Source organism: Micrasema longulum, unplaced genomic scaffold (assembly GCF_059751315.1).
Source record: "Micrasema longulum isolate JH-2025_06_02 unplaced genomic scaffold, ASM5975131v1 h1tg001561l, whole genome shotgun sequence".
Lineage (NCBI taxonomy): Eukaryota > Metazoa > Arthropoda > Insecta > Trichoptera > Brachycentridae > Micrasema > Micrasema longulum.
Window position 1 is genome coordinate 784 of NW_028278744.1, and position 132,645 is coordinate 133,428.

At 33.2% G+C, this 132,645-nt stretch overlaps 2 protein-coding genes and 1 long non-coding RNA gene across 4 annotated transcripts; all 3 read right to left on the reverse strand.

Moving 5' to 3' along the window:
• Positions 1-5,717: 5,717 nt before the first annotated feature.
• On the reverse strand, positions 5,718-28,257 carry LOC148274886 (uncharacterized; the record flags this gene model as incomplete). Its single annotated transcript, XM_088236478.1, has 14 exons — positions 28,148-28,257; positions 26,629-27,730; positions 26,078-26,394; positions 25,413-25,651; positions 23,133-23,168; positions 21,630-21,914; positions 20,887-21,046; positions 19,880-20,073; positions 19,139-19,288; positions 16,430-16,741; positions 15,002-15,488; positions 12,889-12,999; positions 6,384-6,593; positions 5,718-5,779 (listed from the first exon to the last, which is right to left on the reverse strand). Coding segments are annotated over exons 1-14 (3,668 nt in total), but the record flags the coding sequence as incomplete, so codon positions are not given.
• An 8,807-nt stretch (positions 28,258-37,064) lies between these two features.
• Positions 37,065-120,406, reverse strand: ssh (Protein phosphatase Slingshot). 2 transcript variants are annotated; one of them, XM_088236479.1, is made up of 7 exons: positions 119,780-120,406; positions 105,013-105,196; positions 76,649-76,857; positions 71,754-71,819; positions 43,814-44,008; positions 41,948-42,217; positions 37,065-40,932 (listed from the first exon to the last, which is right to left on the reverse strand). In XM_088236479.1, exons 1-7 carry the CDS (start codon positions 119,938-119,940, stop codon positions 38,514-38,516), a joined length of 3,504 nt encoding a protein of 1,167 aa, XP_088092605.1. In that variant the 5' UTR covers positions 119,941-120,406; the 3' UTR covers positions 37,065-38,513. The 2 variants fall into 2 exon arrangements, with proteins under 2 accessions (XP_088092605.1, XP_088092606.1); XM_088236480.1 differs by lacking the exons at positions 71,754-71,819; positions 76,649-76,857; positions 105,013-105,196; positions 119,780-120,406 and adding an exon at positions 56,320-56,879.
• LOC148274888 (uncharacterized) lies at positions 73,476-74,810 on the reverse strand. Its single transcript, XR_015824174.1, has 2 exons — positions 73,667-74,810; positions 73,476-73,616 (listed from the first exon to the last, which is right to left on the reverse strand). It is a non-coding gene; the product is annotated as an uncharacterized LOC148274888 (long non-coding RNA).
• Positions 120,407-132,645: the final 12,239 nt, after the last annotated feature.

The following is a 132,645-nucleotide window of genomic DNA, read 5'->3' on the forward strand; positions in this document are numbered from 1 at the left end:
TTTGGTAGAATAATTTGCTTTCACAAACATAATTATTCTAAGTAGATATATATAATTGCCTTATATCTAATATATCGAATTCCTCGAACAACGTGACGCTGGGGTACCTGAAGGGCTTTTTAAAAATTATTTTAATAATCGATTTTTGAGCAGATTCTAAAGGTTTTAATATTGATTTATTAGTGCCTTCCCATCCTATTATATCATAAGTTATAATTTAGTTACATAAAATAATTGTTTGAGTTTGATTAGGGATAAGATGTTACGTATCGACTTGACGATATTGTGTTATGTACTCTATGTGTTCTGTCCATTCAATATATATAACAACAATTATTCCCAAATATTTTATATGGTGTATTTTATTGGAAGCAATTTTACACAGATCTCAAATAAATTATGTATAATCGTTTTATTTGGGATTCGTTTTACTCATTAAAAACATTTAAATAAAATTTAAAGAAAACCAAATTCAAATGATCATTTTTTATAACACTGGGGTTTTCCAACATCGGTGTTTACGTAGCAAAATAATGTGAGCGAGTCTAAAATAGTTAGAGGATATAAATAATGACCTAGGATATCCAGAATTTCAGGATATATTTCCGATTTAGCTAACGTTGGTTATCTCTCGTTAGGCAGAACTGCAGGACATAAAAACACGTGCCACGGCGTAATATCTCGCCGTCGATATCATCCGAACATCGCACTACAGAAGCTGGTGGGCGGATCTGCGGACTTTATGAACCAACTATGGAGCAGATTCAAACTGCAGTCGAAGCGATCAAAGGATATAGAATCACTTTGAGAGTTAACTTGAGGATAATAATATTGAAGAAGACGATTTTTTTTATTTTTTTTTATTTATGCTTTATTAGGTAAGTTAGATCTTAATAACGAAAATAAATATTTGATTTATATGATCGAGTGAAATAAAAAATAAAAAAAATTATTAGCGAATTTTTTTTTCAGTTGATTGAAAATAATTTAAGGCTGTATATTATTTTTTTATTTCCTAGGATAACGCATTGTACTATTTTAAACCCTAGTGCAATGAGTTTTGTTACACCGGCAAAGTGCCGGCGCCGTCCCGCAAAACGCTCGCCACTATGTCCAAGCACTTTGGATTATTAAAACATTATATATCAAGTCATGTTGTCTCGTCTGGTTAGTGTGGTCATAAATATAGTGTAGTTGAAATAGGTACTTGTCATTTATGGGTGACAAGTTTATCGTTTTACTCAAAGAACTGCAAAAAATATATTTTTTTTTACCTCAAACTGCATACGATTCTACAACAAGGTACCTCTTGAAATTCAGGCTTTGCCAACAATTTTTTTAAAAGATTTTGTCAAGCACAGGCTGTTTGGAAAGAGCTACTATAGATACGAAGAATATTTGCATGAAAAGACAGTTTGGCATTAGATTCGTGTTAATTGATTTTAGTTTGTTGATTTTAATTGTGTTGTTGATTTCAATTTGTTCGTTTGTTTAATTTTCTAGTTATTTAATTATATTATATATTTATAATTTTATTGACGTTTATAAGTGATTAAATGAATCCTATGTAAAGAATTATATACTACTTAGGTAAATAAAAATACATAGAACGCAGTAAATTAGGAATGGCAAAAAAAAACGTTTGACAGCTGAAGGTAAGATGTCGCAGCCTATTGTCAATGTCGAGTCTATGGGGCACTCGAGATCATGTCGACTGGTTTTTTATCGATTTCAGTCGCATGGGTGCTTCCAGAATACTGTCACTCAATTCAAATTCAGTCAATTTATGGAAGTCGCATACGATTCTAAAGACGAATGAGTCCAGCATAAGGCCCCGGGGCGCTAGCGAGTCTATGCAGTACCTAAAGAATTCAATTTGACTTAAAATTAAAGTAGAGCTTTTCAATAAAACAATTTTTTTTTTCATTACTTTTATTATTTAATCGAGCTGTGGTCCCGTAGCTAGTCCTGTAGACTCACGGATCAGAGGTCCAAGGTTCGAACCCACTCTACCCCAACATGATTTCTATTTTCTAATAGTGGGTTATTTACAACTCATTGAAAATGGCCACCAAAATTGAAATATTTGGGAAAATTATAAAAACGCTAATATTTATTTTTCTTTTGAAAAAAAATATATATTTAAAGAAATGTTGGGAGGATCATTTTTTGTACAAAAATTCCGTAGAGGTATTTTTCATTTTCATGATATATCATTGAGAAAGGAAAACAGATGTCTAGGCACTTAGAATTTGAAATGTTTATTTTGTTTAACATTTTAACGTACTAATTTGTACTATAAGAAGGGTTTTAATCTCTGTATATGTAAAAGACCTTTAAGCGTTAATAAATAATAAGTAAATATAGCTATTCCCCAAGCCAAAACGAATTGTTGGTTAGAACTTAAATATTTAGGATTTGGTATTAGATTTTTATGAAAAACATAATTATAACCATCAAAATCAGTACCTTTTTGGAAATTATTTTAAAGTGGATCTATGCATATAATGATTACATATACAATTCTAAGTGGTGTAGATACTGGTGTATCTATGCATATAATGATTATATATATACAATTCTAAGTGGTGTACATACACATTGAGTTACAACCCATTAATATTTCAAAATAAACTACTAAAATACATTATTTATACAGTTATATACAGAAATAATCATCCAGCACGGGCAAAACATGAAATGTTACACGGGTTGATAAGCACTGACTTCACAGATTGAAAGGCGGTAAAGTTATTGTTTCATGACACAGAGTGATTTATGGCTATGGATGGCCAAAGCAAAGAAACATGTGGTATTTCATATGGTGGAGCTTTCCTTTCTGTAAGTATCTATTATATTATATTATTATTATGAACCGCTTATATGGGTGGTTTTATTTACGCATTACATGAATTCTAGAGTTCCATAACTCAGTTTGGAGGATTTTTCTACTTTTGAGAAAATTACAACAAACTTGTTTCTTTTAATTTGTCCAGGGGTGCTATTGTGAACCGCTCTCGCGGCCGTAGAAAACACTTTATCTCATGTATTTTGTATGTAAATAACATCGAGGTATATAAATGAAGTAAACAAAGGAGTTTGAAATATGTTCCCTCAAGCTGCGGCCAATTGGTCTATGTTTGATAGAACGGACTTCAGTCTTTTGCGAGCGTTCACCAGCTACTGTTCTCCTCGAAATGACTTAAATGCCTATATGTAAGCTAAGATACTGCACAAATCGATCTGGAAAAGCGATGGTATAACCTTTCACCTGCAATTAATGTTCTTATCTTAATCAATACTTGTTTAAAATAGCTATTTTAATGTCAAAAAACGTATTTTTAATAAGTTACAATTTTTGAGTTACCTCCTGTCTCCGTCCTGCACAGTTAGTCGGGTGTAAAGCGAGAGGAAAAAAAGGTAATGCGTATGCGGAAGGGAGCGACATACTAAATAGAACTTACAATAGACTGATGTAAACAGTCCGTGCTTTTTACTGGACTACTTGTTTTGCTTCTCAAAGTCGACGTGACGATACTTGCTATCCCCGCTGGTCAATCCCTGTCCTTTAGGGATGACTTTTTACTAGCTCATATTTGTATGGAGTGTTATCTCTATATATTATATCTCAATGGCCCAGAACTCTAGGACTCAATAAAGAAATATCACGATTTTTTTACATTTTTAATGTAATAAAGGTCTATGAAATACTTTAGAGTAAAAAAATATTTTTTCTTACTTATTAGTAGCATAAAAAATATTTTAAAATTAGAAATTTTGAATTCCCGCAAAAACGGCCATTCCATTGGCCACGCCCGAATACATTAATGTTTATTTGTTTCTGACCTTTCAAATTTGTTTAGAACATTGTCACGAATCTTGGCGTCACAACTATCAAGGCCAAAACATGCCGCGTGTTTCTAGTAACGTATTTAAAAAAAATATATTTCTTAAATTTTTGTATGAAAACATTGCTCCACAATATCCGCTCCAATTAATTATTTTAAATCCATTTCATATATTTTAATCGGTATTTGTAGCATGTGATATTTCCCCATTCTTATATGATGTACATATTATGTATAACACAATACTTGCATGAGTTGAAGTGGGTGTGTACACATTACCACTATTAAAAAAGGGTGTACATTGTACATGCAAAGCTCAAATTAATAACCAATTAAAAATAACAAGTGGGGTTTGCCAAAATATGTTGTTTTTTTTTCTATACAAAATACAAATCTAAAAGTAATCTACATAAACTGTCTACTTTTGTTAAATTTGAGTAAATGTGAGTTTTAGGTTCTGAAGTTTCTATATTGAAGCAGAACGGTGAGGGACTTGACCAAATTTGAAATTTAGAAATAAAAAAAAACATTATTTTTTTGTGCAAATAGAAGTGGTATTGATACATTTGAAGCGAAAGCAATGAAAGCAATTTTTGGAACATTTTTACCATTACCTCCTGAAATACATGTAGCTTATGAGGGTCGGGATGGGAGTAGATCAAATTGCGTAAAAACAGAATTAAAAAACATGAAATATGTGAGGTTATGTTTTGATCATACTTATTGCATTCACTTAAAAAAACTTTAGCTAGATGTTTTTTTGTATCAACTTGCTTACAAAAAAATATTTTTTCAAATGAATAGTAAATTTATTGGGATTTACATTTAGTAATGTGATTTTTAAATTGATTTAGCTTCTTGCTCATACACATTTTAACATTTAAATATTTTTAACACTTGTGTCACCATCATGTCACATGAGTCTACATAGAATACAAGACTTGATAGTTCTTTCTTTTTTTTTTTAAATAATGAAGTTCTATTTGCTATGACAGCCCTAAATTATATGATTATTTGTACAAATTTTGTAAAATAGGTTATTAAAGTGCATAAATATGTGGTTAAGTTTTCTTTTTTTATTTCTAAATAGAAAATAATTTGCTATGGTAATGTTGTTTATTTGGATTACCTTGCATCAGCTACATGACCGAGCAATGTCATCACGGATAATAATGGTTTGCCATTTTGAGCGTCATGTTTGAAATATTCACAAAATCATACAACGAACAATGTACTCACGTGTCTCAGAGTTTAAAACAGTATTCTTCGTATAATACATGAATTCATCCTAAATATCGATCGCCCAGTTTATTAGTAAGAACTTTTCCAAAATACAAGTTTGGAGGTAATAAGAAAAGAAATATTTGTGCCGTCACCTAAAACCTAATGTTGTCGATTTCTGCACGATTTATTTACTATTTTCACCACCTTATAAACACCTAGCTACAATTAACCTCACTGACCTTTTTAGATGTAGGTTCTAAAGGGCAGATGATGAAACACGCATACACATTATATGCTAATGAAATGCTTTATAGCTCAAAAAAGGCAGCATACTCAAGGAACCACTGATTAAATCTGAGAATGTGGAGCGGATGGATGCCCCCTATCAAATAACCCAATACTTTAAGGACCTGACTTGGGGTAGGAGATTTAGTAATACGAGAGCATTCACCCTTCAGTCGGTAGCCTGGCTCAATAAAGACCCGGGCTTGGAGCCGTCACAATAAATCTACACGGGTCGCAGTGATGTTGGGAGCTTACACAGCACTGACCCCCATCATTCGGAATAAGAATAAGAACTTGTTTTATTAATGAACTGGATGATTGATACATCCGTGATCCAATGAAATGAAAAAAGAGACTTACCCAATTTTTGTAATCAGCTTTCCGTGAACATGGAGGTAACTTGTGATGAATCTCTTATTAAGCTGCAAAAGAAAGAAAAAAAATTGTTGAAATGAAATTCAAAATCAACATAACTTACTAACTACATTTTATAAATTTAAGCTAACTCATTGTGCCTGAAGGATTTTATGCACTTGATCTAGGCTGAGTGTAAAAAATCAATAATTTTCCTTAGATATGATGCAAATTTTTTCTTCTTTTTCGATCTCCATGAAATTTTTTCAATACAGTACTCTCTCAGTAATCTGCCGCTCGAATATCTGACAGCTACTATAATCCGCCCTTTTTTCAAAGTTGACAGCATAAAATCAGGTTCTACAATTTGCCTGTATTCATATGTCGAATTCAGTAGTCCGCTGCGTGCATATTAAGTCGATTTTGTTTCTTTAGAAGAATTGATTCAGAGGGCAACTAAAAACTCTGAACGTTTGAGAAGAATAAATAAAATAAAGTTCTGAGGAATATGCGCATAAATATATCAAGAGGCTTGGATTCTGAGGGTGAAGGCAATAATTGTCAACAGACTGCAGCTAATATAGTCAACTTCTAAGACAGATTCCTCAATAAATACTATTCATTGAACTTCCTCATTATTTAGATGTAGGAGCATAGTATGGGATTCCTCACCTCCACGGGTGTTATGTTGGCCAGTTCCTCTTCATCACTGTGCATGTCGGGTTTCTCCGGCTGCAGCAGGGTGGTGGTCCTACCGGCCCTGCTCCACAGCTCCCTCCTTAGCCCCCCCTTCCAGCCGCCAACGGTGCTAGTGGTCGTGGCTGCGGCCGTGCTGGCCGCTTTCTGTCGCTCCAGCTGGCGCTTACGTTCACCGGACTCGTACTGGACAAAACAAATTGTTAAATACATTTTTTTTCCGATAATCAATTAATACAAGTTTTCCCAAACTGATGTTACAATAATCAATTCATCGGGAGATTTGTAACTCCCATTGATTGGAGTTCTCTACCTAAACTATAGTTGTGTTCTTTAAATAGAATAAAAATAAGTAACACTGACAACATACTTTTTTCATGAATATTATTTAAAAATAAAATAATAAAACTTGAATTTCAACTTAATTAGAAAATTCAACTTGAATTAACTTTCTGGAAGCTTGAAGCTTAATCAAATGAAAAATGTTTATTTAAAAGAAGTTAGGTATATATCGTATATATTTTTTTTAAATACAATTATTAACTATCCTTAATTTACTTTATAACTATATAAAGTTTTTGTTTTTTGATAATTTGGGAATTTTCAGATTATTTTAAGAAGAAATGAGTTTTTTTAACGCACTCGCAGTTATGTCTGAAATAGTCGACAAAATCATGTTTCTCAATTAGCCAGTCCAAAAGACATTGGTAGTACAAAGACCGCTATGGGTATTAAAAAGGGTTTTTTGAAGCTGAAGTAATTATATGGTACGAAGCGAGTAATAATTATCTAGAGAAGCCTTTAAGCTCTATTGCATAGCACAAAGGAATTTGAAATTTTTGGTTTAGTTTTTAGTGTAACAAACGTATAGTGGACAGTTTCGGTTTTCGCTCGCAATTCTCAACCCAAGTATCTACGTCCTGTTGTATTGCTGTAATCTGTAGCTAACTTCGTGGTCAATAATTATCGAATTGGTTTTCTCCGTACGGGCGACTCTATTAGGTTATTACTCTAAGGCACGAAGAGATTTTGTGTCCCTATAAATAACAGCCTGCTACGAAAGTGTTACGATACAATTTTCCGCATATTTACTTCAAACCATCAACCACGGTCCTGTCCAATCGGAAGTGAAATATTTTTTTAAAAATAACAAAGTTTTGGTATTTGTCCTATGAGAAAAAAAAATCCGCAAACGTGTTAAATCTGACTAACTTCTTGTCAGTGAGAGGAACTTTAAATTGAGTTTAATAAAGCACGTTTTACTATGTCATATTTACTTATTATATATTGTTTTATATACTTATTTAAGATTATTTTTATTTATTTATTTTAAAAAAAACACATTTATTTTTAGTTAATTACTACAGATACACAAATATTTATCTTTACAAATTATAATAAAGAATGATAAATAAAGCAAAACATCTACATGAGGGTGTCAATATACCTATACTATATAAAAGAAATAAAATCATTTTGTACATAAAGATTGTTATATTATCTTATACAAACTTATAAGTTTGTTGTGTAATCATAATTGAAAAAATTAAAAACATCAAGTTAATGAAAGATAGGTAATCAATGGACTATTTTCCATAACTAAAAAGTACTGAATTAATTACCAAAGGAAAGAATTGTATATTAAATAAGAAAGGACAACACTGTTGAATAACTTTAGACCATGTTTTAAAGTCATTTTTTGTTATTAAATTATGTATTAATAGCAAAAAAACTATTCGATAGAGAAGCTTGAAAAAACATATATGATGATTAATTTCATGTATTCAATATAAATAAAAACTAAATGATATATTACACATAAACAAAATTAAGTGTCAGCCTAGAAAGCTAACACACAAAAATATCATTACTGCATTTGGAGATACTTAGGGTAAAAGCATTTATTTGTTTCAAATCACTATCTATATTGATTTCAAATCATAAGCGAATTAAAATTATAGTGGATGTATCAACTTTTTAAATACTCGATATGTTTAATGATATAAGTATTACTTTTTCTACAATACAGTGGAAACTTCTATTGAGAAACCTATTGTGATAAGCGCAGGTATCTTTGGACAATGAAGATATTAGGTATTTATTTCAAACTAATGGTAGAAAAATCAGGTGTTAACATAAGTAATGTCCATTTCTTTTTCAATTTAAAAATAAGCACCGAAAGTAAAACAAAATGGTAAAGATTATATGTCATTCGAAAGAAAATTTTCCGCTATACAAGTTATTGTGTTTACTCGATTACAAGCCTCCAAAATGGAATGTCAAGCAGACAAAAGTGAGCATTTTCGACACCTTCTGTTCGCCTTCAACCGAGGGAATAAAGGAGAAAACACATAAGGAGAATTACATTATTAATTTTCCTCTTTATTTGGAAAAAAACGGGTACAACTTATGTTAAAACCCATACTTACGGTAAAAGTTTTATAATTAAACTATCATGGTGGTTTTTGAGAAAGGCATTCTTATTTTATACCGACCCTAATAATTCTCCTACATACATAATTTTACAACAAATTAGTAAATAATGTACTCTCCTTGTTTCTTTTCTCGGTCGAACGTGAACAGAATGATGTGTCGGAAATACTCACATTCGTCTACTTGACATTCCATTTTGCAGACTTGTATTGAAATAAAATAATATATTGTAGCGTCCCTTTGTGAGGAGTGTGAAAAAAGTCCAATTTTTCTTAAAATAAGAGAATGTCAGCACTTAATGTATCAACAGATTTCAAAAATTTACAAAAAAAACCTCAATTATATAGAAAAATTAAATGGTGCCTTTATTGGTTGACAGCTTCGCTCTGTGCATTGTAGTGAGACAATGCAAAAAGTGAGCTGAACAAATAAATGCAGATCAAATCCATCACAAAATATACGCTATTCACCAGTGTCGCTCAACCAGTAAAGATGAGAATCTCTCCAAAATGTGGACAATAATTATGTCCGACCTTCACACAAGATGTGTGAAGAATCAAGATAAAAAAATAGGATTCAAAATTTAAATAATCTCAGAGCCTCAATAATCACTGTGTTTTGCTAATTAAAATATGTAGACCAGGTAGTTGCAAAATAACAAAGGCATTTTTCGAAATTACAATTTTCTTCTTACAAGCAAAAATTATAAAGTTTTTTGCGTTTACCTAGCTAAATATAAAATCTAGAAGTCCAAATTGCAAATGATTTGGACATTAAATAAAAATAAATGTTAAATATTTGTCACCAATCATCCATGTTACATTCTTAAAATCTTCTTTGTAAACATTCAAAGTTTTTTTGTTTCAAATAGCCGAAGTATTTTGTAAAGGTTCCAGTTTTTAAAGGTACATCCGGGCAAATTCATAGCGCAAGCCATAGCTGACCGCGTCATTCCTCTTAATAAAACTCAGACCGACCTTATTGTCGCCTTATGCGGCATCGGGTTAAAATATTCAAATTTTATATATAAAACTTGACGTAAATTGACAAGATTTAGACAGATGTAATGATAATCCATTATAAAGATAGTAATATACCATAAATTTTAAATATAAAAAATATAATGGGATTTTTAGGAAGCCTATAATTATGGACAAAAATACATTATTAGATTCCGTGTTCTGGCAAATCGAAACGACAATATGATTACAAATTCAATTACATAGTACTTACATGCCGTAAGTCGATGCTCCCACGATATAACAAACTACATTTTAGCTCTTGTTAAGTTACATGTTTATTCACGAATTTCGCTTGTCACGGGCGGCCTTTGCTTTTCAAAATGCACAGTCTGTTGTGGTATTGCCATACTCGAATTTTGGCATACCAAAAACCTGTGCTTAATTACGCGCTGCTTAAATGGGGCAGGATGAAATATAATTGTTACAATATGTAACATAAAATAAAACACAAAACATCTTCAAAAATTTCTTTGAAATGATGTAGTATACACCTTTACCATTTTGTTTTATTTTTAGTGTTCATTTTTAAATTTGAAAAAAAAAACAGACGCAACTTATGTTAACACGCAATGTATAAAATAAATGATTTTTCATTTTGTATACCCATTAATATACAAAAGGCGGAGTAGCAAACTATTTTCACATACATAGTATAATTTATGACCAAGTCCTTAAAGTAGACATGATTTTTTTTTTTAATTAAATTTATATTTAAAGCACTAACTTTTTGACTATTCATTTTATGATTAAAATTAAAATAAGAACACTTTGGATTTAACCATTTATTACTTATTGAATTACTGACCAGATTCGGAAATTTTTAAAAAAAGGGATAAATAATAACCAAAAAAGTAAACAGTCAAATAAACAAGAATAATAAAAATGCTGGCTGAATGATAAATGCGATCACCCGCAAGAGATCAAAGTCAGAATAGAGATGGAGCGAGACTGCTTTTTCAGCATGCGTGACCTTCTTTGCAGTAGAGCCTTTAATTTAGACCTCCGAATTGTACAATGTTGCGTTTTCTCAGTCCTTTTTCACGGTGTCGAATAGTGGACACTCACTCAAAGCACTTAAAAAAAACAAAGCCTTTGAAATGTGGTGCTACAGGAGGATAATAAAAATCTCCTGGGTGGACAGAGTCCAAAACGATGACGTTCTCAGACAGATGGAAAAAGATAAAGAGGTACTGAAAACCATAAAGAAAAGAAAACTTGAATACTTTGGGCATGTGGTGAGAGGCGAAAAATATAACATTTTGCAAGTCATTCTACAAAGAAGGATTGAAGGAAGACGCAGCGCAGGTAAAAGGTGCATCTTTGGCTAAAGAACTTGCGTGACTGGTTCCATTGCAGCACTCAGTCTTTATTCAGGGCAGCTGCCAACAAAGTGAGAATTGCTGCGATGATATCCAACCTCTATCGGGGAGAGAAACGATAAGAAGAATAAAAAATTAAACATTAAAATTCCTGTAGTCCATTTTTTACACAGACTATTTGCTAAGAACAGGTGCAAATGATCTAATTCCAACCCCCCCCTCACTCCTTGCCTCCGCAATCACAAAATACTACTTGACTAAAGACTTGATTTATGACCTCAATATTTGGTACAGTAGAGTGGTTAAAAACTAAGTGTTTTCATTTTAGTTAGATGATCTTTTGAATAAATTATGCGAAGCTGCAGATTCCAATAATTCATTTGCAAATGTATGTATATTTCTAGCTAAAAAATATTACGTCGTGGACTTAGCAGTTCGCTGCTTGAGTAAACTATTTATATATATGGAAATAGAATGCTAATCTATCACAGGTCACAATACCATTTAAATCATGAAAAATCCTAAAAAGTGAGATTTGTAACAATTTTTTTCCTTTTAAAACGATTTTTTTATATAGTGATATCACAATTTAATTTATAATAACTGCCCAATTGCATAGAAAAAGATAGAATTAATAGGATACAAGTTTTGTTGATTCTGGAAATGAAATTCATGGAAAGTAAAGCGCCCACAATATATCTCGTAAAGTGTTCACGTTCTACTTAGCATTACTCCCACTAGTAATACTTACACTTCCATAATTCTGGAACTGCAGCATGGGCGCAAAAAAATATCCTTATCAGCTGAATGGCCAAATATTTCATCTACAGCAGGTGCTGCTTAATGTTTTCAAACATTACAACGTCTTTTTTCAATGTTAGGTTTTATAAAAATACTGATTTACTAAAGAGGTTATCTTTATGTACAATTGGACAAAAAACTAGAAAATGAAAAAAATATTTTTTGTTGAATTTCAAAATAAACCCCATGTTTGTCCATTATTAAAATAATACTTAAAGAGCACTGAATATAAGCTGTGAGTGTTATTAAAAAACAGTATTTATTTCAAATTGAAATAATTTGAGTAAAATGATTTATTCAAATAGTGGATCTTTTTTAATATTTACTTTATTCAAAATATATTTATGAACATTTATTGAGAAACAAATCCCAACTTCATGGAACCAAAGTCCTGTGCTGAGTTGGGATGCAGAACAATGGTAAGATTAAAACTTAAAATCCTTCATTAAGAATTCACATGACTTAAAATAACAGATAAAATGCATTTTTTATTATTTTGGTTTACATACACAACAAAGGTCTTCACCAAAACAATCACAAGAAGCAACACCTACTGGAGAACACTTCAGAAATAAATTTTGAATGATATGCGAAGAATCATAATTTTTTTGCCATAATAAAAAAAGAATCATAAACATAGAAAACATACAATTATTTATACACAAAATTACAATTAACCACTATGGAGAATAAAAAACACATAATCCCCAATATAAAGACTACGTAGTACAGGAACAACTTAACTAATAAAATACAAATTATAAAATAAAACCTTTTTGTTCTTTTCATTAATCGCAGTCTTTATTTCGGAAATTTGTATCCATTTCCTCTCCCACTGTAGTAATATTTTTATTGCATGTTGGTTTAAATATATTTGAGGTTTAAATTAAATGTAAAATAAAATACCTTTTTCCTATTTTCATCTAGTAATGCGATGAGACTCTCTCGTGCAGAATGTACCGGAGTAGAAGACATAAGACTGCGCATGTAGAAGTAAACTGCATCTAATTTGCGCCTCTGTAAAAACAGGAATTAAATCAACAAATTGAAATAAATATGGCATATAAATATCAAGTTTGTTCCACTAACATTGTAAGAAATGAAAAAATTATCACTGGAAAGTGTTACTTATATATTAGATGCACAACTTTGCTTCCGCCGTTTCCCTGTAGATGGCTTCAGCGGTAAGTAGTGGTCGAAATAAATAGATCATACACGTCATGCAATAAACTTGGGCATTTGTCAACATAACCTCATAAAAATATAAGTCGATTTGTGTCTGCATCATAAAGTTATTCTCGACTGAAAATGTCGAGTGAAAGAACGTATCGTGAGTGGTTCCAAAGCATCAAGAATGGTGATTTTTAAGTTGAAGACCGGGATAGCGGTGAAAGAGAGAAGATTTTCAAAGATGCAGAATTGGAAGCATTACTTGTTGAAGACTCGTGTCAGAGTCAAGAAGAATTGACACGATCATTGAGGGTGACTCAACAAGTATTTTAAAAATACCTCAAAACCATGAGAATGATTCAGAAACAAGGAAATTGCAGGAATACAACGAGAGACACGATTAAGTGATTTTGCAGCATGACAATGCTCGATTCTATGTTACGGAAGTAGTCAAGACATACTTGGAAACGTTGAAATGGGAAGTCCTATCCCACCCGCCATATTCTCCAGACGTTGCTCCTTCTGACTATCACTTGTTTCGATCAGTGGCGCATGGCCTGTCTGACCAGCACTTTCGGTCTTATTGATTGGTTGGTTGGAAGAAATATTGGTTGGTTGGAAGAAATTGCCATTTGGCAATAAGCCCGCCAATGTACAAATAACATTATGTACAAAAAGTTAAATAAATAAATAAGAAGTAAAAAATTATTAATTCGTGGATCACTTCAAAAGATGACTAGTTTTTTCAACGTGGGATTCGTACGGTCCTCGAAAGATAGTAGAAAGTCATGGCCAGCGATGGACAATACTTAGAATCATAAATGTACAACCAGTTGTTTGCAATGAGGCCTCAGATTTCGGAAAAAAAAACAGCAAAAGCAAAGTTGTAAATCTAATATTATAAACTTAAGAAAAAAAATAGTAATAAGTACGATCAAGTTGTTTTTTGCAATAACATTTTTTAAATATTTGAATTCATAAAATACTTCATTTTCATTTTGATTTCCTCTCCAGAAAGTGTATTAGTAGTTCTTTGTTGATCCATTTAAACTTTAAACAACATAATCATGTTATAAAATGGAATTTTATTACTGTGTAAAATTGAAACAATATGAGGCGCTGAGAGCCATAGGAGCTTAAGCGACATTCTACATTTATTTAATCTGAGTATGCAGCTAGATGAGAAAAAATCTTGATTTTTAAGCCACACTTACTCAAACGCCAATATTAAAGCTGTAAACTAAATAAACAAAAAATCCACATGGTTAAGTTTCACAAAAAAATTATGCCAGAGAAACGTAACCGCCAAACTTGTATGAGCTGTTAGTTTACATAATTTATTTTCTTTTCATTTATGTTAAGAAAAAATTGTAACATTAATTGTAGTCCTAGTCATTTTGTATAAACAACAAAAGTCATAAATGCTTGGAAGCTATTTTGCCAAAAACTGTTTAAATGTCACTTAAGTGCCTCTGGCTCACAGCCCCTCATATTGACAGCTGATAAAATTGTTGATAAGCTAATCATTTAACTCAGGTTTATCAGAAAACAAAAAAAAATACTGCGAAATATAGACATAGGTATTATAAAACATGTAAGAAGTTTCATTTCATATTCTATATTTATAAAATAAGAATCAAGTAATAAAACAAAAACATTCATTTTACTACAAAAAAAATCTTACCTACCAAGACTAGACAGTAAATCACAAATTATTTCTAAAATAATTTGCATTTTGGATCAATAAGTACACATATTATTGTTGACAAACGATTTTTTTTAAATGATTCAAATGAAATAATTTGTTTTAAATTTTCCAACAGGAGAAAAAATAAGACAATTAACTTACAGCATACACGGCTAAAATAGCCAGTTGATTATATGGTCTTCCGTTCTTTGGGTTGATCTGGTGTGCTTTGGTATACCAGTTCTTGCTCTTAGCGTAGTTTGTTGTATCATTCACTTGTTCCTTATACCTGGCCAAATCCCCCAAGAACAAATATATTTTTTGAGCGGAGATCAGAGCCATGCTCACAAAACTGGAGCTTTTAGGAGCGGTCTGATAATTAATATTCAGGTACTTTTCCAACCTAAATTTGTAGGTTTGTTGGAGTACATCTAATATGCTTTCGAAGTAGTTGTTTCCGTCTTTTATAGTCGCGTTGATAAGTTCCGTGAGATGGCTTTTGTTAGACTCGTCCTGAGCGATGCTCTTTCTTAATATTTCAATTATGCTGTAGTATAGCATTTTCCAGAAATTGTGCTCTACGTTTTCAGCCTGACAAAACTTTATGTCAGTTGCGAGAAGTGTTTTTAAGGAGTGCTGAAGGAAAGGCCTGAAATAAAATAATAAATATCAATATTTGTACATGCGTGCAACTTCAGCCCAATCTGCCACTCACATGTTAACATGCGAGCTCCAAAAAACGGCTCGGACTGCCATGCATACAAACACAGTTTTGTAAATCTTATTTGACAAATGTAATACAATAATAATATGAGATTTATAATAACAATATAAGATGTATTATGACAAATGTAATCCCTGAATTGTTACAATTGGTTTAAAAAAAGTAATACTGCTCAGCGTACAGATGTCACGAGTACTACAAATATTGAGGGAACCAAAAGTATTGTTTTGAGATATGTTAATTAAAAGTTTATTTATATATGGAACCATGCAAAATGACTAGCAACACTCACATAGACAAAACAAAATGTAACTGGGGATAATAATCCTTTACGACTGTTCACAGCATGTTATATGCAAAAATCAAAAGGGTTTTTCTTTAAATGTATCAAAAATCATACATAAATAAAATAATAACCATATTTCAAGGTCTATGTCTCCCTTGTTAGTATAATCATCATGTGCTTTTTAATATTGATTTTAAATTTGTGTCAGTATAGTTTTTAGGTCCATTGTATAGGTAGTATTTTTGACCGTCCTGTATTTGTCCTGGCTTACTTAATGCGATGGTGTTGTTGTCTAGTATTATATTTGTGTGTTGGCATTTTTAGTTAACGTTATGTCATCGTCCTGTACAACTTTTACTGTCTCTAGAGGCCAAATAGACTTTGTTTACTACCACACTATAAACAAATGTGGATGTTTAAACATAGGCAGAATAGTGAACATTTCGCAGTGTGTAAAGTGGCCACTTAAACCAGTTGTGACAGGTCACACGCTTTGTAAATGCCTAGACTTCCATATGCCCTTCTCAAAAATATTTTCCCCCTCTGTTACAATAAATTTTAAAGAATAATAGTTTTGCACCTTATACTGAGAATCCTCTCCCAATCTCTAACCACGGTCATGTTCTTGAATATGCACTGCAGCTGCAGGTCGACCCTCTCCACGTCCCTGATGAGGTCCTGATTATGGCAGGCCTTGAAGTTGTCGGAGTTGACATCGTAGTACAGCGGACGGCCGCCGGGGTGGTGCTCCGCCGGATGGTGGGGGCCGGCCGAGGGGGGCAAGGAAGGCTGCGATATCACAATAGGTTTGGACGGATTGCGCGGGTCGTAGAGGGTGCGTTGGACCATGTGAGACTGAGAACTCGCGCTATTATGCGCGTACTGTGAATTCCTAAAAATATTTATTAAATATTATTACTTTTCCTAATCATTTGTTTCAGTTTGACAAGAAATTAACTTAGTTAACAAGAGACGAGCAAAAAGACATCCGAGAGTTAAGTATATTTTATATAGGTCAGAAAAGCAAACAAAAAATAATAATCGGAATTCTGAAAAAGGTTATGTCAGAAATTGAGTGAACATATTTATTTATTTAATAAACGCCTAAAGGGTTTTTGCAATATACAGTTAAAAGTACATAAATCATTATAGAAAATAACATAAAATAAAACCATAACTATTACACAAAATATGTAATTAATTATAAAAAAAAGAAAGAAAGGAGAAAGAAAAAGGGATATAAAGTGAAGATGAGTAAAGAAACACATGGCCATTCAATGGATAGGATAGCTGATTTGACTGCAGCAAGAGTAGTGCGGAGCAAGGCCAACAGCTCAGCATAATGATTAGCAGTTCTGTGGATGCGCGCATATAATATTCATATGGAAATACATCATCAAAATGTTTCATGGCAGCATATTTTTCAATTATAAATAATATATATTATGTATTTTAATATGTGCGCAGAATCTAAATAAAAAATTGTAATAAAATTAGTTCAAAATCTTAGCAGTTGCAACGAGATTTTAATATATTTTTATTGCATGACACAATATTTTCTGTGTCAAAATCTGATCAATTTTTTGTTTAATTCATGGTCCATTTAATATAATGCATAATTTGTGATTACGAGGGCTGGTATTCTGAACGCATTTATAGCGCGGTATAACGCGTATTTAATCCGTAAAAAGGCGCTAAATCCCGCTACAAATGTGTTCGCAATACCAGCCAGTAAAGGCATTAGAAATTTTTTAATTAAAGACATTAAAAAATAATAAGGCAAATAATATTGTACAAGTGGTTATTTATAGTAACCGACATTCAATATTTTTGTGGTAGTTGCTTTCTGTATTAGTTTCCAGGGCCCCGATTACAATGGGAAATTTACAGACTTATCTTCGACTGTGTATGAAGAAAAACCGATATTTGTGTACGAAAATGAATATATTTGCATGAACATTTAAAGTATCTTAGTCGGCAACCTATAATTGAACATGTTTAGAAGAAAAAATTGTATGCATATTCTGCTTTTGATACAGAACACTTAATTTTGCTTTGTAGATAAAATTTAAGATAAATGTTAACTTCCCATTGTAATCGGGGCCCAGGGGTATTTCAATTGTTATAGTTTTCCATTTTTTCTTTTCTATTCGGTTAAAATCTTTTGAATGCACCAAAAGCTACTAGTTATCTAAGGAGATAAACTTTTGGAGCATTTTGATATCATTAATGGGTAAGATTTAAAAGATTTTAACCAAAAAGAAAAATATAAATAACCAATTTTGAACAGAAACTACTCATATATACACAAGAGTCCCGTTTAACCAAATTTCCAGATCAACCAAATCACCGAAATACATTTTGTACTACCACATAGCTGCAAAGAAATGTTCTTCTCATACGAAGCAAAGGAAAATGTCACATTTTTTTTATTTCCTAAATTTACTTTGGTATTCCGTCATGCAAGAATGTATTTATTCATATATAATTTCTGGTTTAATAAAATTTTCGTTTATTCGAAACCTCATAGGTCCCATCAAATTTGGTTAAACGGGACTGTTGTGTATTTCATATTGTCACCGTTCAGGCAACAGAAATCGCAATTTGTAAGTTTGCAGACCAAGGAAAATCAGATATTTGTGTTTTATGTATACAACATAAATTCCTTTGTCTTTTTAATAAATTCCATTGATAATCTTTTTTTCAGATACATTTTCATAAAAGGCATTATTTTTATAATCTATACAATGCAAGTCAAAAGAGACAGCGAAAGAAAGAAAATATTGCAAATAATTATAATAATATTATGGTCGTGGTTCCTTTCTTTTATGTTTTTTTAAACAAATACCTACACGGAAAAATGGTTGTTTTAAAACTGTCATTCTTAAAAAATTATAAAATCTGCCTTAACTGTCAATAAATCCTATGTACCTTTAGTGATTTATGCTTTTTGAGATTTTATTGAAAGTCACACTACTGTTTTTCACTAGCAACAAATAATTTTGATTTATGCAACTTTTTTCTAAGAAGGTGACTTTTGCCACTTAAAAAACATGATTTTACACTTTAAATGGCACATTCAACTCAAAACTGTTTTTTTTATAGTTAGTGACTTTTGTCTGAACCGCGACGATCCGATATACACAAAATTTATGAATTAAATAAAATAATTAAAAGTTATTTTTGTACAGTGAGTAAAAAAGTAAAAAACACAGATTGACTTTTTTTATTCATCTGCTATTATTTGCGGGTTGGAATGTTTTTAAAAAGTATTATTAATCAAACTTACCCTCTAGTATTTGGATGGTGGTCTGTTCTGCTTTTGTCCTCTTGAGGCAAGATGAGAATTCCCGGAGCCGGACCTTTTCCTGCGTTACTTGGCGTTATGTCATGCGACCGATCATCATTCCTCTGTCCTCTTCTGGAATCTGGTTCTCTTCTGAAATAAGCGAACATCGAGAATGCATATTAAATATTTTGCATTTAAATTTATAAATTGAGTGATGGTTTGCGCATGTGGAACAAATAGACAACAAAATCTCAGACAGAAGTCTAGGCATTTACAGGGCTTATGACCTGTCATTGGCTGATTTAAGTGGCCACTTTACACACTGTGTAACATTCACCATTCGGCCCATGTTTAAACATCCACATTTCCTCAACTCTTCCATCCGTTGACTTTTGTGAAGTTCTTTAACCCCACAAAATGCATATGCATGCAAACTGTATATGTATATAGTGTTTAATAAATAAATAAACATAGGCAGAATGGTGAATGTTACAGTGTGTAAGGTGGCCACTTAAACCAGCCAATGGCAGATCATAAGCCCTGTAAATGCCTAGACTTCCATATTCGGTCCTCAAAAATTTTCCCTCTCTAGTGCAACAAATTTAGACTTAAATAGTTGATTTAAAAAGCTATTCAAATTTATCCAACCCATATAAGCAAAGCAATATTTGACTGTTGAATGACAATCTTGATCCGACCAGATAACGTGCCAATATCCAGTTTGTGAACAATGGAGTTTACCTTTCATTCTGTGACTGCATCTCATCTCTCCAGTTGGTGTTGGGCGCTGGGTTAGCTCCGGCGTGACCACTACGTTCCGAATCTCTTCTTCTTCTATGTCTTCCCCCCCGACCAGCAGGTGGAGGAGAAAGGTCACACCCGCTTTCGGCACTGCCGTGTCGAGACCCACGAGTGGACCAACTGTCGCGCCGATTCTGAAACAAACGTAAACCGGCATATGAGAAAGATAACTATTCAATCTCACTTGTCGCGTGTGCGATCCCACTCTCATCCCTATTACAGAACCGTGTTATAGATTGGAAATTCATAAATATAATTATACTGATATATTAACACTACTATGTAACGCCCTGTATTTCCCAGTAGGGGTAGACTGAGAGGATGGAACACCACATGCGTCTATCCTGACATACATTCTTAGCTTCTTCCACATTCATACATCTTATTAAACCCAATTAATCAAACTTTACACAGATTCTATTTCTAGCAAGGACATGAATATGAAAAACGAAGTCACATATTCACTGTAAATAACATAATATATAAAAACAAAAATAAATAAAAAGTGAATACATATTTTTAATTCTGAGATTTAAAATTGCATATTTTACTAAATAAATTTTATAGAACAGATTCTCCAAATTAAAAATATTTTTACATGATTTTATATGAAGTATGACAAAGATGCTCGGAAAAATATTTTACCTTAAGCACAAAAAGTATACAAATACAGCAACCGAGATTTGAAATGCTGTTAGAAGCACGAAAACAAGAAATTGATGTTATCTACAAGGTTTATTTTTATATACATATTTATCTACTTATCTTATATTAGAAAAATTACTTTTGCCTTAAGCAATTGCATGTATTTTAGATATAACTAGGTGTTCAAATTTTATTTGTACAACTATCTAAAAATAAATACATTACATTACTTATATTTTATAAAGACCAGATAAGTCCTAGTAATGAGTTGACATGGGTGCTGACATTAAAATGGTACAAACCTGATTCCTGGAATTCCTGGCATGAGGGGGAGGTGGTGGGAGGCGGAAGCCTTCCTGGTCAATCCTGGAGCCGGGACCTGGCCTGCCTCCCCCATGGTGTGGTAACGGGCGCTCTCTACTACCAGCCCTCTCACCACTGCTAGCGCGGGAATAACTGTATCTGTAATAATTACATAAATTCAAAACATTTTAAATAAAAATATTGCATTACTTTTAAAGGGTTTTACATTTTATTAATTTACTTCGTGATTTGAAAACAACTATAAATTTGTGTAAATTAGTCTACCACAATAGCCTGGATTAAAAAAAAAATAACTGTGATAGTTTTTAGGTTCTGGTCCACGTTACTGAAAGCAGCTGATATGAAGGTAATACAACATTACAGCAATGTAAATGTTTCCGATGTTAATTCATAAAATCGTGTGTAGCAACATCATGATGGTATATTTTGAATGACTAAACTAAATAACGTCGATAAAATAAATATAAAACAACTTTATTTTTAACCACTTTTTTTTTTCTACCGACCAGTTTCAAAAGGTACACAATCTTCTTTATCAAAGTATAATTTAGTAATGAATCTTTTACTTTTTTTTTTAAATCCCGAAATGATTTTTATACAGGGGAACCTATCCACCATTGTTTTTTTTACATCATACTGAGTGGAACGTATCCCCAGAAAAGAACTAAGAAAAATATGTTTTCTCAGAACTAGAAAAAAGGTGTAGAAACAGTTTCCATACCTGTCTCTACTATTTTCTCTGCTATATTGGCTTCTGTTCCAGTTATTCCTACTGGGTGGCCTGTCTCCCTCGGTATATTCATTCCTGTGGTAGGGCGGCGCGGTGCCACGGCCATCTCTATAGGCATCCTTGTCATTAACGTCCCTGTTGTTCGAGTTATGGTGTTCCTGGCTATCCCTAAAGTGGTCTCGAGCTCCAGGTCCCTGGCTGTGAGGAGAGCGATCGGATCTTCTCTGGACCACATCATTACTGAGCTCTCTCCTCTGACTACCTCTACTGGAACTCCTAAAGTCATTGTGAAAATGTCACATTATTTAACATAGATATTATTAATTTAGTTCAATTCTTGCAAGAAACCCCCAACCGCTATAAATAACTGTGCAAATAACAATATTAACGAATAACAGGTGTTATAAATCTAAAACAACTGTGTAAACAAAAATACAAAAATGAATCTTATAATTATTTATTTTTTATATTAATAAAATAAAAGAGAAATTGTGACATTCTTATTTGCGTATATTTTAGCCTAACTCTAGTTATTGTACACTATTGAATTATTTACTTTACGAATCAGTTCTGAGAATCTGTTTGCCATTTTTTCAATTATTTTGGATTTGAGCCAAGATATCAGCGGATAATTTCAGAGTTTCGGTACAAATCTACATACTAACAAAAATGCATAATATGTAAGCTTTTGAAATGAGATGATTGTCTTTTCTACAAATGTGATCATTTTTATTCATGAATCTAATGAAAGCCAAGCATAAAATGCCAAAATTTGGACAAAAATTTAGTTACTATAAAAATCTTTCAAATGATTAGGTTTTTATGTAATAGTGGGTTTTAATAACCACGACTACATTTCTGGTCTATACTACGGTAACACTGACATTGGAAAATTTAATATTTTCTATGTCCATACATTTAACTCAAATAAAAATAAACAAGACACGTAAAAACAAATCAATTATGTAAAACTATTTACAAAAATTTATCCTTTCTGACACACTATCTAAAGCATATCACTTTTCTCAAATCTATTTAATACTCCACCAACCACCAACCACCATCCATGCAAATTTCTATAGCTATAAAGAAAACAAAAATAATGTTGAGCATTTATTTGAAGTGTGTGAATATTTTACAAGGAAAACCTACAAAAGATGTTAATCTGTACATACATACATACAGTTAGTGTAATATGATTGCAATCAACAGTAAACCCTCGAATCTTGAACCAAATAAGTGCAGTATTTAAATTATCAGTCTGTACGTAAGGCAGATGCAGATGTGCAGTAACTATCGGCCAATGTGAGGAATTATGTTAGAGAAATGTGAGCTAGCGCAATAATAAATGTGGAAATAAGAGAATTGACTGTTGATAGAGGTGACATTGTGTGGTGCTGTATAATGTGTTATATATCGGATCCTACTACACCATGCTGTGTAAAATGTAAGGCTCAGCAAATGGAGACAAATCCGATGAGCATGAAATCTTACCGATTTCCGGCATTTCTTTTTCGGACACCTCCATTTCTATATGAAGGAAAACAAACATTCATTAGGAAGGGTTTTCATCTATTCAAGTTGGGAGGACAGTAAAAGCTGAATGTTGCAGGATACAGAAAATAAGAATTATGTTCAAAATTAAATGTTTAGTAATTAGTAAATTTGTTTAATGTCGTTGAATATACAAATATTATTTAATTGTACATGAACGATTTATTAATTGGACTTAAGGAATGATTATTAGTCAAAATAAAATGATAAGTAAGCGGAGATAGTTACTTGATCAATTGATACAGATGAAAATGAAGGAAAGGGGCTTAATTATTATTTTTTACATTTTAGATTGTTAAAGAAAAATGATTTATTTGTAAAAATTTATACATTCCGTTTATACATAGAGATAGGAGAAATAGATATGGATAATCCAAATCATTTGGTCAGGCATTCCCAAAATGAAAGGAACATATAAATTATGAACATTTAATTAAGTGCATCATAATTAGATTTTACGCATCAATTTAATGTTTGTGATTTTTTTTAATTTAAAAATGTTTTGCGTATTTTAAATGTTTGACTAATGAAATGAATGATTGGAAAAAAACACTTCTATAAATTTAACAGTAAAGTACATAGTTTAATTTTCATGTTTGAAATCACTGTTCATATTTTATCAGCAAAATATAATTTATACATACTTATTTCAAAACCAAATTCATAAATTTCCAAAGACAGCATTAAAAAACAATCTTATGTTACTGAATTGAAGGAAATCCAATATGGAATAAGAACAGATGGAGTTGTAATAAAGAATTCAAGGGTGGGTGTTGATATTTTATTAAGCTGTAAAATGTTATTCTTCATTGCTAAAATAAAATGTTTAGAAGGCAATTGACAATAAATTACCAGGATTTAACCGAGTACTATATAGATTAATGTATTGTACAAAAATATCATTTGGCAAAGACACTTTAGAATTTATTGACTACTTGGAAGGATTATTACAAGAACGAAAGCATAAACGCATAAACTTAACGATAGAAGGAAAATTATAGACCTTTTAAATTTATTCAAAATTGTAAATTCAATATGGGATTGCCCTGAACTGTTATCTCTCATCAACTTCAGGGTGCCTGGAAGAATGACTAGACAGGTGCCACCGTTTTGTAGCAACAATTCACGGACAGTGTATACTTGTAATGCAGTATTAAATAGACTTCATGAACTCGACAATAGTTATTCCCACGTATCCGATATATTTAGTGTGGGGTATTGTTCCTATAGAACAAACCTTTTGAACTTTTTCAAAGATGGTGAATGGTAATTATATTTATTTATTCATGCATTTCATATACAGTTTTTTGTTCACTTTGCCTAGCTGTGTGAAACGGTGCCTATGATTTTCTTGTTGTTTTACTGTAGAATGTTTTATTATTTAAACTTTCTACTGAATATGCTGTATAATTTTTAGGTTATTTTTTTTTTATAAATCTTGTTTTTAAAATTCATGTTTTTGAAAAAAAAGGAAAAAAATATTAAGCCAAATATGTTAATATTATCAGTGTTTGTAAAAGGCAGATTTGCCGTTTATGTTAATAAAATAAAATAAAATTTCTAAAGAGAGAAATAATTCCTTTTATTTAAAAGAATAAAGGAAACCTTTACATTAGTACATTTTCCCTTACCCGCATCCTAATGGTGCATGAAGCGCTAAATTCATACATGGATTGCAGCGTATCTACATTATGGACTACGTATAAAAACATTACTATTCGTGAATATTTTATCACCAGCTGGGAATCGAACCTGAGATCTGACGTATGGTAATTTAAAGCGCTAACCATCATATCATAAGGCAGAGAGATATTATTAAATTACTTGCGGAAAATCTCAGAAGGGGCAACCCACAAAATATTTTTGTAGGTATAATTATTTACATTCGTAATATTTTATTAAATTATAAAATATTTCATAAAAACTGTGGACTTTCAACGGTGACGATCATTAGGTAACTATGTAGCAAAGAGATACAGAATATTTAATTTTCAAAATATTTGTATACTTTATACGCATGAACACAATATTTTTCATGTAGTTCAGCAAGTAAACAGTAATGTTGACATTCATGAAAAATATAAATAAAATCAAGTATTGAACCTCAGATTTCTTATCTACAGTTGCCGATACTAACATGGAATCGTATCCACAACTTTTCCGTAATGCCGCATTGTAGATAAAAAACTATTTTCTGAATTCTAAATTGCTGAAAAAAGCCGCTGATTACCAATATCGACTAGTTTACGACAAGTGATTGTGATTTCCAAACCTCTTTCTTCTTTTGGGTCCTTTTCCCCTCTTCTCTCACTACCACCTCCTCCGTCCCTGCGTTGGTCAGGCAGAGCCTTGCCCTGGTTTACTAAAGGAACTGTACTTTCACTGGTCTTCTGTGGCGGAGAGTTTATTTTGAGGTTGCGCTCCAAATTGTTAATCTTTTCCATTTCTTCAGACCAATCCTAAAACATTAAAAACCGTATAATATTAAGGGACAAAAAAAACTTTCACATATTTATAATCATAAATATTTGCACAAAATCCAAGTAACCTTTAGAATTGTTATTTATTGACAATTCAAGCAGGTGTTTCTCTATTTTTGTAGATAAAGTTTGATCAGTATGAAATGTACAATTAACATTATATATAATACACCATAAATTTATGCTAAAATTTATTTATAGATTTTTAACACAAAGAAGATTAAACATAACCGATGTTTGTAAATTTACAAAAAGTAATAATTATGTTAAAAATACTGCTTTTATAGTGATAGAGTGTGACAATCTCCTAACGGAAGAGAGAAGGAAACGCCGAAGTATTTTTGTAGCAAACCAATCCCGGGGATTGAAACTAAAAATATAATAATTCCTGAATAAAAATATTACCAATATTTCCATGCATTTATCTTCAATCGCAGATTTCTTCATGGTCGACGTGATGGATTCTAGAAGCTTGTTGGAGTTGGGAGTATCGGAAGAAATGCTATTTGAAGAAGTTTCCTGGGATGGAAGTCTGGCTGCGGGGGTTTGACTTCCGTGACTACTGGGAACATCTTCTGTATTGTCAGTCTTGGCAACCCATGAGCGGGTGTTGTCTTGTACCGAGGGTTCTGGTTCCGAACGCTCGTTATAATTTATCAACTGGTTACCTTGGTACTGTTTTGTTTGCTTAGGTCTATAGCTCTGCAAATAGTTTTGGTAATCTGCAAGGAAAGTTAAAACATAGTTCAATTCACAAGTTGTTTTGAAAGGTCAATCTAAAAAATATAGTGGCAATTTAGTATTTTTTTTATTTACTTTATTTTTATTTGTTATTAGTATGATACACAAGTAACCAGAAGCAAAGAAAATCCCAATCACATCAATTCACATTGAATATAAGGAGAGCAAAATAATACTATGCATATACATATATGAGGGAGACAATCTTAACTTACCATCATTCCTATTATTGTTGGGATGCCTATTGTTATGTGAGAATGTTGAGAACTTATCCGAGTGGATATTCTCTTGGCTTCCGGTAAAGTGAGACCTCCCGTGGTGAGGAGCAGTACCAGGCAGAGCATGCGGAGTAGAGGATCGAGAATCAGTTCCAGAGTCAAATGTTTGCAGGTACACATTCATGGTATGCTTTAACTTCTCTCTGTCGAAGTCTTCTTCTCTGAGGCGACCCCGTCCTCGGGTGGGGAGGGTTCGAGACCAAGTGGGTGGACCGTGCTGCTGGGGAGGATAGTAAGGTCCCAGGTAACTGTTTCCATCTCTAGTTTGGGAATTGTCGTCCATGTCTAGCTGATTACTTTCGGCGAGAAGCTTTTTCCGGAATCTCGGTGGCATGGAGTCTAAATTATTGCGTCTTCCCGTGGGAGGCTTGCTGCCGTTAGAATGATGGTTATGCCTCGATGAGTCCATGCTTCTGGTGTCCCGACCTCTGGGCGGTGGGTTTTCCATGGCCGCCTTCCTGGGCGGGGACATATTCCGAGGTTCTGAGTTGAGACGAGCATCCCCGAGTCTCCGGTGGTCGTCCCCCTCGTGACCGTGACGGCGGTTCCCGGAGAACCTCTTGGCTCTAGTTTCGGGGTTGTTGTCGCCATACCCCAAATGCGGTCGATCCGTATTATGAAATCTGCCATTGCCTCTCCCTGCTCCATCTCCCCGGCGAGGAGAAGGACTGCGAAAGCCTTCTCTGTCTTCTTTTTCAGAGAATTTGGGAGTGACTCCCTGCTGTTCCTGTTTTCTGTTATTGAAAGGCGGTTTAACGGGACCCGATTGAGATATATTTATATTAGACAGCCTATCTGAGAGATCTTGGTGAAAACGATTGTTGTCTTTATTGGACTGGCCGGAGTTCTGTCCTTTGGGCCTGTGGCGACCCCTCCGCGGGGGATCATGAGGCGCGTTGTGGTACTCCGGCTTCCCTCCCTCTACATCCTCGGGACCCATAGGGCTTTTCTTTAATGGTCCACTTCCCGGCCGATAGAATTGTTGTTGCGGTTTTCCTCTTCTCGTTTCTCTAGAATCATCATCCATATTGTATCCAACCTTAAATAAAAAATATTTTTATTCATCCTAGGTCATTTTTACTATTTAAATTATTTAGTAAACAAATTTATTTTTATTAAATACTTATTTTGACTTTCCCGGAGAGTGTTTTACTATAATGCGAGACACAAGTCAGATTGTTTTGGACTTCGTATGTGGTAAAATCAAATGTTATGCAAAACTCAAAAAACAAATTATTATCGCCAAAAATAAAAGGTGTACATTGTTCAGTCGAATGCATATCAACCGATAAATGAAACTGGGGAAGTAACAGCACAAAAACATTGTCAATTCAATGTTTTACGCATGAAACGAAAAAACTTGATTGAGGTTATGTTTTCGTAGCGAAAAACAAGTGGATATACGAGACCCGAAAAAAATTAGGCTACATGCAAAGTATTCTATTCATTTTCTTACCATCAACAAAAATATTGTGACCGTTTCTTGTAAAATAATTTAATTGTTCAACTTTTTTATCGTTATGAAACTGCCATTCGCCATGTTGTGATTGATGCCGTTTATTCTTTGTCAAATTTTCGAGAATTTTTAGCCAACATAACGATATAAACAAGCAAGTATGAACAGGCTCAAATATTAGAAAAAACGGGGTGGGTTGCATATTTTTGTCTCTGGAATAGTATATATTTATTTACTTTTGGAACGATAAAAAAAATCAGTTTCACTCACGTACTCATATAAAACATAACATAACTGGACCACTAATCCTTTATAACTGTCGATAGCATGCAATTTCCAAAAATCGAAGGCAAGTAAAAAAATATATCACTACCTACTCGGAACTACCACTACTACCATTAACGTCGTAGCTGGAGTCATGAGTCATAAGCGCCCCTGGCAAGATTTGAATTTGCACCCCCCAAGACTTATTGTCTAGGAAGAGAAAGAGACAACAAGGCTGTGTGTCTGCAAAATGCTCCTCCCTGAGGGTTCGCCCCTGCCAGCCACCCGCCTAGCCAGCCCCTAGCTATGACGCTGAGAGGATAGACTTTTACACACGTTTATCTTGACATACATTCCTGGCTTCTTCCACATTCATGCATCTTGTCATACATGCTCTTTGATTCTGTCTTCCTTTGACATGACCAAACTTAAGATTTCGTTTTATATGATCATGCTACGTCCTTCGAACAAACTTTATTTTTTTGCTACAAAATAAATGACGAGAATCTGCTAAGAACATCGAATGTTAAGGATCTGGGGGTTAGATTTGTAAGCACCCTGACATTTCATGAATACATCGAGACAATCAGTGGTAATGCATTGAAGATGTTAGAATTCGTTCTGCGCTCTGCCAGGGTTTTCGAAAATACCCGCGGACTGAGAACTCTTTACAACTTCTTGGTGCAAAGTATAGACTCGATCGTGATTTGATGATTTGGGGGCCACATGAACTGAAATACACTCTTATGATAGAGAAAATCCAAAAGAAGTTTTTGAGATATCTCTACATGAAAGAGTGTAGGTATTATCTTTGGCTCTACCCGACCGAGTTTCTCCAAAGTATGCTTTGGCTACAGGCTTGTTGAGGCTTGCCGGCCTCATGGTGTAATAGTCAGCACGTTAGCCTGCCATGCAAGATGTCTCGGGTTCAATTCCCAACAGGGTTAATATTAAATATTTATTTAATAGGGTGTTTTCACACTAAAATATTTCATAGTCCCTGTACTGGTACATGAAGCGTAAAACTGATCATCTTACCCTCAAGTAACAAAAATGATCAAGATATGCTGCAATTGGTGTACCAATGCAGTGCCCTATACAGGACCAACCTGCCGATAGCTATGCCTGTTAGAAGGGATATCGTTTTGCTGAAAAACATCACTCTGGATGTTTATTTGTTCCATGTATCCGAAGGGGTTTTCTGGAGCAGGATTCTTATACTATTTTGACAAAGAGTCTCTTTATGTATTTTTAGTCTTTTTATAATATGTATGTCTTAAATTTTAGTTTGTTATGTATATATTATTATAAGAAAGGAATTGAATTGAATTCTTGATCATTCTCGTCCTACCTTGCGGTTCGTTCTCGCCTTTTATATCTGTTTTATCATTATTTCTTCATCCATTCGTTGTACATGACTGTCTCGGTGAACCTTTTTTAATTTGATCAATTATACCTGTCTCAGATTTGCATTCTCACCTAATTTTATTATTTGTAACCCTGTCATACATTGATTTCCCAGACGAGAAGAAGAGAGATCTAAGAGATCGCATTTTGACTGCATTCACTCGGCTTTCATTCTTTTTCTGCCAGTTCCATGTTTTCAAAATTACTTTTTTTGTAGATTCTTGTTTAGGCTTTATTATTTACTTCTACTGACAAAACGGAGTATTGATTTCAATGTAAAATTTATCTGTTAAATACTAAAATATTAAATCGATACCAACCTCCTCAATATCGAATAAATGCGTTACTGAGAACACTCAGATATCGGGATGTGTTCAAACTGCCTTCATTTTTTCAAGCAATGCAATATACCATTGGCTCATATGTGTTAAGAATAAAATATTATTATACTACAAAATCGATATATTTTCTTGATGCTTTCCCAACTTTTGCAAATGATCTCTTAGGAATTAAAATCTTAATTAACAATTAATAGTCTATTAGTACATGTGTACAACTAATTTTGTAAAAGAAATATTAAATAATTTAAAAAGCTAACTAATGTAAATCTATAAATATAAATTTTATATTTGAAGCATTCACTTTGTGGTTATTCATTATATAGTAAAATAAATAAAACAACTTTGTTTTTAACCACAATTTTTTTTTTCCACCGACCGGTCTCAAAGCCAAGCTACTTCGTCAAGGTTTACGTAGCTAATGAATTCTTTCCCATTTTATTTTTATCATGTTTACTAAATACTACACGTGGAGCCAATAAATCAAGTCTTTTTTTTCCTAAAGGGGTTCAATATGATTATTTTCGAAGCTAGACAGGATGGACTAAAAAAAAATTGGTAATTTTTTTTTTCCTATTATTAATCGCTTTTTTAATTTCTAAGTTGTCTAATTTTAATATTTTATTTTCAATATGAAGTACTTTTAATCCAGTGTCTTTATTGGAGTTATGATTATTTTCTATCAGATGGTTTGCAAATTAAGAAAAACTATTATTATTTAAGTCTCTTAAGTGTTCTTTTACTCTGATATCAAAGTTTCTTTTAGTTTTTCAAATGTAGATTGAATCGCAATCATTAAAATTTAATTGGTATATCCCAGATTTTTTTTATTTATGGACTTTGTTTTAGTGATTTTTTAACAATGTTCCTTTTGAAAAAAAAAAAAAAAACAATAATGATAAATTAGTGGTTAAAAACCAAGATGTTTTATTTATTTTATTTTGTCATCTAGTCATCCAGATATGCCATTTGGTGGTAAATACATTCAAACATCGCTAGTAAAAACAAAAAGCAAATATTATACTTAATCGACATAGACAGATAGTAAAAATGGATACCAGTAAGTATGCCTCAACAAAATGTATATATATTGAATGTAAGATGAGAGTGAAGCAGAGCATGTGCGAACAAAAGAAATTGCTGAAGGAAATTGAGGGAGGAAAAATTTCCAAGAAAACATTACAATATTCTGGAAAGCGGTTAACAACTCCCAAAACATAAATGATAGGGGATGTATGACAGCAGTAATAGAAAAATATGGAAAAATGGTGACGAATAATTCTGGAATTAAAACAAGATGGAAGGAATACTTTGAAGAGGTGTACGAAATGCACACAGGAAACATGGCCAGTGCACCACCTTCTCAAGTAAATATAAATGCAGATGATGATGTGAGAGAGATGAGTATGGAAGAAATTTAAAATGCTGCTAAATATATAAAGAATGAGAAAACACAAGGTTTAGAAGAAGAATACACTCCTTCAGATTGAAGAAAGACTGTTTTTATGCCTTTATACATGGCAAAAGGCTCCAAGGTGGAAGGCGGACATTGAAATGGATCTAATATTTTTTTTAAAACTTTTTTATTGATTGAATTTTTGGAAATCCTCATTACTTTTTACTCTGTTTTTTTTATTACGATTTGTTACTATATTTACACGAATACATTTTTTTGTTTGTTATGTCTTTTACTATGTTTTTTGTTTTTAATATGTCTATTACGGACGTCAATACGGAAAGCGGCCCTTGTAGGGACCGCCACTGCGCTGGACTAAGTGTTAGAGTTAGGGATCTCGGTATGTGTTAGAAATGAGCTGCCCCTCCAATAAAGACTAGTATTTGTCACTTTCGGGGGCGGCCTTTTCCATACCGAGGCATTTAGAATAGGCATTTAGTATGTAAATTAGTTTAAGTATATTTTTGAATGTCCATTGTTTCGCACTGCGCTGCCGCCGCGAGAATGCCGTAAGAACTGGGGGGGGTAGTGCCTATATACGTGGAGGGAGGGAGACAGATAGAGCGGGCATGCGGCCTTCTCTATCGCTCTCTCTCTCTCTCTCCGCGCGGCATGCAACGGCTAGGCCCGCTCGGCGGGGTGAGGCACGTAGCGCGAACGGTATATAACGTGTACTATTGAAAATAAACGATAACTTCTTCTCTGACGTTTGGCTTTTACTCATCTCTACTCGCTGCTCCCCGACCCGGCTTTCTACTCGATTCTACTACACTTCGCTTGACACTTTCGCTTCACCCTGGACTTGGATTTTGGACTTCTCTCCCTACGGATTCCGGACCATGGCGAACCGGCAACTTCAACCTGAAGTAAGAGGCCCTTCTGAGGACATCTCCGGCCCTGACGAGTTAACAAGATCGCCTAGCCTCCACTGCCTTACAACCAGTGTTAGTGACTGCAGCGGAACCACAACAGGACGCCGGTAGCACATTAGCTACAATGTGTTTTACTATATTTTTAAAAATATGTTTTTTTAATATGTTTTTTTTAATATGTTTTTTGCTATACATATGCTCGTATATATTTAGAACTATGTCTTTTACTATGTGTTTTGTTTTTGCTACTTATTTTTCTGGGTTTTTAAATATGATTTTTTCTACCTCTTTTCCTACATTTTTTTTTTGGTAACAAAGGTTTTTTGTACTTAAATATTTTACTATGCATCATCAATTAAGCACACAGTTTAATTTTTACCGATACCTTTTTTGCACCACAAGCCCACGTGAATTACACGTTAGCACGAAAAGGCCAAGAACACTAGAGACAAATCATTTTGTGATCTCATTGGGAATCGAACCAAGAACCGCATATGCGTAAGGCAACCGACCACCTTAGCCAATATGCACTACAGAGACTGTCCAGGTACTTTGTACAAGTAGAGTAGAACCAAAGTTCCGTGATTCGAATCCCACTTTACCCCAACTTGATTCCATTTTCTAATAGTGAGTTATCTCTGCTCAAGCTCTAACAGGGTTTACACCGTTAGACCTTAAAATTCAAGAAAGGAAGGACATTTATAATGTCAAGAAATTTGGTAAGCTGTATTCCATTCCAGATGATCGCAAGTATCAAGGAACTGCAAACTATTTCGATTTACCTCACCCGTGCGAAAGAATTCCCGAAAATATTATTTTACTTGACAAAGATATACCTCCTTATGCTCCCAATGAAATTAGAATCTTTACGGATGGTAGCCTGCTCGACGGAAAAGTGGGAGCGGCATTCGTTCCTTTTGAGAGTGATAAAGAATTACCAGGCAGAACATTTAAATTAGATAATTTCTGCTCAGTTTTCCAGGCTGAACTACTCGCAATACGAGAAGCTCTCGAATGGTTATTAAAGAAACCACCAGAGAGATGGGTTATTGCAAAAATATTATCAGATTGTCATTCGGGCGTTCAAGCTATAACAGATACTCGGTCAGTAAATCCATTCATTGTAGATATTCAGAGTAAAATTAAGCATCTAAAAATAAGAGGGATGAACATTCAAATATGCTGGAAAAGAGGACATGCTGGTATCGTAGGAAATGAGAGAGCGGATGAACGAGCAAGAGCCGCAACTTGTAAAAGAATGGCACCTTCCTTCTTAGAATTTCCCCTTAGCTTTGCTAAACGCTGTATAAAACAAAATATGCAGCAGCGTTGGGAGGATCATTACCGCGCTTCTTCTACAGGTAAAATCACTAAAATGTTTTTCCCAACGCTGGCTGATGCAGCAAACTTCCGTCATCATCACCAAAGTACTTTCGAAACGACCCAAATTTTTACCGGACACGGAGCTATGAGAAGTTATCTATATAGGTTTAAATTAAGGAATGATGACTATTGTCCATGCGATGATATTTCTTCACTGAGTATCGAACATCTGTTATTTCAGTGCCCATTTTTCAGTTTGCAACGCCATAATCTTGAAGCAGAATGCAGGAAAGACGGAATATCCTTAACAGATATCCACACTGTAGTTAAAAGTAGTTATCACACGCCATTGTTCTTGAACTTTGCAACAATGGTGATTGGACTCATAAAGGTAATAAACCAAAATCAGTGATCGAACATCCCATTTCCAAGACAAACAAAAACGTTTTTTTTTTCCGATTACCTTAGCCTTGTACATGATAAGTAAGGCTACTAAATACAGGGGTCCAAATATATATTTAAAAAAAAAATAGTGAGAAAAACAACTCGTTGAAAATGACCCTAAAAATTAAATATTTGGGTAAATCATAAGAACGCAAATATTTATTTTAAAAAAAAAAGAAAAAAAAAAATAGGAAGCATTCGATGTTTAAACAGGCTAAAATTAAAACACCTTTTAAAACCCCAGAAATTTAAAAGATGGAGCTAGTGAACTTTGACATGCTAGTCGAATTAAATATGGAAAATAGTTCAAAAAATTAACAAATGTAAGAATTTTATAAAAAGGGATGTTTAAACATTGGCTGAATGGTAAACTTTAGACTGCTAAATATTTGTAAAGCAATTTATTATTTTATTTGTCTTTTTGTACATTAAGGTAAACTGTGTTACCCTGAAGATGGCTCCTGCAATAGTAGCTGAAACATGTGACAGTGAAAACCTTCACACCTATTGATATGTTATTAGCTGGTGTAAGTGATAACTAAATTTTACTGAAGATGTTTCAGAAATTTGGTTTAAATCATGTCTGAAGAAACATTTTGTAAACTAAAAACTGGTAAACTGTGTAACCCTGAAGTATCACCCAAAAATTAAACATATTAAGAACATATAATGAATCCTGTAAATCCCATTTTCAAGAATTTCTTTCTGTTACTAACATCTCCACATGCGTCTGGCTTTATTGAAAAACCGTAAGTTAATAGTAATAGTTAAATGATCATCACATTGATATTTTTTGCAGTTTGTTTTCTTTAACATTACTTATTTTGGCTTTGTTTAATCCTATTTGTACACAGTGGAACTATGAAATAATTATACGCAAGCAGCGTGGAATACGTCATGGATCACCTATAACAGTGCATAAAGGCAATTGTTTGAACTGCCTAAGTACTGCAGTGCCTCCGAAATATTTACAACTGGGGGGTTAAATTTCCTCGCTGCCCTGCTTCCAAAGCTCTAAAAATACATTTCTTCAAGCCACTGCAGAGTAGATTCTCTCACCCCTGTTCAAGCAGTGGCTGTAAATGCTGAGACCCGCCATAAGGCATAAATATAACTGATTTTATAGAACGCACACAATCGTTGTTTATGTAAAAAAAATTAAGGTATTTTGTACAAAGGTTTGGTTGAGTTAATTAGTTTAAAACAGTGATGAGACTAATTCAACTAATAATTATTATTAAGATAGTTTGACATTCGCGGGCTTCACAAATTGAGATCACTGGGGTTCTCTTAACACTGTCGGAAAAGATTGATGACCTTACACTGGACTGGGCAAAGCGAGAACATGTGGTGTCAAGATTATGATCTAGCACTTCTAGAACCATAAAGCAATAAAGCAAGTAAATACGTAAGGACCCTATGAACAGTAACAGGACTGTCCCAAAAAAGGAAGCGGTCTGGGAGCTGAGATAAATAACTCTGCCTTCCAAGGCACATCCTTTTAATATTGCAGTGATGATTTCCTTCAGGCCTCCGCAGGGGATAAAGCACGCAGGGGTAACCGGTCAGCTGCGATGTTAGAAGAGTAATGTTAAGCGAACTGAGACAGCGGTGTTTCAGCCGTACGCTACAAATTTATTTGATATATTTCCTGTAAAATTTTATTTTCTTTACTTACCTACCATTTATTTTAATTAATTTTGTTATTTTTGAAAATTGAAAAAAAAAAACATATATTATCCATACATGTGTTATTTATTTCTATATTGTTTTATGAATGTAAAATATGTTGTTTTTTTTGTGTGTGTAATCATATGGCAAAATTGGTTCATTGCTATTAGCCTTTTTACTGGATTAAAAATTATTATTAATATGTAGTGAGATTTGAATAAACCAAATTTATTTTATACAGTTAAGTAGTTGTGCACAATTGAAGGGCTGAAATCAAAAACAGCATATGTCAAGAGAGTTCAATTTTTCAGGAGAGCGAAAAAACTTCACAGCACATGACGTGTGTTCTTTTTACCGAAATCAAACAAACTTTAAAGCCTTGTACATGTCATGAGTTGTTTTTTAATGAACAGTATAAACAAATAAATAGAGAATATAATTTATGAACGTTTAACATTATAATCTCAAAATCTTAAAACAACTGACAAGTGTTGTTTTTTATATCAGCCCTTCAATTAGCACACACACAATTTTTTAATCATATTTCGGTGTATTTAGGATTTAAGATTGTTTTTATTATGTATGTTGTACTTATTTGTAATTTGTGTGGTAATATTGTTACATATTTTGAAATATGTCATTACCTTGCACATTTCTGTAGTTAATATATACGAGAAATGCGCAAGAAACACTCTCTTTGCAAACGATCCTAGACCTCAGGCTTGCATCCCGACAACAGCAAGCAACTGCTTTGGAATGGAGGACAAATTTTGAAAATACAGGAAAACTGGTTTCAATCATGCAACCTAGTTCATTTGAAGATATATCATATTATATCTGCTGCTTTAATAATGCATATAAAAATAACGCTGAATACTGTTGAAACTAATGAAATGATTATAATTAATCTTTCTTGTATTATAAATACCTTGTAAAGATTTTTGCTTCATTATACATGTCATCAAACAATTCAACTTTTCTTCTTTTTTAATAGCTGTCTTTTCCATCTCCCGGGGATGAAAGGATAAACATATGTATCTTTTCATATTTTGTACATTTTATTTTGCTATATCAATAACTCACATTGGCAATATATCTAGCTAAACATATAAGTAAGGTTAAAAAAAGGTAAAACAAGAAAATAACTTGAAAACAACAACCAGTTTATTTTCAAAAGCAGAAAACATATTTATATATACTTATTTATACAAACTATAGTACAAAAATTTACAATAATCACAATAATTATACACACAAGCTGGAACTAAATACTTCTGAGCAACATCAAATAGGACAATCTTTAAAACCAGCTTTAAAATTCATTTTGGTTTGAGTTACACAATTATTTGTCTAAAAGGTTTTAAGCTAAAAGTAGCCACATTACATAATATAGTGTGATCTTCCTCTGTACTGTCACATTAAATCAACATCGATAATAAAAAAATAATCTATGGAAAATTCGTTAACATAATGAATCCACTGTCACACTACAAAAGCTAATTTTCATCACACTAAGTAGAGAGGGTATCATGTAATGCAGCGATAGAACTTCTCGTTTGTAGAACAAATTTCAACAGTCAACAAATTCATTTGCAAATTCTTAATTACATTCAGTGGAAACTATTTTCGCTTCTGAAAGATTTTGACTTATAATTTGAATGTATTTAGTATAATGCTACCGTGACAATTTCTTACTTAACATATCTATAATGCTATAATCATTAAAGGTGGCTGCGACATTTACATACATACAAAATAGACTAGATATTTTGACAGCCATTATCAAAATTATAAAAATATACACATTTTAGTGATACTTCGCTGCTTATGTTATTGTACACAAACATTTAAATAGGTGCACATATTGAAAAACTGCTTTTTTGGTATAGGCTTCGTGTTATTGAAAGAATTCGTGCGAATTACGCAGATTAGGAAAATAATAATTTCTTTTAGAACATTTAATTACAAAATGTATTAATAAAGAAAAAACAATTGTTTCAATTATTTTTAGCGCACAATTAGAGAAATATTCAAATCAATATAAACTTTAAGTGATAGTATAAAAGTGAATCCACGTTAGAGGCGAACAGCGGGTGGGTGGGATAACATTATGTTCTTATGGCAGTGATCAAATAGTCTGTCGTACGACAGCTTTATACTAAATGTGTGCATTATCAATATGTACTTAAACATTAAAATTATGTAGGTATGTAATAGTATGTATACGCAAATTCCTTTTGTAAGAACTCAGGATTACACTACCGATATACTTGAACAGGCGCAGAGTCAGAAAAATTTATGCTAACCCTTTTTTTCATAAACAAGTTGGAAAGAAGTTTAGAATTCTAGAAATGTATTTCTACTACGTAATTCCAAATATCACAATAGAAATGTATCTCCTAATGTATAAATAATAAATAAAGAACCCCGAACAAACTGGTAAAAACATTCATCATTACATTGATGGAATAGGTTAGTGGCAATATGTTGGAGCGATGACGGAAGATGGGAAAATAGGTGAGTAATGGTAAACCTACATTCTTACTAGAAGGAAAGTGGCGTCAGGCACATGAACGCATGGCAGTCACTGTTTACATAGTATTATACACAGGATTAGTACACCGATTGGTGGTGTGATTTTTGAGTCTCGCTAAAGGGTGTGTCTTTCCATGCTGCAGTTGCTTCTTCTGCGCCTTGGCCACGACAGAGGCTACTACCACCTTGGGGAAGGTCTGCGGGGCCATGGACACTACGGTGGGTACCACAGGAGGACGCGGAGCAGCCATCATACCTTTCGGTATTGCGCAAATTGAATTTCTATACCCAGGCATTGATTGTTTCTTTTGAGCTTTATTATCTATATCACGTTTTAAACTAGACTGTCGCGTCGGTACCGGTGGCTCGCAGAAGTTACTTTTGCTGCTAATTTGTTGACTCTTAGGCCTGTCGTACTTGCCTACCAGCACTTTAACGGACAGATCCTCGAGGGATGTGGTCTGCACCACCAAAGGTGTGGGTGGTTCCGGATCAGTTCTCGTTTTATCCACGTGAATACTAACCGGCGATGATGGAAGACTTCTACCTTTGGTTTTGTTTTCTGGGTTACCGGTGTTATGTATGGCCGTCTCTACATTTAACATATTTTTAGTATCGTTACAAACATTAGATTTGGCTTCAAACTCCATTTTTAAGTTTCTCACTTTGCCAGATGAAGTCCGATTTGTGAGAGTATTGTTTTCAACTTTAAATTCGTTAGTTTTGCATTTTTGTGAAGTGAATGGTACAGAAGCGTTAGATTTAGCGGAATAGAGATTTCCCAGGGAACGTGAAGGGGGCCCCTTACTGGGGGCCGGGAGGCGATGCAGGAGGTGGAGGCAGGAGGCAGCGGGGGCGCTGGCAGACAGAGGAGAAAAGGTGGTCGCACCCCTTTTCCTGGCGTTGCACAAATCGTCCGCACTATTGAAATCTATTTCCTTTAATATGGCACTCATTTTATCTTTTAATAAATTATCCGTTACACTAACACTGACACCGTCGGCATTATTAATGTTTTTATGTTTTGCGCTACCCTGCTCATGATTCTCGCTAATAATGTCCAAATCACACTGAGGAGCCGAGAATTTGTGCACCAAAACAGTATTAACTGCTTCCTCAAAATCACCCGGTAGCACTATTTCTGTTTCGGGACATGGCTTCTTAGAAACTCCTTCCTCTAGTTTGAGCTTAGTGCGTTTTACAGTGCCTGCATTCCAGGGCTCATCGTAAGAACCCCAAGAAGAATTGCGGGAAGGTCGTGTGTCATGTGAACCCCACGAAGAGTGACGCTCCAGTACCACTGCACTGTCACAAGAGCTCCACGACCCTTGGCGACTCGGTGGGGGTCCGCATTCCCCTGTCCCCTGCCGCCGCTCTTCCTTGTCGAACTCCCGGTCTAGTTGGCGGGAGAAGGGATCTCCAGCCTGACGAGGTCGAGGCCTCATATCTATTATACCACTGTCGCACTTGGTTATTGTATTAGAGTCTCTGATTTCACAATGATTATCTTCACTAGTAACAGTATTTTCGGCGGACACTCTTTCCCCAGGATCCCACGTATCTGTTTTATCGGAAATGTCTTTTGATCTGATAACATTATTTATTAACTCCGTATTAACAGCCTCAAACTGAAAATTTGAATCACCGCACTCTGATGATTTGTCTTCGATACGATCACCCAAATCTAAATTAGTGTCTGTACATTTGAGGGATTCAATAAGATTAGCCAGATTCAATTTCAGATTCCTTCTCTCCTTACGGGTTTTCTTTTCTGTAGCAGCTGCATGAGATTCTAATTCGTTAACAATATGTTTCACACTAGGAATTCCATCCTCTCGGAGTCGCATGATCTGATTCTGCGACACACTGTAGCTTCCATTAGCACAAGGCATGAGAACATTCCTGGTTTCCTGGGCGAGATTCTCCAGGGAAACTGAAGTAGGAGGTAGAAGCTGCGAAGCCAGGCGAGTATCGGGAGACCAGGAGCGCGGCCGACCTCTACAGCGACCAGAGAGAGCTTGGATGAGGGGAGTCGGTTCCATTATTCTAGAGTCTGTTTTGGATACCAGACCGGGGGACTTGAGGTTGGTTTCTGACTTAGACCTTTGAAGTTTTTCTTTATTTTTCATGGCATCTAACATTCCTTGATATGTCTCTAATTGAGATAAGAAACTAGTGTTTGGTTTTATACAATTGCGTTTTTCTTTAACATGTTTCATGGCCTTATCGAAATTCCAATCGAACGCTTTCATTGCGTAAGCGATAACAACAGAAGCGGATCTACTAACTCCCATTTTGCAGTGAACCAGCACTTTGGATCCTTCCTTCCTCGCTCGACTGATGTACTTAAAAGTATTGTCCCAGTGTTTTAAGAGATCTGTTTTTTCATCATCATATACTCTAATGTTCAAGTAGTCAAATACACCCGGGAAGAAGTTGTCAATCTCTCTCGTAACATTTAGTATATGACGAACCCTGCAACCAAAAAATATTATCATTTTAGACATTTTCAAAATAATATTGCTCTGCTAACATTTCATGGTGGAACTCTATTTAAATTATAATACATTTATAAACTTTTCACCAGTAACCAGGTTTTGTCGTGACTGACATCGTTCAGTCTGACCATGAAATCCAGTCACCAATAAAAAAAAAATGTAATTCAAATGTGGTCAAATCTCAACAACATATTTTTCTTATTATAATTTTCAGAATAACTTGAATGATTTAAATACAGGTTATTATTAACAAATAACAGAGATGGAGAACATTTTAAAGGAAATATGGAAGTCTAGGCATTTACAGGGCTTAGGTAATGTAATCTTTAATCAAACAGCTTAGAACCAATAATTACATAAATAAATTACAATATTCTGTTAAAGGTTATATTTAGAACTAAATTTGTCAGAGAGGGAAATATTTTTTAGTATAGCTTATATTACATAGTACATAAAATAATATTTACACTTAATTTACTTACACGTATATTTACATGATTTAAGGAATATGGAAGTCTAGGCATCAGCCTGTCTACAAACATTTGGACAAATTAGGTTATATTTAGGTTTTATAGGGTGGGCGCTGTAGTAATTGGATATGCTGCAGTAATTAGACATTCTAAACCTATAATAATCAAAACAAATCAATTTAATGCGTTCATTAAAAAAAAACACAAAAAGTGGCTATTTTATGGTGGAGATAAACTGTTATTATCTTATTTTTGACTAATAGATTTAGAGTATCCAATTACTACAGCATCCACCCTAACTATAAAAAAAGTTTTATAAATATTGAATAGTCGAATAAGGGCTCAAATTAGTCATATATTTCTTGGAAAACTAACAAATAGCATTACTTATCAGGTGAAAACTTATGAATCCGAAATTTGAAATAGAACAAACTTTATCGTATTAAATAATTTAGTGACATAAACTCTTACTTTAATAAAGTAAAAATGCATGTGTGACTGATGGTTTAAATGCATATTTACCCATTTTTCTGCAATTCTTCCAAGTTACTGGCATTCCACTCGGAGCCGAGGTAGACGTGGTCGAATATCTCCGTGGGAGAATCCATCTGTCCGAGGATGGTCAGCATTTCTTGGTCAATAAATGGCTTGAACTCCCCCAGGTCCATGTCCAGGTCTTCCTCTAGCCGGCCCCGAATGACTTTACTGGTGACCTCATCTAGGTCCACGCTCATCATTATTTCCTTCAAGGTGGATCTGATGACCCTTTCAGTTTCGTCGCGTTCCCGGGGCCTGAAATATCACAAATAATTCATTTTTAAAATCATTCAACCATAAGAGAGTAAATAAACAAACTAACCTTATTACAAAACAAAGCCTTAAAAATTATTAAAAAAAAAAAAAAAACAGTACAAAAAAAAGATGCTAAATGAATTGAAAGTACTAGCATATAAATCAAGAATATTTAACAATATTTGCGTATAATATTATTAATTCTAAAAAACTGATAATTTTGGAAAAAAAATATCAAAGCCAGCATGAACATGATCATAATACCGGGGAAAGTTTAAAAACAGACTCCCATATAGAAAAAAGGCGAAGTCATAAAGTTAAATTTTATATAAGGCAGTAAAAAAATATTATGACGTGGGAAAAACATTTGTGAATAAAAAAAATAAATTCAAATTGAAGGTTAAGATATATGTGTTAAACCACTTTTAAATTAAATAAATGTACATTGTTATTGTTAAACCACACATAAGAATATGTTTGATAATAAAATAATTAATACACCAAAATAATTCAACAAACTTTTCAGATAGAGCCTATTAAGTCAATAAAACAAACTAAACATAGATTTTAAATTGTTTATTAATTAATTTCATAAATATTATGTTATTCAAACATTTCAAAAGACACAGCTGTTAACGATGTATGTGGAAGAAAGAGCTTGTTTTATTGGCGCATGTGATGATGTTTTATTCCAGTAAATAATACTAAGGCATATGAATGATGAATAGTATAAAATTTACATATCAATATTAACTCTTGAAACTTATTTTAAATAAATTTATAGGAGGTGATTTTTCAATCTCTTGTAAAATTTTGCAACGTTTGCAACTTTTGCACAGACCTGATGATACATAAAAAATAAATTATCAAATTTTAGCATATTCATGTACAAAACTTGTTAATTGAGTTTGGACTCCGAGTATGAAACCCCTACTTTTACAAAGGATATTGGGCCACTTGAGAAAGTTCAAAAATGTTATATTAAAATTTTTCAATAATGTTTTGAGTTTGTCCAAATTTTTGTAGACAAGGACTGGATTCAACCCCCTTGGGAGCTGTTAATATTAACATATTACAGCAGAGAACTTAAACCAGCCAATGACAGGTCATAAGCCCTGTGAATGCCTAGGCTTCTATATTTCCTTCTCTAAAATATTCTTCATCTCTGTCGTAATGTGTTAATTTAAATTTTTTATTTATTGTATTCCTTTTTGCTTTCCTTACTTCCTTATACTGATCCTTATTTCCGCTTTATATATTTTGATGTTTTGTTTTATTTTTTAATATCGTTTAAACTGTTATTTTGTTGCATTATTGATAACTTTAAAACATACTTGATACAGGCCACAATAAACGAAACCCCAGTTTAGCTTTCAACTAGGATTGGGTTGCCAAACATGGTCGTCTATTCCACGACAATCAGTTTATTTTTAAACCACTCGGATGATTTCATAAAGAAAGTACAAGGAAGCAAATAATGTGAAGTAGATAATATAACATAGGCAACACCAGCAAAGACAGCATGCCAATAATTCAATACTGAAAATATCAAATTTAGTAAGCGGGATTACGTGAGCTAGTGTAGTTGATACTCACTTATTTCGTACTGAGTCTGGGGAGGGGGGGCGACGGGACTCGATGCAGTCCATGGCGTTCCACTCGTTGAGGCAGGATCTCTCCGACTGTATCCGCTGCTCATAGTAGCCAACCCAGCCGTGGCTCGCTCCACCGAGGAAGTAGTTCCGCTCGCGCGCCTGACGGCTGACGCGGTGCAGGGTTTGCAGCGCCGACCTGAAATGAAAAGAAACATTCTATAATCGATATAAAGGTTTCAGGCCTTTTTTCTACATGAAAAACCTGTCTTCATTTTAATTTTTATTCCTTCTCTTTCTTGAATGCTCTTTCAAACTCATTACCTTATCCCACATTTCTCATCATTTAAACTTTATCTGACCAGTCTGTTTTTTGGTATGTTGAAAGATATTGCTTTTAGCGATAAGTTCGCCAAAGCCCATATATTTTGGTACTTGAAGATTTAAATAAACAAAAATCAACAGATGGAAGAATTTAAGAGATATGGATGTATCATACCAGATTACCAGATTCAATAATAATAAACATAGGCAGAATTATGAATTTTACACAGTACTCTAATTAAACCAGCTAATGACATCTCCGCTAATGTCAATATTGTCAGAATACTGATAAAACCTCTAAATTACAAAATTTGAGAAAACTAGTTATAAATGCAGTTGTAAGTAATTTTTCGAGATTCAACAACTGCTTAAATCCACTCTTCTCTTTTCCGAGGTTTAGTTTCAAAGCTATCATGTATAATTATAATGGATAACTTATATAGCGCCATTTTTGTAATATAATACCTTAAGGGCGATTTACATAGTGATTCTATAGATTAAAAAAAATAATTGAAGGTTTTAAATTTGTAATTTAATGAAATCAATTTATTTTGTTATCACATGCTACCGATTTATTCAAATGATTTAGAGAACCAGTGGATTTAAAGCTTTTTCCGAAACATCACTTCACTCTCACAGCCTCGCATCTCTGCTGGGAGAGCATTCCATGCCATAATTTAATGCGCTGTTTGCGTAGATGTATTATAACTTTTTCTCTCATCGTACACATAGCTGATCTAAGCGTAAGACGCCTGTCAGCTAGATCATTCGGAATGCATAGTTCCCTAAAATATTCCGGAGCAGAGTGTGCAGTGATTTATACATAAACCAACAGAGTTTGTATTCCACCTTCTGTGAAAAGCATAGCCAGTGTAATTCCCAAAGTAGTGGAGTGATATGACTAAACTTGGAGATTCCGAAAATAAGTCTCGCTGTAGCATTTAATACAGACTGTAGGCAAGTCATTTTGTTCATTGGTTGACCTGCATAGATACCATTACAATAATCGACTCTAGACACTGCAAACACAGTTATTAATTGACGGGCGGCATCAACCTGCAAAATTTTGCGCATGCATTTAATTTGTCTTAGCTGGTAGAAACACTAAACACCCATAATTATTTTTTTCATCATGAATATTTTCTGGTGAAAACCATAAATTCCACAATGTTTGATTATGTCCAAATGCTTGCAGGGCTGGATTTCCTCCCTAGGGAGTTGTTCATATTTAAATTTATTTCAACAGAGAGGGAAAACATTTTTGAGAAGGGAATATGGAAGTCTAGGCATTTACAGGGCTTATGACCTGTCATTGGCTGGTTTAAGTGGCCACTTTACACACTGTGTAACATCCACCATTCTGCCCATGTTTGAACATCCACATTTCCTCAACTCTTCCATCTGTTGACTTTCCACGTGATAAAGGTTTCAGCTCTTTGACTTCACAAAAGTCAACAGATGGAAGAATTGAGGAAATGTGGATGTTCATACATGGGCAGAATGGTGAATGTTACACAGTGTGTAAAGTGGCCACTTAAACCAGCCAATGACAGGTCATAAGCCCTGTAAATGCCTAGACTTCCATATTCCCTTCTCAAAAATGTTTTCCCTCTCTGTTGAAATAAATTTAAACCATTAATTCCATTTACTAGATATGTTTTTTCAAAACCCCATCCGCTGAAACAATTCAAAGGAATCAAGATGGTTTTATGGGTGTATTTATTTATATAAACACTTTATAACGGGCATTTTATAGTTTTATCGCGGGCCCTACGGCGCGGGATGCTGTCCCAGCTGAAGTGCAAAACTGTGAGAGTGAAGAGATGTTTGGAAAAAATCTTAAAACCCACTTATAAATCCGTAGCATGTGATAACAAAGTTAATTGTTTTGCTTAAATTACAAATTCAAAAAGTTAAAACTAAATTTATTTATTTATGCATTTACACAGTGTGTAAAGTGGCCAATTAAACCAGCCGATGACAGGTCATAAGCCCTGTAGATGCCTAGACTTCTACAGTCCCTTCTCTAAAATGTTCTTGTTGTTGATATTAACAGGTCCCTAGGGGGTTGCATCCAGTCTTTGTCTACAAAAATTTGGACAAACTTAAAACATTGTAGACAAAATACTGTTATTTAATATAAATCATGTTTTTTTTTTGTTCAAAACTATTTAAGTTTAATTTAGATATGATGATGCTTATTATACTATATGTGCTAGTCACATTTTAAAAAAAATCAAACAATTTTACACTCAGGGTAAAATATTTAATAAAATTGGTACCAGTATAAAAATTATAGGAAATGTTTATTCTGTTAAAAAGACTTTTTGGCATATTTGTAAAATTTAATCTGCGTATGTTCTCCACAAATTAAATGCAGCAATTTTTTTCCTATTACTTTTCTTTTATTATTATAAATGCGCAAATTAAACAAATAAATAAGTGAAAGTACACCTAGGCCCCGATTACAATGGCAAGTTAACATTTATCTTTAATTTTATCTACAAAGTAAAATTAAGTTTTCCGTATGAAAAGCAGAATATGCATACATTTTTTATCTTTTAAACGTGTTCAATTATAGGTTACCGATGAAGATGCTTCCAATGTCCATGCAAATATACTCATTTTCGTACACAAATATCGATTTTTCTTTATAGACAGTCGAAGATAACTCTGTTAACTTTCCACTGTGGGGCCTCAGTACGCATTATTTATTTTATGTTATTCACAGTGACATAAATACTGTTTCCTATGCACTATTATTTTTTATTTCTTAAAGAAAAAAAGGACAGTTAAGTAACACTTGATTAAATTTGTGTTTAAAGTAAAAAATAAATTACAAAAACAGTAAAAATATATATACAAAGTATGTATTCCGTTTTGAAATCACGTGGTTTAAAATAAATGACAATATAATTGGTCCCGTTTCACATTACAAAATAATAATTTTATGGCTATTTGTTGATACTCTTAAAGACGATCATTTAAAATGTGTGTTTATTTAACTCAAACTTGGCGTGTCATGGCAAACGCGGTTTATTACGATGTGAAGTATTCTGATCACATTTCATCCACATAGGTAATATAAAACTATTTGAAAATGTGTCGCATGTTATAATATTATATCATTGAGCGTGAACATTATGTTAATATTAAAATTCAGGTTTTCCTCATCTCTTCATGGACAACTAGCAAATATAACATGCAGTCGCAATTGATTCGATCGATAAATCCTGTGATAAATGTACCTACTCATAGCATCACTGAAAAATATCCGTATTTTGGAAATTCGTGATTTTTAAATATCACAATAAGAAGTTCGGCATTTAATCCCATATATTCATTATAGGAATTAAAACACGGCAAGAAGTCAGTCCAATGCTAAATGTGCGCTATAATTATTTATTTTATCGCGCTATTAACGCTTGAGAACGTGTTTATTCCATAATGTACGTCATTTTCGAATAAAATTACTATAAATATTAGCGTCCATTTTATAGTGCGAGAATTGCGAGTGTCTCCACTCCTGAGCTACGGCAACATCATGTGTCAATTATTTGTTCTGAGTGTAGATTTCGTCACGTTTTTTTCCTAAATTTTTACACTAAAATAATTATTTTGTTATAATTTAAATATTTATTTTGTAGGTGAATGATTGTTTGTCATAAACCGTACAATGTATTGGGTGTTAACATTAGTTGTGTCCATTATTTTCCTAATTTAAAAATGAGCTCCAAAAGTAAAAAAAAAATGTAACGGTTATACAGCATTCGAAAGAAAATTTTCTACTCTGTAAATATTGAGTTACATAAATTATTTTGTTTGATTACAAGCTTTCAAAACAGAGGGTCAAGTAGACGAAAGTGAGCACTGTCGACACCTCTTTCTGTTCACGTTCAATCGAGGAAATAAAGAAAAATACATTATTAACTGAGTTGTTGTAAAATACTGAAGGAGAATTGTCGGGGTCGGTATTAAATAAGAAAGCCTTTTTTGAAAACCGCCATTAAAGTTTCATTACAAAAGTTTTACCTTAAGTATGGGTGTTAACATAAGTTTGGTCAGTTTTTTTCCAAATGAAGAGAACAAATTACAAAAAAATAGTCAATAATGTATTCTCCTTGTGTGTTTTCTCATTTTTTAGTTCGACTGAATACGAACAGATGGTGGTGCCGAAAATGTTCACTTTCGTCTACTTGACATTCCATTTCGAAAGCTTGTAATCATATAAAATAGCATATGTAACGTAAAAGGAAACACAATATCTTGTAGAGAAGAAAATTTTCTTTCAAATGACGTATGAGCTTTAATGGTTTTTTTTTCACTTTAGGCGCTCATTTTTAAATTAGGAAAATAACGGATACAAAGTATATTAACACCCAATATATCGTACCTGTAAAATATAAAGTTAGGATAATATTTTATTTTGCTAGCTGGAAAGTTTTTTATATTACAATATTATTTGCACAAATTAAAAAAATAATTTAGCATAAAATTAACGGTTAAGATAACAATAATGATCACTGAGAGTAATAGTGATTTTTTTCCGTTTTTTTTAACTTTTTATCACTGTTGTGGTGTTCAGTATTAGAAAGTAACAGTGAGGGGGAACGGGTAAAAACGACATAGGTAAAGGCAAGCACTTCACATCGTTGATAATTCTGTAGAAATGTGAACTTACGAGGCGCAAATTCACAACACGAACTTTATTTGACTAAACTCTGAAGTATGTACGTACTGCGTACTAAACAGCGGACTCGTAGTCGAATACTCAACATAAATCATATGATCAGAATGCAGGTGTTAATGTGCAAAGTTAAATAGTTCGTGTGCAGGTGTTAAAGCGAATACGGAGGAATTTCAGTAACTACCAGCTTATAACTAACTAACTAAAATGAAACCTCAGTTGAATAATTGTTCAACTCACAATGTTAATCGTATACAGGTCGGAATTAATCAAACAACTGTTGCTACTGATTTCAGTCAATATTGGGAGTGAAACGATCAGTATAAAATATCACTGGCTTGTCCAGGAATTCCTTTTGGATTGAAACCGTAAGGGGATAGAACGAGTATACCTACATATAATATAACACAAAACTATTTTTTAAATTTAAGTTTTTAAGTGAAAATTCTTGGTGGAAGTTCGTTGTAATTTATTATTTAAATAAATTTTGCCAATCATTCAGTAGAAAATAAACATTCCTTTGATTTAAAAAATAATGTAAAAATAATTCATATTGCACCTAAAGGCCATAAACTTGACGAACTAGAAATTCTCGCAATTAATAGATTAAAAAATAAACCCGACGAAGAATTACTTAATGAACAGATAACACACGTGCATTCTTCATTACTTTACCCATTGTATATATTTTTACTAATTATTGTTTACCCTTTGTGTTTCAGAAATCATAATTGACAAAAATCACACTCACGAAGGATGGGGCACCAACAACAAAATACTTAAACTCATAAGATGACCCAAAAAAATTTTGATAAAGATCCTTAAGATAAAAATAACTTTATTTAATTTACTTTCATATAATTTTGAATTATCTATCCTTACCTCTGTTTTGTATAAATACATCGAACACCTTAATAAAGATACCAGTCTCAAAGATGTCGCGAAAGCAATGAAACCGGTCACTGGATATTCCAAATTTGTGAATTAAAGTATCACTCGTCTTTTATTTATATAATATTTTTTAAATGTTTAATTATATTCTTTTTTTAAATATATAACGAAAAAATAAAAGAAAAAATAGTTACAGGACAGCAACATATGAACAACGAGTACATATCCCTAATGAGGAGGACTCCTTTAACTAATTTTGTAATTTATTTGGAAATAATAATAAAAATACAATAGAAAATAAAAATAATAATTTTAAAATTTCTATGAATTCGTCCAATTTTTATTTTTCAATTCATTGATATTGTCAGCCAAAAATAATTGGATGTTAAATGTAAAATGAATGGGCGTATTTGATAAATAAAATAAATGTAAAATCCTTTCGGTATTATCTCAACATATCAACAAAAAAATATAAAGTGCCATCGGTACGGGACATCTTAGTGACGACACGATTATTTTCGAGTTTTATATTTGTATATTAGGTCAATAAACAAAATTGAAGTCCTACAGAACTGGCGCTAGTGTAGTAAAATACTAAAGTATGATATAATTTGACAGCACAGATCGATGACATAAAAGTTGAATAAGTATGTGAAATTTAATGTTAATACTTTTTTTTTTTTTTTTTTTTTTTTTAAAAAAAGAAATATTTGCGTTCTTATGATTTACCCAAATATTTAATTTTGAGGGCCATTTTCAACGAGTTGTAAATAACTCACTATTAGAAAATGGAATCGAGTTGGGGTAGAGTAGGATTCGAACCACGGACCTTTGGTCCGTGAGTCCAAGACACTAGCCACAGGACCACAACCCGATTTAACAACCCGACTTGAAAGCATTTTATACAGGATTTTAATTTAAGTTTATTTGTTTTTCTTCAGACTGTCAAAGTTCATGGATCACACGTTCATCTAATATGGCGCATAAACGAAATGACCCTAGGACCGCATAAGATAGATAATATAAAAACATATAAACCTATCAATAAAAACAATAATTTAATTTTGTTTCACCTTACTATTAACAACATAGGCCATTCATAAACGAATTAGATACATTTAATATTAAATACACTATAAAAAATAACATACTTTATATTATAAGTACGTATGAATAACTAATCAACCTCTTGAAGACCGGTTGCGATTTGCGGATTCAAATAACAATATTAGTAACTGCAGGTAAATAAATTATTCCAAGGTGATAGAAATCAACATAATCAGCATATTTCCGCAGATTTTCCGATTAGTCAATTTCGCAATGGAGAATAAGTGTATATGCCTAATAATTTAATGTCGAGAGCCAGGTAGGAGGTAGGGCAGGAGGATATTAAGTTCTTAAGCCATTGCCTATTTTTTCTCACAATGTTTTTTACTATCGCTAATAAAATTAATTAAATAATTTTACTAACAGGTAATCGATGAAAGGGAATGACGAAAGATGGAGCCACAACCTTTCAAGAGACGATGGTAAGACAGAAACAGATACTAAGAGGCAACAAATAATGTACAATTAAATTAAGTACATATTATCAATGAACTAAAAGTGTTTCACTATACCTAGTATTTCCTTGCATACCTTTTTTACTATAATATGTACATGACCGTCTAATAAATAATTGGTATGAAAATGAGGCAGCATGTACGAGGTTCTGAGTTCAAGGTATTTTCTTATGGTAATTTCACCAGATTTAAGTTCCCAAAAATTGGGCTGAAGCATACTTCTAATTTGCTTCCCACTTCCTAGCATCGAATTATTCGTATATTGTAAAAAACACATCGACTGTATTTGCATGTATTGTATAGCTGATTGAATTTTATAAATACTGAAAAAATACATAATTCATTTGTTGAATATAAAATGCGACGCGCGAAGCTCTGTATGCGATGTATGTAAGCGTGATTGATCAGTCCAATCCCTGATGCTGTGCAGCGGCCTACTTCTAGTGACGAACTAGCACTTTCTCCAGGTCCGTGAAGCGGAGCTGATTCGTCATTGACGTTTGCCATAAAGCGAACTAAGGCGATAGAAATTCTACTAATAATCCTCGGGTACAAGTTCCCGAAATTGGAATACGCCATATTCATATGAAATCGTAAAAAATGGGCGGTTTTACCAGAGAGATCATACAGCGTCACTATAATATACCGGTCGACTTCCATATAAGAGCTTACGATTCGCGGCCACACTTGTTTCTTATACCCCTTCGAGCAGCAGTGAGACAGATAAATCATTGACGAGAAGAGAAAGAGAAAACATTGTGCCGATACGTAGTCAAGCGGTATTCTGCATCTCGATAGTCAGGTTTGACGACCCTGCGTCTGAGGCTATGACCATAATATTGTAGACTTGCGTCATCTAACCAGGTAAGGCCCGATACACACGACAATTCACGAGACCGATGATTCAACGAAAAGACCGCATCGACTCCATACGCAAAATACCATTTAGTGAAAATATTAAGTTTCTTTTTGCTCACGAGTCTCGATTTACTGCCGCGTAAACCGTAGACCCGATCACCAGCTGTAGATTAATTTACTATAAGATAATCTGACATGTAACAAAAATGTGCGTATACAATCGAGTGTCAAAACACAACGATAAATAATGACGCTATCTCTTTTTACACGGTCGCTTTAATACGCATCTGATAAAATTAAAATTTGATCACTAGGGATCATCGAACGTGAGAGATTTCCGATCGAGTCCGTCTCCATATTTCCCGCCTGAATGAGCTTTGCCATTTCGGGGAAGACAGGTCGGCGTGTATTATGGGACATAATTGCTAAGAAAAAATACATTTGAGCCGTCCCCGCCGACCTAGTATCGGCCGAGACGGTGGCATTAGTCAGAAATATGGCTTATTTGGAGAGTAGAGTGGAGGACGAAAATCGCCCGAAGGACTTACAGAAATATTCAATTATTTCAATCAGCGAATCACTCGTTAATTCCAATATTTAAAATAAATCTACTTTAGTAGGTGTATCACGATAAATGGAAGTGCCGAATCGGTTAAAGCGTAATATCGACATGACACCATTATGCGACTTGTTACTTTTTGCATGCCTGATGCTTTTTTTTATTTATTTTTTTTATTTAATAGCATAATTATACATTTTTTACAATTTAAACAAAATAAAAAAAATTCACCTGTTATATTTTTACTAAAACAAAAATCCCACCGAGCCACTTTTTGTAGCTTGTTGGTGAAGATTATATTTATACTGACTTAATAATATTATTTACATTTATAAAAACAATGAATAACATATAAAAATTAACAATTAACAGCCGGAAAGATCAGAATAAACATGTTTATACAAATAATAATATATAAATTTATTTTTTAAATACAAGAAAATATATGAAAAAATAAAATATTTACACCTAAGCTACTATTCATATATAAACTCTTGATCGAGTAGCCACTCTCTTATTTTGCTCTTGTTACAATGTGAGTTAAATTTAAGTTCTTTTGGTAATAAATTAAAAATTCTAGGTACTAAATATTTGAGAGTTCTATTTCCATATTTATTACATACTTGAATGGAAATACCTAAGCAGTTGAAATTCGCTTATGTTTGAGTCTTCAAATATTGCCTGACCCGGTTACTGAAGGTGTCCTCGAAGGCGCCGATACCCGATATCTCCTTACTTCCGAAATTGGTATCGCGAGGGCGTGTTGATAAATCATCAAATAATATACGTACAAAACAATATCATTTGAAATAAACGATGGTTGCAGCGACATTCGAACAACAGCTTTAGAAAAATCATTATTATTTGAGAAAATAAAATCTACGCAGAACATGTGTGGTGAAAACACATTTAGATATTTTTATTCAGGTTACGAAAGCGAGAAAAAATATTAAATGAAATAATGGCAAATATTTTCGATGCCAACGCACGTCATCAAACACGACTGACGACAATGTTTACGGAAGATTCGGTATCCTAGATTTGCGACAAATAATTAACATCAATTTACTTAATTCAATTAAACTACAAAGCAAACGACGCTATTTTTCAAAGTTACACTAAGCTTAAAACATCTCGTGTTGCTAAAACGCGGAACATTATTAATACATGAACGCTTATAAAACAAAGCAGTTGAAATAACGGATATCGGGTGAGACTTCATTTCCTAAATGAAAAAAAAAGTATCCTTAGCAAAATACTAAGGGCAGCTTGCAAAACCTCGTCTCCAAAATTTTCCTGCAAGTCGTCATAACCATTTCTGAGTACTCTAGAAACATTATGACGAGAGTTTTCCTCGATCACTGCAAGTCAGAAATGAAAACATCGCGACCTATCGTAGGTAGAGCTCTCAAAGATAGGACACCTAACGAAGAGGTTCGCGGAGCCCTCAATATAGAGGACATCGAGAGGCGGAGTAGGCGGAGAAGACGATTCTGGAAAGACCGCGTTGAGAGGATGTACCCGGCGAGGATTCCCAAGATCGTGACGCACGAGACTCCGGAGGATCGTCGAGCACCGGGACGACCACTAAAGAGATGGAGAGAAAATTGGAAGTCCGCATTACGGGACCGAGATTAATATATTGTCTGAACAGATCGCAAGATTTACATAAAAAAGAAGACTGCAAGTCGAATATTTGCCGTTGGATAACTCGACCGTTCAACTACTGCAATATCGACAAACCGGCGTTTAATAAAGTTCTATTTTTCGTAATGAATAATGTGATATGGAATTGATTACACTTCATTGACGGGTCTAGTTAAGTACTGCACGAAGTCTAGTGTTACAAGAAAATATATAATCGACTTGTGCAGAACGACATTAACGATCTCGAACGTGATTGCGTTGTTTGAAAATAATATTTTACCCCTACCGAGGGTTACTTTACCGAATGCGCGATACCATTTAGATTCAATCTTTGAACGTGATTTTAGTTTGATTAAACATTTTAACTACGTAAGAATGAAATGAGATTTAGTCACGGATCGATATTGAATCATTATTCCGAGACCTTCGTACGTAATACAAGAGTGCTGACTGAATCGCCGCCATATAACCGTATAAGGACAAAGCTTCGAGCGAACGGAGAAAGTGATATTAAAAGTTTAATTCGATATTTACAACGCCCTGGATGTAATCTTCATCAGTGCCTACTTCGGTTCACATCTACCCGGCAAAGGAGCGAGGAGGTGAGGAGCAGGACCGATATTTTTCGTCGCACAGGACCGTAAATACTAACGAGGCTGCGGAAAACGTTACGCGTCACGCGGTAAAGTCGGGAAAGCCATAGATTTGAAAAGGAATATCCAAACAAAAATAAAACAATCGATACAGATGAGAAATACGAGTATATATAACAAACAAAGAAAAAACAGGCAATTAGTAAGATTTGTGCATTACGAGCATGTCATTACATAGTTGTATAATAATTAATAATCACCTGAAGTGAATGGTCTTCTTCTAACTAGCAATTATATTTCAATTTGTTACAACAGAGAGGGAAAACATTTTTGAGAATTGAATATGGAAGTCTAGGCATTTACAGGATTTATAACCTGTCATTGGCTGGTTTAGGTGGACACTTTACAGACTGTGTAACATTCACCGTTCCACCCATGTTTGAACGTCCACATTTCCTCGACTCTTCCATCTGTTGACTTTTGTGAAGTAAATGAGCTGAAACCTTTATCATGTGAGTGAGATTCAACCGGCTAAACAAATTCAACTACTAGGCAACGTCTGAAAACAATTTTCGATTTTTTATACCTCTTCTTAGACCAGTTAGTCAAGTAAAGCAAAAAAAACACTGTTGAGTTAACAATTACATATTATTAATTTGATTGTTTGAATGACGTGGTGAAAACAAAACCAATTTTTGAATTTTTGTATGTTATTTTTTTTAGATTTTCACGGTTGTTCAGATGCACAATCAGTTTTCCTGGGTTACTATGCCGGATGTTGTTCGCACTCTTTTCCGACGTTCCGGATCGCATTACAGCGTCCATCAACATCGATCCTGATATTGGACGCCGTAATACGATCCGAAACATCGGACAAAAGTGCGAACGAAACACGGCATAATAACCCATAAAACTCGTTGTGCATTTATGTATCATCATCATCATGTCCCTATCCACACCCTGTATCACATTTTCCTTTTTTAAAAATTATATTATGTAGTTTACAATATATAACGTATGTTTTTATGAACATTATTTTTATATCTTAATTTATAATTAATAAACTGTTTATATACCAATCCACAAGGAGTTATTTAATAACCCGTCGATTAGTTTAAATAAAAATGAAGGTAAGGTGATCAATCTTACGTATTTATTTATGTATTGTATAGTTCTATAAAATGTATATTGGCAAGTCCCTCTGCGAGGACAACAGCTTGTCATTATTTTGAAGAGGAACAACATTAAAAACATAATATCGTGCTTAAACATGGAAGTGTATTAAAAATGTACCTGAATTGCATAATACGAATTTAAATAAAATAATAATTAAGAGAATGGTTAGGCTCGAACAAATAGGCCGAGTACACGTTATATTGTTGCACTTACTCGATCAGCATGCCCATGCCTGCCGTTGACGAAATTCTCAAGGGGAAATCTGCAACGCCGAATGATCCGCTATGCCACAGCGATCACGGCGGACTCCAGTCACCGCATCACGACATATGCGGTGAAGAGTACCGCCACACATCCAACAGCTACGGCGACAGATCGAGGCGTAATATTACGCCCGGGTGATCAAATACCGAGGCTTTGTCACCTTCCGCGGAAGTCGCGCACGCGGGGCACTTGGCGGACGCGGAAAAGCGCGGGTGCAAGCGAACTTCGGGAGGGACTGTTAATAATACAACACTTGGAGGGCACCGAACACTGAATTAGTATATAGAATGAATACGGAACACTCCACAATTGCGTTCTTTTATATTTACTAGCACCGATGGACGAAGCTGTCTCGGCCAGGCGATTAGTCCCGAGATGAATGAATGACACTGGTATTGCGACTCGGTGACGACCGCGAGGATCCGACGCTGGCGAGGTTCGTGTCGATGTGCACCGCTGGGTGCTGGGGCCCCCGCGAGTGTTGCTCGGAGTGGGTTCGTTTCGCGACTGGAGAGCGCGGCGCGCAGCCTTATTGGGGCCGCGGGGCGCGTGGGCGCGCGGCCGCCAGGGAGGGGCGGGCGGGGGGAGGAGGTCCGCGGGTGGCGGCACACCGAGGATGAGGTTCGCGAGCCATCGTCAAGATCATGGCTCACTGGGAAATTAGGTAGTACGGGAAACATTTTACCTGCATGTGTACCTATCGCTAGATAAAATTTATTGCACGAGATATTGTTTCGCGGGACCTTAATCCCACGGGGTGTGTGTCTAAATAAATGTAAATTAAATTAAATTGTGAATAAATAAAATAAAAATTCTTTAACGTTTTTCATGTTTATCAGAAATATTGAGAAAATAATCATTAGTACATAGTTTTTTAAAATTGTTTTATACAGTTATTTTTCAAAAAAATATTTACAAAATAATCATAAAATTAAAGTCCCGTTGAGTTGCAAACATAATTTGAGAAGATAAAAAATCACATTACTATCTTCTACTTTACTTATGGGTCGGAATTCTCGCGGCCGATTTTTGAATTTAGGTATTTGACACATACAATGGTCGGCGGCGTACGCACATACAGATTAGTGCTATCTTTTTATTTATTCTCGTTTAAATCTGAGTTTTATTTTGGAATCCAAGATGGCAGATGTTACTTTTTTGATAAAATGAAGATGAGTTTCATTTTCCGGGTTTTTGGGTGTGCGTAATTCAAATTTCACATTTGGTATCTGATACAAAAAAAAGAAAATCAAATTACAATTACTATGGCAACTGTTTTTCTTGACATTTGGCTTGCTAACCGTCGGCTAAATGCAATAAATAGCATGATAAATAATAAATAAAAAAAGAAGATTTGGAATATTTTCCGTATTTACACCGGTGAAATTTAAATATGTGATTGCGCAGCAGGATTATACGTCGCGAAACGTAAATATTTTGACATTTAATATTAGGTGTTCACGGATGTTCCATTGTGATCGCGAATACGACAAACAACCTTGGTGAGAAATTGTTATCACGTCGCTTATTAGCACGTCGACAGTTATCTGTGATGGAGCTACAGGGTATACGAAATAAATCTACTAGTACAACACTTTTCTGCAGATCTCAGCGTCATTCGAAATGACGCTGACGTAAGAACTCTGAGAATATTAAAATAATATGTTCCAACTTCCCGATGCTTTGACAAAAACACACGTAGATAATGTACGCAATCCGGTGAGTTAACGTGTCGATTCTGTCGATATTGAAATATGGACAATGCACAATATAATGACCCATTCCTATAAAACTGATGGATGCATATTGTGTGGAGGTGGTTAGTGCAGCTAGGCATGCGCGGAAGTCAGACACGCGAAAGCGAGTCGTTGAACTAATATCGACAATGGAAGAAAACACGGTAATTTGAATGCACTTTTTAAATATTTTTTATTTAATCAATAAAATTCAACACTTTTGTAAATAGATACATATTATAATTTATTATAGAAATAAAAGACGAGTGATACTTTAGTCCACAAATTTGGAATATCCAGTGACCGGTTTCATCGCTTTTGCGACATCTTCGTATTTATACGAAACAGAGGTAAGGCTGGAGAATCCAAAACTGCATGAAAGTAAATTAAATCAAATGATTTTTATCTCAAGGATCATTAACAAAATTTTTCGGGTTAACTGATGAGTTGATATAATGCTATTTTAATGAGTTTAAGTATTGCATTTATATTTTTTTTTATTTTATTGTAAATACATTTTTACAACAAAAATAATTTAATTTAATTTACTTTCATATAATTTTGAATTCTAAATCCTTACCTCTGTTTTGAATAAATACATTGAACTCCTTAATAAAGATACCAGGCTCGAAGATGTCGCGAAAGCTATGAAACCGATCACTAGATATTCCAATTTGTGGATTATAGTATCACTCGTTTAATATTTCAATAATAATTTACAATGAACTTCCATCAAGAATTTTCGTAAACAAACTTAAATATTTTACATATTATAATGTTATATTTAACGTTTCTATCTCTCCAATGGCGCAAGATACTCGAGTTACTGCGTTTAGAGAAGAAGTTCGTTTTACAATTATTTTATACGCTTTTTATACTTACACAAAAAAACCGATCAATACAGCATGCAAATTAGAACGAAGTGGGTTTCATGTGATTCTTTCATTTGAATTTGAATAAATTTATATTTGAAATACTTTTTATTTCTAAAGGTAATTGATCAACACGATTTGTGCTGAACTAGTGTTACACTATGCATACTGAAATCAAGGGATCAATAAATATTAAAAACAGCAATGACGTATAATAAATAGACACGTTATTCCTATTCTAGCTGCATATTCTAGCAAACATTGGGTTGACCTCAATAATTTGATAAAAAAAGAAATAGCAAATCAAGATACAGATGCAATTATTTATGTGAGAAAGAGATAAACATATTTCCTCACTTAAATTTTATTTTGATGTAACTTGCTATCGTAGAAACGACACTAGCTGGCAGCTGCCCACATTTTTTTATTAAAAAAAATATATAGCTTATTATCTACTTAATTGTATTGTACTATATTTACGAAAGAAACTATACAAGTATCTGCGGGCTTATTCAGTCACAACTTCGTTTCGCAAGTTCGTTCGTTCGTCATATATCTATTCTGTAGCCGCCAAATAGTAAAATCAGCGGCTTAACTGAGCGGCTAGGCTGTTCATTAAATGCCGGCATTCAACTGAATGGCTGAGCTGTTCGTTTAATTAACGTGTAACGAATGTGTTGAACGCCGCTTAGCCTCTTTAACTGTAACACATTATTTTATTTCGTTTTTAAAATTTGTTTTGTTATGTGAAGTTAGGTTAGGTTAGGATAGCTTGGGTTAAATTTAATGATAAAAAAAACGTTTTTATACTTAACGTAATCCTTAATTAAACTAAATAAGTAATCCTTAACTTAACAAGTTAAGTAAAGAAACAGTTTTATTATTAAACTTAACCCAACCTATCCTAACCTTACCCGGCGGCTTTTGGTTCCGCCGTTTCCAAAGGGCTAGCTCTCAACCAGCCAACACGTAGAACGTTGAGTTATCTTAATTCATTCAACGATCGGCCCAGGCATTTAGTTGAATGCCGGCATTTAATGAACAGCCTGGCCGCTGAACGCCGAACAGGTTAAGTGGCTGATTTTACTATTTGGATCCTACATATCCATTTCACTCTAACGCAATCAAAATCATATTTCGCTCCCGGTCCCTCTCATACGATACAAAGAAACGAGTAATTTACATAATAAAGCCACTATTTTGTTTTTCACAGCTGCATAAGCTGTAGAATCACGTCCAATCATGATGAAAGTCCGTTAGAGAATGAAGACACGGAAGTCAATTACCCACGAATTGAAATGATATTTTATACGCGCTAGTAACGTGTCTATTTGATTATACGTCATTGGAAAAGTGTAATATTTCACATTATTCAAATAAATAATGTCATTTTGCTGATTAGAACAATATACAAACTATAAAACGACCAAAGTTGGCCGATTGCAAAATATAACCGCAAAATTCCCTGCTGTTATCACATCCGGGCGACCATTGCTCTTGAAGCTGTAATGGAGACCATTTTGCGGTGGCTACCGCGATTCGGTTTCCTTGTTCAACGTGGAAACTATATTTTTTGTCTTACAGATTAATGGAGTTGAAATCATTACAATTTTGAGATAAAAATCATTTCAACGTGTAATCAAAATCATAATTGCCAGATAAAAAAATAAATAATGAACACTGACCATTGATTAATTAATAATTATTGTCTGATGCTTTATCTACCAAATAAATTTTATATCATTAAGTTCTTACCCATACAACATATTATTGAAGAATATTATTTTTATTCCTCTGTTTAAGATGTTTCCTTGAAAATACACGTATTAATAGTATCATACCAATATCCAATAAATTTTACTTGGGTAATCTGTGCAAATCCGAATTTTGTAACACCAAATTCAAATTTATCGACTCACAACATGAAGACTTTTTCAGCATTGTGAAGCAATAGACGACATGAGATTGAAGCTTGCGCAATAAAAAATTGTGTCTTGTATATTAGTTTCGCTCCTCAAGTACGTTTTAATAATTTTCTTTGGATATTTTGGTTAAATTTTTTCACAGGTAACGATAGTTTATGAAGCAAGAAATTTGGATATCATAGATACATTTTTTGATTCTGGGCCGCAATTACAATGGGAAGTTAGCGGAGTTATCTTTGATTTTAAATAACTTCATCACTTGGAACGTACACTTGTATATTTATTTAAATAATTCTTCTGCTGGCTTATTGTATCACAATTTCGTTTCGTAAGATCGTTCTTTCGTTGTATATCCATTTCACTCTAACGCAAGCGAAATCGTATTTCTCTACGATACGAATGAATTTCCGAAATGAATTAGTTACAGAATAAGGCCACTGTACGTGTGATGTCACTAAACTCCTCCTAAACGGCTTAACCGATTTACGTGCGGTTTTTTAGCAAAATAATAAGCTTTGCGCTGCGCATGTTTGTAGAACTTTTTTATTTATTTATTTATTTATTAATGAAATCATACAGTCTTTAAATAAAAAACATGGTACAAAAGAACAATTTTAAAAAGTAAGACCAAATACAGATTTCACACTAATGAATGCAGGAGGAGAGGGGAAAAATAATTTAATTCTAAAAAAGTAAAACTAAAAATATTTCATAAAAAGTTCATAAAAAGGAGAAGACATTGTAAAGCTACTCTACTTTCCTCCCTCTCTCTCTGCTTCCATGAACATTTCAATTTAATTGTAAAAAAAAATCACAACTAACAATAAATTATTCGATGCAGGTAGTAGACGTAGGTAAGTATAAATTAAGAGTTGAAATCAAATTATTAAAATTAAAAGTAAAAGTTAAAATTAAAATGAAAAGTTTAATAATATTCAATCTAATCTGCAAAAAAGAGTTAGGAGCATATATGTTTTATTCATCGACCTAAGAGGGTTGCATTCGACGAGAATGCATATACTTAAAAACTGGGAAGATGTTAATTTTATGCAAATAAAAAAAGTTTGTACATATTTGAATGTTTACAAACAGCATTCGTTTTTTGTGAATCTCAATCAGATTCTTTCCTTATAATTTCTACCCATCTATTTCTTGAAACTGGATTTTAAGTAATACTAAAATAATATTAACTGACGTCCAATACATTTTCGAAAATAGCAATCCTAAACAAAGTGCACCCCTGTTGTTAGAAGAGCTGAGTTTGACATTTATAAAAAAAATTTTGTATAAAAAAAAATATATTTTGGAATTCAACCATAAAAAAGTACCTAGGTACCTACTTAAATTCTATACTTGAATATTTAAAAAAAATAGTTTTGGAATTAAATCATAAACAGGTACGAAAAGTCTTTTTCTTTTATCCGAAGAGTTTTTGCACGCAATCGCAACACAATTAGGCATTTTTCTTTTAATTTCTTTTGGTTTAGAATCAAATCTGAAGCTCACGCCAAAACCCGGCTGGCGGTTAAAGAATGACTGATTTTACGTTAAGCATGAGTTAAATGTCATAATTTTAGAAGCTCTGGGTAAAACGTTGTCTGACTTTTCTTCATTAACACGAATTTACGTATTTTCTTCCTGGATTATGGCACTAATGCGGTGATTTTTGCACGATTTTGATGTGAGCATGACGAGGACTCTTGGCGAATCACATGAGATAAAACGAAAAACAAACCCGTATTACGAATATGTAAATAGCTCAAAAACGGCAAAAATAAATAACGTGTGTCCTTATTTCTTTATTAATCTGATTATATAATGTATATAATTATTCTGTAGATGTGTATGTCACTAAACTCATCCGTGTACACCTAATATTAAATGTCAAAATATTTACGTTCCACGACGTATAATACTGCTGCGCAATCACATATTTGAATTTCACCGGTGTAAATATAGAAAATATTCCAAAACTGCTATTTTTATTTGTTATTTTTTTATTTATCATGCTATTTATTGCATTTAGCCGGGGGTTGACAAGCCAAACGTCAAGATAAGCAGTCACCATAGTCATTTAAGATTAATTTTCATTATTTTGTATTAGATACTCCTAACTATTTTGCAAATGCAATATATTGTATTATTTTTTATAGTAAACGCCGATTTTTTGTAAATGAACTGTATTTATTTACGAGGAAAACAAAAAACAAACCGACACGAGCGTTGACTTAGAGATTACAAACGCGTTGACTCATGACTGCGGTAACTTAAGCATGTTCATTATTGTTCATTGTGATCAATGCTCAAATGCTTAGCCTGTTTTTTAGCACGTCGATAGTTATTTGTGATTGAGCTACTAGTATGCATAGCAAAGCAGTACGCAGTGATACTTTTTAAAAATGAATTATTATATTTTTATGGATTCGAAATATTAGCTATAATAGACTTTGACAAACAACAGAATGTGGAAATATATTATATATTTATTTTTCTTTATGCGCAAACATGTTTTTGTACATTGAAGAGTTTATTGCCATCGAGCAATTTCTTTCAACCGAACGATAACAAAAATATTGTTATTTCAATGAAAATATTATTAGGACGTTCCTTCTACGTACTCTAAAACATTGACAAGTAACACATGTGTTGGTTTTATCATAATGGATAAGGAATAGTAATAAAAAGTAACGATTCGTCGAAACGCACTGTTTTTGCGCTTCCACGAATAATATAGAATTCGTTATAAACGAGATATCTTATTAGAATGATTTACGCTTAAAAGTATTCATTATTTCCTATCGTAACAAATACCCAGTTACACTGAATTGAAAATACTTATTTTTACCTTAAGTCTCCGAGTTTTAAAACGCCGTAATAGTTGCAATTGTGTATAAAATTATAAAGCTTTGATATATGGAACAGTGTGTTTTCGGTAGATTTTTACCAGGAGAGTACCTTATTCTAATGGAGTTGCGAAAGGTGACTCTCAGCAGGTGTCTTAAAAGGAAACCGTTCCTAGCAAGCTCCCACGTCCGTCCGCCAAAATCTGGTGGAGACAGCATGCAGAATACTACGTCAGATACCCGGCTAACTAAATAACTATCGTGTCTCAAAAAAAATATTATAATAAATCGAGAGGTATTAACATAGAGCAGCGGCAAATTGGGATTGACTACTAGTAATTGAGCAAGTCGACATTGTGTCAGGGCGTCAGGGGTCGCAAAGAGAAGAAACGATAATGATTAGTACTATCAGTGACTAGTAAGTGTTACCAGTACCTACTAAAGCTACTTGTGCTGGAGTTGTATTGAGATGTGAAGGCGATTGTAAGACGTTATAAAAATAAAACTAGTTTTCCATGAACGTAGCAGTAAATTGAAACAAGAATCTAGAATTCACATAAATTGTACGTTTCGTCTAATATATACCTACTTACTGAAAAGTTACAGAGTTAATAAATATTCATAATAACTCAAGTTTTTACAATACTCTTTCTGGGCTAATGTATGTAGGTACATTTTTCATTTATTTATTGATTCATACAAATACATACGAGTATATATACGTATCCCTAACTCTATGAGGCCAAGAGCCTGGAAGAGAGATAGCAAAAATAAAAATAAAAATGAATATATTGATAGATACGTTGATATAAAAAGGTAATCGTTCTTAAATATGAAATACATCTCGAAGCTGGAAAGGAAAAGTTACCAAGCGACATGTAGCAACTTTACAAAAGAGCCAATATTTAATTTTTTTTAATTAAAAATCTCGTATTTTAAAAGTACATATTATTATGTAGTCTATTTATTTATTTAACTTTTTGTACAAATTGTTATTTGTACATTGGCGGGCTTATTTCCAAATGACAATTTCTTCCAACCAACCAATAAAATTAAAGTATTATTTTTATAATTCAAGTTACATAACATATTCAATAGAAAATAAAGATTAAAAAGCTAAAGATATATAAAAATATGAATAAATGTATTTGTAAATAAATTACCTTAAATCAAAGATTACTCAATGGGAAAAAGGAAAAAAATAGGAAAGAGGAAAGGAGGAGAGATTAAGGAAGAGAAAGGATATGTTTCTTCAGACGTGATTTAACAGAGATAATGTAGTAACATCTTTGATGGTGAATGGAAGATGATTCCACAGTCGAGCCGCATGGACACTATATGAGTTAGAGAAGAAAGAGGAATTGTGGATGGGTATTAAGAGAGTGCCTCGAGAATTAGAACGAAGAGGTAACACCTAAACAATACGAGAATGAGATTATTTTTATTAATTAGAACAAAAAAAACTTTAATTGCCTCTTCTGTAAAGTTGCTACATACCACTTGGTAACTTTTTCGTATCCTGCGTCGATATGACCTTCCAGTGAGCGTCGTTTCTTGGATCTTATAATTATTTCACAGGGTTTGTACATTTGGCTGTTGAATAATTACGTTACGTTCTTTCGAAATTATGCACAATGACGGAGATTCTAAACCAACTTTATACGGAACCTTTCGGTCAGCGATAATTAAGTAACTTTTGTCCGTGTGTTATGAATGTGCGACCTTCGGGAGTACGGTAATTATTTATATCTCTTTATAAAATGGCAGCCAGCTACCCGAGCCGAGCGATATTAATATGGTAAATAATGGTTAGAAAATTATCCAACTTTATTGACCAATTATGGCAGACATAAAAATTAAAATACCGATCGAGAACGATTGCACAAATGTGCATCCTTGAGCTGGTTCAAAGAGGTCACTAGATCGTTTTTCTGTGTGCTAATCAAAATATTGCCAATGGCCATGAAGTAGTTGATGCCGAGGAACAACAACCCAAAATATTCAACAGAAACTTTTACACAAAAGTTAATTTTACTATTAAATTAGCCAAGGTCCGATTCGTTCCAATTCCGAGCACTGCATTTTTTTATATTTTTTTAAATATTTAAATCTTAAAGTAGGGCACACATATCATACATATTGTTACGTGTGTTCTAATAATAACATTGCAAATATATTTAATTTATAAATTGTTTATCACATATGTCTTGACCATTATTTACGTGGACGAATTTAAAAAAAAACGTATCAAAACTTTTGGTACGCCTTCAGACTGTTCTTGAATCGTGTATCGACACCCTTCGGACGGCATCAGTCATCAGCTTTATCTCTCATCTCTCATCTCTCGGCCCTCGGAACGGCCTTTTAAGGGAAGCAGTTCCGAGACTCGGAGATAAATGAACATTATTAACAGATCGCCTTGTTGGATGTTGGATTGTTGGCCGACCGATGAATTAATTCGACTTGTTGCTGGCACTGCCATCTCTCGCGCGATTGCCGCAATTATTTACCGTCAGCAGAGTTCACCCACACGACGCCGTATCCAGCGCCAATTCGTAAGAGAAAACAGTTTAATTGAGAAATTCATTAATATTTTTTGTCTAGAAATTGAAAAGTCCAAAAGATCCACTTGAAAAACAAAAATATAATACCGACAATATTTTGAGATGTTCAAATATCGGAGAATGGTGAATGTTACACAGTGTGTAAAGTGGCCACTTAAACCAGCCAATGACAGGTTTTAAGCCCTGTAGATGCCTAGACTTCCATATTATCTTCTTTAAAATGATATTCATCTTTGTTGTAATATGTTAAAAATATGATACACAATATAAGATAAGAATTATAGATCGCCAAAAACAAAATAAAAAAGGATTTTTTTTTTAATCGATATTAAAATGTCATAAACGTTATATATTTTTTTTGAAAAAAACGGTATTGTTTGCTTATGAATCAGTATTGCTTTAATTAGATTCCATACAAAAATTGTGTTTTTATATTATAAATAAGGTTTTCACTATAAATTTCCTAGATTTATTTTTATAAAATTTGATTTACGTCAGTACCATAATAAGCGTTTGTTTTTTGGAAAATACAGCGTGTGCCCAATCGATTTAAATATTTTAAAATCATAGACTATTTTTTTTTAATTTCGAGATAGATTAATTTTTTTATTTATAACATTGATTGGCAGCATTAAACAATACAATCATATCAGCTACACTCGAGATCGAGATGCCATAATATTTTATTAAAAAAATTAATAGAAATAATAGGTAGAAAATAATGACAAATATTTGTGATGCCCAATGAATTTATTTAAAAAAAAACTTATTACTTTAGTTACTAGTTACAACAGTGACTAGTGTCAATGATTATGATTTAGTTTAATACATTCCTGATCATTTTACACATATAATAAATAATATACACACGCCGATTATTCCGACATTTGACATGTCCATCTTTAAGCATTTGTTTGATTTGGTCATGACATGTCTTTCTCGGTCCTCTTCGTTAGACGCATGAATAAGCGAGGTCTGCATGCAAAGACATATTGGTGTGGAGTTGTATTATTTCTGATTGCCCCTACGAGCAGGGCAAATGGCGCGACGGTCTGTTTGTTTTTTTTGTTTTGATCAATTATATATTACTACTACTACTACCATCACGCCATTTCCCCGTAGGAGTAGGCAGAGAGAATGTACCACCACACACGTCTATCCCTGCATACATTCCTAGCTTCTTCCACATTCATACATCTTGTCATACATGCCCTTCGGTTCAGTCTACTTTTGACATAACCAGACTTAAGATTTTGGTTAATCTGATCATTCCACGTCTTTCTTGGTCGTCCTCGTTTCACGTTATCGTTCATTTTCGCCATATATACTTGTTTTACCATTCTTTCGTCGTCCATTCGTTCTACATGACCAAACCATCTCAGGGATCCTTTGTTAATCTTATCAATTATTCTTAACTCAGATTTACTCTCGCCTGATTTTTTTATTCGTAACCCTGTCATACATTGATTTCCCACACATTCGTCTAAGATATCGCATTTCAACTGCGTTCACTCGGCTTTCATCCTTCCTCTGCGAGTTCCATGTTTCACTTCCGTACATAAGTGTTGGGACTAAAACTCCGTTGTGCACTGCCAGTATAGCTTCGATTGAAAATATTTTTATAAAAAATATTGTGCTTAGTGCGCCGTTCATTTTGTTGCCCGTATTCATTATTTTTTCCACTTATTTTTCTACTCTTCCATCTCTTGAAAACATGTTTCCCAGATACAGAAATTCTTCTACTTGTTCGAGACATTCGTTGTTTACATTTAATATGCAGTCAGTAACCTCACTTCCCCTTTCAAATACCATCACTTTTGACTTACTTTCGTTCATCGCCAATTCGCTCTCCATGCATACATCATACATTCTAGAGACTATTTTTTGCAAATCCTCGTTGCTGCTTGGTAACAGAACTGCATCATCAGCATACAAAAAGCAGCTTACTGAAAAATTATCAATTTTTGCTCCAATATATTATATCTCTTTCATACAGTACGTACATGTATAGATTAAACAACCATGGTGACATTTATTACACATCCCTGTTTCACGCCTTTTGAGATCGCAAACCAAGATGTGTAACTCTTGCACACGCTGAACTCTCCTCATAGAGAAAGAAAACTGCACGTATGAGTTTATTGTTTACTCCATACTTTTCCACTTTTCCACAATATATTATTATATAAAATTAATCTTTGAATTACTAACTTCGTGATTTTCCATGTTGAACCATATAACTTAATATTGTCTTTTGGGTTAAATCACTGCATAAATTTAATCTACCGACCGTTTCTTTATTTTAAGTCTTGACAAAGAAAATAAGTAATAAGTTGTGATAATATTATACTTTTTGTATTATAATATTTATTCAATTAGAAAAACTTTTGAATTTTAACATAAGCATTTCATTCGAGGAAAATACAAATGATTTTGTCGATATCCATACGTTTAGAAATTTCATTTGGTAATTTGCGGAGTTAAAATTTTCCGTAGGTGATATTCCGCTATGCTCGCTGAAAGAAGGGATTGCGAAGTGGTAGTATGACGTCAAGCCGAGAGTTCCCTGATGCAGTAGGCGTGGTGCCAGCGAGCAGGGAAATTATATCTTTTCAGACTATTTCTGGACCGTGGTATCATTCAATTGTTTTGTATCGTCTCATTGGTATGCTTTTATCATTTTCTTATATCGAGTAACAACAATGTCTCTGCACGCTAATTAAGAATTATCTGACGACGTAAATATATTTTGAGATTCTAATACTACATAACAGTTTAAAGAACATAAACAAGGCAGAATGATGCTTAATCATTTATAAATATGTATTTTAAACTATTACTAATAGAAACATAAAATTATTTATTAAATTATTTACCTAAATCTATATTGTATTATGTAAATGTATTACATGTACTTGTAATTTTCTCAAACTGAACGGTTTGGGTAGGTAGGAAGAAATTGCCTTGAGGCAATATGCCCGCTCTTATATGTACTTAAACTGTATATGTATATAAAGTTTTAAAATAAATAAAAATACTAGTATTTTTTTTATTTTTACTATCAAATTTAATTATTTAATTGAATTATGAAATTATTAAAGAAATAAATTAAAATTTTAGATAAATGATATTTTTTGACATGCATAATTTTTTATTATGTACTTTGTATATTGATGTGTCATAATATTTATAAATATACTGATTTAGTATAGAAGCGTTCCAATATAACACGGAATTGTTTACAAGTCGGGACATAAAAATTAATTATTGTGCTATAATTAAATTGTATATTGTAGTTATTGAATAAATAAAACATAAAATATTTTTTGTATAAGCGCAGATTTTTTTCCCCTGAAAGTTTAGAACAATTCCATTTGAATATTGTAGTAAAATTCTTACCGAGATACGTTTTCTTTTTTTTTTTAAACGCCTTTTAGTAATAACGAAAATAATTGCCGGATACACAATTTGATACTTAGCGAAAAGGGTAGTCTCGATGAGTTGAAAATGTGCTTAGTACACATAGCTAATAGCTAGTGTTCAAATGGCCTCGCTCGAAAAGAAAATCCCCATAAAATGTCGTTAATAATTGATTGCCGGTTCCAGTTTATGACAATGAGCGAGCTCTCGTAAAGACCTTCTTCAATTAAACGGCTAAAAATGCCAGTAAATTTTAATGACTTCATCCCGTTAACGACGCTTGCCCGTACTGAGGTATCCCATATACGGTATTGACTGCGCGGCGCTATCGAGCGACTTAAAAGGTCGCGGTCTTCCGCAGCAACGAAACCTCCCAATATTACAACCCAGATTATCTCCCAATATTGCAATAGAAACCCAGCTAATAAATTCCATTTCGTACAAGAACATGGAAATGCACCACGGAGGATCCTTGAAACTGTAATTCTAATCTACCGAAAAACGAAAAAATTAAAAGTTAGATAAATTTACACTCTATATCCTACGACTACAGGGATGATCTTCATTTTGAAATCATCGTTCGGATTGTGTTCTAAGGAACAATTAGGAAGTTCAGGATTTTTTGTTTTATTATTTATCTGTTAAGTGACAATTTAACTAAGCCAAATTGTTATTATTATTATTTTTATATATCGCATTATGATTTTTTAAAGTTTTGTTTTTTAAAATAACTCCGCGTGTGACGTCAGAGGTTCTTCTCTGTCAGTTCTCCCGATTGCTTTGTTTACGGTAAACAAGCCGGATATCCTTCACAGTTCTTATATTATTCGTCGGTTCATATGAACCAGTGATGTCGTTCAAAGTAGTGCATTTTGATTAAAATATTTTGTATTATTTTATCGTACATTTTAAAGAAAATTTGCCACACAATTTAATGCTGCTTAAATTTTTACCGCGCACAAGAAAACATTTTTTGTATCCAATTTCCCGAAGGGCTGAAGATCCTCATTGAGGGGGTTTAAACCAAAAACGCCACCGTCCATGATCCCCGTGTTTGAGAAAACCAACAAAACCAGTAGCGCAAAGACACATAAAATATTATTTTTGCTTCTGGTTTTTTTAGATTTCCCAAAAGCAGTAATCATGAACAGTGGCGTTTTTGCTTTCGACCCTCTCGATTACAACAAACGTTATAGCGACTACGGTGGTCTAAACATCTCATCCTGGAAGTTTAACTTAACGATAAATTCATGAAGGTACAGAACTAATTATCTTCATGATTGAAGCTGAATTATTATTTCCATTAGCACTGACATAATTCGAGTATCTAACATGCTTCGCAAGGGGCGCCCACGCGCTCCGCGAAGTCTAGTCTCCGAGTTTCTCCTCTGCAGCGCGTTCGGGTAAACCAGGGTGCCGGTTCCCGGTGGAAGAGTGAGGAGTCGGGTCACGAACTGATGCGGACGGCGGACCGGCCCGGTGACTTTCATTCACTTTAATGAAGCGAACGCATCACACGGAGCGAGACAAGCAAAATTGCTTTCTGGGGTAGAAATGTGAAGGCACGATATTCGCCATTACTTGTCACAGGTGGAATTCATTTTTAAGTACCTACCGATAGGCGCGAGCATTTTTCTCTCTCTGGTTCTGTACATCACCGAGACTGGATTAGACTAGACTCAATGGCGGCACATTAACTTGCATTCATCTGCAGTGCCAATTATAATAAACTCCGATTGAATTTATGTCCTAAATTAACATCGCCCGACAGTTATATTGGCAACTGGGATTGGATGTCTAATTACCAGATCGCGTACATATAGTTTAGTATTATTCAGGAGGCGTATCAGAGATGCAATATTAATTACAAATTTGTCACAGTATTACTCGACCGCAGACGCCTTATTTTTAATGAATATCGATAATAATAACTGCCGATATCCTAAACTGTGTAGAGTCATAATGTAGAAGCTCTATCGACGTTATGGACAGAATGAATAATAATAGTTTGATCTGCACTTACCACATGGCTTGAACAGAAACGGGCTTGAAGATGTGTTGTCTGCCGCACACACTGACACTGAAGCCACTGTAAAACAAAAGTCATCAGTTAAACCGACAGTAAAAAACAGCGATTCATCGACACAACACACTGTGGATTGAGTTCTTGTCCCACATATTTATGCGGTAGATTAGTGCGAGACGCGATGATCGAGTCTAAAGTTTATAGTAAATTTGTTGAATGTAATTTAAATTATAAATATTCAATTCGGAGACAGATTTGTTTTCCATTTGTTTCTAGGGGTTTTCTGCAAAACAAGTCGCTAAACAGACACACAAATCACGGCTAAAATTCCAAAAGGACAATTAAAAGGAAAACGCGACAGAAAGTGTGGGGGAGAAGTGCGAGGCGTAGAAAAGTTTTCACGTAATAGTGAAATATTGCGTCTGCACACGCAAATTTTATTGCAACATCATTTCTGCCATAGAACGTTTTAGCTAGATTAATTTCGAGATCGCGGCGTAATGCAAATACTACTCCAACTTAATTGAATTCGATAATCAAATATTGGAAACATCATACTCCGTAATATTAAATATAAATGAAAAATGAAAATACATAATTTCGGGCTGTAATTATTACGATTACGCCGTGGATTTGAAATGGAAATAATAATAAATATAATTTTTTTTTACCAATTGGCAATTCTCCAAAATATTAAAATAATCAATTGATGTAAAAGAAAAGACTAATTGGCATACTCGCGCGAACTTTCCTTTGGAAATCTGTCACATCAGATATTTGCGATCGATGAAGGCGCAGTAAGGTCAAATAAAAAAAATGCAAAGGGAAAGTCTACGCATTTAAAAATAAAGCAGACAAAAACAACCTTTGTTGATTCGACTCATTATCAAGGTGCTTTTTTTTTTACAAACCACTGGTAAAAATTCCAATAAAACTGATGATAAGTTATATATTCTGCTTTGATATTTACGTAGATATCAAGCAGGTCAATGATGCCACGACCATTGACTATATTACCAGTTTTAGTGACTGGCTGTTGAAACAACGGGAGTGTCGTCATAATCGTGACGAAGTCCGCGAGCCAGTCTTCAGATTCAGTTTGGTTCCAGGCAAAACATTTTAGATCATAAAATTGAACTTTATGCAAGAAAAACGTAATTTATACTGGAAACCGAAAATTGTCTCAGCCTTAGGAGAGAAAATTAATTGTTTAAAAAAATTATTATACTATAGACAATACAATCAATGTATGCTGAAATATGACTAATTTTACTTCTTCCCAAACGGTATCCGCACCTATAAAAGAAATAGTAGGGCATGGGATATATGGAAATCAATCCTGAAGCACTACGCAACATGCCGACTATTGCTCTTATTACATCGGTGATAGGCACTTAAAACGAGATTAACAAATAATAATTGTCAGTTATTGGCATCTGTATAGAAATATACGGACGGTTGTATAATGTACGGGACAAATGATAGGTAATAATTATAACTATAGGATTATTCTCGTTTGAATGTTGAAATATTAATAACAGTTGCGGAAGAGTGCAACAAGGAATGCTTTTGTATTTTCTCAATGGCGGTATGGTCACGAATAAGTACGCGCAATATTTATTACTTCGATCTGCTAGTTGCCAGTTGCCAACAGGCGACGAGAGATAACAAATTGAGACGAATGCTTCGTGATGGATACATGATTTATTTTTCAGAAGATTTTATGATCAACAACATGAAGGTCGATAAAAAAAAATCTGCAACTTTCAATTATGAAGAAGGTGCATGAAAGAATAGCCAAACTCATAAAAACACTTAAGATTATACAGATCCTTTAACCCCTGACCGCATAGACAAAATCTATTTTCAAAAAAGGGTTTCAGGACTGGATCTTCCTTAGAGTGAGAAACTTCTTGATGGTTTTAAAATAATTAAGTTAGCTTATTTCAATTTTACTGTTTCCATGTACTTCAAATGTTTTTTCATTGTATGTTCTTTTATATTTTGATGTGACATGTTTTTTTAACTATGTTTTTGTTCTGTATAATATATATGGTGATTTAATTATTTATAATGGAATCAAGATACAAGAAAACAATTTTAAAAAGTAAGGCCCATTACAGATTTCACATGAATTTATTATGAATACAGAAGGGGAGGGAAAAAAATCAATACTAAAAAACGACATAGTATAGTTCCAACTCTACCTTCCTCCCCTCTCTCTCTGCCTCCATGAACATTTATATTTATTACTAAAAATACAATACATCGCCAACAATATTTAATTAGATACGGGTAGGTAGTAGATGTATGTAAAAGTAAAAAGTTAAGCAGGAGATAAATTTTAAATGTCTTTAACAGATCTGATAAAACTATAGTATTTACAGTGTAATATATGTCGATGTCACTAAAACTGTCATTATAGGTAGTCTGTATTCTTCGAAGACTAATTCTTCAGATAATTCGTCTGTGAGCTCGGAATATCGAAGAGTACAGAATGACGAGTTCTACGGACAGGGATTTAATATAAAATGCTTCTAGCAATTTCTGGGCTATCGATTAGGTTATTAACATTTTTTTAGATAAAGCTCATATCGAACTGACATTTATGCGGTTAAAGTTTTGTACATATATTTGTCCCGACTCATTACAGGACTTTGGTCCCATGGAGTTGGGATTTATGTCTCAACAAATGTACCATAAATACATTGCGAATAAAATAAAATTTAAAAAGTGTTTTTTTTTCGGTTTGAAAAAAATATATACATATTACGGAGGACACCGAAAACGATTTGGGGTAAACAATTTATTTTGAATGAAATGGTAAAGCATAATAAATTGGGCCACATATGGCTTTACATGCATTAAAAACCCCAAGTATAACTTGGCCATATTTGGCACTTCATGCAGTAATAATATGCATAAGCGATAGCTTTCTTGGGAATACAGAAAAAATACATGTTCACTTTAAAGAACGCGTAAATGAGTCATTTTTTTAAACACGCAATAAAATAAATAAAGTTTAAAAAATTAAAACTTAATTCATAAAAAACCTGATAACAATTTATGAAAATGTAAAAAAAAGTTTTTATCTTTATTTATGCATAAATATGATTCACATTCGATAAGTGTATTCTTTTCAATTAATTTACTTATCCGCATTTTAATTTAAGGCTGAGCCATTCTGAAAGATGATCGACACTCCTGAACAAATTATTTTAAAGGAATGTTAGGAAATGAATGGAAGTTTTCGTGTTTTTAGTGGTCGTTTTTTTATTTTTCTTCAAATATTTCATATTGTATAGCATATAATAATATGTAAAATAAGAATATAGCCATAAACGCAAGGAATGCCAGATATGGCCAATATGAATAAAACGTTGAATGCTTAGAAATCCAGATATGGCCAAATAAATATAACCTTAAATGCTTGCAAGGACATATCTGGCCGTAGAAAGAAACTACATAATTGTGATGACATAAGTGGTTTAACTTATACTTCTATATCCTGTCTTCATGCGCAATTTTTATTTTTATTTCAATGTTAAGATTTTTTTCAATTACACACATTTGAATACGGAAATATTTTCAAGATGCGACTGTCACCGTTGCAAACCCTCTTACTGAGTGGCCAATTAAGTTATTTGCCATAATATGTCTAATAGACACATACATCATTGCCAAATATGGGATTGTATGCAGTAAGACTTAAAATATCTCGGAATAATTTATTAATAAAAATATTTTATGCTTTAAGCCATATATGAACCAGATCAGTTGTATTGACATTTTTTAGACTGGCCAAATTAAGTTTAAACTTGCAATAAAATAAATAGTTTAGGAATCTAACTGTTGTTAAAATATTTATGTTAATTGATAGAAGGGGAAAAAGAAATGTACATAAATAAATATATGTTATGACAGGCGCCGTGGCGCAGTTGGTAAGACGGCAACTGTAAAACTGGCGTCGCGGGTTCGATTCCCGCCAGTTGCAAGAAAAAAATCCAAGAAATATTTTTTTCTCGATTGCTCTGGGTGTTGTGGTGTACACAATAGTCTTAAAATCAAAGTCCTGCTCGTTACAATACAACTCGTCAGCAGGTTCTTATATATTGCTTCTATTTTTTCATACTTGACCTACATCAACAATTATTTTATTTTAAGAACATTACATAACACATCATACTTTATAATATTATTGAAAATAAAAACTATCGTTAATACAAAAAACTTTTTTCCATTGGCCATGATTTGAGCATACGTCTCGCTCCTGAATTTAACTCACTAATCTTAATATTGTTTGGTAACTATCATATTACATATTTTAGGCATACTGTATTGCATTGTCCTTTTAAACTAGCTTTTAATCCTGAAAATTATGGATGAAAACTTGTTTTTACATACTTAGATAATTGTATTAGTATTAGTACCTATCTATACTACTTTAGTATTAAATATATTTTCAACGTTATTCCTGATTTGTGAAAATGGCCCACCGTAATAAAAAAAAACAGTGCAGCGTTGTTTTAAGAATCAATTTAGAACAATAAAATACAATGCAATACACTAAAACCTCTTCTTACACGGGGAAAACGTTCCACACAGTACCGTGTAAAAAAAGTATACTTAAAGTAGATGCAGGGTAGGTTTCCTTGAATAAAATCAATTTTGGATTTAAAAAAAAAAATGTTTACTATTTATTGCACAGTAAAACTCCAACTATCGGGAATAATAGGTGCCAGACGTGAAAGAAAAACGTGTAAAGAGAGGTTCTAGTGTGTTAGTTGAGATTCATACTACGGATGGTTATCTGAAGCGTGCATCGGATTCTCTAGCCCCGGGGGCTGTTTGCAGCAGCGGACATACATAGATTGACAATAGTGAATATTTACCCATCTCCGTCCAGCGTGATGGCGGTGTCAGCCAGCACTCGCAGCACGAGCCCCACGGTGGTGCGCCGGTTGCAGTCGATGCCCAGCAGACAGGCCTCCTCGGGCCGCGCGCCCCCGGGGCCCGCGCCCCCGTCCCCCTCGCTGCCTGCGCGCGACACCACCACGAGGTAGCGCGTGCGCTGCGGGTGCACGGACTCCAGCTTCACCGCCTGGGAACAAAATATGGAATTGTTTATTTATTATTTGGTTTACCAAAATCGGAAAACAAAAAATACAACCGAATTATAACATGATACATACAAATAATCAGATAGTTATTTTTTTATTTTCCATTTTTTTTATTGATCAACATCAAGCAAGATACAGACACTTATAACATTTCATGTTTTTTTTTAATTATTCATTTTTAACTAGTCCTACCGAGCTACTTTTTGTTGACAATTCTAAAGAAATATTGGTTTTGTTTTGGTTTACTCTGAAGAATTTTTTGTTGGCATATGATTGTTTTGTTAGTTGATAATCTGTATTTGTTCCATGAAAGTTTTTTTTTTAATGAGTTTTTATTGATGATACGACGCGAATCAAAATAATTTTCAACTAGGAAGCATAAAAATAAATGACATTAATAAAATAGATTTTTGGTAGGATAAACGTATAATTTATTTTACAGCCTTTGTGTAACGACACGATAAGATGTTATATATTATTAAAATTTAAAGCATTCATTTTTTGGTCAAACATTTTACTAAGTGTTATTAAATATTACCATAACTACATACCGACATTTCTATGTCTACCGGTTTCGAGACGTACCCGTACAATATAGCTCATTATGCGATTTTCCATTGTAATGTATTAAACTCGTAAATTAAATTAAATTAAACGTATTTTTCAAGTATTTCTCCCACAACATCAAACATTTTCATAAATTATAATCAGTGCATGTAAGGGTTACACACTAAAAGCATGCGGTTACAAATCGACATGTCGATTTTATATTTTTGTGCAATAACCACGGTGAAGGTGTAGAGTGGGTTTTGCGTGTTAGTTTAATTGGTGTCCTGGCGAAGAGACGGGTACGTCTCAAAACCGGTGGACATAGAAAAGTCGGTAAGCGGTTATACAAATATTCAACAACATTTAGATATATTCTACATTAAATTTTGGAACCAACGTCGCTGGATTATTTTTCTTTTCTACCTAAGATGCTCGAATGCATCTATAAACTTTCCTTAGCTCGAGGATATAGTTCTATAGTAAAAGCAAACATTGAAGAAGCGAGCTAAAGGATGAGATAATTCGGCACATTAACGACATTGAACCTCAATTATGCCTCAGCGTCATGAAAATATGGACCATCGGATAGAGGTATGCCACCGAAGCCGTGGCGAGCATTTGGCCGACATTTTGTTCACACATAATTATTATAGATTTTTCTATCATAATAAAAAAAAATACGATAATTCTCTGAAAACTTCTAGTTTTATTAATAATTAACATCGTGCGTTATGACGTGTTGGAACTTTCGTCCGTTTATGACATTCTAAATGAGTTATGTAAATATTGATTATCTAGGTATAGGACCCGTTGGGAATGGTACAAGGCGTAATCCTCGAATCCGCGGAAACGAGCAACGTACTATTAATCATACCACGGAACCGGACAAAAAGTCTAACGGAATATTGAATGAGAACGCGAGTCCATGTGAATTTAGTCACTACAATTATGGGAAAAGCATTTATTTGAAAGACATAATTTACACATATTTCGGTGCTGCGCTTAAGATTTCAACAATGTAGGTACTGTTCTCTCCCCCAACAAAGAAACGTGTCATTACTAAGAGGACTGCCGTTCATCGAGTGACCCAGATCTTTGGCCATGTTCTGTTTCGTGATAATGACCACGCTCCGTACTTCGTGCACTCCTCGCAGGTCCCGCTAATCATCACACGACTGTCGACTGTCACCATTATTCTGAACTTTAAAACCACTTAAGCTAAAAATTCTTAATGACATACATGGCCGAGATTTGACTCGTTATCGTTAGTTTAATTCATAGCGAAATAGCTATCTACACACATTTACGTATTATTTGTGTCACTATTGGGAATCATCGGCGTACACAGTGACGTTAGTGCAACGCTTGAACACGACAGAAACAGCTGTGTCGATGTTAGTGTCTATTGCAAATAATAATATCCAGACAGCGCGGACAAGACCAAGAAAACAATACAAGTCTTTTATAGTATTTGAAGAAGTTTCTCAAAAATATGACTTAATCCGAAATCATATTGTGACTGTCATCAGATGACATTATTTTGAAAACATTTCAGATTGAATTTTAGTCATACGTAATAATCTATTATTTATTTGTTCATACAAAGATACATAGGTATGACAAAAAAATAATAACGATATTGAGTTAGGATACATAATGGAAAGTGGAAGCATTATTAAAGAATACTTAAAATAAAGATTATTACATAGACACAAATTGTAATAAACATCTAGACAACACGCTTTATACAATAGTATAAAAATCTATGCAATGTCTCGCAGCCGTCTCCTGGAACAGTCTCTTCCCTTACATAAAATCCAAACTTGGATTTCGTTTTGAAGAACTTAATATTGTTTTATTTGTCAAAATGTCCATGCCTATATTTTTATATAATTCATAATCATTTTATTTTATAGGTCTATCATAAAAATCATTATTATATCTTGCAATACATTAAGAATCGATCAGCTGTTACACATAGATCAGTCTTACGCTTCATGTGCCAGTCCCCTGATAGTGAAATCTTGCAGTGTAAAACTACTGTTTTAAACACATTACAGTCGACAAACTTATACTGACAGTGCATTGGTACGATTCGTTCCACAAGTTGTAAATCATGAAACTTACTAACAAAACAACCCAGAATTCAGCCAGTGAAACACTATTTACGAATATTTTCCGGAAACTGGGAGATCGGTTTGGAAGTACAGCTGTTGGTGCGATAAACATACACATCTAACATGTTTTGATTTCCCGATAAATCAATTGTTACTTCAAGGTTTATACGGATAAATATAGATAAATACACGATATATTATTTTTTACTGATACAGGCTGCAAAGTCGGAAAATCATAAAAAAACTTCAGTTAAAGTTTACAGTTAGTAGATAAACATACTTTTCTTATGCCTATTTTTTTTTTAAATATTATATAAAATTGTAAATTATGTTTTTAAGTATTAAAGGAAGTTACAGTAATCTAAATATTTACTTAGAAGCTATGATAATATTATTAACGCACGTTAAAACAATACATTGAAAGCGTGTATAAACTATCGTGAATGGTTTATCAGATGAAAGGCAATATAGCTGTTAGCTGTTACACACTGAGCCGATTATTATTAAAGCTTTTGTCTCGGATATAATATTATACATAAGGTTGTGAGGGATACATAGTAGAGACGTTAAAACAATAGGATTCCTGATGCCTCCGTAAGGCTTTAGATAGCTGAGCGGCGGATTTCTAAAGCGTGCCAAAGTTAAAAGGAAAACTGTGAAGAGAGATAGCGAGGACTTTCACTGGACTGAGGGTGACTGATCTCCGGCTGCGGCTGAGCGAACTTTAACGGAGGGTAGTAATAACATAGATAAACTTACTTTTTATAACTCTAATAGAGAAAATATCTTATGTGTTCAAACTCAAGCTTTTGCAGCGAAGAAAATTCTGAAAATGAAACAGTTTTCAAAACGCAAATGAGTGTATTAAAATATTCAATTATATCTAGTTTAAAAATACAAAAAGACAAAACTAATACAAATCATTCTAACGAGAGAGTACTTTTTTGACCGTTTGAAATTAAGTTAATCTAAAGTTCTATTGTTAGCGTTAGAAACACTTCCAAGTGTACCAATAATAACATTGTAAATAAATTATTTATTGATTGGAAAGAGTTAGTCAGTATGATCTAAATAAAGGCTGAATTTCACGCCTTCAAAATGCAGTAATTATTAAATATACAAATGTAGGTATTGTGATCATTTAAATATTTATATTTATAAAGTGAAATGGTTAATTGTGAATACTGAGTACGTATTGTACTGGGTCGTTTTAGTTGCATCTTTGACACCGAAAATGTATAAATAAATTCTAATTAAATGTTGGTAATATTGGAAAACGCTTTCGCTTTAAAAATACAATGAGGTGAACTTTTACATTCTAAAGGGCTCCATTCTAAAATGGTATGAAAGCGTGAAAAATAATGCCGATTAGCAAAAAAACGATCGGCAATGGACACAATGATACGGTACTTTTATTGTCTTTGGCGCCGATCGAGCGAACCTTACGGGAGGAAAACGGTGAAAATTACGTACAAACAGAGCGGAGAAAATTGCCGAAGTGGCAGCTAATTATAGTGAAACTGAATATCAATTAAGGGCTAGGAAAAGAAATGGAAAGAAAAGGTTCCACAATGTACAGCTAATATTTTACCGTTTTTATTAAAAGAGAGACTTGATGACATATTTTTTCCAAAAAGCGTTTTTAAATTAGTAAGTAGAGATGATTCATTCGAATGAAAATAATCGAATGCATTCGATTACTAAAATCATTCTAATGTAGAAATTGGATTAATAAATTAATAATTGAATGAATGATTGAATGAATGTGATTGAATTGATAAGTCGAAAATATGAATAATCTCGGGGGAATGGGCGATTCCCACATTTTTACTCAGGATAACTGTCACTCAGTTTTACTCAGGAAATAAAGTCGTTCAGCAAAGATACACATTATACAAAGTATTTCTACTGACATCTTTTGGTGGAACTGCATTTTAAGATAAATAATAAAAATACTGTATTTTTGTTTTTTTCTAGAATTATTTATGTTTTTAAGCAGAGACCGGGTTTTGTCGTGACCGACACCAGTGAGAATGTTGATCCCGAGGAAACCCGGTCACTGGTCATTGTATTAACAAGATGTAAAATAAATAAAAAAAATACAATTTGTAGATATTCATCAATACAATTCCACAATCATTTACCTATATCTTATTTACATGTTTTTTTTTTATTTGTGATTTGCACAAAATAAGTTGTACACGTGTAGGTACGTATAGGCTTCTTTTGATATTTTATTTATTGGTTTTTTTTACCATCTTTTATCAAAATAAAATCCTAAAAAGTTAGTTGGATCTTTTGATATCTACGCGTGCCGTCTTTAAAAAAAACAGCAATTGAATAATAATAACATTGTATTTTATTATAATTTTGAATTGCATTGAAACTATGTTTTCTGAAAGTGATATTGTTAGCGGCATAATTTAGTTACATTATCAATATAATATTATATCGTCGGAGTAGTAGAAAGTACGCAATAAAATGATAATTTCCCTTGGATAGCTCGTGTGTTAGCGTGTTGCGAAACTCGGCCGCCCGCCACGCGCCGTCCAGGCTGCCTTGCTGACTCGCTGCCTAAGCCTGTCCGTGTCCGGGGCAGTTCTGCTGATAACGCTGGATGCATAATATTATTTATCGTTCGATAGCCGGTGACCGGTGGTCGGTGGTAGTCGGCTGCCGGGTCCTACCGTCACGGCACGAGGCATAAGACAAACGCCGAGCACAACCGTAGCGCTGCAGATAAATATGCACTGCATTATAATAAATATTACACCCTTGGAATACTATATGTAAAAAAAGCGTATGTTAGAATACCTTATACCTCGACGTATTGAACTCGTTTGTATTGAACGATATTATCAGTTTTTACGCTTATATTTTTTTACGTTTCGGAAAAAGGTTGCAAATGGATGATTATATTAATTAAACTTAGAAGCTTTTTACATGCACGAATTTAACAGGTGTGTTTTATAATATAAATGAACTTTTGGTAGAATAATTCTATTACAATATTACGACAGAGATGAAGACAATTTTAGAGAAAATAATATCACAATGATTATGCCCTGTCATTGGCTAGGTAAAATGGCCACTTTATACAGCGTTTAACATTTACGATTTTGCCTATTTTTAAACTTCCGTATATAGAAGTTTAAAAGCTGAAATCTTTTTTGCTATGGCTGAGATTTATCTGGCTGAATTATTTCACATACTAGGGAACGCCTAACTTTAAAATAATATTCAGATGAAAATAATTCAATCGAAATTATTGAGAAACTTAAATTATAGCTACGAAGCATATCATTACCGAGTTCACATTATATTTGAGTATAGATGTAGTATATTATTGTCTTAGTGAAAGTATTGTTAAATGGTGTACAAAGGTGTTAATGTTTTCTAATTGAAATGCGAGTTCTGTAATAAGATGCCGAGTGACGGTGACAAGTGTCTGGTGCAGACTACGGAGTGCGGACGGTGAGCGGAGGATGGGAGAACGAATAACGTTTTTATTACTAGACAGAAGAAAGTGACGCTGGCGGTGGCGGCGACAACACGACCGAGACAGCCCGCGGCCGGTGGCGACAGATGTCGGAGATGCAGACAGCACGGACAACAATCGTCGGGCGAGTTTTTCACAGTGAAACAAATATGGTTTTAGTCCCGATACTTATGTATGGAAGTGAAACGTGGAACTGGCAGAGGAAGGATGAAAGCAGAGTGAACGCGGTTCATGCGATCTCTTGAGACAAATGTGTGTGAAATCAATGTATGACAGGGTTGCGAATGATGAAATCAGGCGAGTGCAAATCTGCGACAAGTATAATTGATAAGATTAAGAAAGGGTCACAGAGATGTGTTGGTCATGTAAAAACGAATGGATGACGAAAGAATGGTAAAACATATTTATGGCGAAAATGAATGGTAACGTAGGAGGAAGACGACCAAGGAAGACGTGGCATTATCAGATCTTAAGTCCGTGTCAAAATCAGACACAGTTGTAGGGCACGCATGACAAAATTTGGCGGCCTCCGTGGTGTAGTGGTCAAGACGCTTGACTCACGCACGGAAGGTTCCGGGTTCGATTCCCGGTGAGAACACAAAAATTTAAAAATGTAATTTTTCCAAGCCTGGGTGCTCTGTGATGTAATTCACCACTGTAATTAGGCCTCCTGGCCTGTTGTGGTGCAAAAAAAATAAATGTAAAAAAATAAAATAATGTATGAATGTGGAAAAAGCTAGGAATGTATGTCAGGATAGATGTGTGTGGCGGTCCATACTCATTGCCTACTCTTACTGGGAAATGCAGTGATGGTATTAATACTACTAGCAATAGTAGTAGTAGTACTAGTAGTATTGAAACCAAGAGAGCAAAAACACATAAAGGGATAAAACGCAACAGCAAGGGAGGATACATTTATATGGAGTAATGGCTGAGACATTTGAGAAACTCAAAAATTTAATGTGATTTTCCTCAAGCCAGGGGTGCTATTCTGAACCGCTCTCGCGACACGAGAAAACGGTTTTTCTCGTGTATTTTGTACTTAAGTACACGAGATAATACGGCCACAAGAGCGTTTGGAATACCAGCCCTGGATGTTTAGTGCTGTAATTTACCGCTGTGATAATTTATTGGGTTTACTGGCCTGTTGCGAAGTATTTTTTTCAGAATGTAGGTATTAAATTACACGACATTCAACTGAATCTGGCTTATAAATTTAAAAAAATAAAATTAAGGACAACTCTTGAGTTTCCTGAAAATTAAATGATCTTTTAAAACTGTAATAATAGGTGTAATTATTTTCCAATAGTAATTACAATGATATTAAACCAAATAAAACATCTAAATTCATTGCAACAGAGAAAAAACGTTTTTAAAAGGGGGACATGGAAGTTGAAGCATTTATAGGCCTTACGGCCTGTCATTGAACAACCACATTTCCTCAACTCTTCCACCTGATGCCTTTTATGAAAAGTAAAAGAGCTGAAACCTTTAGATCTGCAGGAAGCTGGGAGTGGATTTCAGCCAAGTCTACAAACCATTTGACATAGTCAAAATATTGTTTTGAAAAATATGTTCATTTACTATTCTTCTTATTTGTATGGTGAAACTCAACGGTAGAGGTTGTCCATCATCATGGCAATTTTAATTTCAAATTACATTTTGCCTTTTAATTTAAACAGTATATCGTACATTGTGACTAAAATTCGTCGGGGTACTTAGTATCTTAGAAAAAAAATCAAATATGAAAAAAAACGAATTTGGTGCGTTGTACAGTAAAAATCCACCCAGTAGACAAATTGAACTAATGCTTATTTGGAAATGACACGTCCGGAGCGTGAGAGAAAGCTGAAAGCCCTTCACGCAAGGCGGTGTAGTATCTAGTACCCAGGTATGGTTCTGTATTTGCATGAAATGCGTTAAGACATTACGAAACGTGTTACCTTTAATTGAGACAGCCAAATAATATGCGATCAATAACTTTCTTAAGCAAATGAACACTTTCTACAGCGGTCCCTGTCCCTAACGTTCGCGCTTCATCGGGCACGATATGACGCAACTAACAGTGACCGTCGCCGCCGGAGCCCGGTTTGTGCTGCAAAACTGTGGTTTCAACTCAAATACGGAAACCTTTGTTAAATTACCCAACACTTAAATCTAAGTTAATAGGGCGAAGCACCCAAACATTATTAGAACTTAAAGACCTCACCTAGCTTCAGAGTAATTAAAAAATATAACTTTTTATTTTCTGAAAATTTGACTGTGAAACGTTCCATGTATTGAAATTTCATTTGAAAGTAGTTTAAATGATAAATTTAAATGTTTTTCTTTTGAAAAAAATATTTTAATCGAATTTACCGAAATTCCAATTATGTATTAGCATACTTTTCTACAAATATCGACACCTTACTACGGTTGAAGCGCTGCTAATGAATTTAATAAATAAAGCAAACATGTACTTTTATTATGAAGACTATTTATTGTTCCTGAAATAATATTTTTAACATAACACTTTAATCTGAATTCATACCTAACTTTTTTGTAAGAGGCACAAAAACTTACAACATTAAAATATATTTATTATTTAAATTATTTATTGACAATTCTTGATGGAAATAGAAGGTGAAAGCGCTAATCGGTCAAATAAATAAGTGGAAGTGTACCGAGTATTTTTAAATGAATAACTTATACGTAAATATAAGTTATTACATCATTAAAATATAATTTGATGTTTTAAAATATTTTTTTGATTTTCAAATATCTCTTCATTAAATCGGTATTTTTCGTAAAAATAACTCAAACAAATTAATTCTAAATTAGGACCGCATTAAAAAAACCCGCTATTACTACTTTCTAGTTAAAGAATAATTTATTTTGAGTTTCAAATACATCAAATGTATTCATTTTTATTGTGTTATTTTAATTCCACACCCGAGTAATTGTTTCGTATCAATAAAATCATTACGTTAAATAAACTGTCAAAATATTAGTGGTCCCGTGGCTGGTGATGCGGACTCCACTTAACCCCAACTCGATTAATAGTAAGTTATTTTCTAAAAGTGAGTTATTTACAACTCGTTAAAAATGGTCACCGAAATTGTAGTATTGGGGTTGATTATAAGAACACTAATATTTATTAAAAAAATAAATATAAAACGATTATCACCTCTTTTATAATATTTAAATAAACAGTACTGACCTGGATAACAATTGATATATGAATCTGACAAGTGTTGGTTAGTTTTAGTTTAAAATCAGTACAGTTTTATTCTACACTTGAATTAGCTCCCCACAAATTATCCATCGGCCAATACAGAAGTAATAATGAAATATTATAATGAATTGTTTGAAATACAGAAGTTATAATTGAAACGCTTTGTTCAACATTAATAATAAAGTAATAGCAAATACTTGCAAGACATAAATGGTAGTCATATTGCGATCTAATATCTATCGGAACAGCAATGATAACACGATATTATAATCTAATCGTGACGAGTTCAACTTTTCAAATAAGAAAATATATTAAACCATTTCTAGAGAATATTACGAAAAATAATTTCTAAAACAAACACACATTGAATAACCTAGACAACTTTTAGGTACAGAATCCACGAACGTTTTATATAGATACTTAATATTGATTATGTATTATTTTGTATTAATTTAGGTGAATTGTTTTAATGATATCTATTTATGTGTGATATCTGATTATTACATTCTGAATTATGACTGTATTTTACATAGCTGAAAGTAACAATCCCAACACGGCGCAATCAGGTTTGAAGGAACATTCCGATTCGACCAAAGATATGAATATTCATGAACATGTAAATTATTTAATCCAAGTTTAGGTCATTTTCATAGAGATGAAAATTATTTCATAAATTTATTAGACATTACGTTGTATACCTAAACCTAAGGTAGAATTCGTAATTTGATTTTTATTTACGTAACGGGTTCGTGGACACATTTTAACCTTTGGGTAAATATGCGCAAACGTATCTTATGTTTCAAGATAATAAATAAATACACAATGTTACACACAATCATATTAAAATACGAAGGGATTTTCTGTTATCTGCAAAGGTTAATGAGCAGATTACAGAGCCAAGATAAGAAGCTAGAAGACAATAAACTTATACAAATAGTTTTTACTCCGAGACATTGGCGATATTATTTGCTGAACGCAATTGCCTCGTACTAAATAGGAAATATTTTTTTCACTAAAATGCCCCGAATGGATTGACGGGGGGATAAAAACAAAACCTACATCAATTTCGGAAATAAAAAGGGGATTGTTACAATCTTTCATTTCTGATGTCGGCGGGATCAAACTTAACAATTGATTAAAATTAGGTAAAAATAGAGATGGTGCTTTATCGAACGATAGGTTCAAATTATGTTCTAAAAATGGGTGCTGTCGCATCATGCCGCATCAACATTGCCGTACAAAACGCATAGTAGAGTAAAAAAGACTAACTGTCCATGGCAGTTTACTGTGAATTCAAAACTGCGTGTCGCGCTCTTTTACGCCGCTTGACATTTACTGACCGCTATGCTGAAAACACTATTTCCCACCAAATACAAGATAAGTTTCAGAACCTCAGTTGAATGGAACGCAAGACGGGTGCTTAGTATCGCATCTAATGTATACATATATCAATAATGAATCTGTTCATTGCAAATATATTTAAATGAATAATTTACTGCTATCTGCCATGTGTGTGCATTATATAAGGTAGATACAGGTACCTAGTACCTGATCAAAACGCGATAATTTAAATGAAATAAACAGTGCAATCGAATGTTTAACAGACCTCTTTTAATGTGTGAGTGCATGTCAGTGAACCAAGTAAACAAATTAATGTCGTTCGTGTTAGTAGGCACACTAGAATATTTTATTTGAAAATATTCGGTCACGTACACATAAGACAAGGTTAATTAAAGATTCGAACGAACTGCACATTGATGATGCACGCACATTTCAAGTGTTAAATCAAATAATTTTGACGTCAAGTGGGTGATCTTACGTTTTGTGCATGTTCACGCGAGTGGGAGAAAATTTTCGGGGAAAATAATAATATGGAGTCCAGAAGGTCGTTATTCGCACGAATGAAGCGACAAAGACGGGTTATGCCGAATATGTAAAGTCCTTTGTTCACCTCGATGGGACCGAAACAGCGCATTGGAAAATCACTCATACTGACAGGGTATAATTTACCTCGCATTCATACTAAACCGCAAATTGGACAGCTAAAAAATAAGTATTGCGGTTCTCCGAATAACACATAAGAGAAGTCGATCTTTCTGACGTAAAATAATAAGCTAAATGAGTCGAAATTAAAGGCTTTCGAACTCCTGACCTGAGAACCGAGAGGTTTGTTCGCTAAATGACGCAAAAACGCAAAGTTGTATGTATAATAAATCCTGCAAGCAGTTATTTCATTTTCCCTACAGCGGAATGTATCGTTAAATCGGTAAGTTTGCTTTAATCCAAATTCGGATGAACAAATGACACTCAGTGAAAATGTAGGGGTTAAAATAAAATTATTCGGAAATGCGTCAGAGGTTAGAAAATGTACGTCTTGTGTGCTTGAAGAACACGCGTTTGTACGTTACGTGTAATCTCTTAGAACTAACAGCCCTTGTATTATTTAATAACTGGTAGACTCGGCCAGCTGCCGACAGCATCACCAATCATCCCGGAGTTCTGCCCTAAGTACAGCCGTACATCCATACGGATAGGCATTATCACAGCGTGATGCACGGCGCGGGAGGCTAGACAGGACACTGTGTTTACCTGCACCCCGGGACATAAACAGACAAACTGCGGACAAACGAATACACCATGTGAACATTCGGCATACACCTACATCACACTGGGTTGGAAACTTATTTAATCTTACGAGTACAGTTGAAAATGATGACGGGAAGAATTTAGAATATAATTATGCCGTGACGAGTTAAACAGGAACGTCTAAACATGGCTGCCAGCAGTTTATGAATTTGAGACGCATTTTACACCGTATTTATTTATTTCATATATTCGTGCCACTGATACTAGATTACAGATCATCAAAAATAACGTATTAAAACGACATTTTGATAGTTTTTTTTTTGCACCACAACAGCCCTTGAGTTAATTACAGAGGTAAATTATGGCACAGTATACCCAAGCTAATCACATTTGATTTTTGTGTCCTCGCCGGGAATCGAACCCAGAACTTTCCGTGTGTGATACAAGTGTCGTAACCAGTACATCACGGAGGCCGCCATTTTGTTGTCTGTCCTATTATTTTTAATGTTTGCACGTCATATTATTATTTTTATATTTTTTTACGATGTTTTCTTTCTTAATTGGACATTCGGTTTGTTGACTTTCAAGTTATGACAATATATTATTTAACGCGTACCTTCCGTTTTATGGAAAATAACATACATTATTGCATAAATAGATTTAGTGATCTGTAGATTTTTACCGTAGAATGAAAGCGACTCATATTTAGATTCTAATAACAATACGCAATAAGAAATGCTGACTCAATTAAATATTTTTTAATTGTTTTCAATACTGAATAATTATAAAACAAATACCTGACTCAAGTTTAATACGTCGAAAACAATTTTCGGTAAATCGTATTTCTTTACTACAAAACCGAAGCAATAAGTCATATTTTACAACAGAGCTAACAGGCAATAGGGCTACACGGGCAGTTTAAAACCGGTAAGTCGCGGAGGAAAAGCTTTTACGAGAACATTAATTTACTTCTCGTTATCTAATAAGATAAACGGACCATACAAAGGGAGACGGGTGTACGAAAACTAGAGAATAATAGGTCGAGATAAAAGGAAGTAAGAAGAGTTAAAGAACGTTTCCGTTGCATTAAGTGGGGACAAGAAACAAGATAGAGAGGATATGGTATAGAAAGCATCTTTATTACTCTCAGATAACAACATCACTGAGTAAACTCCTGGCGGTAGACTTGTCTAAGATTTAGAACTACAGCGGGATCAGTAAGACAAGGTTGATGGATTACACTCTTGTCTGTCGTGAACTTGGAAGAGGTCACCATATACTGAATCATATTTCATTGTGTGTTAATTTAACGTTCTTTTCCATTATACTCATAAATTTATCAGACGATCATCTTTATATATATAATTCCTCTGTTCGTGTGATGTCACCGTACTCCTCCTAAACGGCTTAACCGATTTACGTGCGGTTTTCAGAGAAATATAGATCTTTGCGCTGTGCGTGTTCGTAGATATTAAAATCTTCAATCGAAAATGTAAAAAAAAAGTTAGGAGCATTAATGTTTTATTCGTCGATCTACCAGGGTTGCGTTCGAGGAGAATGCATTTGCAAAAAAATGGAAAGATGTTGTTTTTTATAAAAAAAGGTTTGTTTTTTAATTTTTACAAACAGCATTTGTTTTTTGTGGATCTCAATCAGATTCTTTCCTTAAATTCCTTATAATTTCTACCCATTTATTTTTTTTATTAGATTTTTAGTAACACTAAAATAATATTAAATTTAATACATTTTTAAAAATCGTATTCCTACATAAGTACACCACTTTGTTGGTGAGACGACCGGAGTTTGACGTTTGCAAAAAGAATGCCATATTTGAAAAAATATTTATTTTATGTTTTGGAATTCAACCATAAGCAAGTACTTACTTAAATTCAATATTTTTTTATGTAAACAATTTTTATTTTTGGAATTTATTCACAAACAAATACTTAGATGAAAAGTATTTTTCCAAGATGATAGCAGGCAAGCCATTGTTCGGGCAGGACAACGTCTGTCGGGTCCGCTAGTATCTTATATAATTCCATTACTCGAAATACTCTTAGCATAATGAGAAAATTTAACCCTACGGGAAATTAGATATAAAAAATGGATTCTTACGCGCGGTAAATATTAAATTAAATTGTTCGGCGAAGTTTCTTGAAAATGTATGAAAAAAATAATAAAAATGATTTGAAAAAAAACAAAATACTTTGAACGACGTCACTAGTTCATCCGAATTAACCAATGACAAGAAAGTTGTGATAGATTTCCAGTTTACGGTAAGTCAACTGACCAATCAGCAGAACTCATCGAGAAGAAGAGGCAGAGAACTTGAGACGGCACTCGCGGAGTAATTTCAAAAATACAAAACTTAAAAAAATCATAGCGCTGATAATACGATTTATAATTTTGTTATTTAGTTTAATAGTATATTAACAAATAAATAAATAAACCACTGAACTTCCTTATTTAGAAAATAATTAAGATAATACGAGTAGCTGGTGTCGAATGATATAAAAAATTACGAATGTGTTGCATACATAAGCAAGAAAAAAAAACTATTTTTATATTAAGATAAATTTCACAAATTTTCATGAGTTAACAAATTATCAAATAGTAATAATGCTTATTAAAATCGGAATAATGTTCTTCGAAAATACTTTTACTGTAGTAATCACACTACTCGTAGAAAATAAATAATCAATTAATATTGTTTTAAATAATTTATTTGTTTCGATGGTTGCGGCTTGCTTGAAATTTGTAAATAATCTCGATTTTCTATTATTTTTTCTACTATAAATTAATCGGATCATAAAACCAATCGAGTTGGCGACGAGCGACACGGCAGCTATCATAAAGGAGCCAGTTATCCAAACGCAAATAGTGCCCCTCATAGGCGATACCTTACACGAAAGTGATACAAAGGGTTCCTGCATTCCTTTTTGCAGACTGATTAACGTGGAACAATGATGATACGGGATGCCATTCCTGGCACGTACCGTCTGCTGACAGAGCCATTAGTGGCCCGAGCCCGTATGCAGATCTGGGGACGAGTATATCTATCTAGTCACGTTACACGTGTAATACCTTACGACAATTTCATGTGACATGTAGAAAATGCAAAATATTACTATGCAAGGCTGGTGTGAAAGCTGATAATAATATACCCGGGGGTACGCTTCAACAAATATTAAATCATTTCTGCCATTGCGAATGATACCATGTTTAAATTAAATCAATGCGATAAGTTATATTTCTTTATTAATTCAAAATTACACTCGTTTAAATATCAAGGAACTTATTAAGGCTTTTTAACGCTGTGCCCGTGTCAAGCCATGATAATTAACAATAAAAAATATGGTGATGCGATATAATTACAATCCAGAAGAACAAAGTATGGTAAAAAAAAAATCAGATATAAATATTAAAATACAAATTATACAAATTTAGATTTATACATAATCAAATATACGAAATAATAGTATAATTGAAATCAATAGAAAAAAATATATAAAACATAATTGAAATGATAATGGAGATATAGTTTCAAGAAAGACACTCTATTATGTAGTTTGTAATGAGAGTAATAAATAATATGCCAAATAATAGTAAGTACTAAATTAAATAATACAAAAATACATAGTAAAAAAATATTAAGATATATAAAGAGCAAATAAAAGTATGGAAGGAAAGCATATTAGTCACTTTCCGCTAATCTCGAACTTTAAAAAGATTGACAACCTCGTCCCTATCGATGTGCAGCAACCAATTGCAAACTTTTTTCTTAAAAACGTTGGTACTTAAGGGGGTTCGTTATGGCGGCCGGAAGTTGATTAAAATAATCGACTAGATGCGAAACTATAGTGGTATTGCAAGTCTCGTAAAAACATAATTAAAATAAAGATGGGTACTACTAGGTATGTTACTATGATATTTTTACTAGGGATGGAATGACTGTGAAAGATATCTAAAGGAAGAAGAGTGCGGGGAACAGAGTGAACGGTGCACTGAAACCAACCTTGGCAAATAAATGTTTGTCGCAAGAGGCAACATAAGCAGTTCAAAATAAAGTCCTGGTCCGGACTCTGATGTATGGGAGCGAAGTTTGGGCTTGGAAAAACAGGGATGAAAGAAGGCTGAATGCTGCCGAAATTTGATCTCTCAGGCGAATGTGTGGTAAAATTTGTACGATAGATGCGTAAATGTCGAGATCCGTACATGATTTAAGGCTGAGATAGGCATTACCGACAAAATCAAGAAAGGAGCTCTGCGCTGGTTAGGACATATAGAGCGAATGGACAGCGAAAGATCGGCAAAAAAATATTTGCAATGCGAATGTTGATGGATGCAGAAATAGAGGAAGACCGAGAAAGACATGGCATGACCTAATCCAACAAATACTTGAAGATGGAGATGTCAAAAGTCGGAATAATCAGCGCGCGTGCATGAAAAAATGTATGAATGCAGAGGAAGCGGGATCTGTATGCAAATATAGACGAGAATAGAGGAGTTAATTATAAATGATTTATAATCAATTATTAACTATTTTTATTATAAAATGTATTTTTTATATCTACATAGAAACCATTATAAACATGTTTTCGAAGAACAATGTATTAAAGAAAGTCTAGAATCAAAAAGTTTGTTTTGTATGTCAAAGGTTTTATATTTTTTTCTCAGAGAGATACATATAACAATTTATTTTATTATGCATTTTTTTACGTACGATAGTTTAAATTAATTGTAAACTATGCGACACATGTTTATTTCATAATAAAATAGGAAAGGGGTGACGGTGGAAGAATGAATTGAACACTTCAGCGGCACGCGAACTTTATTTATTGTGTTATTAAGTGGTGCTTCGCGAATAGAGGGAAAACTAAAGAGCGAGAGAGGGATATTCTGATGGTCACGCCACGTTACCTTATACTATACATCGAGGAAAACCTTACTTTTATAATATGAAAGACATTCACGAATGAATGGAGGTACTTTGAACCGAGTCGTGATCCCGTGGCTAGTGTAGCGGAATCACGGAACAAAGGTCCAAGATTCGAAATCCCCTTCCCCAACTTAATTTTCATTTTCTAAAAGTGAGTTATTTACAACTCGTTAAGAATGGCCACCAAAATTGATATATTTGGGTAAATCCTAAGAGCGCAATATTTATATTTTTTAAAGAACAAATAAATTAATCAACACGCTATATATGACTAAATGGACAAACACAAACTTACTTACACTTAATAAAAAAAACAATATTATCCATTTTGAATGTAGAAAAAAATGACATAAAATATCAAGATACTTACATAAATAATGAACGACTAACTGAAATTTTACATGTTAAATACTTAGGACTAACAATAGACATACGTGGACAATTTAATTATCAAAGTGGCGACATTAACGAGTCTTTTTTTTTTAAATCAAAAACTTTGTTCCAAAAACGGAAAAAAATATAATGTACGAAGCCTATGTAAAAACTAAAATATGTTATATGCAACTACTATGGGGAACAGGAAATCAAAATGACATAAACAGACTACAAAGACAACAAAATCAAATATTAAAGTTAGTATATGACCTACCCTATCTATCAGCAACTAAAGAAATTTTTAAACAAACTAAGCAATTAAATGTAACTGAACTCTTTAAACTCGAATCCTTAAAATTTATGCATAAATTAGCCACTGATGTAATTGCAGACGAAAAACTAAAACTTGAAATAAAATGTAGTTAACATGGACACAATACGAGAATATCAGAAAAATATCACAAACAACCTTCTAAAACGAGACAAGGACAGTCAGGACAGGAGACTTATAAAGCAGGGACTGAACTTATACAATAAATTTATTAATTATTTAATTAATTTATTTACTTAAAATTGCATCTGATTCAATTGACTGTCCTGAACTACTTTGCAAACTTTCTATCAATGTTCCTTCCAAAGTTTTAAGAAATAACCCTCTTCTTCACATACCTCTTGTTTCATCTAATTATAGGCAAAATTCATATTTATGGCGAACTTTTAATAATTTTAATGTAATTAATAAATCATTTAACATAGATTTCTTTGAAAATAATCTTAATAACGTGCGGCGTTTGCTTTCGAAATAACTCGTAGTATTTTTTTCTTTTCTTTTAAATTTACATTTAATTACTATTCATTTTATGTTCGAGAATCTTTTTTAACTTACTGTGATGCTACTTGTGAAAACCTGTAATTGGCTTATTTGTTATTTGTTTTGTTATATAAATATGTGATAATTATAGCTGTTGGTTATCCAAATAAATAAAAAAAAAAAAAAAATAAAAAAAAAAAAATAAACTACCAGACAAAATTTACAAAAGATGTTAAATATATTATCATTAACAGTAGAATGTGAATTTAAAAGTAAAAATATTTTGTTAAATGTATGTAACCCGTAAGAGTTTATCAATGAAAATTTTGAAGAAGAAATATTTTTTAAATATATTCGGTACCCCCCCGCCCCTTCCCTAATTTCCCTTATTTATTGTAAAAGCTTTTAGTACAGTATTGAACCGCCCGCGCCCGCCCAACTGATCTGAAATACATTAACTATCAAATACCTATGTTTAAAACATCGATTTTACCCATTAAAAATATCTGCGAGCTAAGGTATAAATCTCTATATCAATTGATAAGATTATAATGTTTATGAAGCTGACGCAGAACTTTCATAGTAATCCTAATAACGAGACCATTAATACCTTAAATGTTCCTTTGTAAGTCGCAGAATAGATAGGCCCAGCGCTGCGCTAGAGTGGAAAATTACAAACAAACGATATATAAATTGAGCCATTCTACGAAGCCGTAGTAACACAAGAGGCTAAACATTTCGTACAATTGACTATCGTGCCAATATTGCTTCTACAAATCGGCTAACATTATTCAATCCTCCGTAATACGGAAATTGCTTAATCGACGACACTGATCTCTTCCCTTTAAATAACAAATTGCGCCAATTTACCATTTAACAACCGTCCATTTGATACATTATTAGTAGAAATCAACATTGAAATGTTTAAATAAATAAATTCGATACCGAGGTGCATTTCTTACTTAAATAGGTCATTGCATGATTATTTGAAGCTTTTCTACAACAAAATAATTCGCGTCTTTAACATTTTCCAAATTATCTAATATTTTCTTACTGATATCATGCGGTGTTGCAAACATGGCTGGATTCTAATTCAGTGTCGCAAATTCTAATCTCGCTAGTTGCAAACTTATTTCTACAAAGGGTTGCCGGTTGCCGGTTGCAAGTTGGGATGATAATTTGATTACATCCCCGCTAGATATATACCCCTTTTCTCCTGTATTCATAATAATTCATAGTCGGTATTGACAACCCTTGTGACAGAGGAATAAATAAATTAGACACGAACACACATACAAGATTTAAAGAGCTTTCGTAATGAATGCAAGCACCCGGAGTAAATCCGACCCAGTACACAACCCATAGGACCCGATTACTGTGGTGAATTACAGATTGTAGCACAGAATACCGAGGCTTGAGAAAAATCACGTTTTGTTTTTTACATCTCACTGGGAATCCAACCCGGAACCCTTTACGTGTAAGGCACGCGTAAATCATAACACAATGGGAGTCGTCATTAATAGGACATCCACATTGATTGATTTTTTTAAAGAAAAGGGCAGAGGGTCGTTAATCGTGTCGTAGGTAGAGATGCAAGGCGGTAAAATTACCGCGGTTTTACGGTAATTTTACCAGATTTTGATAAAATACGATATTTTCGATATTTTACGGTAATTTTCGGTAAAAAAAACAAACATGACGTACTAATTTTTATCTTTCGAAGATGTAACAAATACGAGTAACTTTGTTTTAGGATACGTTACATGACAGTGAAAACCAGGTTTAGATCCATCGGGTAATTGTCGAGATTTATTATAAGTATGGGATGTTCTAGGTAGGGACGTAATTATACGAGGAAAACTGATTTTTGTCAAAATGACGGCATGAGCGGTGGTCGTTCAAGGTTACAAACTTAAGGTTTTACTAAGGGCCCTATGTCCACCGATCCTGTTAAATTTCAAAACATTATAACATTTTTTACCAAAAAAAGTACATACCGAATGACCTTGAACGTCCCGTACTTATAATAAATCTCGACAACCACTCGGTGGATCTAAACCTGGTTTTCACTGTCGTGTAACGTGCTACTGCGTGCGAACAGAGCTACTCGTATTTGTTATATCTTCGCAAAATAAAAATTAATACGTCATATTCGTTTTTTAACGAAAATTACCGTAAAATACCGTAAATTACGGCATTTTAGCGCGCCTTTTGGTAAAATTACATAATTTTACATCCATAGTCGTAGGGGAAACGTGTCTGTCAAAAGAGCGTGAAATCGGACTCGTAAAGGAGATTTGTGGGTCCCACACTCTGGACTACCGCGCTCCGGTGACGGTGACGGGCGGATGTTGATGGGATGGGTGATGGCTGCCCACTGCCCACTATCCGTCATCCAGACAAAAAGGGACAATCATCTTTTCTCGGCGTAATTCGTCGGGTAATTCGCTTTGTGCCAGCGCGGCGGGCGACGGTCAATGCGGAGGAAGAGATACGATTCGTGAGATGGCGGATGCTTGGAAATAATTGTTTGGGAAACATCAAAGGATATATTAAAGCTCCATCCTCTTAAGGATGTTCATGGTCAAATGAAATGCACAGAAATCAATACGAAGAAACAATTTACGATTCTAGGCGCCATCGCCGGTGGTAATAAATCAGTTATTTCTGTATGATTGGATTCTCATTACACTGTCAATGTTTGGAATGAAACTAAATTAACGTCGCGTCATTCATTCTCAGAATTCAGTAAAAATGTACATGTATTCAATTATAATCCACACAATTACATCGAACACCTACATCCAAAAAAAAGAACACGCGGAACGATAAATAATTTATGAGGCAGCAAACATAAAGCTTTTGTTCAGTGATAAAATTTCTAATATCATCGGAATCGAACTACACGCAAGCTACCTACTTAGTTTATCACTTCACAAGATATGTATTTAGTACTGTAGACTCAGTTTAAGATTGATTTTGACCATAAAGAATAAAACCCGAAATTGAAGGGTTATTTGAGGCAACGATAAAAGTTGCGTGTCATGTTATACAACGACCCCGTCGTAAAGCATAAGCGACGAAAGTTATATCCTGATGTAAGGAGTTCAACGTCTCCGACGCAGGACTGGGGTCATTAAGAGATTTTATGAATTTCCCTTCGAGTGAGGTGAGTAATGAACATTGGTCGTTGGCTTCAGTCGCGGTCACCGCACCGCCACCGCCTGCGCCTGTCACGGTGAAGGACGAGACGTTACGGACTAACTGATCAGATGTGGTCACATACAAATCAAAACATGTAAGTGCAACAAACCGAGAAGGAAAACACTTTGGATTATTTACAACATAGTTTCGAGAAACAAACGAGGATAAAGGAAAAGAAAATCTTTTTTTTTACGAAAGATAAACAAATGATACCAGCTTGATAAAGGAGATACTTAATTCCACGCTGTTGTTCAACGTCTATTGAATTTGTAAAATACCTACTTAAAAATTTCGGCTTATTTTTAAAGTTAGTATTTTTATTATTTCCAAATCTTTAAAGACCAGTACTCGATAACACATTAAGCCTTTTATATTTCCCTTTAAAAAAGTATATCTCGCTTTGATCGGCGGAACTAAGGGACGCGGGATTGACGTGGGAAGAGGCGAAAGTGCTGGCTGGCGACAGGGTCTCCTGGTGATGTCCACGTGTGGAAAAATAAGAAAGAAGATATCTGCTGAGACACCTTTAAACGTTGCCGTTTTCCTTTTGAAAGAGATTTTAAAGAAAATCATCGTAAATTAGATATCTATGGCTAATATCAGGCAATAAATTTAGTGCAAATAAGATATTTTTCCTCGTGTCTCGCAAATGCAGACACAAGCGGTGTTTCAACGTCAATAAACGGTCATGACCGATACGGAATACTAACGCAGCAAATAAACAAAATATATTTGAATTCGCGAGTAATTGAATGGGATCAAGTTTCAGAAATGCGGGCTGTGGTCGACCAAACAGAAATCAATCATAGCAGACGGCGATAGAACGTCATTAATTCGGTATCGAATCTCAATACGAGGGGTGACCCGCGGGTGACCAGAGTGATGAAGATATATAAGAAACCAATAAACGTCATGCATATAACGTCAATTGAACATTACATATCCTCGGTTATTCATTAAAATCAATTTACGAACATTACAATATTTCCATATCTGTGTTGTAGTAGTTAGCGCGTTCAGCTAACACGCTCGAGGGCTAGAGCTATTGTAAGCGAGGTTTACGTGGATTTTTTATTTTAAACTAATATTCATAGTCCCAAGTGACGGAGTAAGCTGAAGCGTTATGTTAAAACGTTCTTTTGCCTATGTGTAAAAAAATATTGAGAAACGCTTCGATTTGTGAACTATGCACCATCAGTTCAGGCAAGGGAACGACGATGACTACAGATACATTGTAATACTGGCACTTTAAAAACCAATCTATCCTTATCACTTATCACCCAATGTTCAAAACAACAATAGGGAAATATAACAATTTTTTACATTTTAAACCAATAAGTTTATGAAATACTGTAGACAAAAACAAAAAAAAATACTTCTTATGTGTAGCATAAAAAATATTTTTAAATTTGTAATTTTGAATTTCCGCAAAAACGGTCATTTCATTGGCCACGCCCCTAATACGTCAAGATTTTTTTTTTTTTTTAACTTTGTTCCAAACTATTTGAATTTTTTTAGAACATCGTTACGAATCTCGACGTCACAATTATCAATTGTCGCGTTTTTCAGGAGACATTTAAAAAAATAAATTCTTTTTTAAAGTTATATAAGAAAACATTTCTCCACAATATCCATATTGATTTCAAAAATACAGTTTTTTTATTTTTTATATTTTTTTATTCATAAATTTCATTAAAAAAGTAGGGGAAGGGTGTACAAAATAACATAGGCGGGAAAAATGACATAGTACTCATATCTCAGAAACCAAACTCTTGGTCATGTTTGAATCTGCACAAGAATGAGAACTGGTACGACACATAAATACTCGCCAATATTTAGGACGCTTATGGCGACCGCCCGAGGAGGACGTGTTGCGGGTTACTTTGTGAAATAAAACAATATTTTTGTTGCGCGGACACCAAAGGTATTATCATTATTTTATTTGTATTATTCTACAACACAAACTGAAAGGATATGTTGTGTTTTGTTAATCTTCATGAAAAACTATAATTTCGTTAAAATTTACAAAGTGCAATATGATATTTTTTAATGTTTTAAAAACTCACGTAGTGGGGCAAAACGACATATGTACGGGTAGGGTAAAATGACAGACTATGTCATTTTTCCCCACTTAATTCTTTTTTTTTTTAGAAGAATAATAATGCTTCGCTATTATGTGCGTAAAACATGACATTTGCATACAACTCCAAAAGTATCAAAGGCTGAAGCTAAAGGTTCTAAAAAACATATCCTGGAAAAGTGTAAACAAGGTATATGTAAAAAAAAATGATTATTGATTCAGACACTGAAGACTTTCTACTTACAGACAATGAAGATGACTGCTCGTGCATTTATTGTAATGAGTTATATACGAGATCAAAGCCAGGTGAAACATGGTTAAAATGCATGAAATGTGGAAACTGGGCTCATGCAGAATGTGCTGGTTTAAATAAAAAAATTAAGATTTTTGTTTGTGAAGTGTGCACTTAATATTTTAATTCTTTAATATTCATAAAAAAAACTTATCAATTCTGTTTTTAAAAAGTGTTGAATAATCATCCCATCCAAGTATATCGTATGTCATTTTGTACACCCGGTGGGGCAAAACGGATTTTTGCGGTATGTTTTTATTTTTGTATTTTTATTTGATAGATTTGTATTTTTTCCTTCAACAACAGTGCTAACATGTTAAAAAATAGTGTACATTTTAAACCAAAGAGATTTTTTACTAAATATGTTACCAATTTTTTTTTTTCATTTTACAAAAAAATCTATTTCATTTTGTACACCCTTCCCCTACATGTTTTTGTAAAATTCTAAACATATCTACTTATACACATCTAGTAAATGTTATCACTTTAACTCACCAAAAAAAGAGACTAACTCTTGTGCTTGGAGAGTGACTTACACTGTTTTAGTTGTTTATTTATAAGAGTTTATATAATTTTAAATACGAGTACATAAAAAAAAAAGAAAAACATAGGATATATAAAGAAAAAACATCAAACGATAATACATTCGTACTAATTAAAATTTAATGTTGTTTAAACACGAGTTCAAAAAATTTCTTTAGATTAACTTTAAATTTATTTATTGATATATTATTTTTAATAGTTTTTAGTTCATTAGGAAGATTATTATAATTTTTTACACCTTGGAAGACAAAGCTATTTTGACCATGACTTGTGTGGAATTTAGGAATTTCAATATTATTTTGGTATCTGAGTATATATATTCATTTCAAATTCTTTTATTTTTTCTTTTTTATACATTTGTATAATAGAATTTATTTTATAAAGAGTGTCTACTGTATGAACCTTAAATATTTTATATAGACTTTCCATATTGAATGTTGATGGTTTCTTTAAAATTACTTTAATAATTCATCTTTGTACTATTTTAAGAGGGTTTAATACATTGGCATATGCACCACCCCATCCTATAATACCATATTGTTACAAAGAATTATTATAAATCCATTTCAAATTAATTATTCTAAATCCATTTCATATATTTTTATCAGTATTGCAGTATGTCATAAAAGAACAACGTAATTGTACATTTTGTAATTTTTTTTTTTTCACAACGGCCAGAAATCCAAATTACATCACAGAACACCTAGGCTCGAGAAAAAACACATTCAATTTTTGTGTTTTCACCAGGAATGGATCCGGGTAATCTTCGGTGCGGGAGTCACGCGTCTTAACCACTGCCCACGGAGGCCGCCAATATTTCCATCATTCTATAGTTGTCGATCTTTAAAAAAACATAAAAAACTGCATATTTGGCATAACAATACAAGACAGTTCACCGATATATCATACAACGTACATGTATGAACGGTTTATGTCGTGCTTCGCGTGAATTGAAAGGTCCATCTATCATACGTCGAGCCATATTTCCAGTCGAGTGGTGTAATTGGTGATCGGTGAGCAATAAGTTGGTCGGGTAACAAATGCTATTCGATTACTCGGATGAAGTCATAGGAAAAAATAACACTCGCTCGAACAATCAATTGGAAATAAAAGGAGAAAAATGAATAGGATGGATGTTCCTATTTAAAATAACGCGCTCGAAACCGAGCCGGGTCGACAAAATTGATGACGGGCAATGATCTTGAAATTTCTATTTTAAACATGATCAAATAGGTCGAGCTAAAACATTTGATACTAGGTCACATTAAATATACAATTTATAAATATTAAAAAATCAAATTTCGGATCAAAGACCTTCAAAAACTTTAGTTTCATACCTCCTGACTTTTGTTACGAAAATGCAAAAAGAGTATTAAATTGTTAAATGGATGAATACGTACACAAACTTGTAAAACTATATTTTTTATAAATTAATACAACAAATGCTAACGCCCTAATTTTGTATTTATGGGTTTAATTACGTGTCTTTTGTTTTTTTTTTTAAATCGATTTCAAACTTGTGATTTATGAAGGCGAAACAGCTGACACACATACACAAGTAGTAGAGCAAAAACGTTCATTTCTGTTGTGGAAAATTCAATGAAATACATTATTTTTTCTAAGTGGTAAAATTAGCGTCATATAAAAAAAACGCAGCAAAGAGAAATATTTTCAACAATGTTTGAGTATGTCCAAATACTTGCAGACTGGCTGGATTTTCTACCTAGGGAGTTATTCATATAAAAATTTATTGCAACAAACATTTTTGAGAAGAGAATATAAAAGTCAAGAGATGGAAGAGTTGAGGAAATGTGGATGTTAAAACATGGGCAGAATGGTGAATGTTACACAGTCTGTAAAATGGCCACTTAAACCAGCCAATAACAGGTCATAAGCCCTGTAAATGCCTAAACTTCCATATTCCCTTCTCAAAAATGTTTTTCCTCTCTATTGCAATAAATTTAAATAGAAATATTTTCGTTTGTTTGTTTAACATTTATTTATTTATTTTACAGAAACAAATAGTCGACAATGATATAAGAACATAAAAAAGATACGATTTTAGGACAGACCAGCGAAGTTTCTAAATAAAAATCATACATATTGAATTGTGGTACGACAAAAGGGTGTGTTTAAGTGTATTTGTATGAGAGTAAGTGTATAGGTGTGTTGTGTGTTTGTGTGTATGTGGGAGTAAGTGTTCAGGTGTGTGTCAGTGTGAGCATCATTTAATAGAAAGTGGGATCGTATCGCAGCCAGAAACAATCAGTCTTAATTTACTGTTAAATAAATTAAGGGGCGTGCTAAATATATCAATAGATGAAAATAAAAGCATTATAGTTAGAGCTAGAGCTATAGTTAGAGGAAAGAGTGTTGTGCATAATTACTGCTACAGACTGGCAGATGGAATAAATACTTATTTCTTGTCACGCGAAAGGGGACATTAAGATTAATTTTGGAGAATCGGTAAAAAGTATACTTTATTATTTAATAATTTATATAAATAGCATAATCCAGATATAGTGCGTCTATTTTCAAGGGTATAAAATCAATTTTGTTTAGCAGATTGGCTGTAAGTGCAAAGCGTTTTATTGTTTTTATAATCTAGGTATTTAAAAAAATTTCGTTGAACATTTTCAATCCTTTCTATGTTTGTTATGTATTGTGGGCTCCACACAACGGATGCAAACTCCAAGTTACTGCGTACAAAAGTGTTGTATAAAGTAAAATGAAGCCCAACATTTGACAAGCTTTTATAGGTTTTGTATTTGTTGGTTTTCTTTAAAAAAACTAAGAAATTATTTGTAAGTACCTAAATACATCTTCGTAACTCAAATTCAACATTCAAGAAAAAGATTGCAAACACACACCTACGAAGGTTAATCCCAAATTAAAAATAAAATCTTTGAGGAAAGAAAATATAAGTGATGAAGAAGTCAGATTAGCAATTTCAGTCTATTTTCAAGACAGGAACAAAAAACTAATTTTTGATATAAATGAATGAATGGAAAGATCTGAAGAATACATTGTGCTTTAAAAAAAAAGTATGTTGTTAGTCGTTAGGTGTCCTCGGCACGGGTTACCCCAGTGACGGTACATTATTTTTATTGTTTAATATTGTATATACCTTATTCCAAAGAAATAAAAAAATAATACTGAAAGAGAAACATACTGCCATCTATCAATTACCCTCCCACCACTCCCATTCCTTCCTTTCGTGACTTTCTGGACCACCCCTCATAAATAAACATGTAAACTAGAGTTTCTTCTTAGAGGTATTCACAGTTAAAACATTAAATTTTTGAGAGGAAAACACAGATCCGAAACAGCTAAAACAGTTTCGCAAAAAAAAACTATTTTTAACAGTTATTCTGTGTAAATAACGGAACTTGTTTTTAAACTGTTACTGTAAACAAAAACTAGACAAGATATTAAATTAAACTATTTTTTTAAATAACAGTTAGAAAGTGCGCGAGCAAAACCGTGGCAATGAAAAAAGAGGCACGTCATGTGAAACTGTTTCTTAAAAAAAAAAACAGTTATAACAGTTTTGAGAGAAGTCCGGTAAAACCCCTAATAATACAGCTTAATTAATATTGTAAAAATGTTCCAGCAGTTTCTTGCGCTAGATTTTTTTGGCCATCCTGCTCTAAACTGTTATTTATAATCAGATTCAATTCTGAAACAGTCGATTTGTTGAAACAGTAACTGTTACTGCTACTTATTTTAAATATCCGAAACGCTAATCTCTATTGTAAACGTAAGTTAGCAAAAATATTAAGGATACAGGTTTTTTACTGAAGCTTTTTTACGGCCCAATCTTATAATATGGAGTATAATGAAAGGAAGATATAATAAAACATAAGGTCACACACAGCGGGTACTTATTAGCACACCTGTAATTATAATAATACAATATAATGTTACCATTTTGAGTGTCTCCTCCGGCCGCAGCAGGTAGAACATGGACTGCAGGTGCGAGTGGATGTCGCTGGTGGCGGCGGGGGCGGCGGGGAGCGGCGGGGGGCGGCGCTGCCCCCGTGCGCCCCCCGCCGCCCCGCTGGACAGTACCAACGCGGCGCCTTTGCTGGCGAAGTAACACTCGCTAAGGCTAAAAAAAAAGAAATATATATAATGGCTTGTTATGTTTTTTGTACATAAAGACATCGATTCACCACAATATCAAAACACTGGAACCTCTTATTACAGGGTACAAAACATGATTTAAAAAAATGATTTTTTATTGGAAACCCTTCCACCATTGTTAATTTTATGGTAAACTTTTTTTACACTGTACTGCGTGAAACGTATCTCCCGTGTAAACATAGGTTTTGGTGTAATTCTCAAAATATACGAAATATGAAGACAGTGCGTTCAAATTGTAACCTATGTTAATTAATTGGTTCGTGACAAAACATTTTCAAGTAAAATAATTTACACTAACACATTAACATAGGGTTATTAAACATTCAAACGCACTGTAGTGAACAAGAGTTTCCTCATGTTTTTCGTAATCCAAATTATCGTCATATAATTTGACGAAACATTTAATTATATTATTTTCTATTATTGGGCACAGTATTGATACACAAACTGAATATAATCTCGTTTTCTTGTTATATTTAGTCAAAATCATCATATCGAAAAAGGCACTAACGAAATAAATGTATAAAGCATTATAATTATTAGTAAAGTAATTTCCAATGAGTTAAAAATATTTCTACCGCTTATCAAATACTGATAACGTTTTTCTGTGTTGTCATGTCGAATAGACAACTATAAGAAAATTCAGTGGTTTTTATTGTTTGTAATTAAACTATTAAACCAAGGAATTTATTATTTTAATTTTTATGTACCTATCGTATTATCAACGATATGATTTTTTCATGTTTTGTATTTCTGAAGTTAGTTTGTCTTCCGCTTCTTCTCGATCAGTTCTGCCGATTGGTCCGTTGACGGTAAGTAAACCGGAAATATTCCACAACTGTATTATCATTGGTTGATTTGTATGAATTAGTGACGTCGCAGTTCGTTTTTATTGAAATATTTTTTTAATATTAATTTCATACAGTTTCCTGAAACTTTGCGGTATAATTTAATGCTGTAATTTTAACCGCGCGTAAGAAAAAAATTTTTGTATCCGATTTCCCGTAGGGCTGAAGTTCCTTATTTCACCGAAAAAATATATTCATAAAAATTATGAAAAAAATGTTCAAATTAGTTTGTTTTACGTAGACGTTAAAAAAAACCTAAGTATTATTGACTATTTATATACAAACGTTACAAATCTCAACTTTGCATTAAAAAATACACGTAAATTCATAAGAATTATCTTGACGTTAGAATTATCTTTATATCAATACAAAAATAAACTGACTAAACAAAATAAAATGTTATAATTATAATATTATTTGTTTTATTATTTTTTCACTGCGATATGGAACAGTTCAGTACTTAGTTACTCACACATTATATTTATACATTTGTGTCTAATTTTGAAGCGATTAATATCTAGCGTTGTTTAAATGTGGCATAGAATGAAGATACAGTGTTAATGTGACTCGTGTAGAGTGTAGTGTAGAGTGTAGAGTGTAGAGAGTAGAGTAGATAGACATGGAGGTGAAGAGCATGTGAGAAGTTATTTTGGTTCAAGCGCTAAACTCATCTTCTCAGAGCACATCTACCAGAAACTTCGATGTCTAGGTTAGGCGTACTCTGTGTCGCGCTAAATCATTTCTAGCAACGCGGCATGATTAGATAGCGGTTTATAATTGACTTGATTTCAGCGCCCTTGAGGTGATTTTCACAAAAACGGCGCTATATAAATTATCCAAATATATATATATATATTGATAAATAAAAAATATATAAATTAATTGTTATTTATATGTCTACTAAAAAATAAGAAGTTACCTTATAGAATTCCTTTTTTAGAAAGGCAAATATTTTTTACTAAATGTTATTAAATATTTGTATATAACCACTTACCGACTTTTCTATGTCTACCGGTTTCGAGACATACCCGTTTTTTCATACATTAAGTGTAAAAATATTATAAACGAAACGTTATTTTTTTGAAAACTTTCTTTTGATGTAGTAGAGATAGATCAATGTAGCTTTTCTTTTAATTGGCTTTTCTACGTTGAGTTATAAAATTATTTTTGAATGACTAACAAAATTTTAAACTCGAATATCTCTGAGCTAGTAAATTTGACTTAATGCTTTTTTACAGAATGCCCACGACTTTTCCATATTATTTCCTTTGAAATGTTCTCCATTTCTGTTGTAATATGTTAATCTTAGATTGATAAATAAAACGTTATAAAGAAATTTCCTAATCGCAAAAGACACAGAGAATAAAAAAGTGTTTAAAATAATGCGCTCAATCAGATTACAAAAGTAATGAATAAATAAAATTTTAAAAATGATAAAAAAACACAAATATAAAAAAAAGCCGACAACATTATTCTATTGAAAACAACGTTGGTATTTTACGAATGAGCTATGTTAAGCTCCGACATTAAAGTTATAAAAAGCAGTGGCAGCAGCTCCGCGAAAAATAATCCACACAATAACATCATCTACCTATGGCAGGTAAGATTATAGTTTTAAAATTGATAAGATAAGAGTTTTCCGGGCATTATATGCAGTAAACCCACAGTCAATGGAAGGAGAAAACATGTTGAAAAAAGGTCAGCGAAAGTTGGCTGCTATTCCTGTCATTCAAAAAGAAACACATAAAGGATAAAAGCTTCTCGTGGCTTTATGAGAATCCCGAGCACTGAAAGAATGTTGTCTGTCTACGCGTTACAATAAACTACGGAGAACACGCAAGGTCGCTAAAACCAGAAGCTAAAGAAAGCTCTGAAATAAAAATAAAAACTGAAGAATCAGAAAAAAGTGTCGGAAAAGACGGCGAAAGCCTGAGAGATTTAATCAAATTTCACGTACGCTTCGTTACCTAGTCAGTAGGTAAAATAATTCAGACAGATGAATCTCACTCAGTTTCAGCTCTTTTACTTCACAAAAGTCAACAGATGGAAGAGTTGAGGAAATGTGAATGTTTAAACATAGACATAATGTTGAATGATACACAGTGCGTAAAGTGGCCACTTAAATCACCCGATGGTAGGTCATAAGGCCTGTAAAAGCCTAGACTTTTTCTTCTCAAAAATGTTTTCCGTTTCTATTGCAATAAATTTCAAATGTACATGAGTACTAATAAGAATGTAAATACGTCGCAAAATCTAGATGTTTTTAACAAAAGAGTTTAGTTTATGTAGCTTTTGTACTTTATACTTCTTTCTATTAAATTATTGTTTGTAAAAAAAATGCGCTCAGTGAACAATCATAAATATGTCCAGTCCTGTGTCATTGTTTCTAAATAAAATAAAAATAAATATTACAAGAAACATCAAACAATAGCGAGCATGATTTCAGTATTTCCCAATTTTCAACGTCGCGCGGGTCGTCGCGGCGCGGCGCCTGAAAGGTCCGGACGCTTTTTAGATTCGGACGTCAAATCGAAGGAGCCGAGCAAAAAGCGCGGCAAATCAAATAACCATCGAACTAATCATAAAAATATTTGCTTACGCGCGGTCAGGCAGCTGATTCGAGTTCTTTTAGTAGCGCTGAACATTTTCACAGTACCTACGCTCGTTTATAGGTGGATTATTTTTAACTACAGTGGCTAATCAAACACATCGCGCACCATAAAAGGCAATCCGAAAAATATTACCTACATTTTTTTATTCAATGCATTAATTGATTGTATTTTTTTAAATTATTAACAGTACCTACGATGCGTACAAATATCCAACAAAAAATAGCTTGGCTAAACATATTTTAAAACAAATATTGTATAAGTAGGTACTTGATATAATTTGTACGTATTATTGTGGCCTAATATCTAATAGAGTCACCTATGCGGAGAAAAATCATTCTATGATTATTAACCTTTTCCTCACTAAGCATCCAAAAATTACACATAATCCGAACGGGGGGACCAAACGACCCCAGCGCCTACTTGTGTATGGCGTCACGAGAATAAAACGTTGGAAATGTTTATTATTATGCAATAATTTATTCATGTTTTCACGTACGCATATTTTACTCATTCGTGTATTTTATTCATTGTTGTTAGTTTGCAGAATGCTAATGTACATAAAGTGAAATCAACCCTTGTATTATTTACGTATATTTTTTGTTTCAATATCAAACGATTTGAAAATTTAAAAACAAAAACAGGAAAATGCTTCATTCTGTTATTTTCACGATTGCAAAAAATATAGGGCCAAGCCAAGAGCTTGAATAATACTCGAGTTATCGAATTAAAATCTGTCTATGGGGGATTCGAATATCCCCCTTCGGTCCAGCTAGGTTAAACACGAAGTTAGCTACAGATTACAGCGATACAGGCCGTTTGTACTTGTGTTGGGAATTACAAGCGCCAACCGAAACCGTATATTGCACGCTAGTCGTTAAACTAAAAACCAAACTAAAACCAAACCAAAAATTTGGAACTTTTTGTTCTATGCAATAGATCTTAAGGGCTTCTCTAGAGAATTATTACTCTGAGATTGTCCCAGTACGCCATTAATGCCAGTAGGAAGAGCAATGTCTTTACTCAACCGTACCTATTCGGATATCGTCATCTTTCATGTAACTGAAATAAAATTCAGAGGGTAGATTCCTTTCACTCTTATTAGTGGGTATTTTTATGAAACCATTTTTTCACATTCAAAAAGTATTGCTATTTTTTTGTGTTATGTATGCCTTGAATATTTTTTTTTAATGTACATAGACGTATTAAACAAATAAATTTAAATTTAAAATTACCATTAAAGAAAATAAATGAAGTTACAGGTACACGTGTTTTTTCTGTGTCTAGGCGGATTAATAACACAGTCCTGTGTGTGAAACAGAACCAGAACCCGGGACGAGTGCTTTCGACTCGATGGCGGTTCTCAGGAAAAAATCCTACTAAGAAAATCAAGTGGAGTTATGTCTGCTTCATTGTGCAGGGGTTGACGTGTTCGCCTACCATTCATGAGGCCCTGGGTTCGATTCCTGGGGCGGTGAACGTGAAATATTCATTTCAAAGGTTTTTGGTTCTGCAATATTTCATTGAAATATATATTGTGTGAAAAATACGTATGCTTTTAGTTCTTAATAATGTTTCTTTTTAAATTTATTTAATTTTTTTCTTTGTGACGGAAAAATAAGAAACCTGCTAACAAGCCGGTTTCGCGAAGTGAGTTTCATTATTTTTCCTTTTATATTTTCTGTTCATGTTTACCGTGTTAAATAAAGAAGTAAATAAATAAAATCCTGAAATGGTACCTGAAACGCAAGATCACCTTACCCAAATGTAATCAAACAACGATGCGTTCGGTTTACCAATAAAGTACCCTATGATCCATTGGGTTCGGAAAGATGGGTGATAATTAATAATTTTAAAAACGTTGATAGCCTTTTTCATAGAAATAAATATTTTGATACGTGTATTTTATTACATTTTTTATAAAACATATTCAAAAACGCAAATAGATGCAAATCAATGACAATGAAAATCTCAATGTATTTTTACCATAGCTGACATTGAACATAAATTTTAGTTTTATAATTAAACCAATATGGCACTACATTATTGTATGCATATACATCTATATGTAACATTGTCCCATTCATAATACATGAAAGTTATATAATATAAATATTAACTTTATTTAATTCATAATTTAATAAAACACTAACGTATAGTTTCAACTGTTTTTCAAAATAAATTTTCGTACTTTAAATTAATATTAAAATCGAATGATAATAATTACCTTAAAGCTATACCCCTAAAAATATTTTAAATGATGGAAGGGCTTTCTTATTCTACCCATAATGTACCTAATAAAATGCACTCAGTATACCCTAATAGATTTTTAATTACATTACTTTTCTCGGTCTGCATAAAAATCCCCAAAGCGTGTTAAATACCCCTATAAACTATTACCACTATTTTACACCTATATCATTAAACAGCATTTCTTTTTAGTATATAAGGATACTTTGTGAATATTTCAGTCAATTTGGTAATGTCCTCACAAGACGAAACGCGTCACATGTATTTAAAAAATGAGAATTAAATACAACAAAAGTGTTTTATTTTGGATACCTTACCAAATTTTACAAAGAGATGATAGCATTTTTATTGAAAGAAATGAAATTTATGCTTTTTGTCAGTAAAAAAGCTTTTAAAAAAACCTTTGTTACGCCGTATTTTACATTATAACGGGTCACGACTGTTGACCAAGTAACACCAATATATGCTTTTACGCTGTAGTTAAAGAGTAATAAGCTTATTTTTACGTGACTAGACATAATGACAACATTATAGATTACGTTAAACGCATAAAACAACCATTACACGACTATTAACGCTACCTCTGTTACCTATGTACCACATAATACAGTGCGGAATAGAACACGATAGGTAGGTCCGAGAAATAAATCAGGACAACGTATCACAATGAAACCCAGTGAAGAAAGCGCGATTAATCTCATTTAAAAACGGTGTTACAAAAATATGGTTGTAAATTGCAAAATCGATTACAAAACCTTGTGAAAACATTTAAATAACGAGTGTTTGGTAAGTTATATTTGATAATTATTTTTAAATTACGGATTTACAATTTAACATATTTCAAGGACAGAGTCCACTTTTAACAATTATGTTATAACAAAAAAATACAACTATTCAGTAACATAAATCTAGAAACAAGAAAAGAAAAAGCAAATAATTATAATGGACAAACATTATAGGAACCAGGCCCCCGATTACAATGGGAAGTTGACATTTATCTTCAATTTTATCTACAAAGTAAAATTAAGCTTTCTGCATGAAAAACAGAATATGCATACATTGTTTTCTTCCAAACATGTTCAATTATAGATATACAAAGATACTTTAAATGTTCATGCAAATGTACTAATTTTCGTACATAAATATCACTTTTTCTTTATAGACAGTCAAAGATAACTCTGTTAACTTCCCATTGTAATCGGGGCCCAGGTTGCTTGAAGGTGTAAGGAATTTATTTAATATAATATTTAATTTTTCGATTGATCGGTAGTTACTTAATTTACAACCAAAATAATTCGGATCCTGATTTACGCTAACAAGTCTGATTGTCGGCCTAGTGATGTAATGATCAGCATGTTCGCCTACCATGCAAGAGGTCTCGAGTTCGATTCCCGACATGGTTGATATGAAATATTTACTTAAAAGGGTGTTTTCACACTTGCCCTATGCACCATTAGGCGCGGAAAGGGAATGATGATGATGAGTCTGATTATTCCGGATAGGGTTGCCTGGAAACCATAATTAGTCTTGAGATGCCCGAGGAAGAGAATTTCATTATTTCCGAGTCTACGAAAGAACATTGAGGTATTTGTTGGAGAATAGTAGGGACATCAAATAAACCATGAAGTATTTTAAAGGTGCAAATTAAATCTGCATTAAATCGGCGTTTCGAAAGACTCGAGAGATGAAGAAAAAGTTTTATATCGGCATAGTTTAGTTATATATATATAGTTGGATAATTTATAAAGCGCCATTTTTGTGAAAATCACCTCAAGGGCGCTGTACAATTAATAAATATCCCAGTACGTCTTGCAGCTACAGAGCGCATGGACGGTTGGGATTCTAGTTCCTCGTTTTCAATTAAGATCAATCAAAAATTATATTAGATAGGAGCTAGATTACAGGACGTCTTGCAGCTACAGAGCGCATAGACAGTTAGAAATTTAGCCCCCATTTACACATTTTAAAAATTGACAAATAAATTTAGTGTATTACAAAATAATAATAATATGAATAGTGAAAAGGAGTAAAATTACAACACGCCTTGCTGCTACTAAGCGCTTATGTCTTGCGATTCCTAATTTGTAAGCGATCATTTGTTCAAATAAAAATAGTGAAAACAATTTCAAGGTTTAAACATGTGAGAAATCTTCTGCCCTCGCGGTGAAGTGCTAAGCGTATTGGGCTACCGTGTATAATATTTCAAGTTCGATTCCCAATTTTGACTAAATTAAATATTTGTTTATTTGCTACTCTGGGCTGATACTTGAATCGTAGGACTGATCATGATCACCTCACCTTCGGGTCATCAACATAAGTTTACTGCAATTTATTTAGTACAATTAGGTGCGGATGAGGGTTTGGAGTTTAGAGGAAGAAGGTAATAAATGATTATAGGAGAAATTCTGCAGTATTAACCTACTATCGATGGTCACAGGTCACACATACAACATACTGAGCTGACATATTGACGACTTTCTAATAATTTCCTATTTAGATTTTACGAGATATTCCACATACATTCTTGTTTGCAGAAATATGAAGTTTTCGAGCGTAATTTACAGCAAGAAAAATCTATACCTATTACCTACAATCAAATCAAATTCCTGTTAAATCTACAGTAAGTGACGTTCTCAATTTTGATTTAAAAAATGAAAGTGCCCTAGCGAAAAAATAACACATACTAATTAACAGATTATTTATTTAACAATGTGGAGTAATCAAACAGTCAGCGAACTCAAGTTTCATCAAAGTTTATGTTCTTTTAATTGTGTTCATGTTATTATCATATCAACATTTTTAATCGGTCAACTATATTTTGAAAATCCCTCTCCTTCACTCTATTTCCTCACCTCTTAACCTTTTTACGTGCTCTTTTTTTCTCTTGTCTTATATATAATTTTTTTTTCTCTTTACTGTGTAACATATTCTGTCATGATATTTGTGAAAACTTTAACTGGATGTATGTACTATTTTTTTATATTTTATATTCTTATACAACAATTGTTGTTTTGCCTAAATAAATAAATAAAATAAAAATCTAAGCAAGAACTTTAAAGATAAGAATATTTTTTTTGATTCCTATTTTCTATATAAATTTAAAAAATACTTGTGCGTATCGTTAAATAGCGGTTTTTTGAAAAAAAAATATTTGATGTGGTCAAATGGCCAGCGCGTTTGCCCACCGTGTAAGAGGTCTCGGGTTCGATTCCCAACATGGCTGTCATTCAACATACATTGCAACAATACCAACAAATCAATGATTAATGATTTTTGCTATTTCGAATATACCGCGTAATCTTTATTTTTATTATTTTTCTACCTAAGTATGTTAAGTATTAAAATTCTAAAGTTATTATATATAATATTTATAAAACAACTGTGTAATATGTATAGATATATTGTTTATTTATTATTTCATAATTTTGTAATAGAACACTGTATGTTAATTGTATTTATGATTATGTTTATAAATTGGCATTTGTGCTGTGTATACACTAATAAATAAATAAATAAAACTATTTACATTAAAAAATCCCTGGCCTGGCACCTAAAGCATCAGACTGATCATCTTACCTCCACGTAACAAAACATATTAAGATACGCTGTATGTCGATGTACCAATGCACTTTTCTATTGCATGTACTTACGGTTGCGGAAAGGGGATGGTGATAATCAAATGATTACATCGATAAACATAACGTCAACACATTTTCTTCATAAGAATAAATATATGATATATAAAATGATATAATAAAATGATTGTTTTTAAACGTGCGCGGGAGAAAACTTTAGAGTGCAAATCATAACGTAGGATGAGTACCTTCCTACTATATACGAGTAAGGTAGACAGGCAGTTGAAGTATTACATAAATCGGTTTTTATTGCTTTTTAATAGACAGAAAGTAAAGTTCACAATCATTGTGTGATTACAACAAAATCTAAAGCTTTCGCTTACGACAATTACCCGAACATCAACACATAATAACACACATTACTTGTGCGTACTGAAATTTTATAAACATATTTAAGTAATACTATTATAGAAAGTTCCATTATTGAGTAATTATTTTTTGGAAAAACTTTACTTTTCAGGCGTCCAAATTGACAATAATTAAGTTCACCGGGATAGTCAAGTAGTAGATGAAAACGGAGCAATAAACAAATATTGAAACCTAAAAAATAAGACTTTTTAAAAAGGCCTTTTAGCAAACAAATAATGAAATGACTAATTATTACACAAATCTAAATGATTTATTTATACAACTCTCTGTTCATTCACGTTTTACTTTATTCTTAATGATTTTGAATAAGATTCCATTTTAAAATAAATATACCGCCTAAAAGATCTCGCGAAAGCGATTTAACAGGGCCCGTATTACAATGGGAAGTTGACATTTATCATAATTTTTTTCTACAAAGTAAAATTAAGTTTTCTGTATGAAAAATAGAATATGCATACATTTTTTTTATAAACATATTCAATTACAGGTAACCGACGAAGATATTTTAAACTTTCATACAAATAAATACATTTTTGTACATGAATATCGATTTTACCTTCTACCGTCTCGATATGCATCGATGAAGATAGCGTTTGTGATCGCGGCCCAGGGCCCCGATTACAATGGAAAGTTGACATTTATCTTTAATTTTATCTACAAAATAAAATTAAGTTTTCTGTATGAAAAGCAGAATATGCATTCAATTATAGGTTACTGACGAAGATATTTTAAATAATCATGCAAACATACCCATTTTCGTACACAAATATCGGTTTTTCTTTGTATACAGTCAAAGATAACTGTCAACTTCCCATTGTAATCGGGGCGCTGGTTATTCCAAATATGTAAAATTAAGCATCATTCGTCTTTTATTTAAATAATGAATTATTTAAATATTATTTTCAATATGACCAAGTGTTTGTAACCAGTGGTGTAGTCGGGCCGGAGCGCACCGGAGCGGCGCTCCGGCACTTTTTATCTGAGCGGAGCGGCGCTCCGGCTCTGGCTAGGAGCAAATATTACGTTTCAAAAATATTTCTACTTAAGTCTTTTAAACAATTCAAAATAAAAACAAACGTATTTATTGTCGATAACTGGCAAAATTCAAAACATGTGTCCCCCCTCCCCCTCCCACTTCACCTTAGTGGTGGCGGTGCGCTCCGGTACTTTTTTATTCAGGACTACATCACTGTTTGTAGCCAAGGCTGGATTTTACTCTCTAGGTATTTATTAAGGTTTAAATTTATTGCAACATAGAAGGTAAAGTAGTCACTAAAACCAGCCAATGACAGGTCATTAAGGCCCTAATGGCTAGATGTCCATAGTCTTCTTAAAAATGGTTTCGTCTTCTGTTGCAATAAATTTGAATATTGTTTATGAGTCGTTTTTCTATCTTGATTCCAGTATCATTTTCAATATAACATCGCATATGACACGGGTCCGTGAGTACTTAAATACGCACGTTTCGTCCCTGGGATACGGGGGGACTAGGCAGTAACGACTCGACCGATTGTGGTCAGCAGCAGCAGCAACAGCAGCAGATTATAATGTTGGCAAGATATCAAGGAGTGTGCATTAGGAGCGCGGCCGCCAAATCACACTCAGGAGACAGACAACAAACATTACTATAAACAGCCATTTGGCAGCATTTTACCCTATAAAACTATAAATACACCGCGATATAACTGAAATGGACAAATTACAAACATTCGTTGTTTTTAGGCGACCAAAATATTTAGGATCTGTCGCACAATCGACTATCATTAAAATTATTCGGTTGAGTTGATTAACCAAACAATAACTTATTCATTAAATTATGGGTTAATTGTGTTGATGGTTGATTGGTGAAATTTTATTTAAACAATTTTTTTTTAAATGGGTTGATGACCATTAAAATTGTTATAAGGTCTTTATATCATTTTATGTATTTTTCCATGTATTCTCTAATGTACTTTCCGATGTTTCTCTATTATATTATTTGAATAAATATTAAACCTAAAAATTAAAATTATGTAAAATTACAATGCAAAAATATTATTCCGTAATTTTATAATCAGTGCAGCGGACCATCTACAATCTTAAAACTATACCCCTAATGTAAGGCCTTCGCAGTGTGTTAAATAACTCCATTATCGAATACTATGATAATACTTAACTTTACAATTTTTCTCTTTTCTTTTGTTTATTATTTGTATTTGTACGGTGTAAATAATTTCGAATTGCAATAATCAATGTTAAGTATAAAGGGATCACGCGTAATAGTTTTTTTATATATGAAACGCCTCACAAAACATATTTTCATTTGAAAAGGTTGAATTCAAATCCATTTTTTGAAAATACTTTTTTGAAGATTGTACCTAAATATTTAGTGTGTCATATTTATAAATCATTATATTTAATTCTCTTTTGTTTGGTTTGTATGTATAAGCAATACGCACACGACTAAAAGTGTGTACAATAAAAGTGTGTTTTATGCTCCTCAACAGGCTTACCTTTATTGCTGTACAGATTATTCAGGAGAAAAAAATTATTTGTATTTGTTTTAAGTTCGGAGGAAAACGAGGCGTAACATAATTGAATTTTTATGTTTTAAACTCTTCTTCTTTTACTCTCGGTATTCTTTTTAACATGACTCCGTTTCGACGAATGTCCGAGACAGAGATGTTTATTTTAAAAGGTAAGCAGTATAGCGTATTTCCAGAACCTTTCGCACTCAATTTTAAATTATACAAAAAGCGGACTCAGGATTGCTTTATAAAAAAGGATCGAAGAAGAGCGAACGTGTCTCGAAGTCACGACTGAGAAAAAGAGATGCATATAGTATTGAAAACCCTCGAACAAAGTGAGGAGTGCGTACAGAATAAAAATATTTTCGAAAACAACGGCCATTTGCGTATTCATTTTGTAAAAAAATCTGCAATACGATTTCACTATCGTACGGATATTGGCTCAAGCGCCGTGGTCCGAGTATTGGTAAACAAGACTACTAAGATAAGCACGTGGTCGATGTCGATCTGTCACACTGCCGAAGGGTTATCACTGCCGCTGGGTTCACGATAAACAAAGCGACCTTAGGCCCCATACAACGCTGGAATGCATAACAGTACGATAATGTTATCGGAGATATGCACTGCTAGGCACCAGTACTTATCTCTCGACGTATTGGATACTAACGGTACTGTACTTCATGAAAATATTCAAAAGGGTACAATTTATTGTAATAATATGAAATGGTATCGACGGGTATACCTACCAGGGCATATAGAATTCCAAAAAAGAAAAGTATTTTTGTGAAATAAATACAATAAAAAAAGCCTAAAAAGTTTAGTATTCCACTGCAGTGAGGTATTGGAAGTAACCACAGTGCAATACGCAAGTAATTTCAACAGAAAATATTTAATAAATCAGAAAACATTTGAGAAAAAATATTTAAATAGAACGTGAATATTTACTTTATTTTGTTTTAAATTTTTTTTTTTGTTCATTAAGTTTTTTTTTTGACAAAGTAAGTATAACGTTATAAATATTTTGTACATATATAGTTAATTATAACGGTTCTACCTATCTAATAAAGTAAAAACTCGTGTTTAGTTAGGGAGTTCGTTTGCATATTTTTTTTTATATGTATACTCGTATATATATGTATGTATTACATTTTATTTTTCTATATGGAACAGATTCGTTAAATTAGTTATTATATTCTAAAATATGCACAATTTTCCACGGTATGGAGTTCAAGATAGGGTGGGTCTCATGTGTGTTTTTTTTTATTTAGATTAAAATGTTTTCATATTTGCTATTGATTTTAAGCTTTCCGAAAGATTATTATGATTTTTTCCCCAACATACGAATAATGATTTAAAGCCGCAGTTGTGTTGCATTTGTGTAAAGGTAAATTATTCGGAAATCTTGTATTCGTTGTACTCAATAATAACACAATATGGATATACTTTTATGAAATACAAAGACATAGTTCATATTAACGCAAACAGGAACGAACCATGCCTGTGAACTTATCCCGACTCGCTAGAAAATCGTTGAGTCAGGACACTTGTAATGCATTCATAAACATACATATCGTAAGCATACAAGGAAAACTGGCCAAATCCTATATATATTATTTGTTGGCAAATCAATATTTATGTTTTTACATATTCACAAACGAATAGTTTTGCTATTTAATACATTTAAAATTTATTTTGCTTTGCATAGACAAAGAATTAGCTATGTTTTACGTTAGTATGAAAGTGTTTTGATTTTGACAATATTTCCTGTAGCAACTTAGAGCTAACTTGATCAATATACCATTTTGAGAAAACTTTGAGATATAAGTGGACATGGTCGTTTATTCGGTAAAATATAACATCTAACACTAAAACTAAATGAAAGTATCTTAAAATTGCAAAAAAAAAGACTTTGTCAGTTTTCACACACATATAATTGGGCATCTCCATATTACTATAAATTAAATTATTTAAATAATAATTTTTAAAGATGATTTTTAATGATTTAAGCGGCATTTATTTTATAAATAATTTTCATTCCCAGGTAATTAAAAAAGGGCGATGAAAGATCGAAGAAATATGTTCTTTAAGACTTTTTTTTCAGCTAAAAGGGGAGTCAATTTGAATAGTACCTCATAAAGAATACCAACAAGGGGATCGACAATACTATCCCGAATATACCTGAGCGAGCTGTGGGGATGATAATACATAATAAGGGTGAAGGAGCTCTCTAAGGGTTCTCGGTATGAACTTGCACAAGTAACTAAAGTAAATACACAGTAAACTACAGTTTAGATTTCTCGAATAATATTTCAGCTACGCCGCAGTCTTACCTGTCTCTGGACAGGGTCGGGTGGCGAGCGATGGTGGCTCTCGGAGGCAAGGAGGCCGGCATGCCCTGTCTCGGGATCGAACTTGGAGCCGCGGTTTGGGTCTGCGAACCTCCAGCGTCGTAACAATAAAACGGCACGTCTAAATTCACAAAAACATCCATCACTCCACTTTCATTATTGCACTCGATGTATTATCGACACATCACAAAATAAATATATTGTAAAAATCTGTCAAAACCGCGTTTTAAAAAAAAGAACGTGGAAAAATGAACATCGCCTAGAATAGCGTGTGACGTTTGGTTTTAAATTCGAACGTCAACCACCGAAACGTCAAAATACGAGAGGCGTTCAACAAAACAAACTGGAACCGAGTGTAACGTGTCCGGTGATGGGCGAGGAAATACTTAAGTTATTAGTTTTACTGGGTTAAGTAATTAGTCGCGTGCGATACCCGGATTGTAGAATCGCGACGGTGACAGCGCGCTGCACACTGCCGCATGCCGAGCGCTCGAGCGCGGGTCTCGCACTGAACGCCGAACGGCCGCACGATGCACAATAGTAGGTACGCGGTAAAGCGGTACAGCGCCGAGCGAGTTCAGCCGACAGGCCCACGGGCTGCGAGCGGACGAACTGAGCGGGCGCGGTGGACGCCGCGTCTCCGGAGTCCGGAGGGGCGACCGGGGCGATGACGGCGACTGATGACGCTCGCCAGGCGACACGAGACGAGGCGACCCGAGGACGATAGCCCGAGGAAGCCGATGCCTTACTGCTACTGCTTGGTGGTTGCAGATTATTTTTACGATGATTTGATACTTAATGTTGACAGATACAATTATATTATTGATGAATAGACATCAACATTGTGGAATAACATGAATCAATTTATTAAACAAAAAACTGTGTTATGAGACCACAAGAATTTACTTTGGAGCACTATTAAATAATTTCGGAAAGCGCAGATCTTTCCATCTACAGGTGTATGCCATTCCATGACAAATTGTTTTCTACAGGAAATTTGATATTATTTAAAGAATTCAAGTGTACAATGTACAGCATGAGAAAACAAACCTCTACCTTTATATTACCCAGAAGGACCAATGACACTGGTGAAGTACACCACAAATCATTTTTATTTTTGTGTTCTCATCGGGAATCGAACTCGGAACCTTCCGCGCGTGAGTCAAGCGTCTTAGCCGTTTCACCACGGAGGCCGCCAATAATAACTTCCCACATTAAAATTGTTAAATTAGCTTCGTAAAACACGAGATTAAAAAATATATGTATATATATTATGAGTACTTTTATGAATATGTTCGAAGTTGTATTATTTGTATGAATATGATTATGGAAAACGACGCATGTTTCGATATTTACACCGTGCTTACCAATGGCGGCGTATTGAAGAGTCTAAACACGTGTAATAAACAATCAACGTAATGTACAATCCTCCTTAGAACAAGTTTCCCTAGTGAGGAGGACACTTAAATTAATTTTGTATAAAAAATATTTCATATAGTATATAAGTATAAGAATAAAAAAAATGTAGGCCATAGGCACCAACATATTCATGTTCATAATAACGTTTAAAAAAATATATCAATAAAAAAACACGTGCGGAATTCGTAACAAAGGAGTCCTAGTAAAGAATGAGTAAAAAATAACTTAATGTTCTATGGCCAAAAACAGTTTGTCTGGTTTTAAAGATCGTATCCATCTCACTTTATACTTCTCCCATCTTTACAAGAACAATATGACAAAAAGTGTGTCGATGTAATAATATATTTAGTAATCACTGTTAAAATAAAGTAGGATAGAATTCATTAGTTCTGTATACCGTGATAAAGAAACTTGTGTAGCTTTGAAACTGGTCAATAGAAAAATTTAAAAAATAAGTGATAAAAAAAAGCTGTTTTATACTTTAATAAAAAATCCCCTCCTAGACTTTCATATTCCCTTGACAAAGTTTCGTCTCTGATGAGATATTATACATGATCAATTATTTTAGACTAAAAAAAAACACTGCAGACAGATGCATGTAATATAATAATTACCGTTAATAATGGCGAAATTCCAGTTCTCTGTTCACCTGTCGGTGAATGCATTATTTACGTACACTGTGTGCTGTTCGCCGTCGGCCTCATGGTGCAATAGTAAGCACTTATGACTACCATGCAAGAGGTCCCGGATTCAAGTTAAAACAAAGACGACATAAAATAACAACATTTTTAATTTGATTCTAATTTAGCCCTGAGGTATAAGACCAAGCATCTTGCTACCAAGTAATACACCATCGATACAAACCTTTTATGCCGCGGAAAGATACCTACGGTATTTCCTATATTGTAAGGAGCAAACATTCGGAAAGTGATTTGTACAAATTAGAAAAAAAATAGGTTAGTATTAAATTGTATATTTCATATTTAAATCTATAAGAAACAACAACACTAATTCATTGAAAACACGATTTTTCTATGTAAAATATATCCTGAAATTCATACATTCAAACAAATAGAGTTGTTAAAAACAAGGTTTTCTTCGTTTTTCACGATCGTGGCACGATTAAGTCCATTAAATACTTGAAGATGGACATATCAAAAGTAAGAATAATCGGCGTGCGTGCATAAGAAGATGTATGAATGAAGAAGAAAGCGAGGTCTGTATGCCAAGATAGAGTGATATAGCGTTCTATCCTCTTTGCCTACCCTTACGAGGAAACGGCATGATGGTTTGTTGTTGCTGTTATATTTGTGTGACAAATCACTTTTTGAACGTTTGCTCCTCATAACTATTTTCGCATATAAATAAAACAGCGCATTAAACGGAGTCGTCAGCCAGCGGTGCCTGTTATTATTTTATTGATTTGATTGAAATTGTGATTTTTTTAAATATTTAAAAATTCTTTTACAAAAAATATTAATATATCTGTACCTGAATGAAATTTTGTTGATATAACACGTTATTTTATATAAAATAATGGTTGACACCTCTTGCCTCAAATTATATAAAACACGATAAATTTATTGGCCTCGCACCAGTCTGATGATGTCCGGTTATGACGGAACCCGGTCGCTGGCCAATATAAAAAAGTAATCAACCAAAAAGAAACCATTTTTTTACATAAAAATATGATGTTCTGTTCGAGACGATCTTCTATCTTCTGATTCCTGACGTCGCGTCGCCATACCTTGACACGGTGAACGATGAACATTGAGTTAGTAGGAAAATCCAGTGCGGGAAGATTCAGATCTTTTAATTCTAAATTTAATCTGCGGGGCGTATTACGTGGGGCGGGCCATCTTCGCTTACTTCGCACTTCGCGTGTTTCAAACAAACGCATTTATGTTTATTTGTGACTGAGGTCAGTAGACCACGACTGTTCATTTGTCATCTCCAATTCCCTATAAAAAGCGAACGAACATCAATTTAATACGTAAAAAATATATTTTATGTTAAGACAAATTTACACTGACAAATTACGCTACACAAAACAAAACTTCGTATTCAAATTATCGTTGTCCGAGAGTATATAGAGTCCTACAGGAAATTGAAATAATAAATGAACAAATTAGAAAGTAAAAAAGGATAGATATTCAATCTAAATGTTTTATTATGTTATCAGATTTTATTAGCAGTTTTCAGATACTGTATTTCTTTATAAAGCATCAAAATCATAATATACAGGGTGTTCTTTAAGCCCTGTCACATCCGAAACCACGATGATCAGTATAGGCAAGAAGACATATTAGCATATTTAAAACGAAGAAAATATTTAAAAATAAAACATTTAAAAACAACAAATGGTTGCTTACTTCTGCAGGGGAGAAGCGAGGGGGGCGCAGCCGTGCGGTTGACGGTGTACCAGACTCTCCCCTCCCCCTTCTCGTTTCTCCCCTGCAGAAGTAAGCAACCATTTGTTTTTTTTCTATATTTTATTTTTTAAGATTTTAGTCGTTCTAAAAAATATTTTGATGTGCCAATATGTCTTCTTGCTCATACTGATCATCGGGGTTTCGGATGTGACAGGGTTTAAAGAACACATGTATAGTATATTATAATAATAAAAATATGAACATAATTTCGTTCCACTTAAACTTGTAATTTTTACCGGTGATGTTATATACAATTGTAAGGAGTGTATTAATTTTAAATGAGAAATGAAACTATACACATATTTTTATTATTATAATTAAAACGCAGTTTCATTAAGAAATGTCAGTAGAAAAACTAAATCCATAATATGATTATTCTTTTATGTATTATGAACACAATATTTGATACCAATAATTATTACTGAGAATCCGATGAAAAAATGTTGAAATTTAATTGGGATTTTACGTTTTATTTTGTAAAATATTGTTGAATTAACATGTGTAGTGCACATATATTTTTGAATAACAACTATAAAAAATACAAATCCTAATTCCCTTAAATGTTTATCGACTTACACCTTAAAACGTCAACATTCTGATAATCATTTGCTGTGTGAAAAATAGATTAATAAAACCATACGTAACTCATTTTATAAAACATCGTTTTCTCGAACATTTCACAGAAAAAACGAGAGCAGTAGCTCAAGATTAGAGTTAGATTACGTAATAATTCAACACAATAAAATGATTCATTCGTTCCAGCTTACCGGACTAGGTGAGCGATGAATAAATCCGATAAGAACAATAACAGTGCAAAATAATTGCTGTCCAGTCTTAGTATGCAAATTCATATGTTTTTGGTTAACTTACTAACTACAAGACGATACACGAATACCAATTAATTCATTTTCTTATTGATAATGAATACATCGTAAATACTAACTCGTTTATTGTTATTGTTTTCATCACGTCTGTAGTTTGTGTATGCATACGTAGGTATTCCACACATGTATATTAATAAGGTTTGTAATGATAACGAGATGTTTAGTCAAATTTATGAAATATATTAGTTTGGCCTTCGGTTGGAAATATTATGTAGTGGCAGTTTAGACATTGATTTATTTAAAAACCAAATCATTTTAGGAATAAACCCACAAGACAATGGTTGATTTGAAATATTTATTTAATAAGGTGTTTTTCCGATTGAATAACATAATCCCTGGACTGGCTCCTGAAGCGTAAGACTGATCATCTTACCATCACGTAAGAAAAAATACTTAGATACGCTGCGATTCGCGTAACACTGCAGTGCCCTATGCACCATTAGGTGCGGAAAGGGAATGAATGAAGTAAAGTCTATTATATGTTTTTCACGACACAACAGCCAGGCCGCTTTTATTAAAAAAATCTGTAATGATCACCTTCGGAAAATAGTGTTTATCAGAAAAACGACATTTCTTAATTTGCGAAAAACACCCACAGTACTAGGAAAATCTTACAGTATATAGATGCCGATGGGAAGATTAATGCCTCCAGAAACATTATCGCCTCCAAATACATTAAAATTGATAAATACGTAGGTATTTTAATTGTATAAGTTAATTAATTAAAAATTCCCGTAAAAAAATATGTTTTAATACAGAATGTCACCTCATATATTCAAAGTTTGGATGACGTATCATTCAATATTAGCTCTGGCTGTTTTCTGCAAAATGCATATATCAGGTTGTGTGGTCGGCTAGGATTTAAAAATAACAATAATTCATTAAACACAATTATTACAAATAAACCGAGCGATTATTTACAACTAAGTTTCTAATATATATACACCAAGACACAAAATACATCAGAGTTTTACTAGGGCTGGCTGTTTTCTGCAAAATGCACATCTTAGGTTGTGTGGTCAGCCAGACTATAAAAAGCATTAAAACTGGTCAAACACAGAATTAAATTCATTTTTGTGTTATAAAAAAACGAATGTATGCATTATTTATCATTTGTTAGAGTCAAAAACATTCCAACTGTCAAATAGATTTAATTATTAACTCTTTTCGCAAAAGTGCTTTTATCTTAATTCCACATTTTTATCGCTGGCTGGTTTCTGCATAACCAAGTTCAATGATATGTTTAAATACGTGCATACCTTGCAGGTGCCGACTGGCTAAATCATCTTAAAACGATATTACTTAACACACAATTTACACGATTCATGTCAAACAATAGGACACGCGACGAGAGTGTAAAAAAATGTAACGAAAATTAAAAAAATAAAAGTCACAATATGCAGATTTAAAATTCGATGAAATACAAACTAAACTGTTTAAGTAAAATACTATAAAATAGTTAGAGATTCCGAAAACAATGTATCATAATTTTCTGATAGATTCAATAGCTGTAAATGCAATACGATGGTAATAAGTATTAAGTATGTAGCATGTACAATGGATTTGCTGAGATCATTTAGTGAGTGGGCTAGATGCATCACGAGTCACGACCCTCGGTGCCCTGATATCCTTCACCTTTGGATAGGGCAAATATTTATGTTTCCAGTCGTGAGACGATTACTCTGTAAACGGAACTCGGGGATCATGGAAATTAAGGTAAAGTAGGAAAATTATATTCAATTTACAGCAAAGCTACTTAATATATTGTACGAGACAGATGCCATTGATCCTTGCTTCTTGGTTCATGTTAAAAGATCTATCAGAAAATCTATGGGTGGGTTAAAACAAAATGGTCGTATATTTATGATTGTATACATTTTTTAGACAAAAGATACATTGGTTTCTAGAAACTATCCATTATGAATATGATTTATTTAACGGTTCTGACGCAAAATAAATTCTTTGTTAACGGCAAAAAAGAGCAGTCTAATTTTTGAATTTCCAGAATTTTTCATATGGCATCCATTCGAAATAAAAATCCAGGCGAAGTCAAGTAGCGTTTTTGGTCAATTCTTTATTATTGAAATTAGGCACGTAAAAACAGCAATATTTTCACACTGATCCGCGAAACCAGATAGATACGAGATATTGTTAAAATCAAAATAATACGCTTGGAAACAAACTCCTAGAAACTCAAAGGTTCAAAAAATACTATTTAATTTCTAATATTAATTTTTAATAATACAAGAAAAAAAATACACAGAATGAAAAAAATATAAAAAAACGAAGAAGAAAATAAAACGTGGTTTTCTTGCAGTCTCGGCAAATCTTTTGTACAACGTATAATCATGCTAGAAAAACGATTAATTCTATAAAACGATACGGCCGTATCTTTTGTTCTTACGTAACATCGGAACAATGAACGGCTGATTGAGTAATCAAACCGTTCGCGTGTGATTGTTGTTCTTACACGTGTGATAATAATCGATTGGGTTCCGAGTATGGGAAGAATGTTAACAACGGAATTATATTTTCCTATTGCGCCCACGGAGGCACCACAAACAATCACTCCGTAATGACGAAAGACAATTTTCATTCACAAATATATCACGGGGGTGTATTTTATTACAGCCACGAAAAGACATCCGTGATTAGGCAAAAGTATTGATCGGAGTAAAACATAAAAGAACACCTTGATTTAAATGTTCGATAAATAATCACATTCCTACTTAGGCTCATTAAAAATTTAATTAAAAATGTACAAATGGAAGGTCATTTGGGTTGCTTTTATACCTCAACTGCAGGTGGATACATTTCGATTAATAGAAAATAATAAAGGAAATTATTCTAATTTTTATTTTACTATACAGTAAAATAATTGTACTGATTTTTTTGTGGATAAGCATTTTTGTCGAGAACAACTAAAAGAAGAATTAAAAAAACATATCATATATAACTTAACGGTTACGTACTTACGTAACTCTGATGAAAAGGTTACAGGTTTCATTTCTAAATAATGCACACAGCTTTAATACATCATACATATTTCAATTTGTGTCAGCAAAAAATTAGACATTAATCCATTGAATTTCAACATAAATAAGAACGTCTCTTCGAATGTCAAGATATGACAGAACCACCATCACAAAAAACGAGATACATAGCTGATGGCAAAAATCTCTAAAAAAAATGGAAACAAAAAATTACTAGTACAATGGAGAATTTGAGTAATTCACAGCGAGAAAATAAATAAAGCGAGTAATTCGAACAGCGAAACATTTTGAGGCTGTCACAGGCGACCGAGAAACCGACATTTATTTTAATTTGCGAATTCATTTGCATGGGAGTAGTGTTTAAATGAGATTAATTTTGCGAGCACATAAATCACCTGTCATTTGGCGATTTCGAATTCTACACATTACCTTTACATTCATTTTTGCTTAATCTGTCAACGAAGAAGTCAATGGATCGGAGTATCTCTCTTCGCATCTGTCAAAGACACTTTGGATTGAAAAGAACTGCTCGAAAAAAGCACGATACAATGGTTCAGAGTGCAAAGATCTTTGAATAAGAGGCCGAGAACATCTATACCTCTTTAGATAGAGGAGCGTTGGATAAGAAAGCGAGGCATTTTGTTTGCGATGTCAGACATCAAAGGAAGACACGAAGGCAAACATTTGTTAACATCAAAATATTGGCAGTCCGACGCTTCAATTAAGTACGAAAATAAAACAGTAGAATTAGGAAAATAAACAACTTACATTTTCATGTAGGTACTGCGTGTGGGTTTGGTAATATACGTGATCGTAGGAAAACTTGTTTGGGTTTTGTCAGCTATTTTGAAAGTTATTTGAAATACCCCTCAAATTGATATTAGGCGTTAACATATTAATTTGTGAGCAAGAAAATGATACATGAAAACTTGCAAAATCAAAAGAAAAACCTAATGTTTTAGCATTGTAGAACTGGTTCTATAGTAAGAAGAGAAAGTAGATAATCGTGTACAAAAAGAGCGGCTCTCTATTCGCAATCATGAAAACTAGCCACTGAGATATTACATGCACGTATTATCTGTGTTAGTGTGTCAATTTGTTGCGATGATATAATGTTTGTTTATTACTCGTATTACTCGTATTATTGATCAAAATGATTTCGATAAGATTATTTCATAAATTTAAAAATATAATTTTTTAAATTCGGTAAACTATTGATCGGACTCCTCTTCTTGCAGTGAAAGATTCAAGAAAAGAACGCTTGTAAAATGAATGTAGCTCAAAATAATTTGTTAAATAATCAAAATAAAATTTATATCTGTCAAATTTGGACTTGTTTGAAATTAGATTTCCTACTTTACTTACAAACCTAGTTAAAAAAACGCAAATTACTAATGTTAGTTTATATTTGTGTCCCAATCTTGACCAACAAACTGAAATAACTAATTAATTAATACGTGTATTTGTTATTTTAAATATATGAAGTGTAGTCCATTCAGCCCCTTACTTGCCGAAATTTTTATGGACCATATAGAACGTAAAATGTTAGAATCGCCTTCTTCACTTTGTTCCTTTATGTACACGCTTACATGATGCGTAATTAATAGATAAATCATGTTACAATTGCATTTATATATTTTGATAAAAAAATCTTAAAAATAGAAATATTGTTTAATAATACATTTATGTTTATATAAATTTCTACATAATATTTCATTCATGTATCAAAATTAAAAAGAACACCAACCTATTATAATATTATTGATATATTTTCCACAACAATTATCTAAAGATATAAATCTATAAAGCTTCATTAATTATCTCACAATACATACATGTATGTCAGTAAATACTTAATTTGTTATAAATTTTTCTGAAATTCAAATATAAATACCTAAATTTCCCATTACCAATAAACACTTAGCCTTGCCCTTAACCATTGGTTTTTCCTCCAATTATGATTAATGTACATGCTATAGTTCATAAGATTATTTTTATTTTCTACTTGTACCTTGAATTATACAACTATATAAGGACATTCAATCCATTTAATCTTCACATTCGTTTGAAAATGCCCTAACAAGGCGAAACAGTTGTGACGAAATTTTTGTTTTTATATTTGTAAAAATAAAATAAAATGTTCTGTAGACTCAAAGCAGTGTTTGATTTCTCATATTATCCAACAAATACTTGAAGAATGAGAAGCGCGCGTGCATAAGAAGATGTATGAATGTAGAAGAAGCGAGATATGTATGCAAAGATAGAGTGGTGTGGCGTTCTATCCTCTCTGCCGACCCTTACAGGGAAACGGCGTGATGGTTTGTTGTTGTTGAAATATGGAGTTCTAGAAAATAAACACCAAATTAATCAATAAATGAAGTGAATTGAATATACAAAAAGGTACATGTTTTTTTTCTATTACAATCTACTTTTATATATTTAGTTAATATTATAACTGTAACATTTCAAAATAGAGACTAGCTCTTGGGCTTAAAGTTTTATTAGTAATTTAAAGTTATATAATTTCGAATATACGTGAGGAAAAAGAACGAAATAAACAGAAAATAAAAATTCAGTAATACTAATTTAAATAGAGTGCTGTATTTAGTCAGGTTCGAAAAATTTCTTTAAATTTACTTTGAATTTATTTAGTTTTAATAGTTTTTAGTTCATTAAGGAGATTATTATAATTTTTTATTCCTTTAAAAACAAAACTATTTTTTCGACCACGAATTGTGTGAAATTTACGAATTTTGAAAGTATCTGAGTAACTTATTCACCTCAATTAAGCGCCTATATTTGGTTGTAAAAAAGCATACATTGTAAATAATAACGTTAGGTTTTTGTTAATACCTGCATTATTATATAGGTACTTATCTATTGCACCGGTACATTTAAGTAGCAAATAAACCTATATCTTTACATTATGTAAAAACGACATAACTATAGCAAGAACTAATGTTACTTATTATGTAACACGTATTAAAACCGAGCACTCGACTAAGTGACATAATTCAGGAAACAGATAACAGAAGCGATACTTAACCAAACTAATCCACTCAACTAACGGAACTGAAAACGCTAATTAAGCCCGAAAAACCGGAATTCAAACAGTTTAACAAGGGTAGATAATACGCGGGGTTAACGATCCTGCAGGCAATAGGAAGGCATAGCAAACTCCTCGAGTCCACTGAATATATACCATGATGTTATGAAGCAAACTTTTGTTAAACTTATATTGACACGATCAACTTTCAAACTGGCTGAAATTTAATAGAGATGTTCACAATGCAATGCTTGAAATTATATACACAAAACACAATGGTACTGAGGCCTTTTGTAGCCTACAAAGTTTCTGGTTTCTACATTGTACTTATGTACATCTATCTTCGTCGGTGTAAAGCAAAACAATTTTCACCTTCGTTATTTAGATATAAGTTGAATCTCTATGTCCAGGAGGATGAAGAACATAGTTCTGTGTGTGAAATAGAACCAGAACCCTTGATTAGTGTTTTTTGACTCGATATCTGCTCAGCCTCGAACGTTTAGGACAGAGCGCTGGGACAGTGAGAAAATTCAGCCGCAGTTCACACGTGAGCACTGCGAAAATGAATGCACGACGGCGTTTATTACGAGCGAATTCACGAAAAATATTATTAATTTTATACCCAGATGTATTTATTGGAATTGTTAAAGGACGAATTAAATAATAAAAACGATTGTTTTCTGCCGCTAATTTTGGCAGAATTTTTTTTTTTGGGTGCGACATATTGGCTAGGCGCGATGGGAGGGGTAATCATTATTCCGCAGAGATAGTCTGCCCGTCAGGGGCAAAAAGTGTATAGAAGCAATTATACGCAGCTTGCCATTATATTTGACAATCCATAATAGTGTTTTACGGTGACTTTATTTAAATAAAAACAAACAAATAATGATTATTTCTTATAACTCATTGCAACTATTTGAATTTTTCTTCAAATATAAATAAAAATATTAATAAAGTGCGCCCAGCGCCAGCAATGAGCCAAGGAACTAGCCGATTACTCCGGCTTATTTCTTCATACAAATAAGTGAACTATATTTTAAACCAAGTGGCAGGATTTTTCTCCTAGAGTAAACTTGCAGATTACACACATTCTTTGAAGATTCTCGATTTGGAAAACAGTATTTCAAACATTTTTTCTGACGGACTATTTTTCTTTGAGATGATATTTTTGACATATGACTCGCAACACATGTGGCGCTCGACGCGGCCGTTTTTGGCATTATTCATTTCTAGAACAAATCCGCCAGTTGAAATTTTAATCGCAATGAGAATACCTAATAGTGACTGATTTATAAACTTTTATAAATAAGTTATGCGTTAAATTAATGGATAATATAGCTACACAATATAATATATCGCGTAGTTACGTCGTTTGAGTTGATTTCATAGATAAGAGTTGTTGTATCACACAGAACCACACAAAAAATAGCAATTTATAGTATATATGCATTATATTATGTACCTTCTCTGAAGGTACAAATAATTAATATATTTTTATAGCTTACCTGTAGAGTAAAGTCACCGTTTGCCACTGCTGTCCGTCTATTTCGGTAGCGAAGTCTCGGGACAATGTTTTCCTACAAATTGTCGTTTAGACTTGGTCGAGAAATCGAGTGTAGATAAGTTCCCTTCGTTGTGTAGTGGTTGACTAGTTCGCCTGCTATTCACGAGATTCTGGGTTAGATTAATGGCTAGGTGGACGTGAAATATTGATTTTATAGATTGTTTAAACTGGAATATTTCACTCTTCCTGGACTAAAACATGAAGCGTTGTTCACCTTACATTTATGCAACAGATAATCAAACTTCTTCGCATTTTATTTATCGCTTTTTTTACGGACTTATTCAGTTCATTTAACAACGGTAGATACATTTCAATATAATTTATACAGGTACAATTGAAATAAAATACAACTAAAATAAATTAAAGCTAGGACAAAGAAATTAAATAAGAATTACTTAATCACTATTTTGTTGACCAAGGCAGTGCCATATAGACCACGTGATGCGGAAAGGGGATGATGATGACAATAAAGTTTAAAAATAGAAATTTAAAAAATATAATATCGGCATA

Bases quoted from the DNA above. Each gene is read 5' to 3' on its own strand.
- ssh (XM_088236479.1), bottom strand. From the start codon at position 119,940: ATGGATGTTTTTGTGAATTTAGACGTGCCGTTTTATTGTTACGACGCT. The intron at 76,858-105,012 runs GTAACATTATAT...TTTTGTTCCCAG, and splicing joins CGGAGGAGACACTCAAAATG to GCGGTGAAGCTGGAGTCCGT. The intron at 40,933-41,947 runs GTAAATATGCAT...TTTTGGTTGCAG, and splicing joins GAAGAATTGCAGAAAAATGG to GGTTCGTCATATACTAAATG.